At 39.4% G+C, this 102,288-nt stretch overlaps 1 protein-coding gene across 1 annotated transcript; it reads left to right on the top strand.

Moving 5' to 3' along the window:
• The first annotated feature begins 7,586 nt into the window (after nt 1-7,586).
• sntg2 (syntrophin, gamma 2) lies at nt 7,587-98,317 on the top strand. The gene is made up of 17 exons (XM_077539507.1): nt 7,587-7,994; nt 20,045-20,182; nt 20,298-20,354; nt 20,463-20,520; nt 22,148-22,191; nt 24,499-24,540; nt 26,590-26,677; nt 29,840-29,919; nt 63,328-63,452; nt 72,387-72,516; nt 82,358-82,396; nt 84,006-84,122; nt 87,759-87,830; nt 88,108-88,317; nt 94,651-94,743; nt 96,342-96,452; nt 96,591-98,317. Exons 1-17 carry the CDS (start codon nt 7,935-7,937, stop codon nt 96,738-96,740), a joined length of 1,614 nt encoding a protein of 537 aa, XP_077395633.1. The 5' UTR covers nt 7,587-7,934; the 3' UTR covers nt 96,741-98,317.
• The last annotated feature ends 3,971 nt before the right edge of the window (nt 98,318-102,288 follow it).

Here is a 102,288-nt window from a genome sequence, read left to right as displayed (position 1 = left end):
ATTGGGGCTTTATTTTATAATGGGGATTCTTCACCTTTTACTGATATTGTATATTTTGCAATGCAGATTGAGAGTGAAAAAAAAAATCAATGGGTGGAAACCATTCCGTCTACTGAGCTCGAAAATGGAAAATTAGTAAAGGTTGCACAACTTTTATAAGGTCTTGTAGCTTTTATCAATACAAATTGTTGACAATGACAAATGCAGTCTTGCGCGACTGCACACGCTGCATCGGTCCGCCTGTCACTCAACATGAAGGAACTTTTCTGGGCTCTTGTGAGGGTTAAGATCAAGGCCAGAACAATAAAATAAATGAGAAAAAACATAATTAAAACTACATTTATAAAATTAACTAATACTGTCAAATAATTTCTTTGTCCATTAAAGGCGATGTCAACCAAAAAATACAAATAAATAAAAAATGACAAAAAGTTGTATGCTCCCACACCACTCTAAATGTGGCATTCTGATTAATATAACATTTGTGGAATATGAATTAAGCAGCAAAGTCCACCTGATTGTATCCATCTCAGGGGGCGGCCATTTTGCCTCTTGCTGTCAACTGAAAATGACATCACAGTTACTGAGGTAACGACCAATCACGGCTCAGCTTAAGACAACAGGTGAGCCGTAATTAGCTCATTCTTAATTAGTATGATTAAGGATGCTTTCGATAATAATTTAGTCCAAAATATCTTTACAATAGCCTTTCTTATTTGACCATTTATGACTGAAACATCGTCTAATCAGTAGAGTAGCACCTTAGCTGTTCACAATGGATACTCCTGCAAGCTTGGCCAATAGTTTTCACACTGAATTTGGGTTGTAATATTTTATTTTATTTTTTTCCATTCACTCACGCAAGCACGCACACAAACGAGCGTGGTCTCCCAGGCGGGGAAGCGAACCCACGCCAACCGGCACCGAAGGCAAGTGACGGTTCCACTCCTCCGGAGCCCGCCCTCTGTCTGTGGTTGTGACGTCATGGACGTATGTGAAGATAGGTGTGTGCAGTTTCATTTTTCACCAACGGGTGGCAGTAGCGATTTGAAATGTAATTTTCTGCGTTCAGTAGCTTCATAAGGGACATATTATAGTTATACTGTTATGCACGTAATGTCACGTGAGGTACCAAATTAGGACCCAAACAAAGATCCATTATATGGACTCCTATCAATTTAATGCAACGCCGCTCTCTCCACACCACCGGAAATTACAATTACTTAATGAACCAGTCGCTGGGCACATAAAGACAAACAACCATGAGCCTGTACCGGCAGAAAATTTGCAGCAGCACAGAAGCTCCATCACGCAGGAAGGCCAGAGCTGGAAGCAAAACCTCCAAACTGAGGCAGACATGTTGACCAGGATAAATAAACAATTTTTGTGTGTGTTATCATCTCTCAAACGATCTGGTCGAATGTCTCTTGATGTTTCCACGGCCAAGCGGCACATTTGCATGCTTCGAGGAGCTGCTTTGAAGTGTGCAGTGGGATTTAGCAACAAAGTCACTTTCGCCATGTGAGCTCAGTGACATACTTTTGTAGCATTCACATCGAAAGAATTGCAATCTGCATTCTGATAGTTGAAAATGTCAAACTATTAGAAGCTGTAAGTATGATATTGTGCAGCTGTACAACACAGCACAGGCCAAAAGTCAGCATTATTATACTTGAAAGTCACTCACCAGTGACTTCCTATAAAGGTTTTATTGTGATTGAAAACTGCACTCAGTCTTGGTTTATCCATTTCACGTAACTTTAGCCATGCTTGGCATAGTTGTTGTTGTTGTTGTTTTTCCAGAATTCGATTAATTTGTGGCTGTGCTGTTTTATAATAACTGGGCTCGGAGTTAATTGGAAAAAAGATTAAGAGTAGCTGTCTGTAAGACTATTTGTTATAGAAGCTAATAACGTAATAGATTTGAGTTTGGATAGCTTAAATGTGAAAGTAAGAAAGTTGATCAAATTAGTGATGCACGTCCAGAAGGAATTTCTTTTTCTCCAAACAACAACCTGCAGTGGTTCCCTGATCAATTTTCAAAGAGAAGTGAAGTGTCTGCCAGGAAAATTATTTCCTTGAAAAATGTCTGCAAAGCCGCAAATCAAATGAGGCACCTGACGTGCATGAATAAACCTGGCAAGCCTCTTGTGCAAATTCTTGTATCCAAATGTAGAAATTGAGAAATCCAAATCATCTGCGACACCTTTCCAAAGTGAAATCAAAGGGCTATTGATTTGATTTGTACCTTTCAGTAATCAAGGCAGATCTGAGGGCTTTTCATATTATATCCTTTAGGCTGACCATTTCGGCCGCTTATATATATATATATATATATATATATGGATGTCAAGGTGACTTTTTTTAAACAGATGTGTGTGTTCCTTTTAAATATTGTGAACATGACGACGACGATATTGTAGCAGTTTTAATAATATCACGATATTGCCCTCATCATGACATCCCTAATCCTTACCAACTATTACATAGCCCTGAACATGAATTGTGCTTCATCAGCCAACCACGTTTGTACTGGATATAAAAATAATTCCTACACAGAAGTGAAAAGGAAATCATTACCTGTAATCCACTTCAAATCATGGAGGTGGAGTTCAGTTCGTCGGGTGGTTGTCTTTCACTTTGAAGGCTGCTAGTTAGCTCCCAATAAACTGACCAACTCTCTGATGTTATTGTTTCATGAGATGCAAGTACAAAAGCAAATGAGCGCGAGTTCATTTCTGGCTTCAGGACTAGATGAGGTTTCACTACGATTGCAAGAGGAACGCTCGCCTGTTTACGGAGCATTCCTTTTATACATACAAACGATAGTACGATGTTGTTCGATATCTAATCACAATTTTAAGCTATGAACAGTATTGTCCTCTTCTCTCCATCATCAGCCAATGTTTATGTCACCATAGGCAGTATTTAGCATTAACATCTTTCTCCCACTTGCCTGCATTCCTAAGTGTTTCTTCTTTAAAACTCATTCACTGCCTTTGACAAGTATACTTGTCAATTGTATTTTTTAGAGCGGTGCTAAATGGGGGCGAATCTGAGCATGCTCCACTGTAAATATCAAACTTGGAAACAACTTTACTGATGCCCAACCACCGGTAGATGACATCATTGCCCCATTTTATAGGAAATAAACACAGTTTCAGAGTCCATGGGAGAAATGGCTGTATTTTGGCAAACCTACATTTTTCTGCTGTCAATTATAAAAGAACGGGACGGGACAAAAAGTAGGGAGTCTATTCTGTTATTTGGTAGATTCGGTTTATATATAATTATTGAATGTAATATCACGTGAGTATTGGAAATGTAAAAATTTTCTATAATGACTGGCAGTGAATGAGTTAATGTCACTTTTGAAATTTATATTGTTCACTTCGTATAACCCTCAAGGGGAAATTGCACTTAGTGGTGGACACGACACAGAAAAGCAGATCACGCACATGTGGGGAGATGTCAACGTGAAGCATTTGAGCTAGCGGGCTGGGATGCTCAATGGCACCTCGACAATATCAGCAAGCAGACGAGCGTCTTTCCAACTATTTTCAGCAACACTTTTTTTGCTTTCATTTTTATGAGCTTAACTCAAAGAGCGAAGACGTTCTATATACACAAAAGGACAATTTCTCTCATTTATTGCATCCGCAAGCATAAAAATGCTGAAGTTGATCATTGTTGGTAGTTATCATAGCTACATAAAGCAAGCTATTCGAATTTTATCCAAATGATTTTTATGATATGCTTTGAGACAGATATTTTGGAACGTGACTAGAACTTGATAAAGAGAGTAACAAGACTACAAGAAAGTTAAAGCGCTTTAGAACTCTGAGGAATCTGACTGAGTTGATGTCTACTGGGCATTTCTGTCTGATGAGTTTCCAAAGTGTTGTGAGCACGCAGTTCCACTGAATTAGACTTTTCAGCAACATTCTCGATGCCCAAGCAATTTTTTGCAGTCCTACAAAGGTTTCCCAAGGGCCGTGGGTTTTCCCAAATAAGATCCTTTCTTTGTCCGGCCTATTTCTCCGATAACTGAACTCACTTGGAACAGCAATATAAGTTTGGAACCATCTTGTCAATCCTCATAAGCTCACGAGAAATGCGCTCGGCCTCATTCTAATTGAAGTGCTCTCTTCTCTCCTCACTGTTTACTCCTCTGAAGACAATCACGAGGATTAAGAGCTGGATCTTAATTGTTTTGAGTCGATACAATTTGGACAAAAGATTTGCTTGTTTTGTACTTTGTTCAATTCATCTCAAAGAGAAAAAGATTCCAGATTCCAGTGAGACGAAGAAATGAGGACCGCGGCAAGGTTTCCCTTTGGGAGGGCCACTGTAAGTTCCATCATTACTTCACTGGAATGCTTGTGGACAAAACACAACAGTCTGAAAAATATTATTGAAAGGCTCGACTGCAACTTGCAGATGATCATAGACTAGTGTTGTTCCGATACCGATACTGCATTAAAACAGCGGTATCGGTATCGGTGACTACTCACAAGTAACATGCCGATACCATTAATTCCAACACTAATATAGGATTTTGGATGCAGCATCTTGTGTCTTGCTGGTGCACGACATTCACTGGCATGTGACATGTTCACTCCATGCCGATCTAAGATATCCTATTGGCCCTTGAATGCTCTGAACCAATGGCAGGACAGCTTTTTCATGTTGAAGGAAAAAAACCTCAAGTATCGGTATGGTATCGGTATCGGTATCGGCCGATACTGCAAAGCTGGGTATTGGTATCGGGAGCCAAAAAACGGTATCGGAACAACACTATCATAGACCTTCAGTAAGAGTTTCACAGTTTATTGGCAACACAGGAAAACAAAAGGGAGTCGGACAGCATTACAGTTCTGCACATTAGGTTTGTAGGACAGAGACACTTTATGCTATTTTAACCACAATCTCACTTCTTCACAGTCTGATTGTATAAAGTGCAGGAAGAAACATACACTAAAATGTCAACAAACCCGCATATGATGAACAAATCAGTAAGTATGTGCTGATTCCTCTTATGGTTTACTCAAAATGAGCAGTGCAGCACACCACATATCTTCACCAACAATCATGAGACTGGAAAACAAAACTGTCAAACACTGACCTGCTAGGCTAGGCTAACTGTTAGCTTCACAGCAAACTTCATTCAAACTTAAACACTTAAAAATTTGAAAGTGTCTATATTGGTCCACACTAAATACTGTAAAACCACACTTTTGAAAAAGAACACATATAGGAGTTAAAATCAATTCTCAAAAACTGTAACCCTGGAATTTTAACAATATTTTTTTGCTGCGTTATCTGGTCACTTAACTCCTATGGCAACATCTTCTTGTCGTTTTTATAGTGGTAAAAGACTTACAAGACAAGACACTAGGAATGGGCGAGTACCGATACCAGCCTTTTTTGAGTACTCGTGACGCAGATGAGTACAAGCGCCCGATGGCAGAGGGGGAAGACGTTAAGTGAGTCCTCCTTGCCTGTAACTGGCGCTAGCTTGCAGCAGTTTTTCACCAAAACTTCACCGGTTTGGAAATACTTCAAAATTGTGAATCTTAAACTAAAAGAGCATTTTTGTGTTTTATTTTGAGCGTTAAGACTATTGAAGAGCGACTGTGCTGTTTTTTTTGTTTTGTTTTGTTTTTTTGTAAAAATTAAAGGAAATATATTTGTTTAAAGGCGCAGTCTGCCGGATTGACTCAGGAAAATGTACTTTTTAAATACAGGATGTACACACTTTAACTTTCTCTCAGTCTACACATCTGTGTTTATGTTAATCTTTGGTGGTGATTTTGTCCTAAACCAACCCCCCAACCAGCCTGTATTTTGCCATTTTGTGTTTGTTTTGTAAACAGCGTTTCTGTGGAAAGACAGTAACACCCCTCCAGCCAATCGCAGACGGGGGGTGGCGTGTCGCAAATGGAGCCGGGCGAACGTGTCAGCTGCGTGACGTCACTCCCGCAGCAATTTGAAAGAACACACTGATTTTTTTTCTTCACTCACTCATTCACACACGTAAGCTTCTGTGAGTGAGTGGATGAAAAAAAAAAATCCGTGCGTGCTTTCAAATTGCTGCGGGAGTGACGTCACGCAGCTGACACGTTCGCCCGGCCCCGTTTGCGACACGCCACCCCCCGCTCTGCGATTGGCTGGAGGGTTGTAAACACTGTCTTTCCACAGAAACGGCACGCTGTTTACAAAACAAACACAAAATGGCAAAATACAGGCTGGGGAGGTGGGGGTTTAGGACGAAATTACCACAAAAGATGAACAAAAACACAGATGTGTAGACTGAGAAAAAGTTAAATTGTGTACATCCTGTATTTAAAAAGTGCATTTTCCTGAGTCAATCCGGCAGACAGCCCTTTAAAAATATCTTTTAGTGATTTTTTTTTTATTTGTCAAAATGTACTACTGGTATCGGCAGTTGGTATCGGTATCGGTGAGTACTGAGGGTGTGAGTATCGGCATCGGTCTGAAAAAAAGTGGTATCGAACATCCCTACAAGACACAATCACAAACAGTTGCCCCACTGTTTTTTTGCATATTGTAATGTGTTTTTTCTTGTACTGTACGTGAAAGTGAAGTTGAGGTTCACCTGAATTGAATCAGATCAGATATTTAGCAGTGTAATTTCCTGTCAGAATATTTTAATTTCAAAGCTTTCCACCTCATGTCACAGTGTGCAGTAGCTTTTGATTATTGTAACCATCCCAGATGAATACAAAGCGCTCAGCCGGAACGTAAAAAAAAAACAAAAAAAACATCAGAAGCCTGTAATCATTTAAAGTGCCATCTCTCAGAGACTTGGAGTCAGAGTCTATTTATAACTTCTGTCACTCCTGCCAGGGAGGTTATTGGAAGCAGCATCAACTTGTGTACTGTACTGTAAACCTGTTGTAAATGATTCGTGATGCATTCTAACTGCAATATGTGTCCCTCAGACCAAATTTGAGGGTTGACTAGTGCAATATCAATTAAGACACAATGTAACAGAGCTGTTGTAAACAGGCTGTCGGTGAAGGCGCACACAGCGACAGACAAGAATATGTCAACAGAAACTGGTCACCAAATGACCACACGCTAATGAAACAATTGAGGTAGATCTGGATAAGACATGAGTGGATGGAGAGAAGTGATTGGTTGACACCTGTGGAGCAGGACTGATGAGAACAAGTGGTTGTAATGACAGATGAAATGACCAAATCATTTCTTGTCTGAACATTTCGTTCACCTCTTTTCCAGGCCCAAACTTAAGATGCTATTCATTCTTCAACCTTTCACTGTAAAGTGTAACAGTCTCAATGTGTGGTATGGGACTCCCAAGTGATACAGCTGAAAATAAATAAAAAAATTATTCAGTTGTTTTAAATTCAGTATTTTCTTTTATATATATATATATATATATATATATATATATATATATATATATGTGTGTTGATGACGGTAGAGTACTTGCAGGTGTTTTTTAAGTGGCACCACACTGTTAACTATTTGAGGAGAGTGTCTCAAATGTAGCTAATCGTTGAGAACATTACTCTTTGAATTTATGGGCAACAGTTAACTTTTGTTTGCAAATCACCTGAAAAAAAGGATACATTTGAAAGAGACGACAGCGTATTTGAAGAAACGTTCAGTAGGCTACGTCACGTGCGGTGTGAGTGAATGTGACGCAGCGTGCAGAGAAATCGAGTGCAAGGCAGACAACACCGGCAGGCAGTCGGCGCTGAATCTGACAACCAATTGTGTCTTCGGAGGAGCACGGTTGAAGTACGGATGTGATTTGTGCTTGGGACGATGTGGTTGAAAAGGACGCCGCTCAGCGGTCAGCGAAGCTGCCGGTCGGCGGCGGCTGCAGACGTGACTGAAGAAAGTCGGCTGAAGTGAGCAGGAGGAGCCGCTCTGCATGGGAAATGAACGTGCATCCCCCGCCGATCGAGCGACCCGCCAGCCTTTTGCTTCCCTGCACTTCGGTAAGTCAAGCTAACATTTTTTGTTTTGAAATGACATGTGTGAACTCAATTTTACCTTCCTCCCGAGACACATTGTCCCGGCGGTGGGGGATCAATTGCGGCTGTTATCAGACTGCATGTTATTATTTGAAATAAGACAAAACACATTTGGAAAACACAGTAAATTACTTAGTAGCCTACATTCGGTGGCTTTATACAAACTAAGTGTAGTGCTATTAGAACCTAATCTCAGTTTGGCAACAAATGAATTCAGAAATATTTCAAACTTAAAATGATGCCATTTCCACTTATGTCTGACCTGCAGGAATATTCCGAGCATGCAGACTCTCCCACGTTATGTTTTTTCATAGAGATTCTCATCTTTCAGATGTTCACATTTCTCTCATCTTTCTCTTCAAAAAGAGTTGTTTTCATGAAAAGCGGATATGTCCGCTTATAAGCCTCAGGTGAATAAAATATGCAGTTTAATTATGAGCTCTGAGCTCACTTATCAGACTTTCATTTCCCATAAACTGATGCAGCTGGGTATAGCCTGCCTATATTCTCTAACTTTCATTCCAGACGGTATTTATGGTCATTAAATTCACAAATGAAATGAAACATAGACTTACTTTTAGTCAGCCATCTGGCAAATGTAGATAGGGATTGACCGATTATCACCCGGTCCAATTATCAGTGCTGATATTTGGTATTTTGATGAATATTATAGCATATGTTTTTATTTATATATCCATCCATTTTCTTGACCGCTTATTCCTCACAAGGGTCGCGGGGGCTGCTGGCGCCTATCTCAGCTGGCTCTGGGCAGTAGGCGGGGGACACCCTGGACTGGTTGCCAGCCAATCGCAGGGCACACAGAGACGAACAACCATCCACACTCACACACACACATACCTAGGGACAATTCGGAGCGCCCAATTAACCTGCCATGCATGTCTTTGGAATGTGTGAGGAGACCGGAGTACCCGGAGAAGACCCACGCGGGCACGGGGAGAACATGCAAACTCCACCCAGGAAGGTCCGAGCCTGGACTCGAACCGGAGACCTCAGAACTGGGAAGCGGACGTGCTAACCACTCGACTACCGTGCTGCCCATACATACATACATACATACATACATACATACATACATACATACATACATACATACATACATACATATATACATATATACATATATACATACATATATACATTAGGGGTGGGAATCTCTGACATGAGGCCGATTCGATATGTATCTCGATACACAGGTTGCGATTCGATTGAAAAACGATTATCTTTCAGAACAGAACGGTTCGATACGGTTCGATTAAGTTTGGGAACGATACAATTTTCGATTCGATACGATTAATTTCAATATTCAAAACTTATAGTGACATTTGTTGTTTGTAAACATTAATCTTAAAACACCACAAATTTTTACAGTATCTACAAATGTGTTAAAAAAGAACAACAACAATGTCTTCTATATTTTTATATATTGAATCAATTATTTAAATGGACCGGAACAAAGGGCTGGGCGATATGACTGAAAAATGTTATCAGTTTAAATATTTATTAGTCGTTATTGACAGTTATAATTGTTTTTTGTTTTTTTGTTTTAAATTCAAAATCAGGATCAGGAAAACAAAAGGCTGATAATTCAATTTGAAATATAAATATTTAACCTTTAAAAAGACACCAACACAATTAAACAGAATATGTGCACATTGTGAAGTATTTCAGAAACATGAAATAAACCTACCGTCCAGCCAAAAGAAATATGCAGCCACCTTATGGAACAATAAATCTATCAAACACATTTTAACCACTTAATATATCCAAAAATATTTCCAAAAGTGCCCTAACCTTTTTATCAACAATTTTTGTTTTTAACAATTTTTGTTTTTCTTTGCCATCACATTCATTTTTGGTTAATGTATGACATCTTTTTTGTTTTTTTAATCTGAGACACGATGATGACCACGGAATCACCACTGTTTAAGTTTTGTTTTTTGGGCTGTCGTTCATTTTGAGTTTGATGACGTATTCACGGGCACGTCTCAGTTCTCCTTTCTGCTGCTCATGCTAGTTGTGTACATTGACAGGGAGCCACAAACTGAGAAATGAGATACTTGCAGTGTGCTTTTAGCTTCGCTGGTGTGTTGGCTGTGGGACATACCTGTGTCGTTTGAATCCATGCATTGGATCGTCACGGGAGTTATTCTTTTTGGCTCGCGCGCAGTACCAACGCCGGCCCGGGACATACAAGTGCACCGAGAGGACTCGATAGCCATGGGAAATACCGAGATGTACGGCACCGGCTTCTGCTAACTGTCTCCACTGTTGCATGTTGTCACTCGTTGTGCGCGCGCGCCGTGTCGCGAGCACGGCGTTGACGGTAGGCCCCCCCCCCCCCCCCCCCAAAAAAAAAGGTGCGTAACGTCTTTGCATTATGTTTACAACATCCGGGGAATGAAGCGTCTCTGAGCGCTACTTTGCTAACTCTCTGTAAACACGGAAGTAGCTTGAATAGTGACGCTACTGAAACGTAAACAAAACAAGTAGAGCACGGTGCAGAACTCTTGCTATTGTTATGAAAACCATAAAGCCTCACTCGCAACCGATTCACAGCAACGCGATATCCGGTCCACAGCTTTACAAGCAATGTATCTAAGGATTCCCGGCGGATTTTGTATCGGTTGACAAGTCTGCTACCGATACGGCCGTTTAGCTCCCCTTGACGACCGATGGTTCGGTCGAATCGGTTTTTTGTCCCACCCCTAATATACATACATATATACATACATATATACATACATACATACATATATACATACATACATACATATATACATATATACATACATACATACATATATACATACATACATACATATATACATACATACATACATATATACATACATACATACATACATACATACATACATACATACATACATACATACATACATACATACATACATACATATATACATACATACATACATACATATATACATACATACATACATACATACATACATACATACATATATATATATATATATATATATATATATATATATATATATACATACATACATACATATATATATATATATATATATATATATATATATATATATATATAATCTGTAGACCAATAAAGTGAATGCTTGCGTTTATTTGAACATGTGCAGACAATTTTTCACTGTCTGCCAACTTCTATTGAAACTTTTCTTAAACCTGGCAAAAATCCAAAATTCACTATCGATTCACAGGCATTCATTGTTCAGTGAGATACCATCTTCAGAGATCAAATAAAAAATGGTTTAACTTCAGGAAACTTTTCATGTATTTATTTAATAATGGCTTGGTCAGAACCATCAAAAAGCCCAAAATGGGTCACAATACTACCTATGGGGTACTAGGGTACTTTACTTATTTAGCCATTTTCAGCAATACAAGTTAATAATTTGCTAGAATGAATTGCATTACTTACTTAATTACTGTTCTTGTGCAATTAAAAACAAACAAACAAACAAACAAAATAAAATAAACACTTGACTGAAAATGGTATCCCAGGTGCTCAGAACCCAGGTAACAACCTGTTACGGCTAACCTGTTTCCTGGGTTTGGTCACGTGACGTTCGCAGACTGAGCCCTGAGAACACGTTTCAATTGACAGCAAGTGTTCTAAAGGACCAATAAATACTCAAAAAGAATCAGAATTTCCGCTCATATAATTCATGGTTCAGGTTTTTTACAGTTAAACTCATATCTTACTGAGCGGCAGGCTTCGTTCAATGTTGCAAAACACTCTCAAACCCTCTTTGTACTCTCAAACTGTTTTTCTTGTCACAGAGACTCTGAAGTATCCGGTTAAGGTGAAGCGCAATGATGATAAGATGTTCGGTAAGACTACCGAATTAAAAATTCTGAGCTCTTTCTAAAAAATAAAAAATAAAAAATAAAATAAAGAACTGCTCCACTGATGATGGGTCATCAGCCATCATCCACCTAGAAAGCAGGAAATCCAGGAAAATGTCTGACTACTCTTCCTAGATTTCCCCTTTCCCTTCAACTACATCATCCCACAGAATCTCATGCAACAGCTGAACATTCTGAGGAGTCCTTCATTGGAGGACTTGTGCTGGACTTCCTTCCCAACAGACCACGGACTATGAGGGTCCACAGCACTGTCTGAGCCCCCTCCTGTTCACGCTACTGACCTATGTCTGCTCTGTGAAGTTTGTGGAGGACACATGTGACCCATCGTAAACAACAATGAGTCAGAGTACAGAGAGGAAGTAGAAAAACTTGTGGACTGGTTCAAAAAACGGCAAACTTTGCATCAGTGTGAGGAATAACAAGGGGATGGTGGTGGATTTCTGGTTGGACAGACACCCCCTCGGGAGGAGAAGCAGTGGAAGTGGTCTTTATCTCCACCATTTACTTGCAACTGCAAACTCTCCTTTAATGCAATAAATTAAAGGGATTACGCCACTGTATTTTAAGCCCAGAAGTTAACTAGAGGCAAATAATGATTCAATCCTACCTTTGACACCATGGCGATGTAATTTTTTTAAATTAAATATGAGGTGTTTTGCTGGTTAGTTTTGTAACGGGAAGTAAAACGTCCGGTTCAGGAAAACCCCGCCTCTCCCCGTGTGATTACCGCGCCTCGAGCGAGCCAACTGCGGCCTGCTGTTGTAGCTCTGCGTTTGATGACTCCTCTGAGTATGCCGCGCAACTTGACGCAAAACAATTCTTCAATAAATATTTCAAACAAAACGGCTCCTTTCCGAGAGAAATCGTGGAGGAGGGAAGGAGAGAGAAGATGAGAGAGGAAAGGAGGAGGGAAAAAAACAATCCTGGGCTGGTTTCAAACCAATGACTTGCTGTATACAGAGCAAGCACACTAGCCAGTGGCCACTATACCATTCATTCAGTTAGGTTCAACACTGCAAATGTTGTACTTGTAGTATACACAAGTATCAGCCAAAACTTTTAAGACAGCCAATTGTCATTGCACTTTGGCATTGCAAATGAATACATTTAAATTCATTGGACAGAATGTTGACTGATATGATAAAGGCTACTTTTGTCACTATCCCATGGAGGTCTCAGAAAAAGTGGGCATGCATTTAGTCCGCAGAGGCGGTGCGGGGGTGGGTCCGGACTTTATGATGTCATAAATTGAGCACTCACTTGTTTTCTCAGGAGAGCAGAATAACCTAGAATTTCTCAGAGAGGGGCACTTCCTTTATGTTTTTGGTGAGAAATTAGCATTTTAACTTGGCTAAAAGCTCCAAAAAGTTGATTTGTCATGTTGCTGTCCCTTTAAAAAGAAACGTCTTTACGGTTGTCAATTATGCGTTTGTTTTCAAAGTAAAATTGGATGGAACCATTTTCAGGGTAAGCAATGTTGTAATAATGATAACCATGATAATTTTAGTCACAATTAATGGTGTTCACTTTTTCATCACCACCAACCAACTGGGCTGTTTCCAGAGTGAACAAGAGACCAAGGACACCCCAAACTCACATCATTCCAAATGGGATTAACTATGGACCAATGCAATACAATTATCAGGCGATCACACCCAGGCATATCCCTTTCAAAATAAATAACAAGTGACATGCATGTCATATAGAATTAGCAAACCCTGCGGTCACACGCCCGAGGTTGTCTTTTGGCAGTGACTGCAGGAGGATTATTATTATCTCAGTGGAGTGTGAACAGTATTGCTTTTGTAATTTGAACAAAAATAATCCTGGATATTTTCCTGGACCAATGTGAATAATTGGAAAGAATGCCAGATCACTTATCGCAGCTAAACTTAATAGTCAGAGCATAGGAAACAGAACATTAAGGTTCTTTCTAGCCTTGAAATATGTATTGAAATATTGAAACATGTTGCTGCTACCAGCAGTGACAGGCTCTCTTGTAAAAACAGTAATTTAATGACCTCAGTACAGGAATTACATGTACCTGAATCCTGCAAAGATGTGTACTATTCATGTGAAAAATGTCATTGTACATTGTACAATATGTCGACTTAATGCTGTCTTACTTTATTCATATCAAAATATAAACTATTGACACACGAACCTTGAGAAATGAAAACTGGTCCAAAATGAAGACTCTTATAATTAATCCCTTTAGGAAGATCAAAGATATATTCATAATCAGCTGACTGCAAAACCAGGGACTAATTAAAACCATATTTTGATGCTGTTTTAATTATTTAACTGTCAGGAGATTGTGTCATAAATCCGATTCAAGGTTCAGTGTCACTGTGTTCAGATTTTCTTGATATGTTTGCTTAGCAAATAAAGAAAATGGCTTCTCTGCATTATTAATACCCCTGGCGTTTCATTAGCTTTTTTATTTCGACCCAAGGCAGCAAATGTATGCATTTTAATGTCCCCTTCAGTTCCCATTAAGAGAGGGAGATAATGTTTTTTGTTTTTTTTTGCACCATGCCCTTTTTGTAGCTGATATTACCTGCCCAATCTATGTTTGTATTATTTTTTTTAAACTCTAGTATATTTATATCAATATATGTATATATCTGAGTGGATGTGATGTGTCAAAAACATTGTCATATGTCAATTGTCCTTAAAAAGAAAAGATGTTGGTTTGATATAATGGACATTATGTACATTTCTACAAGGATGAGTGCTGCTGGTGTCCTCTCAGTATATTGGAGCGCAACAAAGCAGGAGGAAAATATGGAGTCGTCTTCATAGCCTATAAAAATATGTTAGCGGCGAGGGAATTCATGAAAATGATTCATTTTGTAACAAGTTTTTTCAATTTGGTATGGCGTTTGTTAGGTATGGGCACAAGGTTTTCAAAATCACAGCGTACAAGTTGAGTTAGCCCCCTGGTGGCATACATGTACACATTTCAAAATGGCCGCCAATGAAGATTAGAACGTTGGCATATGTTGGCACCAGATCCTTGTGCAAAACCACTTTTTTTTTATAGCCTTTGGTGTGAGGAATCCATTTCTGAACCCATTTTTCAATTTAAAGGTCATTTTCAAGGCTATTTTCAATGTTACCATTTCTTAGAGCTGTGCATGAATGGGTGGCAATTTGGATATTCATTGACAAATTTCAAATGTGCAGACTCATTTCAGGTGGTGTGATGTCACCAGAACAGGTGTTTTGTTTGTACGGTAACTGTTTAGCGTGAATGCACCTTCTATTAGTTACAGATTTACCCTGTTTGAACGCTATTTGACACACATTAAAAGAAAATGTGTTTGGAGTCAATACACATGAAATCATACCTGATCTTCTGTTCTTTTGAAAATACTCCGGATCTTTTCATGGCACGCTGCAAATCTTCTCTGCTGATGTCACGAATAGCAAGCACAAATGCACCTGTTGAACCTGGGGCTTTCTTTTTTTCTTTTTTCTTTTTTCCCCAGTTGTTAGTTCAAACAACAAGTTGCAAAGCTACGCAAGACATTTTGAAATGCCAAGACCAATAAAACTTCAAAGTGGCTCTCCTCGTTCCTTTTAAAATGCTTGACATTGCGGATGCACAAATGGACTTGCTGGTTCCGAGAAATGAGATTGGTGCCGTGCATGCACAGGGCGTTTATACAGGTAAACGGCAACATCTCCACCTGCAGATAATGTAGCCGGCTGCACATTTGATGTGGGCAATTGGAGACCGCCTTGCACCTCCAATCATCCATCTATTGCTGCTTTTCCATTAGCCCCAAACAGCGCCACACCACTCTGCTTGGCCCGGCACCACACCACATGTCCTCTGTTGCTTTTACTTTACAAAAGGCGCCCAGCAAAAAGTGGAAGGTGTTGGGACGAGATCGAGTTTTTCATTATGCATTGACATTTGAAAGAGGTCAACCCAATTATTATTATTTTTTTGACAATCATATGCTCTATGTAAGGCGTTACAGTGGAAGAGTGGTTAGCCTGTCCGCCTCCCAGTACTGAGGGCTTGGGTTCAAGTCCAAGCTTCGGCCTTCTTGGGTGGAGTTTGCATGTTCTCCCCGTGACTGCATGGGTCTCCTCCCACATTCCAAATGGCAGGTTAATTGGGCGCTCCTAATTGTCCCTAGGTGTGCTTGTGCATGTGGATGGTTGTTCGTCTCTGTGTGCCCTGCGATTGGTTGGCAACCAGTTCATGGTGTACCCTGCCTACTGCCGGAAGCCAGCTGGGATAGGCTCCAGCACCCCCTGCGACTCTTGTGAGGAGCAAGCGGTTCAGAAAATGGATGGCTGTTTAGTAGGGCTGGGAATCTTTGACTGTCTCACGATTCGATTACAATTTTTGGGTCTACGATTCGATTCAGAATCGATTTTCGATTCTCGATTCAAATGATTTTTGATTCAAAATTGCTTTGTACAACTGGTAATTCTTCATTAAGAAGGATTTTTTTTCCTTTACAAACAGTGCATGCCACGGCAACAGCGTGTGACGAAATAAAAAGCTTTCAATAACTTTTCATCTTCAACATCTTAAGATGAATCACACCAAGTTTGAAGATGATTGGATGAACTCTGTAGGAGGAGTTCGTTAAAATAAGACCCCTATGAAATGGCCAAAAAAATGGCAACACGTTCCAAAGTAAATCAAAATGGTGGACTTTCTGTTAGGTGGAGCATATGGTTCAAAAAGAGTTTTTTTGTACCTTGAGGGCTGTTACATATGTCTTCAAATTTTAGTAACTCTAGGTAAAACGTACAACCGGGAATGCTTCATTAAGTAAGAATTTTGAAACACAAAATTTGATGCCCCACCTCTGGCGGACTTTCTGTTAGGTTTAGCATATGGCACCAACAGACTTTTTTTTGTAGGTCATAGCCTGTTACATATGTGTACCAATTTTCATAGCTCTAGATTAAACGTACAACCGGCAATGCTACGTTTAGGAAGAGTTTTGAAACTCTAAATTTGATGCCTCGCCCCCGTCATATAGTATGTCAAAAACTTTACATTTTTTTACCATGATGTTGTCCCAGGTGTTGAGATGGTACAGCCCAAGTTTGAAATCAATCGGGTTAATCATGTAGGAGAAGGGGGCATAAGTATGACCCCTGTAAATGTGCAAAAATGGGCTAAAATTTGACATTTTTGTGTTGTAAGTGCCTTTTTCCACAAAAACAGCATGTGGGCTACAACTGCCTTTTCCCCTTCTTCTTCATTTCTAATTTAAATAAAATCGATTTTGGGATATTAATATCGATTCGATTAATAAATGAGAATCTCGATTCTTTTATGAATTGATTTTTTGTCACACCCCGACTGTTTAGACTCGTGAGGTCAGATATAACATATTAATGTCAGGAAATGTTGAAGGTTGGCTTTAAGAATATGTTTTGATTGGTGATTACGTCTGGGATAGCGGTACACATCATATTTATTGTTGTAGTATTGCATTAGTTCTTGGTTGAATTATCTTCAAAATAGTCTTTGCCTTGAAAATTACCTTGAACCATAAATTTGAATTCAGAAATTATCCATGGCATGGAATTGTCCCCACCCAAATTTGTTCCTGACATCCATTTTTTGACGGTTTTCTTTTATATTGAGGGTAATTGAGCCTATCCCAGCACGTACGTTCTGCATTGATTACAAGTCAATTACAGTGCACAAGCTTTCACATTCATTCATTCATTCAATAAAATCTGTCAGAGAGTGGGAGATGCTAATGTTCACTTTTAACACTGCCACTGATCCAGAGACATTCATTTACTTCCCATTCCATTCATTATTACGCTTGTAATTTGCAGTTACGTTAAACTGCAAATCAGCCAAAGCATCATATTGCAAAGTGGCTGTGAATTTGTGTGATACACTTTTGCAACATCATTTGGACACCATCCCTGCGGTCGTATTGTGCATGTTAAACCTGCAGGTGAGTTCATTATGTGTTTGGCCTGATGGCAAGAAGAAATGATGATCGATGTGGACATCAGCTCTGTCAGTGTATGAGCTCGTTCTGTCTGCAGGCGATGCTTGTGTGTTTGTGTTTGTTTGACACTTGTGTAGCTTTTCAAGGTTATCAGTGCCTGGAAAGTTTTCTGTTGCCAGAGCCAATGTGAACTTAAAGGGCGAATGTTATGAAGGAAAGAGAGAGGCGCCTGGTTTCTTGATATAGGTAGAGAATATGCGCACTGTGTAAATGCATTTTATTTTTCGGATGATATTCTTGTCAATTCAATATGTACACAGATGCAGTATCTTAATCAATGTACAGCATTTGAGAGCTCAATTTTGACCAGCTAGCATGATGAATATGATGACAATGACAGTGACAGCAATCATGATGAAATGAAAATCCTTGATATTCAGACTTCTTTTCCCTACCCTACCAGGTTGAATAAGTGATTTTTTTTAATGGTAATATTTCTGGCACTTTAGATAGACTTAAGAGGCGCTTCATCCTCTCAACGAAGAGTCTTTTATGCCAATGTATGAAAACAATACCTGTACCTCTATACACCCACGGTTGTGACTCATGAGTTGAGTGTCCATTGACTGTATACATCTACAATTTTTTTTTTTTTTTTTTTTTTTTTTTTTACGTTTTGTAATTTTATTCTAGCAATACTTGCTACATTTCTCTCATGGGTAGCCGTAGTGGAGGGAAGCTTAAATTAATGCAGACAATTTTAGATTAGATGTGTGCTGAGAGGTGGGATCCCAAATGCAGACACAAATAAGATTTTAACTATTTATTGAGAAGCAGAACCTATGAGAGCTGTGCACAGTTGAGCAATAATCCGGCAATAATCCAGCAAACCACACACAATTCTCAGATTGCACCTACAGACAGTGGATCGTAAAGGACTAAAGAACACCATCACATATGTCCCCGACATCATAAAGGATTAAAGGTTGACATCACGAACGGCACGTTTTGAAAACAGACACTTGTTACATCAGTACCTAAACAGACGCATAACAGGCATATGAGCTGGTCATGAACTCTGGCGCATGCGGCCCAGGCCATGACAAGTTCACTGAATTTTCCAACTGCCCAACAACTGTCATTAAAGGTCTGTCTAAAAATAGCAGCTAATATGAACAAAGAAACTGCTGCATAAACAGTACAACCCTAAAATGCCAATTCTGACTTTAATGCACTCACCAAACTATCACACGAACTTCAAAATTGCCTGCAATTTGTCTTTGAAACAGGAATGAGATGGAGGTGGGGCATGAGCCAAAGAGGTGATCTGATGGGCCTCTTGATTGACAGCAGTAAAAGCCAATAGATTAGAAGTTAGAAAACGGGCATCGGTACAGACAGGACGCTTTGTGATCCATGGTTTCAGGCATTACGTCAGCAAAAATCTGATTTGGATTTCATTTTTTAGTAACCACTAGGGGAAATGCATCAGAGTAAAAGCATACATTTTACTTTGGTAATGCAGAGGAGTAAAAGTGAGAGAATATAGAAATGGCAATAACAAAGTTAAGTACAGATGTCTGCCTGTATGTGAAATAATTTCCTAAGGATTATCTAACAATCTGTCCAGGGTAACTCTAAAGAGGGTAGCCTACACTGTAAATTCAATTGATTGATTTGATAGTGTAAAAAAAAACAAAAAAAAACAAAAAAAACTTGAATGTTAAATTGAACACACTGAATAACTTCTAGAACATTTCTGATGTATGGGAAGTTGTTGGAGGTTAGCCAGACAAGAAAGATGAGAAATCACACATTTGCACATTGCCCATCATATGACTTTCATCACTAGACAAAGACAAGATGTACAGTTGAGACATTAAAATTTCAGGCCTGTATTTGTGGGAGGTATCAAATGGTGCACTCTTTTATATTCACTGATATATTTAGCTACTATTTGTGGTCTTGTGATCCAGAAGCAATGAGTGCTATCATTTATGCCGTCTATCGTGACTGACTTGTTCACGCGTTCATAATGTCAAGCAAACCAACTCACCCAAAGCTAGACATGCTAACCAATGACTACATTCGAAAAGAGGCTTACCCGTTCATTGTGCACTTAATTGCTCTACAAAATGTCAATGCACTTCTCATTTCCAACAGTTGAAATCCGGAATTGCTTTGCTCTACAATGAGGAGACCAACAATTCTTATGACGTCTGCCTGAAACTGACCAAAGAGGAATTAACCATACAGAAGCTGGATGTGGTTTGCACAAGAGGAAGCGAATCCCACGTAAATGTAAGTGCCCCTGCATGGGGGATGCAAATGTATTTTGATTCATGCTGCATAACTCCAGATCACTTGTCACATTCACACTATCGTTTTGCCAATAAGAAACTCACACTTTCTAAAGCACAGAACTGTAGTTCTCCGAAGACAAGAAACTGGCGGTCTGGGCTTGAGCATCAAAGTAAGCGCTTTGATTATAAAAACATTGAAGTCGAAATGAAAAGTGCTTTGTCTAGCAAAGGTGACTGTTTGAGGTCGACGATTTCATCTGTCTCTCTCCTGCTTTCAGGGTGGTGCCGAGAATAATGTGCCGGTGGTTATTTCCAAGATTTTTAAAGATCAAGTAGGTAAGAATGTAGTTTATCCCACTTGAAAGTGCTCAGCTCAAAGTCTTTGATCAAGGTGACAAGAACATTTTCACAACTTGAGAAAATATTATTGCATTTAGATGACCTTGCAAAAATAATTTATTTTCAAATATATTAAAAAGATAAGTGCAGTGTACATGATAATAAAACAAATATAAGCCTTTACAAATGTGTATGTACTATGTACACAAAATAGGTACATGTTTAGTGCATTTTAATGTTAATGTTTCTGAATAAACACTACTTAAAGAGGAAGTCAACCCAAAATATTTTTCTTGAAAAACAATGTTCTATGCAACCCCACTAGTCTTAAATACGGTATTCTGGTTTATATTGCGTGAGTGGAATATGAGTTATACAGCAAAATCCAGCAGTTTTTATCAATATCAGAAGGCGGCCATTTTGCCACTTGATATCAAGTGGAAATGACATCACAATTGCTCAAATCTCGGTAACAACCGATCACAGCTCAGCTTCACTAAACAGGTGAGCTGTGATTGGTCGTTGCCTGTGTTGTCATCTTCAGTCAACAGGAAGTGGCAAAATGGCCGCCCTCTGAGATTCACAACTTCATAACTCTTATTTCACAAATGTAATCAGAATGGCATGTTTAGATCACACATATTATTGTCATGAAATGTTTAAGGTTGACTTCCCCTTTAACTAATTTAACATCACTGCCATATACTGACTTTTGTATGTCTTTTACTTTTGCATACACATCCCCGATATGTCAGAGAAATACACATTATGTCCACAATCATTTGGATTTAAATAGCTTGTGCTTTTAGTATACATCACCCAAAATTATGACCATCAATAGATCATTTGAATTGTAGAAGATCTACAGCAAGTTCTTCAAACAAATTTACAATAACTGCATAAATTAGAATGTTATGTGATGTCTCTGGTAGATTGCCATTACAGTTTATACGCATGTTTGAAGGTGACGGTTATTATCCTGTGACAGATTAGTTCATTATTTTTTTTTCTATAAAAACTGTTGATTCTAAATAGCAACAAATCATCCATCCATTTTCTGAACTGCTTACTCCTCACAAGGGTCGTGAGGGGTGCTGGAGCCTATCCCAGCTGGCTTTGGGCAGTAGGCGGGGGACACCCTGGAATGGTTGCCAGCCAATCGCAAGGCACACAGAGACGAACACGCATCCGCACTCGCAAGCACACCTAGGGACAATTTGGAGCGCCCAATTAACCCGCCATGCATGTCTTTGGAATGTGGGAGGAGACCGGAGTACCCGGAGAAGACCCACAGCAGCAAATCAAAATTCAACCATTGTCCTGGAATCACATACTCGTGTTTGGTCTTAGATATTTTACCAAAATGTTCACAAATATCATTGCATTGTCAGTTTTACAAGTCATCGTGTAACAGAAGTTTCATTGTCACCCCGTGTCTCTTAAAAGTAATTCGTATTACTTTCAGATTTCATGCTTCATGTTCTTTTTCTAACCATTAAATCGACCCAAGATGAGCCAGGTGGAGACACTGATTGCTATTTCCACTACATTAGAGCACATGAAATGACTAATTAGTTTCTAATGTTTTCATTAACCTCTAATGCTTGTCTGTTGATGACCGCAGCCGATCAGACAGGAAAGCTGTTCGTTGGTGATGCTGTGTTGGAGGTGAGTACATCAGTGGGACTTCAGGGGTCACTATTAAGGGATTTACGTCCTATTCTATTCTCTCCTATTCCTTTTCTATTTTGTAGCGTGGCATTTCATTTTGCGACTGTATAAGATTACATTTTTACGGTTGACTCAATTGTGTTTACCAACTGTGCCTAAACAAAGTCCAAAGAATCAAGTTCTAACCAGTTCTAACTCAAATTCAACATTAGAGAATATAATACTCTAACATTCAATGTGAGGACACACAAGAGAAACTCAAGAAACCATCACCTGAACCGAGGGAGGGTGTGAATTTTATACAGAGGAAAAATGATAATTGAAAACACGTATGAAGCACATTCTTCAAAATAAGGCTGACTAACATAACGGCCAGGAGCTTAATTGTGACCCCAATACATACTCATGTACTCAAGACCACACCAACCGAGCCCAAGACATAGACAGAGACAAGACAAAGACTTTTGGAGGTCAACACCAAGTCAAGACCAAGACTGTATTATATCAATGAAAAATCACCCAAAAAATAAAAACTAAAGCCTTTGGGGGTTCGACTAATACCTGACGTGGTCATTGTTTTGTTTTGCTGTGTTTTGTTTTGACAATGCTACGCAAGCTACTTTGGCTGTAATATTGGCCACGATAGGCAATAGCTACATCCGTGCACTACACTGAGATTGTGAATGTTCGGAGAGGAAAAGTGCGCCCTGCTCTGATTAATTTCCAAATGCATCAGTGTGTTGTAGCAAGACCACTACTTGTGTTTTGTTTATAACTCGACTCAGTAGTAGTCAACACGCTAACCCACACAACTACCGTAATTTCCGGACTATAGAGCGCACCTGATTATAAGCCGCACGTGCCCACATTGAAACATGAGATATTTACAAAGAAAGATGATACCCAGAAAGAGTTTTCAAAGGTTTAATAATATACATTAGCTTTTCTTTCCAAACAGTGCCTGTGACGTGGCAGTAACACAGCAGCAATACAGTAGTAACTAACAGGGATGGTTAAAAATATACCGGTAAAAGTCACTGAGACTGAGAATTCTTGTATTTTCCATGATGAGGGTCTGTTCATGCTCATTTTATTAATGCACAAAGCGCAAAGCTACATTAAACTTGCGTCTTCCTTGACACATATATTCCACCTGTCTCAGACTTACCTTTTCTGCTCGAGTGCCCCTGGCGGCCGTTAGAAAAAACACATAAATTAGGATTGAGCGTGTGACAAAAGTCGCGGCTTATGGACCCCTTCATGGCCTACGTCACGATGACGTCACGGTGTTTACTGGAGGCAAAAACAACCGCTGGAGGCAACGAAGTGCAGCTAGAAGTAAACAACGCTGGTTGTCTGCTTATTCTATTCTATTTTTATCAGTTTACTCACATATGAACTCAAATGGCCGTTTTCCGCGTCCTTTCCGACGTGAATCTTCTGTGAAAATATGCTGACCGGTGTTAGAACCACACGCCACTGAGGGGTTTTTGCCTCCAGCTAAGCCCCGCCCTTTGAATTGCATCACATTGTTTACAAACTTTGAAGAGGTCTATAGTCCGGAAATTACGGTAGTTTACGTCAACATTAGCCAGCCAACAACCGCCACATTAAGAAAAGCCAGCCCAAGTGCCACTTAAACTTCAAACTTATGAAAAAAAAAAAAAAAAAAAAGTTGATAACTTACCTATGTTTACCTGTACTTTTACTTCTGCTTAGAGTATGAGGTCTTTTATACCTCTGATCAACATTAACATTCACTGCCTTTGACAAGTATACTTGTCAATTATATTTTTTTTTAAGTGGTGAATTTAAGTGGTGGAAAAGTGGTGAATCTGATTATGCTCCACTGTAAATGTCAAACTTGGAAACAACTTTACTGATGCCTAACCACCAGTCAATGACATCATTGCCCCATTTTATACGAAATAAACACAGTTTCAGAGTCCATGGGAGTAATGTCTGGTTTTTGTGTAACCTACATTTTTCTACTGTCGATTATAAAAGAATGGGATGAGGCAAAAAGTAGGGAGTCTATTCTGTCATTTGGTAGATTCGGTTTATATAAAATTATTGAACGTAATATCGTGTGGGTATTGAACATTTTGAAAATTTCTAAAATGGCTGGCAGTGAATGAGTTTTAACATTGAAGATCTTTCATGAATCGGTTATTATTGCTTACATCGTCACGTTATGTAAGACTGAAATGTCAAACTATTATTGTAATTAATTTGCGTACTAAGAAATAGGTCATTTCAATATCACTACTGAAATATCCTTCTACTTTCTTTTGGTTTCTTTAGGTCAATGGCATAAACGTGGAGCATTGTACTCATGAGCAAGTTGTGAGTATACTATAGATGTTTAATGGCCATTTAAAACTGTTGCACTGCTGTTTATCACAAGACTGTAGTGGCTATAAAACCTGAGGTGCATCTCAATAATCCAGGTTGTCGTTCTGGCCAGGATGTTTTTTCCTCATGCTGTGATTAATTGAAAGACTCCATAGATGTCGATTGGTTGCGACGAAGGTTCAGGGTGTGACGTTTTTGGAGGGATTTGCAAATGAAAAATACCTTCCCTCGCACAGCTGTCACGTGTTCCCCATACTCAAATCTACAGCTTCAAATACATAATGAAGAGGCAGTCTCTTTTTCGAGCAACATTCCTAATTTTTAATCACAGGTGATTGATTACTTGCTGGGCACTCACAGATGTTCAGGATTTAGAAACAGAAAGTTATACCGCACATAATTAGACATTCAGAGTTAAATTTAGTAACTTTGCAACCACTGGAGAGAAATATTCAAACCTTCACCTAGTTTTTTTTTTTTTTTTTTTAAAAGACCCAATCTCCATCATTTAATGCTGTCTGTCAGAAATATTGTGGTATTTGTGCATTGCAGGTAGATGAAAAAAAGGACAGACAAGGTTACAAGTGGTTTGTTGGTCATACACTGAATGTGTGCTTACAACATATCTCTGCCACAATATGGACAAAAACAGTGGCATGATGAGTTATGCTGTTGCAGGGCTCCAGATTATTTATTTATTTATTTATTTATTTATTCATTTATTTATTCATTCATATCACTCGGAGCACAATATCTCCTAGCTTGAAACGTTAGGGGTAGTGGAAGAAAATCTAGTAGCATAGAGTAAATTGACTTGCAATGTAAATACTCACATTACGGTCCATTCTCACTGTATTACTGGGAAATATTTACAGTACCTACAATACTTTCAATTCACATTTTATTGTGCACATTTTGATGCAACATAAACCCAAATGCAAAAGTTCATGTTTAGTGCAGCAGTGCAAGTATTATCAGCAAATTTCACACTGTTGATGTTTGTGGGTATGGACAAGAGAATTTGCAGTTGAACTGAATTTGTTCAGCTCTCACTCAGTGTAAATGTGAGAGTAAATGGTTATCTATATACAGTATGTTTTCTGCCAACCAATCCAGGATATGCCCCCTCTGGCACCCGAGGTTTATTGGGGAGAAAGGTTTTACGCAATGTCCGACATTGAAGCCTTTTTGTGTGGTGACCTGTCCAAAAGCGGTGTTGGTCCCATGTATTCATGATAAAATAAAAATGAACAAACTCAAAGTGTGTAAGGCGATACTACAAATAATTGACTGTACACTGAGTGTGTTTCACCTATTCTACTTATGCTGCTGGGGTGTGGGGAATTGAAGAATATAAAGTAATAGCGCTATTAAGTGCTTTCTAGGACTGGATGTACATACTACATAGATTTGCTCCGACCTTAGCGATTCAAGGATATATGGGCTGGGTTCTATCCAACGGAAATATGAAATGTTACGTTCATGGAATCTATTGCTTTGTAATGGCACAGGACAGAATTAATTGGAACGTATTTCAGTGGAACAAATTACATGACTGTCCTTGGTCAAAAAAAAAAAGAAAATGCAAAATATTTAAAGGAATAACCAGTGTTGTCATATTAATTCTGTTAAAAACAAGCTTCTCTTCTTTTAATTTGAAGAAACCTGGTTTCAAGGTATTGTGTTAAAACCCAAATTGAGAACATGTAGGAAAGGTTTACTCATGAATAATATGTCTGATCTCAACTCTCTCGAAATCAAAGATCCTTGGTTGCTCAGTTGAGGTCAGGTATATTCTCCCTTTAGTCATTGATTTATTAATATGCCTAAAGATAAGAGATTGTGTGAAATGTGTGGCTTGAATGTTGTGGAAAGGGAATTTCACTGCACATACATTATATTAATGCATGTGCATATTAAATCTATACAAGTTTGTATTGCTTTTATTGCACTGATTTTAAGTTGCTAATGCTCATTTTCTGCTGACCTTTGTGAATGTCTTCCTCCGTCTTTTTAATATTTCTCTGTCATTCCTGTCAGGTTCACATCTTGCGCACTGCCGGAGACGAAGTCGTCATCACTGTGCGATATCTGCGAGAAGTTCCATCCTTTCTTAAATTGCCTCTAGGTAAGAGCCCTGAATTGTAGATGTTTTTAAAGGTTACAATAACAAACAGTTTGGTTTGGAATCGTCTGAGGATTGAGGAGCAGTGCTTTCCTCTGAGACATTATATGGTTTTAGTTTATGTATTTTGTTTTGTTGACCATACGACTACGTCTACATCAATGTGAAAACCTGGTCCGAATGACATTTTAGTTTTTCAATTTCAGATGCCCAACTTGCTTAGGAGGTTTAATGTTAATGAATTGACAGACAACTGCCATAAAGCAATTGTGGACAGAAAAATCATCAGGAATCCTGACACATTCCCAAAGTGCTCACAAATTTGAGATTCAAACGTTGAATCCCTCATTCAATCATAGTTGAAATACTTTAGTTTGTCATTTTTAATACTGGGATATTTTTTTGTCTGTTCACAAGTAGCAACTGCCTTTCTGAACCACTTGTATCATCTTGTATTTGTACCACACTGATGAGGATGGAAAATATTCCAACTGTAAGAACAAAACTTGGTTTAGTCCTTCAACCAACTCAGTAAAAAGAATATAGAAACAGATGTATTCTTTGCGGTCAGTCAGGAGTGTGCAGAGGGCGGGGCCAACACGGTGGTGGCCCGAGGTAACCAGCTGCTTTGTCTTGTTTCCCAAAGCACGGGACATGGGGACGTTGGATTTCTTTTGTCCTTGTTTACTGTAGAACTCTGCCAAAATGTCTTGCTGTTGTCACACTGAAAACATTCCACTATTATCACTTGTCCTATTTAATGTGCTGTCTGTGCTACCTAAAATCAGTGCTTCTCAATTATTTTCTGTCATGCCCCCCCCCCCAGTTAAAAAAAAAAAAAAAAAAACACCCCTCCCGTGACTATAAATAGCATCATTTGTCTATAAAATGTCTATAAAACACTGTATCCGTATTAACATACAAGAGAATAAAAAAAGAAAGAAATATGGACCAACTTACAACAAAGAATAGCTTTATTAACTGTAACAAAAAAAATTTCAAGTGCATCTGAAATTAAAAAATAAAATGAAATCCTTAATTAAACTAGAAACATTTTTTGACTGACCATGTCAAACCATATGATACGTAAAAATTAAATGACATAAAATCAATAAATAATAATGCATTCAAACTGATCACCAACATTAACTCAGGAGCACAATATTAAAAAAAACTTTAACCTGCAAAACAAAAATATATAAAATAATTTGTGCTGATTTTTTTTTTTTGCTGTGTGCAAAGCGCGCATGCTCAGTGCAAAAAAAACAAAAAAAACCTACACCACCGAGCGAATGCTCCCTGCGCACACTCTGCCAATAATGAGAGCGCCACTGCCCCCTAATGTAGTGGAGGTGCAATTGTACTTTATTCTAGGACAGTAAAAAATATCAAAATGAAAAATAAAAAAAAAGCATGTTTCCCGAGATCAAACGCGCCCCCCTTGATGGAGCCTCGTGCCCCCCTATTTGAGAAGCACTGCCTTAAATTAAATGAACATGTTTCTGTTGGAATGGGCGGAGTGGTGCCATGTACAAGCTATACACAGTCTGCAGTTATGCTTTCGGAACAAGACTGTGAAATGGACACCTCGCTGCCATTTCTATTAACTGAGGTACACTCGTTCACTGCAAGATATTCCAAACAGAATGAAATGGAGAATAAACTGTCAGTGATGGATGAATGTCATCACTTTCACCTCGTTCCATCCATATACACCAGAGATGGCAGTTTATTTTAGCTGCCAATCACTCCCACTGGAGCGAGGTCATGTGGTGGTCCTTATTCTCCTCCGGTTTCCTTCTTTTGTCTTTGGTCCAATATTCTTTTCTTTAATGTCAAAACTTTTCATCAACTGAGTGACAATCCCGACTTCATCTGCCGTGCGCTGTCTGTGATGTTGTGTTTGTCATTGACATTCCAATGGAAATACTTTGGAAAAGTGTTGTTTACCTTCCCTGCACCCGTGACACGATAACCTGAATTTCTGGAGTTGTGAAATTTTGTCTTTTCATTTTTGGGGCCATCTCTCATTAGCGGGGGTGAGAGGGTGACAGACTTGACAGCCACCGCGTGGGTTGGGACTTCAGGTTGGCGTGGCCGCTTTATGCCTTCTTGTCACTTGTGAGTGCGCACATGTTTTTATTTTTTTGTCACAGAGAGAATAAGGAAGAGCCAACGTGAGGACAGAGGCTTCGTGCTGGTGTCACACATAAACCTATAGGAAATAATTCTGCTACTGCTGTCTGCTTCATAGTTGAAGTTTTCCCTTCCCTGTTACTTGCTTTGGTTTTAATGCAGGTTTTGATCAGAACACACGGATCACAACATATTATTCCAGGATAGACTGTAACATTTTGCTACTGGTCCATAAATCTCCGAATGGTTTAGGGTCTGAATATAATCAGGAAGGCTAATGGAATATTTCAACTCTCAAACGTAGCATTTAGCAGATGTGTATGATGTCATGCCTGCTGCAATGATGACGTCTCTGATCAACTGTGAAAAGGGACAGAATCTGTCCTCTTTCAACTCTAACTGCTACAAGCAGCAAAGCATATGTAGGAAGATTTATGACTGTATTGTTAATGTTTTATATTGTGTGTCTGTAAAGCACTTTGTGACGGCTACGTCTGTTTGAAAGCACTATATGAATCAATATGACTTGACAACATGACTCTGAGATCTGCAGACTGAAGTCAATTGGAGTGGAGCTTAGAGTTTAACGCAAACATGGCTTGCAAATGTCAAGGGCCCAGGCCACAGGTGGCGAGATCCGGTCCTCGAGGGCCGCAGGTTTTGGATATTTCCCTTCTCCAACACAGTGATTTTACCCAGTTTACCTAAAAGTCCACCCCTGGTGGCAAGCAAAAGACAAATGCAAAAGACAACTGGCTGTCTGATCGGCTAGCTGCTACTGAACGCCTGGTGGGGCATGAAACCGTGTCTATAAAACACAAGTGAATTCACAAAATGAACAGGGGCCTCGCACTTCTTGCATGTCGCATTCAGTGTGATAATCGCATACAATGGGAAAATCCGTGATGAATGGTCTGGCATTGAATTTGTGGCATAGTGACAAATGTTTACAAGTCCTTGTGATGGAATGAGATGACGTTCAACTGAACGTTCGAGGAACATTGTGATGAAGGTTTCTCCTCTTCACAGGTTCTCCTGGACCATCTGGTGATCACAGCGGTGAATCCTCCTCCCTCTTTGACTGCAGCTCACATTTAAATGGCGGCACAGTAAGACTTATATCCTATATGCAATATTTCTCATGTTCTATATTTCTAATATCCAAATATTTCCACACAAGTCATTCACAGTTACCAGACCTGCAGGTTAGCTGTTTATTATTGTAATACAGCACAATTGCACTCTTACAGTATGTAAGAGTGAAGATCTTTCACTGACAACAGAAACATCGTATACCACATAATGGCCACGTCAGTTAGATGATCTCAGCCGATAGTCCCTGAATGCTTTTCAGATTGAATTTACTTTCATGAAGAACCAAAATTCATTTTTCGTGCTTTGAGTGTGCGAAAGCAAACTGAGAAAGCGCCATATAAATCACACATTATTATTATTATTATTATTATTATTATTATTATTATTATTATTATTATTATTATTATTATTATTATTGTTATTGTTGTTGTTATTATTATTATTATTATTATTATTGTTATTATTATTATTATTATTATTAGGGATGGGCGAGTACCGATACCAGCCTTTTTTCAAGTACTCGAGTACTCGTGACGCAGACGAGTACAAGCGACCGATGGCAGAGGGGGAAGACGTTAAGTGAGTCCTCCTTGCCTATAACTGGCGCTAGCTTGCAGCAGTTTTTCACCAAAGCTTCACTGGTTTGGAAATACTTCAAAATTGTGACTCTTAAACTAAAAGAGCATTTTTGTGTTTTATTTTGAGCGTTAAGACTATTGAAGAGTGACTGTGCTGTTTTTTTGTTTTGTTTTTTGTCAAAATTAAATGAAATATATTTGTTTAAAAATATCGTTTAGTGATTTTTTTTTATTTGTAAAAATGTACTACTGGTATCGTATCGGTGAGTACTGAGGGTCCGAGTATCGGTATTGGTCTGAAAAAAAGTGGTATCGAACTAATTATTATTATTATTATTATTATTATTATTATTATTATTATTATTATTATCATTCATTTGAAGATGTCTACTTATTTGTTATGCGGGACGTGAGTGATTGAGGGATAACGAACCCAAATGCAGGAAAGTAAGGCAGTGAAACAGGAATCAAGTGCAATGCGTGGTACTTTAACAATACATAGGGAAAAAGATAAGCAGACAACCATGACTGGAATGAGCGTGACTTGACTGGACTTGCTGTTGCTTGGCTTGGCATGGCTGAGACGATGACAAGACGCACACCGACTGGACAAACACAACATACTAAATGCACTAACACTAATGAGAACACCTGGGGAAGGGAAGACGCACACAGGTGGATGTGGTTAGACATAACGAGACAAGGGAAGAAACCAGGGGCCCCATTTATAAAACTGTGCGTGAAAACCTGCGCAGAAATGTACGTACGAACGAAACTCAAAACGCACGTACGCAGAAAAAAATTGAGATTGATAAAACAATGCGTAAACACACATACGCATATCTGCACGCAAGTTCCCTTTATAAATGCCACACGATCCAAACCGGTATGCGCAGCAGATTCCACGCCGTTCCCTGCCCCAAGTCCGCCTATTTCACCCCATATTTGGCAATGGAAATCAACTAATCTGCGTATTAATAAGCAGCACGTGTTGGCAAACACCAAATCAGAACAATTTGGACGGCCAATGAAAGGCAAGAAAGAAGGCTAAATTCACCATGATATACCTAGAATTTTTGAGTGAACAGTACGTCCTATTTAAAAAAAAAAAATCAAAAACATTAAAACAAACAAAAAGAAAGATGTGCATTGAAACCCTCATTGAAGGGGTCGAGTCACGGAAGGGCAATAAAAGTAAGCAGGACAAGTTGTGGCGTAATGCCACCGCAGGGCGCACAGTAGCAGACTTTCATTTTTTAAGAAGGAAAAAGAATAAATAATAATAATAGTAGTAATAAAAAATAATCCATCCATTTTCTTAACCGCTTACACTTTTATTGTCTTTACTCATACTTATAAATTGTCTCAAGGCGACCTATTATTGTTGTTAATATTCCAAATGTGTTGTTTATGGATCTTCAATCAGAATCACGGCTGCGTGGATCGCATTGTGAATGTTTGACTGTCGCGCGCATTCTTTCTTGTACTTGCATGAGTGGCAAAACCTATACGCAGCAAAGATGCACCAAGACTGTATTTTTCTAGTTTTTTTTAAATTTTTTATTTATCCTTATTGTCTTGTGTCAATATAGCCTTTAATGGCAATTGCGCGGCGGGCGGGTGAAGTTACGATAGACGCATATTGTTGTGCAGCGCGATGATGTAATGCATGCAGTGTGTGTCCACATTAGTTGTCACTAATGTGATTTGTTGCATGAGGCTTTTTCAAGATAGGTGATCAATGGGAGAAGACAGCCGTTTAAGATCTTTATTTGCGTGCAACTTTCCGCCCCGCTGCGTGCTATGACGTAGGAGCAAGTCTGCAAAACATTATAATGTGACCCAACATCCATCATGCATGGCGTTTGAGGAATAGAAATGCTCCACAAAGCTGATTGTGTCGCTGTTTTTCCCATGTCTCCAGAATGTGCGGATTGCGTGCGGTAGGTCCAGACTTGACGTGGCGGTGCGTAAAGTTTCACGTTCAGTTTGTTTTCTATAAATACCACCTTTGGCGCAGAAATGTTCGTACGTAGAGTTTTGGCCTCATTTTGATCGTACGCAAGCTTTATAAATGAGGCCCCAGGAACGCATGACAAAAAACACCAACCACAGACAAAAATAACAAGAACACCCATAAAAAAACAAAAACCCAACCCGCGCAGACATGACATTATTTAATGTAAATGATGGTGTAACATGAGTACTTGTTTGCGTGTGGGTTTGTGTGGCTTTTCGAATCAATGTCCATCCATCCATTTTCTTGACCGCTTATTCCTCGCAAGGGTTGCGGGTGTGCTAGAGCCTATCTCATCTGGCTTTGGGCAGTAGGCGGGGGACACCCTGGACTGGTTGCCAGCCAATCGCAGGGCACACAGAGACGAACAACCATCCACACTCACAAGCACACCTAGGGACAATTCGGAGCGCTCAATTAACCTGCCATGCATGTTTTTGGAATGTGGGAGGAGACCGGAGTACCCGGAGAAGACCCACGCGGGGCACGGGGAGAACATGCAAACTCCACCCAGGACGGCCGGAGCCTGGACTCGAACCCGAGACCTCAGTACTCAGAGGCACACATGCTAACCACTCATTCACCGTGCCGCCTGAATCAATGTCATGTCATGTGTAAGGGAAATCGGTCCAATTAATTATTAAATCAACAATTGTTAATTATTAAATTAATAATCAATTGGCTCATTAATTGAAGGAGACTCAAACTTAATATTTAAATTAAGTTGAGCTTGCCTGCGGAGCACCACATCTCTTTTTGATAATTTTATCAGGATAACAGATGAGAACCTCGTTGAATCAGTCATTAAAATGAAGGTTGTGCCCTTACTACAATTTTGTGAGTTCTTTGTTCAGCTTAGAGGTCACTATAAATTGTTGAAACACACACACAGTAAACCAGGGGTTGAGTTTTGTGCACGTTTATTCTCTAACCTAGGTGGGATAATCTACTTAGAATTTAAAGAAGCAAAACTAACTACTATGATAGGAAATGAAACGAGGACTAAAATAATAAAAATAATCAAAGGAGAAGAAAAGAAGAAAAAGGAAGAAACGGTCTTAGCCAAGGTGATGGATTTCTTAAATCGAACCAACATGGGACCCACAATCAACCTAGTTTGCACCAATTTGTACTAGGGCGAAGGCCTGCAAAGTTGCACTTACAGAGGGGGCTGGTCTCAGAAGCAGGACCCTGGATGGAGACTCGCCAAGCCCGTTTGAAGAAGGGATGAAGAAGGTTCAGTTCAGGAGAGGGAGAGACAGGTCGTCCGGCTGGCCAACTGAGCGTCACGGAGTCAACCTGCTGGCTGGGAAGAGGCCCTCTTGATTGAGGCCTCGGTGCTTGGGAAAAGCACCATCCGTTGAGCCTTTGCAGGGACTAAAAGCAGCGTGTTTCGCTGCGCCTGTCGCTACACGCGATGGCTTCTGTGCGTTGCCGTGTGCTGGAGGTTAAGTTAGCTGGGCTAGCCCTTTGTCTGGCAGCCGCGCCGATGGAGACCAGGAAGGAGCCAAGGAGCAGTGAAAAAGCGGGAGCCAAAGAGCAGCGGAAGAGAGAGAGCAGCACGCAGGGAGCGTGCTTTTAAATTGGGAAGGCGGCGGCCTCCACACCAGGGGGGCCGGTTAAGACCACAGTGGAAAGTTACTGGGGGAGGTTTTTGGTTGACTAATCAGATTGAATCTGGATCCCATGTGTGTTAAGATTCTAAGGTCAGAATTCAACCAATGCAACACGTACAATTGAATACCTCAAATAAAATGTTACCTAGCTTACACTGTTAAAACGTGCATACACATGAAAGTTTAGTGGAGAATCTGCCACTGCAATGGAACATTTTCATGACATTTCATGGAGTCAACATTTCACAAATGGCAAACATAACATTTTATAATTCATTGTTCTGTTGCAAAATAAGAAAGTCAAGTTTCTAAGAAGGCTTTTACTGTCCTGATTTGTGTGTGTGTGCGTGTGCGCGTGTCAGTCAGAGCATGTGTGGCTGCTTGTGGGGGATGTTCTTGTGTCTTCCCACCCCCCACAGTGGCATGTTCAGGCCACAGGAGCTCAATTCCTTTGGAACTGAGGTTGCAAAAAGTTACAACCGGCCGATAATCGTTACAGATCCTCCCTTTGGCGATGGAAACGTTCTTCGACAGAACGTTTCGGTCGGCACTTCTAGACGTGGCATCGGCAGGTGGACGGGTGAAGCACAACAATGCAGTTACCAGAGTACAAAGTTGGTGCAAACCCACCCCTCCCCTCCCTTTGCTAAAGCTCGACTCGGCAGTTGGCTATGATGTTATCTTTCCCTCTAGGTCTACACTACGTGTCGTGTATAGAGTGGAAGGGGAAAGTAACAGACGCAACAGGAGAAGAACACGAGAGTGAAAAATAGAAGTCCAATAGTTGTCTAGAGGCCTGTGTAGGAATGTCATGTCAATGTGACTGAAAGGGGGCACTTTCGGTTCTTACTATGACTTTGGATCTTTCTAGGGCAAAAGAAAGCTGTATTAAGGGAGCATGCAGGCCGAGAAGACGTTCTCACAACTGAGCTGTTGATGTATCAAACAGATTAGTGCAGCATGTCAAGTCTCAGCGCGGTCACACCTTGCGTGTGAGCGTGCTCTGGTTGGGACACCGAGAAGAAACAAACTGTCTCGTGGTTAGTTTGGTTCAGCTTAGCGTGATGCTAGGCAGATCGAGGACTAGCGTAGTCCTTTTGGTTGTTTTGTCGGGAGACGGTAGATTGGTAATTTGTTTGCTACGCGTTGTTAGGCAAAAGGAATCTCGGTCGTGACTCGCGTGTTTCGCCATTTTCAAGTTAACGGTGTTTGGACTAACAGCGTTAACAGTTAAGGTTCTTATTTTAAATAAGAAGCTAATAAAAGCAGTAGCTAAAGGCACATTTCTTACCAATCACTTTAGTTGTTTGGGGAGTCTGCTAAAGTTCATTTGAGTCACTGTACACTTTCTAGGGTGTTTGTTTATGCACATGGTGTCATAAGTATGAGTGCAGGTGTGCGAATGGGTGAAGCACAAATTTAATTGGCTATTCAATGGCGATATGGCGGTTAGGTTTGGCCCTAGCCACTTTAAATATGTCGTGAGTGCATTCATACACAACAGCAGCAAAAATGTGTTAGCCATTAGGCGCCAGGGTGTCTGAAACCACTGTTTGGAAAGGGACCGTTTGGGTCCTGCATCAGTTGGAAAGGCAAATGCACCCATAGGTGCCTGACGGGTGGGAGCCAAAAGCTCCAAGTCATCTTGGATGAACCACAGGAAGAATCACAGGTGTATCTTGTACCTGCTGATGGTGGTCAACAAAGGTGGGCGAGGTTCGTCCCTCAATTGTAACCAAGGAAGTGAGGTCATGGAGGTTGGACCTGATTGGCTGGTCCAGTCCTGTTGTGATGACCTCCCTTTGACAGCTATGTGTCATGTCATGGGCGTATGATGTCATGACCCCCCCTTCGGCTACGTGGAGCCACGAACGGCAGAGATGTGCGGTCCACGGAGGAGCAAGAAGAAAGCCCATGACAGGAAGCAAAAGGTGACCCCCAAAAGCGAATGTCTTGGCATGAACAGGTGAGCCGTCGACAGGCGAACGAGGAAGGCACGCGGCGGCGGTGAGCCACACAATGAGCAAAAGCAAGAGAAGAACAATGGACTGCAAGTTCATTGAAATCAGATAAGTGTTGTTGAGCACAAAGGCTGACAACGTGTGGCCCAAAAGAAGTACTGCAGGCGCGAACGCGGGGGCAGTGAATGGCAGGGCAGTGGTGCGCACCATCTGTATTGCAAGGGTGGGCAGGGTGGGTAACAAATTGCTCAGAAATAGGCACAACGCGCCAAGCAGATTGCAAAGAACAACCACTGTGTTGTTTGGGTTGTTCGATGACAATTTCAAGTGCGATTTCAAGTTCAAAGTCCGCGGTGAAGCTGAATGGTTTGCTTCAAAAGTGAGGACAACGGCCTCAATTTGTGTCATGCGTAGCTCGGAGGTGCAATCCAAGTCGCATTCCGTAAGGTGGCAGAGTTGTACACCCTGAGTGGGATGTTCAACTTGGCCGAGGGGAGAGCTGGTGTTGGAAGGTGACCTCTTGAGGGCATCTCGGAGACAACAGGCATGGTCCCCCCTTGAGCTGGGTGAGAGTCCTGGTGTGAGTTTTGTACACTCAGAACAGGTTCACAAGAAGGCTCTGTTAGGCTTACCGCATAACAATTGGCAGTTTTGGTCAGCGGTGCTGCTGGCAGAGGCTGCCGCACCTGTGACCAGATTTTGCGTCGGTCGTAATCTATCAGGGGCTTGAAGCGGCCCAGCAGATCTTGACCAATGAGGAGCGGGACTGATTCCACAGCAGACACGTACACAGGGTGGACCAATTTGTGTGGTCCAATCGTCCAGTGTAACGTTGCCATGGAGTCCAGATGGGTGTTAGTCAGTGCAAACGCACCGATCTCCAATGAGCAGTGGTTGAGGCGGAGCATCCGGCCACTGTTCTTCAGCATGGCTTGAAGTTGGTTGAAGAGCGTGTTGGACATTACTGTAATGTCAGCGCCAGGATCAACCAAAGCGTCATAGTCTAATGTTTGTTCAAGTGTCGTCCTCAAATAGAACTTACGCGATGCACCTTTAATCTTGAGGTTACCTAAGAGCTGTTTGAATGGTTGATTCGACTCGGTAACAGGTGCACTGGCAGAAGGCAAAGAAGGTGCTGGATCCAGTTGGACTGAAAGAACGGTGTTGTCCGACACCTCTGGCTCATTGATGGCTGTCGGCTGACTGTCGTTGGACAATTTGCGCAGCCCATCAAGAACTTTTGTCCAGATGTTGCTGTCAATTGAGGAGTCACCTGACGTGGATGGGGGCTCCTGAGGACTATTTGTGCGGGGAGGTTTCTTTTTGCGAGGTTTTGTTTTCGCAAAGGGTTTCTCCCGTTCACAACCACGGCTGGAGCTATGACTCAACCGCGCAGGTGCACTGCGGCTGTACTGGTGCTTCTGATGAGAACCATTTTGAGGCCGTTGTGCAGGATTTGATGGGGAAGCGGCGATGTCATCGTCGCTTTGCTGTGATTCGGACTGTCGTTCGACTTCGTCTGAATCACCTGCAACATGGTAAACAGAGGATTCCACTGATTTAGCAGCGTTTTCGCGTAAAAACACAAAGGCCTTGGATGCAAGTTCACGTAGCTCTAGACTACTTAGCGTGCGAGGACAAGTTGTCACACCCAAGAGGCGGCTTGTGTTTGGGTGGAGGTTGTTCAAAAATAGTGTTTTGAATTCTACCTGTTCTTCCATGTTGGGTTCGTTACGATGCCCAAAGTATGCCTTGCGCAGGCGACTATAATACAGGCTGGGTGATTCCTTTCGGCCTTGTTTTACTGACCAGGCAGCAAGAAAGCTCATTGCTGATACTGGGCCATCAAATTCACGAGACAATGCGTGACACAGTGCTCGATAATCATTCAAGATGTGGATCGGCTGGCGGTCGATCCAATCACTTACTTCTCGAGTGGACGTCAATTTCATGAGGTAAATCTTGTCTTCCGTTGTTGCCTGTGGGAATCTCCTCAAATGAAAATCAAGGTCTTTGAGGTACACAGAAGTGTTATCAGAGCAATCTTGTTTTGGCTGAAATTTCTGAATGTGCTTGGCAATAGTGTCTAACTCTTTTGTAGACATGCCTGGTTGCGCCACATGATGAGGTGAAGAAGCATCTGCTTGTTGAGCAGGAGAAGGAAGGTTGGCAGCAACTGGAGACACACAAGAAGGCGTGGCGCCTAGCGGGGGTGCCGAAACAAGAAGTGTGCTTCTCGGTAGAAGCACAGAGACAGGTGGGCTTGCTCCTCTCAGTGACACTGCAGAGGGAGGGGGCCCCCGTGTGTGTTGAGCGGCAATTGGAGAAGTGCTTGCCATGGAGCGAGTGGGAACCGGAAGTGGCACAGGTGGCTGAGAAGCAGGTCCAAGATTTGCAGAGGAAGTCTGCTGCACATCAGACAACGTGGCAGCGTCTGAAAAAGGAACAGGTGCGTGCACCACAAGTGGATCAAAATGCAAAGGAGAATTCACCTGAGACAGGTCCTGAACGGGGACCTCCAAAGCAGTGGTTTGGGACGGTGTCAATGGACACCTGGTGTTACCTTGTGGGACTTGCTGCAATTTTGATTCAGCCTGGGATGACTCGTCATCCCGGCCAGTGTTGAAGGATGGATGCTGCAATCGCCGGAGTTTTTCTTCCATTGCCATCAACTGAGATTTCAAGCGAAACGTCTGCCTTTTTCCTTCAATGCGTTCATTTTTCAAAAGTCTAATCTTTTGAGTTAATTCCGCAATTTCATCATTCGCGAGAGCTAGCAAGTACTTATCAAATTCATGCTCAGTTTGGAGATCAATCCAATGGGCTTCAGTGGGCTGATTTGATAGTTCTACAATGCATTCTTTTAGCTCACGAATTTCAGATGTGGCATTATGCCAATTTTGTTCATGCGTGCGGGCAGTTTGTGTACTCACTTTGAGTTCCTGTGTCAATTTTGTAACTCGGTTTCCCAAGTCCACGCGGTCAGATTCATGCAACCATGCTTCCAACTCTGTTAGCGTGCTGCTAACTTGGGCGTGAATTTGCTGTTCTGCTGTCAGAACGCTTTTCACTTGTTCAAGCTCATGGTCACTCAATTTCCACCTAGCCACTAAATTCACCATTAGTCGGCTGAGGATTTGTGCCATATCTTCGTGGGTTAACGACCCTTGTTGAGCGTCGCAAACGAGTTGCGCAATGTTGGTGTCAAGAATCTCTGCGCTAGCGCTGGCTGTCGCGTCGGCATAGCCTGGAATGAGATTGTTAGTCACGGTCGCAAGGGCATTTTCCAAAGCATCCATTGTTAAAAGTAGCGTTATGATATCAAAGGTATGCGTAAGCTCACTTTACTCAATTTGGAAGGACTAATTGTTAGCCAATTAGACAATGCTGAAAATGCTTAAAGATTAGCTTTTTAGGCTCAATTAGTTGATTCAAAATGTTTTACCAAAATTATTAAGGCACAGATTAAAGGATGGTATCCAAATATGTTACCAATTATTTTAAATGGCAATGCATTAAATAATTGAGGACCCTCAACAAAGTATTGTGTTCAGCAATTTAGTCTGCTAAATTACTATTAACCACAGCATACATTTGAGGTTACAGGTTTTAGGAAACAAAAGTCTACTAAGGACAGTCACATTAAATTAAAATTACATTTAATTCAATAGAGGTTTCCAAAAGTGCCTAAAAATTGGGTAAACACTTTTACTACAACGAGAAAAGCTATACACTACTGGTTGAGTGTTGCTTTTAATTAAAACAAAATTAAGTACTTGAAAATGGTGGTTAATTATTTAAGCAAACTCTTTGGTAAGTCAATAATTAAAGTTGTCAAGCGTTTTAATTTTGTTAGCAAATGTTCCTCGACTGCGGTACCGTGAATAGCCACAGGAGGACGCCGTCGGCGTTTAAAACGCAACGAGGCTCCTGTGTGTAGTATAGAGTCGTACTTTTGTTCGATCAATAAAGTTTTATGACTTTACCGCATAGACAAAACAACTCCGTCGCTCGTAAGTGACACAGAATGTGTCTTAAAACGAGTGTTTAAATACCTTGCACAAGTTTTAAAATCGTAGCACTTGGCAAGCAAAGTTGTTAGCAAGACGCAGCTAACGTAAACTTTGTCAATGAATGGCACGTCACCGGAAGTTGCGCGTGCGTATGTCGCCAGCTGTCAATCTGTCAAACACGTTAAATTCACTCCTTACGGATAATCGCGCGTGTTGTTATGCGCGGCACTGACGCCGAATTATCAAGAAGACACTAATAATTATAATTTAAATAAATCAAGGAGCGGAAACCACGGAAACGTTTTAATTCCCATAGGTTTATATCGCGATGCTAGTATCCTCTAAGGACTCGCGTCGAGGGGAAAGGGAAAAACTACTACTTACTGTAAAACGGTGTTAATTCATTAAACACGACGGAATTAATGAAGATTAAAAAGTGCAAAACGTACAAAAATATTAACCCTAAACTCAGTGTTAACACTTGGTGAAACAGGAGTAGGAAAAATATTATAATGTAACGTTTAAGAGTGGCGAAGACACGTGATGTTAAATTGTCTTAAATCCAGTAAGAATCATAGATTAGGACGGTACAGTAGTAATTTAAATCCCTCGATTAGTTTCAAATCACGGTAACTTGATTATTTAAATTATAAAGTGCTTTGAATGCGATGTTGAAGAAGGCAGACAGTGGGCTCACGGGGGGAAAAGGGCTGTGATGTGTCCCTCTTCACACGTGCGTTGCTAGAAAGCAGGAGTCAACTATAGTAGCTGTAGTTTGGCAGCTGGCCGTGTAGCAATATGAGTATTAAGCAAACAGTACACTTTAGTGTTAATCAGATGGAAATCTAATTTCAACAATTTAAGCGAACTGTATAACTAGTTGTTCAGTGCTACAATTTGGCAGAGACTGGGCTCTCAGTGGGGGGTCACGTGGTGAGACGTGATCCTCTCTTGGAGGCCACAGCCAAATGAGGAGCGACTTGGAAGTCTGGCCGTTGGGCCCGCCCCTCAAATTAGTTTATTGGTCGACTGGTTTCAAGGGGTGGTTACCTGAATCCCAGTTAAGTTAAGGATACGCCTCCAAAGATGGCGGATCTTAACACGTGTGTTTTACACAAAAGGCTAGCAGTTTTAGCACCATGTGCCTTACGCTAACCAACAAAAGGGACTCAACTTAACACCTTGAGAAGTGTGCTGTGACTCAAATGGTGGTCTGAATGCAGAATTTCGTGCACTAGACTATTTCCTCAGCCTAAAGGCTTGTAACGTAATCAGGTAGCTAAGCTGATTGCGCCACGTGAGGTTTGGAATATATTTTTAACCCAATCAGAATTCGTGACGAGTTAAAAAAAACATTCCCAGGCCTAAAAGTTTTGCATGCAATAAAAAAAAAATGTGATCGTTACTCTTCCACTTTTGTGTGTGTAACATTCACATAGTCGACAAATTCATTCTCTTCTCAATAACTAGTCGTTAGACTGTTATTTAGTGCTTCAAATACACTGCTTTTATACAGCGGATTGGCTCTGGCATAAAGTTTTAGTTAGGTTGCTATGGAAACGAGTTGAAATTTTCCCAGAAGAACACGCTGCACTAAGCTGTTTTTGGATTGTTACATGTGTGTGTTTCACAAAATATGTAACATAAATTGGCCTCACACGGGGCACCATTATGTAAGGGAAATCGGTCCAATTAATTATTAAATCAACAATTGTTAATTATTAAATTAATAATCAATTGGCTCATTAATTGAAGGAGACTCAAACTTAATATTTAAATTAAGTTGAGCTTGCCTGCGGAGCACCACATCTCTTTTTGATAATTTTATCAGGATAACAGATGAGAACCTCGTTGAATCAGTCATTAAAATGAAGGTTGTGCCCTTACTACAATTTTGTGAGTTCTTTGTTCAGCTTAGAGGTCACTATAAATTGTTGAAACACACACACAGTAAACCAGGGGTTGAGTTTTGTGCACGTTTATTCTCTAACCTAGGTGGGATAATCTACTTAGAATTTAAAGAAGCAAAACTAACTACTATGATAGGAAATGAAACGAGGACTAAAATAATAAAAATAATCAAAGGAGAAGAAAAGAAGAAAAAGGAAGAAACGGTCTTAGCCAAGGTGATGGATTTCTTAAATCGAACCAACATGGGACCCACAATCAACCTAGTTTGCACCAATTTGTACTAGGGCGAAGGCCTGCAAAGTTGCACTTACAGAGGGGGCTGGTCTCAGAAGCAGGACCCTGGATGGAGACTCGCCAAGCCCGTTTGAAGAAGGGATGAAGAAGGTTCAGTTCAGGAGAGGGAGAGACAGGTCGTCCGGCTGGCCAACTGAGCGTCACGGAGTCAACCTGCTGGCTGGGAAGAGGCCCTCTTGATTGAGGCCTCGGTGCTTGGGAAAAGCACCATCCGTTGAGCCTTTGCAGGGACTAAAAGCAGCGTGTTTCGCTGCGCCTGTCGCTACACGCGATGGCTTCTGTGCGTTGCCGTGTGCTGGAGGTTAAGCTAGCTGGGCTAGCCCTTTGTCTGGCAGCCGCGCCGATGGAGACCAGGAAGGAGCCAAGGAGCAGCGAAAAAGCGGGAGCCAAAGAGCAGCGGAAGAGAGAGAGCAGCACGCAGGGAGCGTGCTTTTAAATTGGGAAGGCGGCGGCCTCCACACCAGGGGGGCCGGTTGAGACCACAGTGGAAAGTTACCAGCTGGGGGAGGTTTTTGGTTGACTAATCAGATTGAATCTGGATCCCATGTGTGTTAAGATTCTAAGGTCAGAATTCAACCAATGCAACACGTACAATTGAATACCTCAAATAAAATGTTACCTAGCTTACACTGTTAAAACGTGCATACACATGAAAGTTTAGTGGAGAATCTGCCACTGCAATGGAACATTTTCATGACATTTCATGGAGTCAACATTTCACAAATGGCAAACATAACATTTTATAATTCATTGTTCTGTTGCAAAATAAGAAAGTCAAGTTTCTAAGAAGGCTTTTACTGTCCTGATTTGTGTGTGTGTGCGTGTGCGCGTGTCAGTCAGAGCATGTGTGGCTGCTTGTGGGGGATGTTCTTGTGTCTTCCCACCCCCCACAGTGGCATGTTCAGGCCACAGGAGCTCAATTCCTTTGGAACTGAGGTTGCAAAAAGTTACAACCGGCCGATAATCGTTACAGATGTAATAAATATTCCTGTCTGTATCATAGGCAAAATAAAGTAGATGAGGACAAATTATGCTAATTGTGTTTTTTTTTTCTTTAAAGCCAATACATAGATAAAACCTCAGCCTCCAAATTACATATTAATATCATGATTAATATGAAAGCTGTTAAGACTGCAGTATCTCTTTGGCTTTCAGGCATTTCAATGCAATCATCAGTGGGAGATATGTATACTAATATTTATGCAAGGGCCTTTGTCAGTGTATTTGTAATCATTGTAGGACGTGTTTCATAGAGGAAGACTAAGAATAAAAGAGAAATCAGATCAATACCCATGCAAAAATATACTGTCAAAAAAACATGAACAAAGATAAATACAATTAATGAGTGGCTGAAAGTAAATTAAATATCTAAAAGTTCTATGATCATGTTCTGTTCGTCAAGGTCTCATCCAAGTTGAGTCGTGTGCCTTGTGTGTGCGTGTGTGTGAATGTGTGTGTGTCTTAACATTAAACTTGTTTCATTCTTTTTGTGCAAGAAAAATTGACCCATATCCTTCAAACCAATCCTTCAAAAAATATGTGCCATTAAGAGTTGTGGTTGGAATTAATCATTACAACATGACAAGCAATCGTTTGTAACAAGTAGGCCATCTTGTAACAGAAGTAGAATTCACAGCAACTCACCAGAAAACTAATGCAATGAAAAAAAAAACAGGTCACATGACACAGAAAACATTTTAAAGAGTGACAGTATCATCCTTTTTCTTTTCCTTGTCTTTTTATAGTCCTCACAAAACAAAGGTTTATCCATCCATCAAATTAACGATAAACATCAAGAGAATGAATAATTTATCTTTCTGTTGATCAAGAAGAAGTTGATTTGAGAAGGATTGATCGATTTGTGTCAGACTTGACTGTCAATATCTGAGCCTGCTTTCGAGTATTAATGACTCCACACAATCTTCACACTGGAATCTTTTTTTAATAATTTATATTCTACATACACATGCAGTTATATCTTTTCTGTACAAATATTTTGTACAAACACTAGTCACATCTAGTGCTGAATTTTGTGCCATTTTTTTTGTACAAATAATCCCAATCTTAGTTTCACATGGGACAAAAAAAGTTAAATGTTAGTTTTCACAAATGCACTTGTAATTTAGTGAACGTGACACTGAGTGAGTTTTATATAGCCATTAACAGAGGTAGATAAAATAGCCAAACATTGTACTCAAGTAAGAGTAGCGTTACTTCAAAATAATATTACTCAAGTAAGAGTAAAAAGTAGTCATTAAAAAAGAATCACTCAAGTACAAGTAAAAAAGTATTCACTGAAAAAAATATTCAAGTACTGAATAACTGCTTGAACATAAAGTCTGATTTAATTTTCAAAACAATGTCAAAAGACAGACAAGTATATACAATTATTTGCAAATTCTGGCATTTTCAAATCATAAAATAAAAAAAATAAAAAAACTCTGAGCTCTAACAAGCTGACACGTTAGCTCAAGCATGCACAATCCATTCACAAATTGTGACGTAACTCGCTCGGGGCGGCCTCCCAGTCTAACGAGCGAAAGCATCCAGACGTCATCTTTCAGTTGACTCTTCCGGATTCTCATCATGCCCGCCAGTCCTCAACCAGGGCCACATTTCCTGTATATGAGCAATGTCCACAGAAATGTTCCTGTAACAGTCAAGCGGAGCGCGTACCGAAGTGGCCCAACAACATTTACATATTTTGTGAGCCATGCTTTGTCTGGTCCTTCACCTACGACCTGTTTGCCACAACAGGTGACCCTGCCAAGGACATAAAGCCCCAGACAACATAGCTCCAAGGATCATTGGGACACACAAACTCCTCCACCATGATAAGTTGATGACTGATGGAGGAGCAAAAATATTTGTGGATCTCAAAAAGGTTTTTTTTTTGTGGATAATTTTGAGACAAATCTCCTATCTTAGCAGGTAAAGTGCTACTTTAGTTTCAAGTTCAACATCACTTCCGGTCAGTGTGGCTCAGTGGTAGAGTGGTTATCTTGCAACCCTGAGTGTGGGTTCAATCCCAGCCTTGTGCAACCATGTCAAAATATGTTTAAGCGAGATACTGAAACCCTGATGCTGCATCATTAGTAGGTGAGTGAGTTGTCAAAATGTAAAACCGAGATATAAGTGAAGTACCATTTATTGTTGTACACCTCAGTTATTTTTATTGTATTATCCATCCATCCATTTTCTTATTCCTCAAAAAAGGTCACGGGGGTGCTGGAGCCTATCCCAGCCGGCTTCGGGCAGTTGGCGGGTTACACCCTGAACCGGTTGCCAGCCTATTGCAGCTTATTGTATTATTTATTTATTTTCGCATATTTTGTAGTTCCCTGATGATTCTGTTGAGGTCTTTTAAATGCAGGGATGGCAGACAATGTGGTTGTTGTGTGATGAGCACTACTTGTACCCATTATGAGGGTGACTGACGTTTGGAGGTATTGTGGGATTTTATGGAAGTAGATAATCTTTAGCTTCTGGAATTATTCCCCGGTTTGATGTTCATGCATCACTCATTTGATCTCTTAGCTTGTATCTCATTAGGTAAAGTGCTGTTCGCCATTAAGTGTGCATGATTTGCATATAAATCTCACATATTTCTTGTTATCAAAGCCTTTTTGAATGTATTATGCATTGGAACTTTTGAAATGAGATAGATTCAAGCACTAGCGGCAATCTCACTTGTACTATCAGTCTTTTGGAAGCATTTGGTGTTTTGTGTCAACGTTTTTGGCTGATATCAATTCTAATAATAAGGTGTTTCCTTGAATTATCGACAATAACATATTTTGCGTCGGTTTTTTACTTCTGGGTAGGCCATAACAATTTTTTACAGGACAGTAATTTCCCCAAAACCAAAATCACAATTAAATGCTGATATTGTGATGATGTTAGAGCAAAAATAATTAAAAATACATTTTATGAGTAATTTTCTGGACCAATAAAACATTTTAGACAAAAGCAGCAAATATTAACTTGGTACATACAACCACATACTATCGGTATTGGCAGAATAAAATAAAATGTCTTTTATCTCCTTTAGAATGTCCTCATTCATCTGGTTATAGATTAAAGATGAAATAGCTGCAGTTAGTTTAAAAGTCAAAGAATAATCACAAGATGTATATTTACAGCAATACTGTATTAATATTATCATTAATATTGCTTGCAGTGTATTTTTTTAAATTAATTTAATTTCGTTAATTACATTGTATTTCTCAACGAGAAATATATGTTTTAGGGCTGTCAAAGTTAAAGCGTTAATAGATTAATTAATCACAGAAAAAAGTTAAATTAATCACATATTAACGCAGATTAATCGCACTATTTTTTTTGGACCGCACTTGAGCCTTGAACGTAACCGCGGATGAGAGAGAATATTACAAGGCCGCTTCTGTCAAAATTTGATGGATGACATTCTTAATTAGATTAGGGGGGTCATGTGTGGGTCATGACCCCTCCCTAATGAAGATTAATGACCCTTTAATGACTTCCAGATGTCATATAATGAAGATTAATGACCCTTAATGACTTCCAGATGTCATATAATGAGGGTTAATGACCTTTAATGACTTCCTGATGTCATTTAATGAGGGTTAATGACCCTTAATGACTTCCTGATGTCATTTAATGAAGATTAATGACCCCTAATGACTTCCTGATGTCATTTAATGAAGATGAATGACCCTTAATGACTTCCTGATGTCATTTAATGAAGATTAATGACCCTTTAATGACTTCCAGATGTCATATAATGAGGGTTAATGACCTTTAATGACTTCCAGATGTCATTTAATGAGGGGTAATGACCTTTAATGACTTCCGGATGTCGTTTAATGAGGATGAATGACCTTTAATGACTTCCGGATGTCGTATAATGAAGATGAATGACCTTTAATGACTTCCGGATGTCGTTTAATGAAGATGAATGACCTTTAATGACTTCCAGGTGTTATATAATGAAGATGAATGACCCTTAATGACTTCCTGATGTCATTTAATGAAGATTAATGACCCCTTAATGAAGATGGATGATGTGTAGGTGGTGTTCCTACCTGTTTTTGCAGATATCATGGCTGACCCGGGTTCAAATGCTAATTGTTTGGTTAACTTCCGGATCCGGTGCACGCCCCCTAGATTGAGTGAACAATGAATAATAATGAGATTGAATGACGTGATCGGAGGGAGTAGTTTAGTATGGGTAAAACCGCCGGGGGGAAAAGTACTAGCCATTTCTATTATGGTGAAGGGGGAAAAGTATGCGCAAACACGGCTCAAAGATTGTATTTTAGAGGTTGTAAAACAAGAAGTATAAGGTAAGGTTAAACTGTGATACGCTGGTTGGTATTATGAAATTAAAAAACATGAAGTTATACATTATATGTAAAAATGTTGTAAGAGTCGTTCGTGACTGCTGGGGTTGAATCTGAAAATAAACGGATAAAACTATATAATTTCCCCTTACTGATATAGTTACTATCTGACATTTTTGTTCAATATTTCTGTGAGTAGGGGGAAGCATATGCAGTCAAAGATTCATGGGGAGGTCAAATGTATGTCTGTGCTTGTGTGTGCGTACGCGCATGAATGGCTGCATGGGGGTCAAAGAAGTGTGAGGACAGACGGGCGGCTGAAGAAGTGTGAGGTTAGACGGTGGCTATAATGTTGTTAGTTTGAAAAGACAACGCTTCCTAAAATATATTACAAAAATATGCATCTACTTAGATCTGATTCTATTTATAATGATAATTTTATGTAGAAATTGGTGAAAAGCCATCATCAGCGATAGTCTCCTTACCCCTGCGAGGACAGGGGTTGCTGGTCATAAAATTAAATTAGGCTGAAGAAGAACGGATACGCAGCTAATTGCGAGGGGCCATTTTTGGTCTGAGAAAGGCGATTGTTCAATATTCCTGTGAGTAGGGGGAAGCTGAGGCAGTCAAAGATTCACGGGGAGGTCAAATGTATGTCTGAGGGGCCTGTGTATGCGTGTGTGCGTTTGCATGAGAGCTGAACAGTGTAAGATTAAACGGTAACTGTAATGTTGGTTTTCAAGAAGAGATTTCCAAAACTGCTTCTTTAAAAAAACATCTACACAGATATCCATTTATGATAGTTTTATGCAGCAACCGTTAGTTGAAACATCCTAGCTAACATTTTCTCAAGGATTTGAAAAGTGGTGACAAGTGAAAACTAATTAAGCTTACCTATAGGCGTAACGGTGTGTGGCTTTGAGTCCATCACATACATGCTCTGCATAGAGCATATATGCGTAGCAGCGAGGTATGCGTAGCAGAAAGGGGAGATGTCCCTACACTCGTGAGAATTTTCTGAGGCTTGTTGGAGACACTAGGACTCTGTCACAGTTTGAGTGTGTGTGTTTCAATGACCATAATTGTTGGGGGGCTGGTGGATATGAGCGAGGGGGTTGGTTAGACGTCTGCCAGCGTGCTCTCCTTGGGATATTTTCTCAAATACTAAAACCCAAATGCCAGTCCTCTGAACCGAATGACCAGTTGTCTAAACACATTGAATAAATGTAACCCCTCATTTTCCAATACCATGAAACCATTTTACATGAAGACACAATTCACAAATTGCTCTCATGCGATACAAAATGTTTACCACAAGTCAACAATATTTGAACACAACGGACTTAACTGGCGTTCACACAACAACTCAAAAATTGAATACACTTGTTGCTAATGATGTGACCACACCTATAACCATCTTATTACAGTCTTTCTCAATTGCTAATACACATTTCTTGAAACCTGTACCCATTTTCTCAAAACCTTAAACACAAACACAAAAATTCAAACAATTTTCACAAAAGCCGTGACTTTTCACTTCAAAACCTATTATCCGGTATTCAAATCCGAACAATATATTCAGATCATACACACAGTAAGTCAAAATATATTCACCATGAGAGCATTTGTTAGACACGACATAAAATAATCTAACACAGAGCATCCAGGGTAGGTAGTCAACAGAGGTTTATTTTACATACATCAATAAACATAGTTTTTGGCACTAGACAAATTACTAACCAAGTTAAAATTATGGTGAATTCAAATGAAATAGAAAGGGTGTATGAAAATAAATTCCTTGGAGTAGTTATTGATGATAAATTATGTTGGAAGCCACATGTAGAAAATGTTAAAAGGAAAATGTCAAAAATCATCGGGATACTCTATAAAACTAAGGATGTCCTGAACATGAACTCATTATATATATTATATAGTTCATTATTATTACCATATTTGACCTATTGTGTGGAAATCTGGGGGACTGCATATAAAACAAACACTAACTCTGTTTTCAATTTGCAAAAAAGAGCCATAAGGATTATTAATCGTTCAAAATATACAGAATCAACACATCCATTATTTATCAAATTAAATACAATGACATTTTATGACTTGGTTGAGTTTAAAATAGCACAAATAATGTACAAAGTATATAACAATCTACTCTGCTATATTACTCAGACATTGTTTGAAATTAGACACAGTCCTTATGATATAAGGGGTACAAGTGTGTACAAAAAACCCAAAACAAGAACAAATATTAAGCAAAGGTGTGTTTCTGTAAAAGGTGTTAATTTGTGGAATAATCTGGGAATTGACTTGAAAAGATGTGACTCACTTGTTGAGTTAAAAAAAAAACGTTTAAATGCAAAGTTAAAAAAAATTACTTTTGTCAAATAAGAGCATGAAAATTGTATATAATGAGTATGAGTATATGATTTATAAATGTATTATGGTATATGTTTAGGAATTTCATGTATATATGTTGCTGGATAATGCACGCATCATTTTATTTTTAAAAATATTAACCTAGTATTGTATCAATAATGAAATAAGTTTAAATGTATAATGTATGAGGGGTAGGACTAAATAAGTTAACTTCTTCCTACTCCCTTTTGAACATGTAAACTATGATGAGTTTGTTTTTTGTTTTTTCTTTTCTTCTTTTCTTTTTTAACTTTTGTTTCTCTGCTGTTTGTTTTTATGTTCAATAATTCAATCAAAAAACGTGATAGAGTCAAAATTGGTACTTTTAACAAAAAAAACATGCATTAGTCTTAGGGCAAAATAATTTAGGAATAGTGTGAAATGTGTTTAAGTTTTATCCAAAAAGAGTGGATGAGTTTTGAGAATTGGGTCTAAGCCTGAACCGTGTGTAAGGTTTGGTCAAAAAAGTGTTTCATTCCAGAAATTAGTCTCGGAAACTGAGAATTTGCTTCATCGAACGGGGTTTGGTGTTTTAGCAACTGATAAAAACTGTTAAGTTAAAAGCGGACATGACAATACAATAACCACACATAACAAAATCAGAACAACCCTATCTCAATTGTAAATAATACATTCAAATATTCACGCCAACTTCTAGGCCGTGGGGTGAACCCCCAAAAAGTGCCTAGAAAATGAGTTTCGCTCCACTGTCTGGGCACTACTTGTTCAATGCATTTTTTGATAGATAATACCCTTCTGAACTTTGGGTTAAATGTTCACCCAATGTTTTCCTGCCCCAATTTTGTTACAAGCCAGAAATGCATATATAGGTAAATAACAAAAAACGAAAATCTTGTGCTACAGTTTTTGGTTGTAAAACGTCTTACATTAAATTTGGCAACAGAAAATCATTCCCAGATGTTATAAATACATGTACCTAACATCAGAAACAAGTATTGGTGGTTTGGTGCAATCATGTGAATTTAGATAATTAAATATATTAAATTTGTGCCAAAAAAACAAAAAACGCTTCAACTAGAAGTGAAACCAGCACACAGATGTTACATTTAGCTATGTTTATGTTTCATATATGAAAACAATTCACAACCTATTACGTAATGAAAGGTACACAAGAAGCAGCATACATCGGCCAAAAATACTACCATGCACCACAAACCTGGAACAAGGCAAAATGGACTAGATGGAAATAGATGCATTCAGAGCCCAGATTATTATAACATATAGAATATTTATTAAAGTATCAGATTGTGTCATCACAGCATGTCATTTATACCCCCCGTCCCCTACCCAAAAAATATTAATAAAAAAAAAAAATAATAATAAAATAAAAATCAAATGTGCATTCACAATAAAACCTTTGGAACTTCATTGGAACAGCTCTCTTTTTTTGGCAGACCAATTTAACAAAGGTCTGTGTTGTGGAAAAATGGAATACAGACATTTTGATTTTTGCTTGAAAAGTGTTAAAATGGAGAGTTAACATCTTGATAATGAAACAAACAAAATGGCAGATTTTACATAGATTTTACAGCCCTGCACTGTAAAGTGTCCTCGTATGCCCTGTCATTTTCCAACCTGATGTTGTACCAGCCATGTGTTAGTGTCACTTTCTTGGCTTACATCAGTAGACTCAGTAGTTGATGTATCTGATGAGTGAGGTACCCTGTCTAAAAGTTTGTCAGTTGTTGATAATGTCTCTACAAAAACCATTTCAGAGTTGTTGCTGGAAAGGGGTGTGAAAAACCAGCTGGGGGAAATCACACCTCAATCTTCGTTTCAGTATTTGCTGCCTGAAATAGAAAATTGAAGGGAAAGATGAGCACAAGATACACATATTCACATCACATTAGGGCTGCTCTATTATGGAAAAAAATAATCATCACAATTATTTTGGTAATAATTGAAATCAAGATTATTCTAAACAATTATATTTTGTTCAAATCAAGAAAATATTTCAACATTTGAAAATAAGACAATCACAATCATATGAAACTATAATTATGTAAGTTGCTTTTGGATCCAACAAAATTTTTAATATATTATTATTATTATTATTATTATTATGACGTTAGCAAAAATTTGAAGTTGGGGTGCAGTGTGTGTGTGTGTGTGCAGTAAGCTAGTTTTGACATGGGTGTGTGGTAAAATAACTCGTGTGGGCGTGCCACAACTCAAAATTAGTATTATTAGTGCTGCAGCTATCGAATATTTTGGTATTTGGATATCCTACTGAAAATTCTAGTGAATAATCGTATATTTGGATAGAAATACAAATATACCTATAGGCCTATATACTTTCTTGGTCAAAGAACAATTATAAATACAGAAGACAAAAAAAAACACATTTGCATGTAATAATTAACAACCAACTGGTTTTCATTTTTAGAGAATCAATTGTATTTATTTATTTATTTTTAACTTAAATTGAGCTTGTCAGAAAACTATTTTTCTCTGAAACAGTGAGATTTTAGACAAATCTCTCCCCATAGATTTCATAAATGTGTTTCAATGTGAAGATTTATATGTTACCTGTAGTCTGAAGCATCAAGATCCCCGTGTTTATTAACACTGTTCACAAACCCCTTAGCTTGTCCATTCTCATCACATCTTTGTCAACTATAATCCTTTGACGGATTACTTGTTCACAAAAAGAATTTGTAGCTCTCAGCATTGGGTTGTCTAAAACACACACACACTCACTTAATATGTGCAGAGTCATGCTTTCTAATTAATGCTGTCTCGAAATGTAAACAGAATACAAGTGACATATTGCTGACCAATGCTTTACTTTTGAAATGTGTAATTTTAGCAAAGTGACAATGAAATAGTGCAATGTAACAACTCACATCTGTTCGTTCCTGGTTGCTGTTTCTGTTTCTGTTGACTTTAAGAACCTTGTGTAATCTCTGAAACAAAACTGCACCTCCATTGTGACACAGTCTTTTGTCTTGAATATGCAGAAGAATGGAACAGTCTTTCTTCATCTCAGCGGCCTGCAGCAACCAACCCGCTTTTAGACAAAAAAGAATTACATTATAAGTGTTATTGTCACATCACCTCTTTACAGTATATGCACATCACAGATTTAAGTAAAGTAAAGTGTTTGTTGAGGTTGATGAGAGAGAGTTTGGGGAAAAGGGAGTGTGTAGCTGTGACTCTATTATGACTCTGATGGGCACAGGTAACTCGAGTTTGGTAACAACTGTTGGATTCACTCGATAAATCATTCAGCAGCTCGCGTTTTTAATAAACTATAGCCTTAAAACTTAACATAGCAAAAAATTATTTTCAACCCTATACTAAATATCGGTCACATTAATAACAGAAATGGGCACGCGTGTGTGTAGCACATACCTGCTGACAATGTTTCTGCTTTGGCGAGATGATCCCTCTTCCGTGTGCCTTCCAATCACAGACGAGTCTACTTTGAAATTTATTTTTACAAATGATGCAGATGGCTGGAAGAACGGGGCCAGCCCAAACTCTCTCTCATCAACCTCAACAAACACTTTACTTTACTTAAATCTGTGATGTGCATATACTGTAAAGAGGTGATGTGACAATAACACTTATAATGTAATTCTTTTTTGTCTAAAAGCGGGTTGGTTGCTGCAGGCCGCTGAGATGAAGAAAGACTGTTCCATTCTTCTGCATATTCAAGACAAAAGACTGTGTCACAATGGAGGTGCAGTTTTGTTTCAGAGATTACACAAGGTTCTTAAAGTCAACAGAAACAGAAACAGCAACCAAGGACGAACAAATGTGAGTTGTTACATTGCACTATTTCATTGTCACTTTGCTAAAATTACACATTTCAAAAGTAAAGCATTGGTCAGCAATATGTCACTTGTATTCTGTTTACATTTCGAGACAGCATTAATTAGAAAGCATGACTCTGCACATATTAAGTGAGTGTGTGTGTGTTTTAGACAACCCAATGCTGAGAGCTACAAATTCTTTTTGTGAACAAGTAATCCGTCAAAGGATTATAGTTGACAAAGATGTGATGAGAATGGACAAGCTAAGGGGTTTGTGAACAGTGTTAATAAACACGGGGATCTTGATGCTTCAGACTACAGGTAACATATAAATCTTCACATTGAAACACATTTATGAAATCTATGGGGAGAGATTTGTCTAAAATCTCACTGTTTCAGAGAAAAATAGTTTTCTGACAAGCTCAATTTAAGTTAAAAATAAATAAATAAATACAATTGATTCTCTAAAAATGAAAACCAGTTGGTTGTTAATTATTACATGCAAATGTGTTTTTTTTTGTCTTCTGTATTTATAATTGTTCTTTGACCAAGAAAGTATATAGGCCTATAGGTATATTTGTATTTCTATCCAAATATACGATTATTCACTAGAATTTTCAGTAGGATATCCAAATACCAAAATATTCGATAGCTGCAGCACTAATAATACTAATTTTGAGTTGTGGCACGCCCACACGAGTTATTTTACCACACACCCATGTCAAAACTAGCTTACTGCACACACACACACACACTGCACCCCAACTTCAAATTTTTGCTAACGTCATAATAATAATAATAATAATAATAATATATTAAAAATTTTGTTGGATCCAAAAGCAACTTACATAATTATAGTTTCATATGATTGTGATTGTCTTATTTTCAAATGTTGAAATATTTTCTTGATTTGAACAAAATATAATTGTTTAGAATAATCTTGATTTCAATTATTACCAAAATAATTGTGATGATTATTTTTTTCCATAATAGAGCAGCCCTAATGTGATGTGAATATGTGTATCTTGTGCTCATCTTTCCCTTCAATTTTCTATTTCAGGCAGCAAATACTGAAACGAAGATTGAGGTGTGATTTCCCCCAGCTGGTTTTTCACACCCCTTTCCAGCAACAACTCTGAAATGGTTTTTGTAGAGACATTATCAACAACTGACAAACTTTTAGACAGGGTACCTCACTCATCAGATACATCAACTACTGAGTCTACTGATGTAAGCCAAGAAAGTGACACTAACACATGGCTGGTACAACATCAGGTTGGAAAATGACAGGGCATACGAGGACACTTTACAGTGCAGGGCTGTAAAATCTATGTAAAATCTGCCATTTTGTTTGTTTCATTATCAAGATGTTAACTCTCCATTTTAACACTTTTCAAGCAAAAATCAAAATGTCTGTATTCCATTTTTCCACAACACAGACCTTTGTTAAATTGGTCTGCCAAAAAAAGAGAGCTGTTCCAATGAAGTTCCAAAGGTTTTATTGTGAATGCACATTTGATTTTTATTTTATTATTATTTTTTTTTTTTATTAATATTTTTTGGGTAGGGGACGGGGGGTATAAATGACATGCTGTGATGACACAATCTGATACTTTAATAAATATTCTATATGTTATAATAATCTGGGCTCTGAATGCATCTATTTCCATCTAGTCCATTTTGCCTTGTTCCAGGTTTGTGGTGCATGGTAGTATTTTTGGCCGATGTATGCTGCTTCTTGTGTACCTTTCATTACGTAATAGGTTGTGAATTGTTTTCATATATGAAACATAAACATAGCTAAATGTAACATCTGTGTGCTGGTTTCACTTCTAGTTGAAGCGTTTTTTGTTTTTTTGGCACAAATTTAATATATTTAATTATCTAAATTCACATGATTGCACCAAACCACCAATACTTGTTTCTGATGTTAGGTACATGTATTTATAACATCTGGGAATGATTTTCTGTTGCCAAATTTAATGTAAGACGTTTTACAACCAAAAACTGTAGCACAAGATTTTCGTTTTTTGTTATTTACCTATATATGCATTTCTGGCTTGTAACAAAATTGGGGCAGGAAAACATTGGGTGAACATTTAACCCAAAGTTCAGAAGGGTATTATCTATCAAAAAATGCATTGAACAAGTAGTGCCCAGACAGTGGAGCGAAACTCATTTTCTAGGCACTTTTTGGGGGTTCACCCCACGGCCTAGAAGTTGGCGTGAATATTTGAATGTATTATTTACAATTGAGATAGGGTTGTTCTGATTTTGTTATGTGTGGTTATTGTATTGTCATGTCCGCTTTTAACTTAACAGTTTTTATCAGTTGCTAAAACACCAAACCCCGTTCGATGAAGCAAATTCTCAGTTTCCGAGACTAATTTCTGGAATGAAACACTTTTTTGACCAAACCTTACACACGGTTCAGGCTTAGACCCAATTCTCAAAACTCATCCACTCTTTTTGGATAAAACTTAAACACATTTCACACTATTCCTAAATTATTTTGCCCTAAGACTAATGCATGTTTTTTTTGTTAAAAGTACCCATTTTGACTCTATCACGTTTTTTGATTGAATTATTGAACATAAAAACAAACAGCAGAGAAACAAAAGTTAAAAAAGAAAAGAAGAAAAGAAAAAACAAAAAACAAACTCATCATAGTTTACATGTTCAAAAGGGAGTAGGAAGAAGTTAACTTATTTAGTCCTACCCCTCATACATTATACATTTAAACTTATTTCATTATTGATACAATACTAGGTTAATATTTTTAAAAATAAAATGATGCGTGCATTATCCAGCAACATATATACATGAAATTCCTAAACATATACCATAATACATTTATAAATCATATACTCATACTCATTATATACAATTTTCATGCTCTTATTTGACAAAAGTAATTTTTTTTAACTTTGCATTTAAACGTTTTTTTTTTAACTCAACAAGTGAGTCACATCTTTTCAAGTCAATTCCCAGATTATTCCACAAATTAACACCTTTTACAGAAACACACCTTTGCTTAATATTTGTTCTTGTTTTGGGTTTTTTGTACACACTTGTACCCCTTATATCATAAGGACTGTGTCTAATTTCAAACAATGTCTGAGTAATATAGCAGAGTAGATTGTTATATACTTTGTACATTATTTGTGCTATTTTAAACTCAACCAAGTCATAAAATGTCATTGTATTTAATTTGATAAATAATGGATGTGTTGATTCTGTATATTTTGAACGATTAATAATCCTTATGGCTCTTTTTTGCAAATTGAAAACAGAGTTAGTGTTTGTTTTATATGCAGTCCCCCAGATTTCCACACAATAGGTCAAATATGGTAATAATAATGAACTATATAATATATATAATGAGTTCATGTTCAGGACATCCTTAGTTTTATAGAGTATCCCGATGATTTTTGACATTTTCCTTTTAACATTTTCTACATGTGGCTTCCAACATAATTTATCATCAATAACTACTCCAAGGAATTTATTTTCATACACCCTTTCTATTTCATTTGAATTCACCATAATTTTAACTTGGTTAGTAATTTGTCTAGTGCCAAAAACTATGTTTATTGATGTATGTAAAATAAACCTCTGTTGACTACCTACCCTGGATGCTCTGTGTTAGATTATTTTATGTCGTGTCTAACAAATGCTCTCATGGTGAATATATTTTGACTTACTGTGTGTATGATCTGAATATATTGTTCGGATTTGAATACCGGATAATAGGTTTTGAAGTGAAAAGTCACGGCTTTTGTGAAAATTGTTTGAATTTTTGTGTTTGTGTTTAAGGTTTTGAGAAAATGGGTACAGGTTTCAAGAAATGTGTATTAGCAATTGAGAAAGACTGTAATAAGATGGTTATAGGTGTGGTCACATCATTAGCAAGTGTATTCAATTTTTGAGTTGTTGTGTGAACGCCAGTTAAGTCCGTTGTGTTCAAATATTGTTGACTTGTGGTAAACATTTTGTATCGCATGAGAGCAATTTGTGAATTGTGTCTTCATGTAAAATGGTTTCATGGTATTGGAAAATGAGGGGTTACATTTATTCAATGTGTTTAGACAACTGGTCATTCGGTTCAGAGGACTGGCATTTGGGTTTTAGTATTTGAGAAAATATCCCAAGGAGAGCACGCTGGCAGACGTCTAACCAACCCCCTCGCTCATATCCACCAGCCCCCCAACAATTATGGTCATTGAAACACACACACTCAAACTGTGACAGAGTCCTAGTGTCTCCAACAAGCCTCAGAAAATTCTCACGAGTGTAGGGACATCTCCCCTTTCTGCTGCGCATACCTCGCTGCTACGCATATATGCTCTATGCAGAGCATGTATGTGATGGACTCAAAGCCACACACCGTTACGCCTATAGGTAAGCTTAATTAGTTTTCACTTGTCACCACTTTTCAAATCCTTGAGAAAATGTTAGCTAGGATGTTTCAACTATCGGTTGCTGCATAAAACTATCATAAATGGATATCTGTGTAGATGTTTTTTTAAAGAAGCAGTTTTGGAAATGTCTTCTTGAAAACCAACATTACAGTTACCGTTTAATCTTACACTGTTCAGCTCTCATGCAAACGCACACACGCATACACAGGCCCCTCAGACATACATTTGACCTCCCCGTGAATCTTTGACTGCCTCAGCTTCCCCCTACTCACAGGAATATTGAACAATCGCCTTTCTCAGACCAAAAATGGCCCCTCGCAATTAGCTGCGTATCCGTTCTTCTTCAGCCTAATTTAATTTTATGACCAGCAACCCCTGTCCTCGCAGGGGTAAGGAGACTATCGCTGATGATGGCTTTTCACCAATTTCTACATAAAATTATCATTATAAATAGAATCAGATCTAAGTAGATGCATATTTTTGTAATATATTTTAGGAAGCGTTGTCTTTTCAAACTAACAACATTATAGCCACCGTCTAACCTCACACTTCTTCAGCCGCCCGTCTGTCCTCACACTTCTTTGACCCCCATGCAGCCATTCATGCGCGTACGCACACACAAGCACAGACATACATTTGACCTCCCCATGAATCTTTGACTGCATATGCTTCCCCCTACTCACAGAAATATTGAACAAAAATGTCAGATAGTAACTATATCAGTAAGGGGAAATTATATAGTTTTATCCGTTTATTTTCAGATTCAACCCCAGCAGTCACGAACGACTCTTACAACATTTTTACATATAATGTATAACTTCATGTTTTTTAATTTCATAATACCAACCAGCGTATCACAGTTTAACCTTACCTTATACTTCTTGTTTTACAACCTCTAAAGTACAATCTTTGAGCCGTGTTTGCGCATACTTTTCCCCCTTCACCATAATAGAAATGGCTAGTACTTTTCCCCCCGGCGGTTTTACCCATACTAAACTACTCCCTCCGATCACGTCATTCAATCTCATTATTATTCATTGTTCACTCAATCTAGGGGGCGTGCACCGGATCCGGAAGTTAACCAAACAATTAGCATTTGAACCCGGGTCAGCCATGATATCTGCAAAAACAGGTAGGAACACCACCTACACATCATCCATCTTCATTAAGGGGTCATTAATCTTCATTAAATGACATCAGGAAGTCATTAAGGGTCATTCATCTTCATTATATAACACCTGGAAGTCATTAAAGGTCATTCATCTTCATTAAACGACATCCGGAAGTCATTAAAGGTCATTCATCTTCATTATACGACATCCGGAAGTCATTAAAGGTCATTCATCCTCATTAAACGACATCCGGAAGTCATTAAAGGTCATTACCCCTCATTAAATGACATCTGGAAGTCATTAAAGGTCATTAACCCTCATTATATGACATCTGGAAGTCATTAAAGGGTCATTAATCTTCATTAAATGACATCAGGAAGTCATTAAGGGTCATTCATCTTCATTAAATGACATCAGGAAGTCATTAGGGGTCATTAATCTTCATTAAATGACATCAGGAAGTCATTAAGGGTCATTAACCCTCATTAAATGACATCAGGAAGTCATTAAAGGTCATTAACCCTCATTATATGACATCTGGAAGTCATTAAGGGTCATTAATCTTCATTATATGACATCTGGAAGTCATTAAAGGGTCATTAATCTTCATTAGGGAGGGGTCATGACCCACACATGACCCCCCTAATCTAATTAAGAATGTCATCCATCAAATTTTGACAGAAGCGGCCTTGTAATATTCTCTCTCGGATGGTTACATTGAAGGCTGCGCAGGTCAGTGATGAGGTCAATGCACGACATTCCCTATGCCTGTTGTTCCAAAATGAGCGGAGTAACTCCAGTTGGTGTGCTCGGTGGTAAATTTTGCTTTCAAAAAACACCCCGACGGGACTTTAGATAAAACAAAAGTAATTTGCGTTTAATTAATTGCTGAATTGCACCCAATTGATATGATGCCGTTACGTTTTGAGCAATACACGCATGCATGCAATTGCGTACATGCATTTAATCAATGTTTGCAAATGACATTCAGATAATAAAATGCGTTAATGTCAAAATATTACGGTATTTTGTATTTATTTTATATTACGCAAATACGCGAGTAATTTAGCTGATTAATCGTGATTAATCAAATTATAAAAGTGTGATTAATCAGATTAAAAATTGTAATCGTTTGACAGCACTAATATTTTTCTACGTATACTAGTGGTGTATAGCGACAGTTGCTCTAACTGTTGCCATTCATCCAACAGAATAAGTCAAATTGCTCCCTGTAAATATATCAGCTTTGTGTTCAGTTAAACAAACTCAGGTTTCACACTGAGTAAGAATATTTGTGACTAAAACTCATTTGCTCCCAATAACGTGTAAATACATTTTTTTTTATGTTTTAAGTGTCCCAAAGATGTATTCATACGTTTTTTTTTGTTTGTTTGTTTTTTTTTTTTTATGCTAGAGCATACAGAAGGCTTTGATGCAGCTTCTCAACTGCAAAGAACGGTTGCAGAAATGGTAGTTATTATGCAAACGGCCAGCAGGCGGCAGCAGAGCAAAGGAGATCAACCAGGGCCATGTAGAAAAAAAGCTAAATTACTTACAATTTGAAATAGATTTGTGAAAACTGATTAAATTTAGGTCTCTTCTAATGCTAATTGCTGCAAAACGGAAACAGATAGAAACATACTTTTTTTTCCTGATGAAAAAAGAGACTTCAACCTTTTCATGCTTTTATAGCAATTGAACACAATATTCTGTGGGCCTTGCAAAATCAGTCAAAATCCAGTAAAACAGCCGGGAGCGAATGGGATTGTTTCTGTGAAAATGGCTGGGAGCGAATGAGTTAAGACTAGATCATTATTTCCTCATTCATACTTTTCATTTTTATTTGTCGGTTACTCGTGAGATTTCTCCAATGTAAATTAGGTACCTTGGCGCTACAAAGGTTGTTTTCCAACTGATCTAATATTTACTGCTGTAAATAAAAGCTCAATGTATTAAATAATTCATATGATGTACAAACACTTTGGTGCCCTTATGAACGATTTCAAGCAAGCTGTAACCTCTCCATTGCAAGATTTCTGGTAGCACAAAAAGGGCACCGAATAGGACAACTGTTAGCCGATGCGCATGGTTGCTAATACGGGATCGAACCCACACCGTGACCACGTCTCCGGTTTGAGAACGTAGAGCGCGACCAGTGAATTAAAGTTCTGGGCTGCCAATACCGCACGGCACCTGATTTGAACTTCCATGGCGTCGGTGAAAGACAGATGAATGAACGAGATGTCATTGCGTAATTATTATATTGCATTCAATATTATATTCATTTTGCATCCAATTTCAGAAGCAAACCGTTTTCTACGGAACTAATGCATCAGGTGCCATAAAAAGATTAAAACTTGATAGTGACCGACATCGGGCAAGAACTAGAGGAAACGTCAGTTCTGCATTTGAGCAGGTGGGAAAGATATAAGCTCTAACTTGGGCTTGAAAAGCAATGCACAAATGTCTTTCTTTCCACTCCAAAAGTAAGAAGTGATGATATTGCCATTTAGAAATAAATAAAGCTGTTTTCAGATAGCAGTTACCTCAAGCGCCCACATTTTTCAGTCGTAACCAAGGGTTGAAGTGAAGTGGATGGCAACATTTAGCATTAAAGGAACGTCAAGAGTGGATGAAATTGAAGAGTATGATGTTATGAAGAAAAGACCTTTCCATTCCGTGGCGTTCCACTCAGGCGATTAAAAAGTTGCACATGCCTATGAACAAATGGGACACAAAGTGAAGTGAAACAGTCAGACTAAACCATTTAACCTCTGTGCACATGTATGTGTGTGATTTGTCCTGAAATATCTTACCTGATTTCATGTTTTGACTAAAAGTTGCCTCTTGAGATGGCAAGAAGTTGGCTACTGGTATTTTCTAAAGCAAGTATTTTTTTCCACACATAGAGACTCCCTATGCATGTTTAAAAAAAAAATAATAATTTTTTTAATAATATTTGTGGTCATTTAAAGGTCCTCAAACACACTTCAAATAACACAAACACGCTCAAAAATATTTAATATATTGAGAGATGACAACAAAAATATCAACTTTAGACAGTGTAATATGTAAAGATCCTTGCGTTTACAGTAAACAGTTTTTCCCCCTCAAACTCGCAAATTTAACTTACATCACAATAGACATCAATAATCATGCCCAAAGATGTACATTATAAAATACAGATCTGCTAACCAAATTCACTTTCATTTAATTATTCATTTATATTTATATGAATTTATTATAACATTCTCACCCAATTATTAGTACATTTACATTCATGGCTTTGACTGTGTACTAAACTCATTACAATCCAGGCATTGCAATTGCACAAATGCGTATTAGAATAAATTCATTGGTCTCAAGGCTATATAGCGGTTCTCATGGTCAGCTGCCTTTCCTTTAATCAAAGATTCCTACATTTCTGTGTGTACCTTAGAAAACATGCGTTGCTAAGTATTCAATCTTACCTTTTAAAAACAAACACTGATGATGACATCAGTTCTGCCTATTCGTGAAAGCCACATTGCCCATCTTTTTCTTTACAAATGTCCAGTGGTCTCGCCCTGATTAATGAGGCTTTGCCCCTCCCACCTGTATTGTTGCAACCAAACACCACACAGTAAGTCACCGTTTTGTGACGATGGCTATTAAATTGATGTATTCAAACACACAACCTTAACCCTAACCCACTCATATAAAACAGCATAATGGCTTCCAACATTTCGGCTGCGGGTGTGTCCAGAGGTGCTTGCTCACCAGAAAAAGATTTTTCTTTAGAAAAAATGCCATTATTATTCATTGAAGATCAGAACAAAAGATGTGCTGGTGTTGCGTATAAATTAACGATATACATTCACAATTTTTTAGACACAATTCATGGATTAAAAGCACACGGTTTATAAAATGCTGTTGCCATGCCGTATACGATTGAGGGCTTAAAGAACCTCATTGTTTATGTATTTCTTCCAGGCTTCATCACCTCCTTCACCTTCAGCTAATGAACCAAAGTATGAGAAGCGCTGGCTGGATGCCATTTCCCTGCCCCTGTTGATGGCCAGAGTCTCCAGATGCAAAACTGGCACGGAGAAATTAAGGTAAGGGTAATCCAGCGTGATATAATTCACCTTTGATGGGCATAGTTCAGCGAGTGCCGCTGTTGGCTTGGCAAGCACTTTTGTTAATGCCAATATCTATGCACAGACATAAACGGCTTAAAAGGTCACTACAGCTGACGCTCCGACTTAGAAAGTGTGACAGAGAACATGCATTTGACTTTAATGCTCTTCCCTCTATGTATATTGTTGTAACTTTATTTTAACTGCTCCAAGCATCTATCTTAAAATGTTTGGGAGTACAATCGCCAAGTCAGAAAGACACGCAAGAAGGATATTCAATTCACTAGATCATTGCTTCTCGAATAGTGGGGCGGCCAGGGGTGCGCGAGACTCGATCAAAAGAGGCGCGTTTTTTCTTCTTCTTTTTTTTACTGTCCTAGAATGGACATTGCACCTCCACTACATTAGGGGGCAGTGGTGCTCTCATTATTGGCAGAGTGTGTGCAGGGAGCATTAGCTCGGTGGTGTAGGGGTTTTGTTTGCACTGAGCATGCGCGCTTTGCACACAGAAAATAAAAAAAATAAAAAAATAAAATAAAAAATCTGCACAAATTATTTTATATATTTTTGTTTTGCAGGTTAAAGTTTTTTTTATATATATATTGTGCTCCTGAGTTAATGTTGGTGATCAGTTTGAATGCATTATTATTTATTGATTTTATGTGATTTTATTTTTCCGTATCATATGGTTTGACATGGTCAGTCAAAAAATGTTTATAGTTTAATAAAGGATTTTATTTTATTTTTGAATTTCAGATGCACTTTAAATCTTTTCTGTTACAGTTAATAAAGCTATTCAAAGTTGGTCCATATTTCTTTCTTTTTTAATTCTCTTGTACGTTAATACGTATACACTGTTGTGCAGAGGTGTGCTTATAATAATTTTATAAACAAATGAGGGAGGGGGGGTGAGACAGAAAATAATTTAGAAGCACTTGATGAACATGTACTATGCTTGTCATTTTATATTTTGGAATGTTCTTTTTTTTTTTTTTTGCTTTCTCTAAAATTATGAAATATCTCCAAATCAGTCTTATTCTACTCTTATTTGTATTTTATTATGTGTGATAACAAAAAAGGTTGTTGTGATCATTTCATACCATTTCACAATCTTGATATTGTTAGGACAAGGTACAACATTTAACTATAATCATCTGTGAAAGTCTACCCAAAAGATTTCTTGACAATATGTTCCATGCAGCACCACTAGTTTAACCAGGATATTCTGATTATTATTCTGTTTGTGGAATACGAGTTAAGCTGCAAAATCTACCCATTTTTATCCATCTCATTTTCGACTAATGCTACATTCACACAAAAGCGTGGGACGCGTTCTGGAACGCTTCCTTCGCTCGTGTTTCACCGCGTAGAATTTTTTGGAAATCATGCTGCTCATTCATGTAACTATTCGCACACAAGAAACAAAAAAAAAAAAAAAAACGTCGCTTGGTGAAAAACTACTGTAGAGCACTTTAGTGAGACAACAAAAAAGCACCGCCAATTACTTCTACTTCTTTCCCGGGACTATACAGCTGGGGCACTATTTTCTCCAGCAGCGCCTTCTTTTGAGGTACTTGTTTAGCACTTCCACTTTTTTAGTGGCCATCCGGAAGCCGGTGCTTGCACTAAACAGCTTTGGCTAATGCATTACTAAACTAAACATTACTATATTGCACTCCGGTGACAACAGACAGGACGCTGTGTGTGAAATTGCCCATACCTGAAGCCGATTGGTTACCGCGAGGCGAAACGCGAAAAAAATTCACATTTTGTCAAAATTGACGAAAAGGCAGAAGTACGGATTTTCGCCTTGCCACCCCCACTTTTGGTGTGAATGTAGAATAAAAATGACATCACGACTTCCGGTTTCGGAGATAGATGGAGTAGTTGTGCAGTGCGTGCTCTCCGGTTAATTTACCTTTTTTAACAACAACAAAGCCCTCGAATCCGTTCATTCGAACTTAAGTCACTCATTTATTTGCTTGACAACGCTCTAAACGGCCAAATCAACTTTTCTAATGGCTTCTAAAGGCAGTAAGTCGAGCAAGAAAGAAGAAGCTAGCCCTAGCTTAACACTGGATGCTATCACGACACTACTTGAGCGGCACCGCGAGGAGCTCGCGGCCGAGTTCAAAAGTTCTTTCAATCAACTGGACTCAAAGTTGGACACGCTGAGACAGACTGTGGACGACCACGACCAGCGTGTGTCCTCACTAGAACTCGCCGCGGACGACTTGAGCCAACGGGTTAGCGACCTGGAGAATACCTGTGCCGCGCTTGGCAGCGACAACGCCAAACTGAAAGCCAAAGTGACTGACTTGGAGGGACGAAGCCGCCGGCAGAACATCCGCATCTTGGGGCTCCCTGAGTCTGTCGAGAGCGGCCGACCCTCCGAGTTTTTCGCGGACCTGCTGCTGGAGGTTTTCGGCCCCGAGGTGCTGCCTTCCAAGCCGGACATCGACAGAGCCCACCGAACCCTGGCGGCCAAACCGGCTCCCGGGCAGCGACCGCGGCCGGTGATCGTCCGCCTCCACCGCTACCAGACCAAGGACCTGCTCATCAGGGAGTCGCGCCGGAGGGGGATGCTCGACTACCGCGGCCACAAGATCCGAGTGGTGGAGGATTACACTCCCGAGGTGGCCAGCCAGCGCGCAGAGTACCGAGATGTCATGGCGGAGCTGTACAAGCGGAGTCTGAAACCCGCGCTGCTGTACCCAGCCCGGCTGCGGCTCACGCTGGCCGGTGGAGCCAGGAAATGGATCGGCTCAGTCGAGGAGGCGCAGAAGTACATCGACGGCCTTCCCAAGTCATCCCATGCTTCATAGACACCTCCTATAACCTGACTGGATGAGAGGTAACTCTGCCGTGGTTCCGGACGGCCAAGGAGCACCGACACGCTGGTTTGTTTACATGTCGACCGTAATTACTTTATTACAACAACGCAGCCGAGCCATGCAGGACACGCTTGGAACGCGTTTATCGTAACTGTTTCAATATGAAAGAACTTAAATAATTTGCCCGTAGTTACAATTGTGTGTGCGTGCCATACATATTATATGTTTTGTTTTGTCTCTTTGTTTATATGTTCGCAATCTGATTGACTGCTGTAGTGGAGCCAGCACATTTATAACTTTAAGATTACAGTCATGTCAGTGTGCACTGTTTTACATTCAGTTGTTCCTTTTTTTTTTTTTTTGTACTAGGTCCGTATTTAATTTAATGTAATGTAATTCTGTTCAACTCTTTTTAATTTGATTTAATCTGAGTCTGGTAAATCTTTCAGGACTGTTTAATGTTCTAATATTGTTTATAGGGGTGTTTTATTTTTACTGTTCTAATGTTTGATACCGGAGGAGTAGTTTGAGTTGAAACAGGAAGATTTAGAGTTAGATGTTTGGGTTTGAGAGCTTGCTGCTTTTCTTTTTAGCAGCTTTCTTGGGAGGGGTGGGGGGTGGGGGGGTGTCACTGCCAACAGTTGGGGAATCAAATGTACATACATATATTTTTCTTTTGACCTGCCATTTATCTAATCTCACACTCTTTACTTTTTTCTATCGCACATGGATAGTTGTGTGAATTTTGTTAGTTGGAATGTTAGAGGCTTGAACCACCCAGTGAAGAGAAGGAAGATTTTTTCACACTTGAAACAGCTTAAAGCAGATATCGCTTTTCTGCAAGAAACCCACGTTCGCAGCTCAGACAGCAGCCGCCTGCTGATGGGTTGGGGGGGAGGAGCATTCCACTCCTCCTTTCAGGCTAAGGCCAGAGGAGTTTCAATCTTAATATCTCCAAATATTACCTTTGAGCCTCATAATGTGACCTCTGATAAGTTTGGCCGATATGTTATTGTGACTGGGAAATTATACAACACAATGGTGGTTCTTGTTAATGTTTATGCCCCCAACGTGGATGAACCAACTTTTTTTGAGCACCTATTTTCATTACTCCCAGACCTAAATACACATTCTTTCATCTTTGGAGGTGACCTGAACTGCTGGCTGGATCCGCTCTTAGACCGGTCTTCCACCAACCCTGGCACGCCTAGTAAATCAGCCGACCTTATTCAGGCCTTCCTCATGCAGTATGGTGTTTGTGATGTGTGGCGTTCTCTACATCCCCAGGAAAAGGAATACTCCTTTTTTTCACACGTTCATCACACATATTCACGCATAGACTATGTTTTCCTTGACCATGGTCTGCTCCCCCTTGTCCGATCCTGTGACTACCATAGTATTGTCATTTCGGACCACGCGCCCGTCTCCATGGCCATCTCCCTCCCAAATCTCCCCCGGAGGAGCAGACAGTGGCGTTTCAACTCCACTCTGCTGTCTGACGACAAATTTGTGGAGTTCATAGAAAACGAAATAACTTTTTTCTTGTCCACTAACATATCCCCTGAGGTCTCCAGTCTGGTTGTATGGGATGCCCTTAAGGCCTACCTCAGGGGACAAATCATATCTTACACAGCTCAAATGAAAAGTAGAGCTAACAAGGAGCGTTCAGATTTGGCTCATCAAATTGGGGAAATTGACAAACAATATGCGCTAACTGAAAATCAAAATCTTTATAAAAAACGATTAGCGCTCCAAACTAAGTTTGACCTACTCACTACCCATTCGGTTGAATATTTGCTCCTGAAAAACAAAGCCACATTTTATGCCCATGGAGACAAGGCCGACAAGCTGCTTGCAAACCAGTTGAAGGGCTTTTCTGCGAAGCAAAACATAACTAAAATCCATACATATAACGGTGAAATCACCATGGACCATACTCAAATTAATGATGCCTTCAAAGACTTTTATTCAAATCTCTATTCTTCGGAATCTCCCCCTGATCCTAATGCCATACACGATTTTCTAAACAGCCTTAATGTTCCCAAACTCCAACCAGACCAAGGTAAGAGACTGGATGAGCCCATAACACAGGCTGAAATAGTCTCAGCTATCACTTCAATGCAGTCAGGCAAGAGTCCAGGCCCCGACGGGTTCCCAGTTGAGTTTTTTAAGAGGTTCTCTTTGCTTTTGTCTCCACAACTTTGTTCTGTGCTTTGCGAATCGTTTAGGCAAGGCTCCCTTCCTAAATCATTTTCGGAAGCTTGCATCACCCTTATTGCCAAAACAGGCAAAGATCCCACATATTGCGCCTCCTATAGGCCCATTTCTCTTATTAACACGGATGCAAAAATCCTGGCCAAAGTTCTCGCTCACAGATTAGAAAACATCCTTCCGACCATCATATCTGAGGATCAAACTGGTTTTATAAAGGGTAGACACTCCTTCTTTAATATACGTAGATTATTAAATATTATCTATTCCACTCCTGATGATACCCCTGAGTGTATAGTCTCCATTGATGCTGAAAAGGCATTTGATCGCGTGGAGTGGGTCTACCTGTGGGCAGTGCTGGAGAAATTTGGTTTTGGGCCGAACTTCATTGCGTGGATTAAACTGTTGTATTCTCATCCTACGGCCTTGGTCCGAACCAACTCCCAGTTGTCTGATCCGTTTAGCCTGCATCGTGGAACCCGCCAGGGTTGTCCTCTCAGCCCCATGTTATTTGACCTGGTTATTGAACCTCTCGCCATCGCCATCCGTAGCCGAGATGACATCACGGGTGTATGGAGAGGCGGCATTGAACATAAGGCCTCGATTTATGCGGACGACCTTATGCTGCTTATTTCGAATCCGACCACCTCTCTCCATTCGGCTCTGTCACTACTCGATCACTTTAGTCAATTATCTGGGTATAAAATAAACTTTGAAAAAAGTGAACTGTTTCCAATTGGCAATATCGTATCTGCTTCAGACTTTAGTAATTTTCCATTTAAAATTGAAAATTACAAAATTTCCTATTTGGGCGTCACGATTACCCGAAAGCACAAAGACCTTTTTAAAGAGAACTTCTTGAATTTATCAGCTTATATCAAACAAATGCTCAAACAATGGTCACCACTCTCCATGTCCCTCGTTGGGCGAATAAATTCTATTAAAATGACCGTTTTACCGAAATTTTTGTACCTATTTCAGGCTCTACCAGTTTTCATTCCCAAAATTTTTTTTGATGATCTTGATTCAACAATCTCTTCTTATATTTGGAAGGGGAAAAGGGCCCGTCTTAACAGAGCCCATCTACAAAAGACGAAGGCCGCCGGTGGTCTGGCTTTGCCTAATCTCCGTTTTTATTATTGGGCTGCCAACATGCGGTGTCTCACATTCTGGTCTCACTTTCATAATCGTCCGGATCCTCCTGGCTGGGTGGCAATGGAGTTGAGATCAGAGGATGACGTATCCCTGGCTGCATTGATCGGCTCCTCTCTTCCACTCTCAACCAGATCTTTAAAAAATCCGGTGGTTAAACACTCAGTGAGGATCTGGTCTCAGTTCCGGAAGTTTTTCAAATTACACGACTTCTCACCATTTAGCCCAATATTATGTAATCATTTTTTCAAACCCTCACTCAATGACGCCGCCTTCAAAGAGTGGAGTCAGAGGGGAATAGCACGCTTCCAAGATTTGTTTATTGATAATAGTTTGGCATCATTCCAACAATTACGTAATAAATTTGCACTTTTAAATTCTAATTTCTTCCGTTATCTGCAAATTCGACATTTTATACTTTCTAAATTGCCCACCACACTAAGTTCCGACAGGAATATTGTTGACATTGTCCTCTCCTCAAATCCATACCAGAGGAGGCTTGTCTCTCTTTTTTACAGCATGCTGTTGGTTCTGAAGATGACGTCTATGGATAGGATCAGGGCGGCATGGGAAGAGGACCTAGGTGCCCCCTTTTCTGAGGAAACATGGTCATCCGTCTTAAAACAAGTCAATTCCTCATCTCTGTGTGCTCGTCATAATTTAATCCAATTCAAAGTGGTTCACAGAGTTCACATCTCCAAAACCAAACTGGCCAGCTTTTATCCTGACATCAGCCCACTCTGTACCAAGTGTAATATCTCAGACGGCTCACTCTTTCATATGTTTTGGACTTGTCCTAAACTTAGCAAATTCTGGACAGAGGTTTTTTATTCCCTCTCCCAGGTTTTGACAGTGAGGGTGGAGCCGAACCCCCTTGTTGGTTTATTCGGAGTCACAGGGGACGTTCGACTTTCTTCTGAACAGCGCCGCACCTTAGCGTTTGCCACCCTCCTGGCGCGGAGGTCTGTCCTCTTCAGGTGGAGGGATCCCTCTCCTCCCACGCACGCCGATTGGCTGGCAGCTTTAATGACATGCTTGAAAATTGAAAAGATCAGATACTCTCTCCATTATTCTAATGGGAGATTCCTGCGTGCCTGGGGACCTTTTTTTAAACATGTGTCAGTCCTCTCAGGCCCTTGACATTCCACAATTTGACTTCTTTTTTATGTTGTTTATTTTGTTGACATTGGTTATCCATAATCATTACTAAAGCTGAATATTTAATGGTCATGAATCTTATTGGCAGTGACGGGGTTTAATTTTATGGTTTATTTTATTTTTGTTTCTTTTTTTGTTTGTGTGTGTGTGCTGGATGTCAGTCCTGTGTTTCATTTCATTTTGTCTTTTTTGCACTGGAAATCTATGCACTATTATTGCAAAAAATAAATAAAGAGATTTTGATTTAAAAAAAAAAATGACATCACAGTTGGTTCAGGTAATGGCCAACCACGGCTGAGCTTCAGAAAATAGGTGAGCTGTGGTTGTTTGTGGTTGTGTTTAGTCCGCAGAGGCCGTGCGGGGGTGGGTCTGCACCTTATGATGTCAAAGAGTGCCAACAGGTTGCTCAGGTTGGGAGGGGTTGGTACTTGAAGAGCAGAATGACCTAGAATTTCTCATAGAGGTCTGAATGGAGGAAAACGCCACTTCCGTCATGTTTTCTGTGAGGAATTGCATTTTAACATGCCTAAAAGCTCCAAAAAGTTGATTTTTCACGTTAGTAGTGCAATGGAACATTATTCACGAGAAAAGTAGTATGGGCAATAGAATGTGTTGTACTTCAGCAATCAATTGTTTGATCCTGAATGTATTTGTTATGGCGGTTGAAGTGCTTGTTTCCATATACAGGTAGTCGACTTACGAACATTCGATACGAACAAGGGCTGACTGATGTCCATAAATATTATATTTCTCTCCCAAGTTAATATTTTTAAGTGTGCAGCACATCATATATTACAATACAGTACTGAACAAGAGTTCCCCTCTCTGTCACAACCCCGGCGAGCAGCGCCATTTGCACATTTCAACTACCTCTCTGTCCGGCGATGCCTGGCACAGCAGCCATGGCGCACGCTCTTCATGCACCCAATATTGGCACCACACTGTGAGTAAATTCAGAGGCTTTCCTGAAGGATATTCATGAGATTCTTGATCGGCGTAGTAGCAAAACATAATGTACACACAATATCCCTTCTGCTTCAAAATCACTTGAATCTGACTCAGTGGTCGCCATCTTGACTCATCATACACATTCATGTGCACTTGACGGAGAGTCGGAAAACATTTTCCTGAGAACGTTAGACCAAACATTGCCTTCCACTTGCCACATTGCTACTGGTAGTGTCGTGTTCACGTAGGATTGATTCCTACTCAATTTGCCCTGTCTAACTGGCAGCTGGTATAGTCTCCTCTACTTCCTATCAGTTGGGATATGTAGAGAAAATTGATTGATGTGTGTATCTAATTTGTGGGTGAGTGTCCAAGAACAAATACAAGGCAACATCTCATTGTGATTTTCCTGGCTGGGATCAATACATTCATCATATTCTATTTTTCTTATTGAGATGCAAATGATTGCTCAATATTATTTTCTAATGCGTCACTTTCCGTTTATCTTACATCTCATCTAAACATGTCAGAAGTAACAACCTGTCTTTGCATCACTGCTTTCAGTCTTCTCCAGCTCTCCTCTTTTGTTCTGATCGCTGTGTTTCTCCAGGTCGAACTGTTTTGAAGTCTCTGCCTTGAATGCAGGCAGGCCCAATATTCTTCAATTTTGCAGTGCAGCAGAAACCACAGACTGGCTCCAAGCAATATCGACAAAGATCAGTGACTTGACCCTGGAGAATGTAAGTATTTTTATACATTAAACACCCTTTTCTCTATTAAAGAAATGAAAGTGAACAGACAAACCAAGTTTTGAGAATTAGTACAAGAGGTGAGCTTCAGTAATACTGTATTTTTAAATTACTCTGTTGAGATCAAAATCATTTTTTTAAAGCTAATTTACAGTAACAACCTCCCCGGACAAAAAGTTGACAAAGCTGATTGTTTTATTTTTCATCACATATACCATATTGAGGCAGTGTGGTTCAGTGGTATGGTGGTTGTCTCCAGAGCTTGTGGGTTCGATCCCATGCCATTGTGACCACCTCGAAGTATCTTTGAGTAAGATACTGAGCCCCCAGTTGCTCCTGATGCTGCGTCATCAGTAGGTGAAGGGGTAATCAAATGTAAAGTGCTTTGAGGGCTTTGTAAGGTCCCTCTGTCTTTCTTCTACCAAGCAATAAACCTGTAAAAACTTGTCAACTGTTTTCCCTTTGTGATTTGGGGATTGGTTGCTGCACACCCTAGCACAGTAACAGTTTACCATATTTTGATTTGTCCAGCTAAATATGACAACTCAGGAACACCGTGGCAGAGCGCATCTTGAATTGTAGCCTTCAAAATGGCAGATTAAATCGATGACGGCGCCGATGGTCATGCGCATTAGACGTTCCCCATAGACTGATAACACTGTCCAGCGTAAGTTTCTCTGCATATTGTCTTAACCCTGAGTTGAGAGGTGGCCTCTTCCGTCTCTCGGCTCTTCCCGTCGTTGATGGATGCCCACCTTTCAGCAAGTGCCTCCGCATTTTCTTTATGACGCAAAGCTTACAATAAATACAGTATACGGACTGAGCGCCGACAGAAGCAGGTCAGTCTATCTGGGTCAGTACAGACATCCATTCTCAGTCCGTGCATTCTTTTGCGAGGCTTTACAGCATAAAGCACTCACAATAAGGTGGGCAGCTGTCAATGACGGCGAGACGGAAGTGCCCATCTTTGCTTCTGAGTTCATATTTTGATTAGCAGAAATGAGGTCAGCCATTAGCTCTTGATTGTCCAGCTGTGAGTAATAGCGTCTATGAATGGAGCTAACTACTAATAGGATATCAATGTCTAATCAGGACATGTCATCTAATAGCTGGAGAGCCATCATTTGAAAAAAATATGTCAGCAAAGGGGTTTTAAAAGATGTGTTTTACTACACTCTTACATCACCACTCTGATCACACTTACTGTACATGTGCCCGCCTTCCATTTTCACTGAATAACATTTTTACCTATTAGATGGAATCAACAGCAGCATACGTTCCGTTGTAACCACTGTTTAGAACTAGTGTTGTTCCAATACCGATACTGGTATCGGCAGAGGCCCCGATACTGCATTAAAACAGTGGTATCGCTATCGGTGAGTACTAACAGGTAACATGCCGATACCATTAATTCCAACACTAATATAGGACTTTGGATGCAGCATCTTGTCTTGCTCGTGCACGACATTCACTGATATGTGAAATGTTCACTGCATGCCGATCTAAGATATCCTATTGGCCCTTGAATGCTCTGAACCAATGGCAGTACAGCTTTTCGTGTTGAGGAAAAAAAAACCTTAGGTATCGGTATGGTATCGGCATCAGCCGATACTGCAAAGCTGGGTATCGGAATCGATATCAGAGGCCAAAAAATGGTATCAGAACAACACTATTTAGAACCCTTTCGGCAGTGGTTCTGCAGCGCCGATCATCGGGGGACTAGCGACTAGTGACGTCACCTGTCATCTGATTGGCCTACAGCAACACAGCAAGCAACGCCGTGGCACACGCCCATTTCCTTGTTTTACGCAAGAGAAGCAAAGGCGCCCGCCGGTCTTCGCCAAAGTCATAAAAATACAGTACAAACAATACATATAATAATGTCTTACAACTACGCTGAACTATATTTACAATTTAAAAGGTACTGGTGATTTGTAATGTTTGTGGTTTTAAAAAACATTACGAGTGCACAATGCTGGCTGGTGGTGTGTTCCTATTCACTTGAATGAGAGCTCCAGCGGCAGAGCTCTCCATTCACAAATAGCTTCGCGAGCTGGTCGTGAATCACAATATTTCATCCGTGGTGGTCCATATTAAATTGTAAATATGGTTCAGTGTTGGCGTGCCTTGTCACTCGTGAAATTTTATCTCAGATGCGCGCGCACTGCAGGAGTTCAAGCTTGGCTTGGACAGTTCAAATGTTCCTGCCCCCTTCCCGCCGTGCGCCAGTTGTAACAAAAAAGCGACGGGTGCGGTGTGGTGTGGTTGCATGAGGTGTGGGGACTAATGGAAAAGCAGCATTAGTGATGGATTTCCTCATCTGCGTGAGTGAATTAGTGAATTAAGTGTTCCCGGATTGCTCCGTTTTTACCGGTTAGCAGCGCGCAAAGGCTGTGCAAACCAGAAGCGTGGAGGAGCCATTTGGACTGTGTCTCACTACCACTATTTTACCATTTTAAAATGTGCAGAAGATTGCAAGTTACTTCATGTTTAAAATTTGAAAAGTACACATCAAAAGCTCTGAAAAGTACACATCAATCGTTTCTGGTTTGTATGCAGTAAATATACGTCATTTTACTCAACTCAACTTTATTTATAAAGCGCTTTAAGAACATTAAGAACAGGCATTGCTGTATACAAAGTGTTGTACATAAACATAAATATTGGTTTTGCAGTAAAGAATAAGGTAACAAAACAAGAACAAAGCGAACATTTTGAAGTGCGAATACAAGTTTTTTTTGTTTGTTTGTTTGTTTTTTACAAGTCAATACATTTCACATCAGTAAATAAATGCATAAATAAGTAGGCTAAACATTAAACTCATACACACCACAAAACACCAGGAACAAGTCTCATGGTGCGCCAAAAGCCAAAGAATACAGATGTGTTTTACAATGTTTTACATCCTATTGAACTTAACAAAATAAAAAAGCATTCAGCATTCTGCAAAGGGATACACTAACACAGTTTAGCAGTAATAAATTAAATAACAATGCATATATTTTTAGGGACTAGGTTATATTTTACAGTTTTAAAAATGTACATATTTTCACAAGTTACTTCATGTTAAAAATTAGTCAGCTCTTCATATGAAAAGAAAAATGCACTGAGCTGTTACCATTGTCTTACAAATGCAATTATGCCATGTTGCAGTGACAGAAAAATGAACAACACAAATCAGTCACACTTGTTTTGGGTTTTTTTTTAACAGTACACGACATATTTAAAATTTTATTTTTTATTCAATTACTATGAAATTAATGTATTAATGACTAAAAAAAATAAAACCATATTTTAATTAGGGAAAAATGTACATATTATTGAAAATTTTAATATAAAATGTGCGATTAATGTGTGATTAATCGTCAGTTAATTACTGAAGTCATGCGATTAGTTACGATTAAAAATTTTAATCGACTGACACCTCATATATATATATATATATATATATATATATATATATATATATATATATATATATATATATATATATATATATATATATAATATTACTGTGTTCTTTTTAACAAGCTAGAAACGTATAGCTATAATATATATAAACCATAGAGTTTAAAAGTAATATTTAAACAACAAAAATACAGTACACCCCCCTTTTGACTGAAAATAGTTTCATCCAACTCGTACCATCTCTGCAAGCGCAGACGAGCACAGCATGTTGTCCTCCGTCCATTCATGGGGTATGTATGTCTAGTTGAGTGAAATGAAGTGTTCCTTACTTACACCAGGATATGTGAAAAGTTGTTTACCTTCTACCACTCAACACCGACACATTATTTTCATTACTAGTCTGCTTTTTTGCTCCTCAATCATGTTGCTACTTCCTAATTTTGGAAACTTACTAACGTGTGCGCGTGCATGTATGGCTGCACAGAAAAAAGTAGCCTCATGGAGGAAGTCATGGACATAAGATTGTTTTTCAGCAAACAAAAGCTCCATTTTGAAGTATTTGTGTTGAAGACTAGATTTAAAGAGGCACAGACAAACTAGTGCTAAAGTAAATTTATTTTTGTTATGTTTTATATGATATATCTGGACTTCACCCATACACAGACTTGTAGAACATGCATTATTAATATTATTTTGTAGACTCAAGCGCATTTCTTTTTTTATGTGTGTTATTTTTTTAGACCAGTACAGACAAGCAATATATATAGTCAAGAAACAAACATTCTGTCTTAAGTTAATGTCTGTTAATATATTTTATATGTTGTGCATTTCATTGATTGACTCCATGAATTACTCCAGAAACGTGCATACTGTCAATGCGTATGTTGAGGAGATTTTGTATCGAAAAGAGTAGCCTTCCCAAGAAATTAGGGTTGGGATATATTTATATTTGAAGTCCTTTACTCCTTTGCATAACTTTAATTCGATTCGGTTTACTCACTGACTTCCCATTTTTGGAGTGGGTTGCACCCCCAAACCACGACCACCTACCTATCACAACCCCAAACTTCCCGTTCTTTGTACCAATCAAGCACCCCCAAACGTCTTTATAGCAACCCTAAACCACTGACACTAGAGCTGCACAACATATCGAAAAAATATCGATATCGCGATATCGGCCTGTTCAATATGCATATCGCGAAGACGTGCAATGAGTTTGACATGGAATTTTATGCTTTTATCTGAATTTGACCAGTCAGACTGTCAGGTTTACCTGTTTGACATTTATTAAACATGACAACAAAACTCAGTTCAAAGCTCACGAGGAGAGAGGAGAGGAACTGACTGATACAATTCACTACTGTACTCTCTGGAAAAAAAAAAATCCCCTCCTCAACCTCTCTTTTTATTTGGTTTCCACGCCCCTATAGTTACATGGGTGTTCCAACCCTAATAATGCAAAACATAGTTGGAACACAGTGTACTTAACGAAAGTGTGCACTGTCATCTAGGGCTGGGAATTTTTGACTGTCTCACGATTCGATTCGATTACGATTTTTGGGTCTACGATTCGATTCAGAATCGATTTTCGATTCTCAATTCGAACGATTTTCGATTCAAAATTATTTGATTGACAAATGATTTCTGCTTCAATTTACAGATATGCACAACATTGTCACGATCTACTCCAGTCTGCTTTACAAGACAAAATGACAAATAGAGACATTAAAGTGTCTTTTTTTTGTTTAAACATTTATTAATTTTGTATTGTAAGTGCCTTTTTCCACAAAAACAGCATGTGGGCCACAACTGCCTTTTTTCCCCTTCTTCTTCATTTCTAATTTAAATAAAATCGTTTTTTGGAACTCATTCACTGCCAGTCATTATAGAAAATTTTTACATTTCCAATACTCACGTGATATTACATTCAATAATTATATATAAACCGAATCTACCAAATAACAGAATAGACTCCCTACTTTTTGTCCCGTCCCGTTCTTTTATAATTGACAGCAGAAAAATGTAGGTTTGCCAAAATACAGCCATTTCTCCCATGGACTCTGAAACTGTGTTTATTTCCTATAAAATGGGGCTATGATGTCATCTACCGGTGGTTGGGCATCAGTAAAGTTGTTTCCAAGTTTGATATTTACAGTGGAGCATGCTCAGATTCGCCCCCATTTAGCACCGCTCTAAAAAATACAATTGACAAGTATACTTGTCAAAGGCAGTGAATGAGTTAATATCGATTCGATTCATAAATGAGAATCTCGATTCTTTTATGAATCGATTTTTTGGCACACCCCTACTGTCATCCAATAGTTGAACATTTTCGAGAGGTAATTACAATTTACTAAGAATACATTGAGTTTGATTATTTTGCCACATGAAAATTTTTTTAATTCTTTCATTACATAATAAAAATGTAATTTCTTTAGGCACATGTTAAATATGGCAATAATATCGATATCGCTGTATTCAGAAACTACATCACATATCACATGTTTTTCCAATATCGTGCAGCCCTAACTGAATACTATAATTGCCTCTGAACAGCAGTGTTGTATTTCACCATGATTAATGGCTCCAAAAACTCTCGTCATTTCTAAACCCCGAGCATGCATCTTAGCTATTGTTTGATAATGTTGTCATCAAGTGTGTGTGCGTGTTTTTTTTTTTTTGTCATTTAATTAATTAGCAGTAATCCTCCTTTGCTCTTCTATAAACACCCCCTCAGTTTATATAAAAATAAATAATGTTTTCCACACGATTGCGTTCTATAGGCTTCGGAAACCTGGTTGGAACAGTCCTCATTGATGACACTGATAAGCACTCAGTGAGTTACAATGGCAGCTCAGCCCCTGTGCTGACATAATGGAGACGCTCTTCTACCTAATTAATGGCTGCTAAGTAGTCATTCAACATGCACACTCCTAGTTGATTTCCTCTTATTTGACTTTGATTATCACACTGATGTGATGCATTGATGTAAGAATGCAGACATGCGTGGTCACATGCTGGTTGCGCAGCTGTCTTTTTTTTATTCAACATGCGATTAATTCACACCCGCGTCACCTAATTGTGACAGTGATTGCTAAACGGCCAATCAGGATATAATTGTGTGGAGGCTTTGGAGGAGCTGATCTTTTGTTAGAATGACCTTCTATCTGGAAAGATCCAGTAGTCTTCCCTCAGTCCGTCACGTGTTACTTGTGTGGATGACATCGGGCATGAAGGAAGGTGCCTGCTGTTGTTGTTCTCCAATGTTCTTTTGAAAAGGCTTAAGAGAAAGCAGTTGGGATGGCTGTGCGCGGTGCATAAAAAATTGCCTTTACATGTCTACACTCTTTGCTTATCAGGAATGCGCACAGACATTTGAGGGGCCGGGGCTCAACTGAGAAAAAGAGCATGTCTTGTAATTTACTCATAAATAAACAATAGGACCACTCTGACTTATTTATTTGAGTACCCTTAAAAACTCACTCAATTGTTGAATGTTCTACAGCTTTCTACAGCAGACATTTTTTCCTATAATATTCACTGGGTTTATCAAAAAAGAAAAAAGAAGCTGTGACACCGTGTGCCCTACTTTCATAGAGGGGCAGTCATGCTCAGGCTAAAAACTGCTCATCTTCATTTTCCTGCAGTGGAAGTCTGGTTTAGTGTGTTTGGAAATTTGGTAGACAGAGAGTGTTTTCTATCACGGCGCATTTGATCATTCAGTGACAGAAAGTAGACTAGAATTTAGTTGTGCCACAAGTTGGCGTAAAGCAATTTTGGTGGGATTGAGTGAAGCGCAGGCAGACAGATACTGTACTCCTCTAATGTGGTGGGTGTAATCACATTTCATTGATAAATATGAAAACAGTATGCATTGATCCAATAATATACATCTAACGGCATTCCCATGTAGTGTCCCAGCCTTAGCTAAATCAAACACATCCGGCTCATATATATACACGTTGGCAAGACAAGCTAACTTTGTTTGGCCTTGTTATTTGTGAACCGAAGAACTTTCTTCATCATCAGTAACCTCCAAGTGCAAAATCACCATAAACAAAAGCAGCTGCCTGTCTCTGCCTCTGTGCTCGCAGCCTTGCACGCTGTTGGAGAAGAGACAGGGCATGGATGGGGGAGTGAATTACAGAATGTCATCTCCCGACCAGCTATTTTCAGTTTTGGTTTTACAAATGTATATTTATTTGACAGGGAAGCTGTGCCAAAACAGAAATGTATATGTCTATAAGCGAGAAAAAAACATAACATATTTCTTGGTGGGGTTGAAACACCGTCTTCACCCTTCAACTCTCTTCCAATTTTAATGCACCTCACATCCAGGGGGACGAGTGAGTGGGGTGGGGAGCCATCAGTTGGGGCAGACTGCAGTGCCTAGCAGCGCCGTGGTCCCCCATCTGTGTCCCCGCCCCACCACTTTGTCCCTCTATTTTCTTTTTTAATGCACCACACACATACACATTCATTTTTTGGGATGCGGATGGATCGGAGTAGGGGAAATCTTTTCCCTCTGCTCCATCCCACCTGCTCCCAATTTTAATGTACCACACGCACACACTTGTATATACACTGGGTGGGGTCACATTCACGGTGTAAGGGTAGAGCTCGCCAGTCGGCGAGCTGGCGAACTCAGTAACAGGGTTACTGGGAACAATGGCGTGGCCATCGGGGGCCTCTTCCCACCGGGCTTGGTGTTCTGGTGTACCGCCCCTCCCCCGGTGCTTCCTCCTCTGGTTCCCTCCCCGCTGTTCCTCCTTTCCACGCGGCTTGAGGTGGGGTCGGCACGTCTTCCCACTCTGCACTGCTGCCCGGCCCCCTCGGCGCCGGTTCCCGGGGGCGGGGATGCGGGGGGGGTGGGGTATGTGGGTGGTGGTGTGGGTGGCTTGGTGGGGGGGGGTGATGGGGGTCGGGGGGTGTCTGGAGGGGTGGGGGCCTGGGGGCGGCGGATGGTGGGTGGGGCTGGATGGGGAGCGGGGGCTGGGGGATTGATATTTACTTGACAAAATCTAATAACGTTTTTTTTTTTTTTTTTTTTTTTTTTGCATCAGAAATTCTAGTTAAAGGAACAGTTCGGATTTTTTGACATGAATCTCTATTTCATCCTCACCTCCAGTGTGCGCGATCATCACTGACTTACCCCTGACAGCGTTCCGTGACACGAGTTCTGTTCGTCTGAAAAAAGTCAGACGCCATTACCGCCGGGCCCTATTTTTCTGTTCGTTCGTATCACTGTGCGTCGCCCTGTAGACGGCTGATCGACGCGCAGTAATCTACAAGTTGTTTGTCTTTTCGAAGGCGGAAGACGCGCGGATCAGCTGTCTGCAGCGCGTGATGCAAATGTATCACTCTTTTGAACACTAATTGTTTTTAGAAGATAAACGCTTTATTTCCATGACCCAAGTCAACTTGCTGGACTATTTTCCTCTCGACCAACACCGGACCAGAACTCGTGTCACAGAACGCTGTCAGGGGTAAGTCAGTGCTGATCGCACACACTGGAGGTGAGGATGAAATAGAGATTCATGTAAAAAAAGCCGAACTGTTCCTTTAAACTCCTTGTAAAACTTACTTTGAATATCTGTTTACTAATTTTTTTTTCAAGTAAATACCTGCGACCTGGATCATGCTTTTCTGTGAGGTAGAGTTGATTATCTCGGCAAAGGAGCAGTGCTCACTAGCACAGATTTAGACTGCCTGTGAACAATATTTGAGAGAAATGGTGATATTCTGTATGTGGAAGAAGTTTTAGATCTTTGAGTTCATTTCATAAAAAATGGGACCAAAAGCAAAAATGAAATATACTCACTGACCGAGAAACTACAGGCTTTGTTCTGTTAAAACAAACAAACAAACAAAAAAAAGAGAATAATAAAATAGAAAGACAACACTTGAGATTACTTGTGAATCATTACAATTCCTTAATTAGAAACAATTGGGATAAATTTGGCGGCATCTTCCATTTATTAAGACTAAAATGTAAGTGGCACCAACGTGGCAACTAGTGTCTGTTCTAAAGGAAAGAAAGAGAAATGGCAACAGGCAAAATATCTTTCAAATGTCATTTTTATAATACTGTATGCTGGAATCTTTGACATTTGTGAGTGATATTTCTTATAATCTTTGAGAGCCTATAATATGTGAATCAGTTATGATCCAAACATAAGCAGAAAGAACTGAAGAAGCGCCAAAAAGAGCACATTATAAATCATCAGCCCGCATAGACAGCCTCCATTATTGCTTTATTGCATGTTGCCCATCCTTTGTTTGATGAGAACTCCACATTAATAAAGAATATTTTGAAATATAGTTTAGTGTTGTTTTATGTGTTTGTAATGTTCATCAAAGCTTTATATAAGAATGTTAAATGTGCATTTCTTTCTCACAAATGAACATTCTCTTTTTGTCACAGATTAAGCTGGCTAAAAAATACAGCTCTTCAGATGATCAGGTATGCAACTGCTGGCCTACCACAAATGAACAGTGAATTTGTTTCTCGCGCATTGTTTGTTCTCAATAATGCTGTATAAAATAGCGTCCCAATTAGTCAACAACCAGTGAGAATATGAAATAAATACTGTGAGAAATTTAGTGTCACTATTGCGTGTGTGGGCAACTTATAATTTTAATATTTTAGTATTACCATTAGCAGCATATGTGCATGCAGATTAGAGTCCCAATTACTGTCCGGGGAAAAGCCCCTACGGACACCCACACACCCGGTAAATGTTTACCTTACACCATGCGTGTTCGTTTTTCTTCAAAGAAAGAAAGTCTCTCAATAAATCAAACAAAAGCAGAATATTTGGTTCATCCATTGTTAAAGCTCTGGAGTTCAGGAAAATACAGACAGTCGGATCCGGGCTGCTTTTCTTATCTCGCGATTGCTCGCACCCATAAACAGGTCGACAAGAAAAGGAGCGCGGTCTAAAATGCAGCCCTTAAATTTATAGTATTGACGACAAAGAGCACCAAGTTCGTGTGCTGGTAATCCAAAACAGTCCTTATCAAAAATATCTTAGCTTGATGGAAAACACGGCTGATACCTAAACTATGTGTCAAACCATGTGTATGGAGGTTACTGTGACCTTAGCTTGCTGAAGAACACGGCTGATACCTAAACTATGTGTTGGGCTATGCGTGTAGAGGCTAATGTGACCTTAGCTTGAAGGAAAACCCAACTGATAATATTCTCCTTGCCCAAAAACACCGGGTGCAGCCAGCCGTGTCAAATTAAAGTTAGTACTTATTCATCATAAAACTAGTAGCAATAACATGAATACATACAGACATAAATAGCATATATTTAAATTGACCATTCAATGTTTAACAAAGATGAAACTAATTATATATTCATACCAAGTAATTGACATACACACATGGCAATGTGAAACACAACTTCGAACCAAGATAGTTACCCTCTCAATACAATATCAACTTTTCAACCCCCACCCCCCCCCCCCCCCCCCCAAAAAAAAAATCTACACTTTTTTTTTTTTTAGGTAGCTATAATCATCTTTGCTATTTACATCAAGTGCTAATGTTTGGTAATTGGTACATCGTAACTTGGTTTGCGTTTGTGTATCGTTGCAATGCTCAAAACGTCACATTATAGCAAGATTGCATTTAACATAAACACAAATATATTGTATTATTAGCCTGTATATTTTAAAGCCTTTCTATTTAATTCTCATTCAAAAATGTCCCCAAGAAGCCCACAAAGAGGGAAATTATCCTGTTTAGACAAACCAAAACAAACAATTAACTTACCAATACATGAAACATGCAACAAACGAAACTGTGCAGCATTTGTAAAGTTTAAGTGATGTAGAATTTGTGCCACTTAGCACAGTTGCACTTTTGACAGGAACCAAGATAAATGAACACCCAAATAGAAAATGCTGAATCAGTTAAACGTTACGTCCTGTTTATAACATACTTTAAAAGTAACAATCAATAAATGTGTGTCCTGATTTGCAATATCATAAGCAATTGTGTAATAATTTTCTGATACTGAAAAGTTGAGTAAATAAGTGGCGTGTTCTCCTCTTCATCGACAGATTGTTCACATGGGCTGGGCTTGTGCAAAAACCCAGGGCCGGACTGCTTTTCCAAAAACATCTTTCAAGTTCCTGGCACTGAGAGGGCAATATTTTCATATCTTCAAAAGTCCACCGGTATTCAATATTGAATCATTTTTGCTTGTTTGATAAACACTTCATGTTCAGTTAATGGAACTGAAGTGCATGGTTGCATTTTTATACTACTTTTATCAGGTCTGAAATTTCCAACTAACAATAAGTAAGATATGCATGCATTTGTTTTACATTTCCATTTTCAAAACTTGAAAAGTGTAAAAAAAAACACACAAAAAAAACTCCAACCTGTGCCATCACACTTTTCATCACCTACTTGTTAGGGTAATAGTTACAATAGCCTTTGTATAGTGCGCTATTTGTTTGTGTGTGCTGAAACTACCCAGCATTGCACCATCTGCATTACAAAGGAAAACAAATATTACAGTGAACCGATGTGAACTGTTATCACCTAGTGGCTTTAAACACCAGTAAAATGTTTTGTACTGCTGCTAAATGATCTGGGATTGACTGCATCCTGACTGCACTGCTTGACTGCAGTACTATCAACCTAATTGTTCATGTATTTATTATTTGTTAAATTTAGGGATGCTTTTGTGGTAGTTGTTTAGAATTGAATATCCATTGCTCAGTTTTAGTCCTCTATGGAGCACTACTTACCAGTGACGTGCAGTGAGCTCTAGGCTTGGGTAGGCAGGCAGTCGTAAATTGAAACATACACACCAATTACAAATGTGTGTGTCGGCAGGTGAGTGTACAACATATCCTAGTGACCCTATTTTAATGCTGGACACTTAGGCCTAACTAATATACTTAAAAATGATACCGTTTCAAAAATGATTGTAACAGACACAATGTTTAAAACGCATTTTTTGCTCCCCAAACAAATTGAGATGAGCGAGGTTCGTGCCCTTCGCCTCCCATAAAGAAGCTCATCACTTCGCCACTCAGCTAAAACTCTGGGCCACCGTTGCAGCCGAGGACAATATTCGAACGCTAACTGATGTACGCAAATGTGGGTCTGCCCGTCGCGATAAACACGGTGCAGTGCACTCCGCCTCCCATTTGCCGCACAACGAAAACCGGACTGTTACATTAATAAACACCCCTCTCTGGACGCCCGGAAAGGATGTAATAAAGTGGACATCTCCCAGTAAAACAGTCTAATTCCTTGCAAAATCAAGCTAGCAATAGCAATGTCAATCATGTGAAATGAAACCATCCACAAAGCCAGTATTTCCTTTTGTAGCATTCTTTGTGAAAAGTACAAATAATTCTCGATCCCTGACTTTGCTGAAGATCCGGTAGCTAAGGCGTTGGTCTCCCATCCTTCAAAAGATGATGTTTTTCCTCGTGAAGGCGTGGAAATAGTTTTATATTTTCCAGAGTGGCGTCATCGTACCGGCGTACTGTGCACTAAGTCTGTTTGAATTCACGAATGCACTGTGCGAACGTACGTTCGCATAGGAATAATACAGCTACGTAAAAAAGCTACGTAGCAATCTGCTTATTTGCGTAAAGGACTTTTCTACTGGAAAACCGACTACGCATGCGCGAACACACATCGCTACTCAGAAAGGGCTGCTGGAGGCATCTGAGGCGTGTGCCTTCAGCAGGAGAATTTTGCAGCAGGCTAGAAGAAGTTGTGAGTCCTTTTTAATTGAGCTATGAAAATCGCCAGATGTTGTCACTTTCAAATCTAAATAGGTAGTGTAGGCTATGTGAAATGCAAAAATAATTTCAATCAATAGAAGAAGCCAATTCATTTTCGTTTCATTTCAACCTTGGTCAGGCAGTGCCTACCTTGCCTGCCCTGACCGCACGTCACTGCTACTTGCTTTGTAGTATATTGTCCAAGACTTTTTCGCAGTTAAGTTTATGGCTTACTTTGTGAGACTATCAAGTTTAACTTTGGTTTGTTGGTTTGTAGTAGGTTGGTGGCACTGTAACTTGTCAGTTGGCCAATGAGTTCCAACTACCGTATTTTCCACACTATAAGGCGCACCTAAAAGCCTTCAATTTTTTCAAAAGCTGACTATGCGCCTTATAATCCATCCATCCATCCATTTTCTTGACCGCTTATTCCTCACAAGGGTCGCGGGGGCTGCTGGCGCCTATCTCAGCTGGCTCTGGGCAGTAGGCGGGGGACACCCTGGACTGGTTGCCAGCCAATCGCAGGGCCCTTATAATCCAGTGCACCTTATATATGGATCAATATTGAGCCGCAACAGGTCTCGCTGCCAAGATGCTATCAGTGACCCTGCACAATCGGTGACAGCGCATGCACAGAAGATCCCGCCATCTTGGATCGCTAGCTAATACTAATACTTTACCTCAGAGAAAATAATAAAACAGCTGTTTATTCATTTTGGGAGTGAATGGGGTTGTCAGAAAGCTGGTTTGTAATCTATTAATAAAGTTTGACTAACCTATCTGACTGTTTTGTTGACATTCCCTTTAGCGCAGCACCATCTAATGGATGCATAACGTAACCCCAGCCTCTACTGTAGCGCCTTATATATGAAAAAAAGTTTTAAAATATGTCATTCATTGAAGGTGCGCTTTATAATGCGGTGCGCCTTATAGTGCGGTGCGCCTTATATAAGGAAAAGGTTAGACACTATGTCATACATTGACGGTGCGCCTTATAATGAGGGGCGCCTTATAGTGCGGAAAATACGGTACCTTTATTTCTCCAAATTTAAACTGGAGTTTAGTCTGTCACTTGTACGTAAAGACATTCAGATTAGCGGATAACATTTTGTCAATAATAAGAGCAGTACTTCATCCTTATTTTATCATTATTTATTTACATTTTGGAATAGAAATTATTAGTGTTGTAAATTGTGCCTACTCACTATTTTATAACATATACTACCCATAATATAATAATAATTGTCCATTACTCCGTACGCAAACAAATGTTTGGTATGATGGAATATATTAAAAAAAAAATATATATATATATATATATATATCCCAAAAAAAAAACATAAACAAGATAAGTAGTTACAGATAATGGATAAATAGATGAAATCATACCAGTAATTGTAAAGATAAAATGGAACCGCTTGCTTGCTTCAGTATTAATGGGCTACTGCTAGGATAAAAAAAAACAAATCAATGTCTATTAGTAGACATTTACCCGTGTGCAAATGCCAAAGAAAATGTAGCTGCTGATGGCACTAAAATTATTCCATTAAATTATGGGGGAGACATGGCTCATTGGTAGAGTGGTCATCTCACCACACTGAGGTTGTGGATTCGATCCCAGGCCATTGTGACCATCTCAAAGTATCCTTGAGCAAGATACTGAACCCCCAGTTGCTCCTGATGCTTAGTAGTAGTAGTCAAAAGGTATAAGCACTTTGAAGGCCTTGTAAGGTGGAAAAGTGCAATGTAAGTGAAGTGCCATTAAATAAATACTGTATACCATACAGTATCCAAAGCAAGGAAACACAACATATCTTGTTTTATAGAGTTTTATTTACTGTATGAATTTATAGTAATTGTAAATGTGAAATATTGTGTAATCATCCAAAGTGGTTTTGTTTTTGACTGGAAGTCATGTGACAATTACAATAGTTAAGTCACTACCAGCTCACTGCATAATTACTTTATTTAACAAAATAAAACCTGCTAAAAAAAAAAAAAAGTGCCAAATGTTTTTGTTGTTGCTCTTATGTTTGTATTTTCTCATACACATTTTTTTCTCAGCTCAGTGCTGCTGAATGGGGTCAAGCAGAAACGACATACAACCTCTATGAGGTGCTTTTCAAGGTTCACAAGGTATGCCTGGTTTCATTAAATAGGTTGTTTAATAGGTTTGGAGTCCAATAAACAAATAAAAATGTATCATTAAAATTAAAGAGTAACACAAAAAAAGCCAAAGAAATGCAAGAAATTTGTGGAATTAATCTTTTCGATGATCTATTTTCTCTCTCCTTTTGTATGACTTTAGGTAACATAGTCATTTTCTAAAAATGAAAAATGATGGTTCAACTTTAAAGCTTCCATTGTGTCCTCAGCAGTGGTTAAAATAGCATTTGAATTGTTGCGTTTCCAGCTGTGGATGACAGAAGACTGCTGGCTTCAGGCAAGACTTCACTTGGGTCTGGAGCCTTCACTTGAGCAGCAGGACAACGAGTCTCTGTGCTTCAGCATTCTCATCGGCCATGGACAGAGCCACACCTTCAGAATGGAGCTGGCCTCTGACCTGGCTGTCTGGGAGAAGTCCTTCCAAAGAGCTGTCTTCTTGGAAGTGCGGCGAATCCGAGTGAGTACCATATTTGAACTACTTCTGTCAATCAAGGGGGCCGTGATTGAATCAGCCTGTCACCACAACTGACATATGACACTGGTATATTTTCTCAGAAACTATTGTGATAGATGATGGTACTGTGATGTTTTTGTATGCCACTGACATAGAGCTTTATTCTGGAAGACTGGGGGCCGTGTGTTCAGTGTGAAAACAGGCGCAAAACCATTTTGGTGTTGGGGCAAATCTTGTTTGGCACATTTGTGAATTCGGTAGACGCGCCATGTCTCGCTGGGTGTTCCGGCGGATGTGGCTGTCACGCTCCCAGTGCATCTTTCAATTTAGTGACAAAAACTAAATTACAGTAGATTTTAGACTCGCAAAAACAAGGTCTGTGTAGTGGTGCAACGTGAGCTCGGTGGATTGAATTGAGGCGCAGGCAGACAGATTCGACACTCCGCAAACGTGTGGTTGATGTCATCTATTTAATTCATAAATACCACAATGTGGGATGATCCCTCTCAATCAGTGCAGAAATCAATTAATTGAGCTCACAAAAATGGATGGATGGATGGATGGATGGATGGATGGATGGATGGATGGATGATTGTTATCTTAATAGCACCGCCCTAACCACGTGGCACATCTGTTGCAGGGCTGGTGGGGGTGGGGGGGCTTCCACGTACTAATGCACGTTTGTGAGTGCAATTGACCTTACCATAAACCACGCCCGGATGACCTAGTAAACCAATCAAGACTCAAGACAGAACAAACTTTGCACACATGACCAGTTGAATGCCTCAAAAATGAACAGAAACCATTACGTCTGCGCTAAGGTAATGTTCTCCATTGATGTTTTTAGCTAAAGGCTAGCTAACGATAGCTCCGGGTAGCTAACTGTCCATACGTTCGTTGACTTACTATTTACGCTAAATGTCAACAAAACATTGAAACTATGAGCTCATATCAATTCATTCTTACCTTGCTTGACGGGAATAATGTCCAGAAAACCTCAGTTTTGCCGACAATAGGTCGCAGTGAGTGAGGAGAGTCGGACTTTTCCTTACAACTGCAGCAGCAGACAACGATGCGTATTTCCTTCTGTTTTTGGGCAAAATTGCATGGTGAAGGAGTGCAGATACCCTTCACTAAAAAAATTTCAAATCCCCCTTTGCTTGCTTCGAAGAGAAATATCGGCGTCCTGAAAATACCTGACCGCGAAATCACAAGGAAGATATGGAAACTTTTGCATTTAGAGCGCTGTTCAGTTTCACTAATCTTGCCTGAACAATGTTGGAGTTAGTTACTTGGTGCACGATATGGGCGGGGAGGGGCGTGCCACGGTAAGGTCAATTAAGGCGGTCTCCAATTGCCCACATCACATGTGCAGCTGACTTCATCATCCGTAAGGGAAGGTCTTGCGGTTTACCTGCTAATATCATGCATGGACCCCAACGACTCTATTTCGGTTTCTGCAACGTTAAGCTTGCGTGCGCTCCGACCGCCCGCATTTTATTGCAAAAGAGGGATGCTGCGACGGTTGGGTTGGAAAAGGTTCCATTTGGTGCTGTTATTATCGATTTTTTTTTTTTTTTTATTGATTAATGTATCAGGGCGGCACAGTGGTTGACTGGTTAGCACGTCGCCTCCCAGTTCTGAGGACTCCGGTTCGAGTCCAGGCTTCGGCCATTCCTGGGTGGAGTTTGCATGTTCTCCCCGTGCCTGCGTGGGTCTTTTCCGGGTACTCTGGTCTCCTCCCACATTCCAAAGACATGCATGGCAGGTTAATTGGGCGCTCCGAATTGTCCTTAGGTGTGCTTGTGAGTGTGGATGGTTGTTCGTCTCTGTGTGCCCTGCGATTGGCTGCCAACCAGTCCAGGGTGTCCCCCGCCTACTGCCCAGAGCCAGCTGAGATAGGCGCCAGCACCCCCCGCGACCCTTGTGAGGAATAAGCGGTCAAGAAAATGGATGGATGGATGGATGGATGGATGGATTAATGTATCAAGTAATCAATCGATTAATTGACTAATCTGATTCATTTTAATTTTTCATTAAAGTGTATTACAACAGCATTTTTCCCTGATTACTCTTGATTAATCAGTGATTGGTGTTTATTTCATAATTTGTATTTGTATCGTCATTAAAAAAAAAAAAAGGGGGGGGGGGATTGATGTTGTACGGTGTTGCTGGTTTGTTCACTGTTTTTCAAAGTAAAAACAAATGTTTGCAAATTTCTTATTTTGAGTAAACACAGAAGATAATCAGTCTTCGTTCATGACTACATAAACCAGTCAACAATTGCTGTTGATATGCTGAAATCAGAGGATTTGGACAATTAAAAAATAAAAATAAAAAAATGGCTCCAAACGGTGACTCCAACATTGTCAAATATTAATCGATTAACTTTGAGAGCTCTAGCCTCTGTTCTATCCCACAATAGCGCACAACGCCCCATTCTGCCCAAATCCACCTGTGCAAAGTCTACAAAAGCCCCAAAAGAAAACTCCGCCCATGCGTACAGTTAGATTGTGCTTTGTGCTTGACTTGCTGAGAATGAAAATAGGTCCCCTAATTATTTAGACAATAATGAGTACCACAAAAATCTGAATAAAAAGGCCAATTTGTTTCTTTATGGGGAAAACAGTGTTTAGAATATTGTCTCAAAATGAAAAAACAAACAAGTAAGTTCACGTCCAATTATCTGCTCTTGAATAATGTCCCTGCAGAACCATATTGTGCTTCATATTGCAGTCAGATGGTTGTGGGTTTGAATCCTGGCACAGACTTCTTTGTGAGGCCTCGCATGTTCTCCATTTTCATGATTTGTTCAGGTTTCCCCACAGTCCAGAAATATGCACATAAGGTCAGTTGAAGAATAATGGGAATATGTTTTATTCTGACAACAACTGAGTGCATACAGTTGAACCTCTCAAATCAATCACAATAGCATTTGTGAGGCTTGGGAAATTTAAAGTAAAAACTAAATTAAAATGCCAATTAGAATTTTCAATGCATGCACTCAATTCACTTTGCAGAGTAGATTATTTTTCTTTTGTTGCCGTTACTGTCGACTGTCATGTTCTGCCAAATAAACAAAGCGACTGCATGCCTCGATTTGCTACTTAATTGTGGGGCAGACTTTATTGTTTTGTATGATGGCTTTTCCCCTAATGTATGGATTATGAACTGTGATTGGCTGTGACCTGTCCATCGTGATCTCTGCCGCTTGCCTGGATAGGCCCCAGCTTACTCATGATCCCAATGAGGACAAGTATGAATGGATGGATTGTGGCATAACTACTAATTGGAATTTGGAGACCACTACATAACTATTATGTTGTCTTACGAAGAAAGAACTTCCCACCCCTAATTCTCGCTGCGGCTTTTGCTAAATGGCATGAGGTCAATGAGCACCAACTCAAGCCATTAAGCGTGTGAGGCTGATTTCAAACAGCTTAAATTGCTGTTGAGGCCTAACAATTTCGTCTGACAATCTGTCACAGTCATGGAATGGGAGCTCTCAGCCAGCAGAGGTCAGCGGAATGGTTCATTTCAGCCTAATAAGCTACTCTTAAAAGCCGAGAGCAGCAAGTATTTAGCAGCTTATAACCCGTCCCAAATTACTTGCAACAGACACACACACACGCACAAATGTTTTATAGCACGTCCCTCTCGTGCGTATACTTAGGTCAGACTCTGCTAAGGAGATTTTCAGTAAGAAATATTTCATGCTTGGTAATTCCCACTGAAGAATCCTTTCCAATTAGTGATGTGCTCATGCTTACCATGAGTCTAATTTGGGGTGACAGCACGAACCTGAGGACTGCCATGCCTTTCTTATCCCTTTCACAGCTGGAAGCGCTTTTTTAAGTGGGACCTGTGACATGTCCCACCCATGTCATATTCAGTGCACTCCAACACGCTCAAGAAATAACTAGGATATGTGACACACAAAAAAAAATCAATTTTCTGGGTATTCCAAATGAATGTGTGAAGAACAGTGGAATGAAGTCGTGACACACAAAAAAACATTGAACATAGGTACCTTAAAAAAGAATTTTATGGAAGGGGGTGGTTGTTTGTGTTAATGTGATGTGCAGAAAATTTCAATATTTAGACTGTCACCTGACATGTTCGGTTGGATGTTTGCCAACTCCAGTCCCCTAACGTAATATCAGCCCCATAATATAACGTAATATATTTTCCCTTTTTGAAAAAAATATAATTGGCCCATAATGTAATAACTGACCAAAAAAGTAATGCAATAGAAGTCCTGAACCTTTAACATTTCTTTATACATAGGAAGTTATATGCCATTATTAGCCATGATTCAAGGAGTTAGTTAAAAAAAAAAAAAAGATCTGTAAGTGTGAGTTACAGTACATACATGCCATGCATTTCATGCATGTTTCATACACGTTGCCATGTTTGTAAATGTGCTTCCACTACATTTTGCGAGCAGCAGAAAGGACTAGAGATCAGGCTAACCATCAAGGTAAACTGATACATCCTGTATATGGAGAGACAAACAATTCTACAATTATATCCAAAACAAGAAGTTAAATAAAGTGACATTACATTATGAGCTCATTACATTTGCAAAGATGTTTTTGTTTGCCAGGCCAAAAAAAAAATAATCAGCTAATAATGTCATAATTTTTTATATTACTGGCCAAAAGTTCTAATGTTATAGGTGCAGAACTTGTATTACATTATTGTTCAATTTGTACATTATGGGTCTATATTACATTTAAAAAGGGCAAATTTATTACGTTGTGGGCTGTTATTACGTTATCAGCTTCTACAGGGTCCCTATCCTGCATGTTTTAGATGACCCCTTCCTCCAACACACCTGATTTAAATGATTGGTTCATCAGCAAGCTCTGTAGAAGCCTCGTAACGATCCCTATCATTTTAACTCATTCACTCCCACCCAGACATTTTGACTGAAGCCAGTCCACTTTACTCGGGGCTGTTTTACTGGATTTTGTAAGGTACACAGAATATTCTGTTCTATTGCTATAAAAACATGGACCATACCAAAAGAAATATTTGAGTCTCTTCTCTCATCAGGAAAAATATATATTTATATGTTTCATTTTTGCAGCATTTAGCATTAGAATATAGCTAAGTTTCATCATTATTCACAAACCTGATGAAAACACTGGAAAAAAAAGAAAAGAAAAGCTTGGTTGCAACGTGGCCCGGGCTGATCTCTTATACTCTGCTGCCACCTCCTGGCCATTTGTAATAACTACCATTGCTTTAAGTGACCTCTTCATGTCAGAAAACATAAAGCCTTCTGTATGCTCTAGCATAAAAATCATTAAAAAATAAAAAATTATTCCCCCAACAGAGTCCCATTAGAAATTGTTTGTTTCGAGCATACTCGCAAATATGTTTGAACATACTCGTAAATATGTTCGAACATACTCACAAATATGTTCGAGCATACTCGCAAATATGTTTGAACGTACATGTAGGCCACATGCTGCAAAGTTAGCATACCTTCCCATTATGTATACTCAAAAACATACTCGCCAGCCAAAAATGTTTACTCCACAATGGCAGCTCTACGCTTCCGTACCTTACAAAGATACTTAAAACCTGCAGCATGGAAATAGTTAAATAGGATGTAAAAAAAAAAATTATTTGCACATCATACAATAATTTGATGGGTCATAGGTGTCTGGTGGCCACAAGGGGGCAGTATAATGCACACATTTTTTTTTTTTAATATAACTGTTATATAACTTCAGAATAAAGACATTTGCATAAATGGTACATCATTTATATAGTGCTTTCCTACCTTCCAAAGGCCCTCGGCACTTTACATTTTGACTACTCATTCACTTACTGATGACGCAGCATCAGGAACAGCTGAGGTTTCACTATCTTGCTCAAGGATGCTTCAACATGGTCACAATGGCCTGGGATCGAACCCACAACCTCTGGGTTGGGAGGCGACCACTATAGCACCGATCCACACCGCCCCCAATGCATGATTGTGCATATTTCTACTGCTAACTTGTCAGGTGTGGAAAAAATGAAAATTTTCATAAAGCGGTGGTGGTGGTGACTGGTTATCATGACTGCCTCACAGTTGAGAGGCCGTAGGTTCCTATACTGGCTCAGGCTTTCCTGTGTGATTTCTTCACGATCATGTCAATGATATATCAATTAGGAAACATAAATATCAATATGCAACACTTTATTGTAGCTCCATCATGGCCTATATTGAAAACCTGTGTCGTGTCACGCAAGACTGGCCCCGATTCATCACCTGTATTTCTTCTGTGTGATTTGTAAGTATCAGCATGTTAATCACTTTCTTTTCTTGTTTCCCACCAGACAAAAACCTACATGTGCAGCAACCATGGGAATACATTGTGCTTCACCATAGATTTTGATTCTGGCTTTACATGTATGGACGGATCCTCAAATGTAAGTTAGGACTGATTTGAAGTTATGCTGGTCCTCACAAGTAGTATATACATTGGAACCTTGAAAAGCCAACACAGTCCGCTCTGTGACATGATATGTTCAGATTCCAAAATGAAAATCCCCATTGGAAATCATGGAACTCGATTGTATATAAATAAAGTTGAGTTGAGTTGAGTATCTGTTTAAGAGACAAATTGTTGAAATTAAACATTAACTGTACGGACATGCAAAGATTTAACATCCTTGACAGTGATACATGTGCAAAACATAATTCCTAAATTAATCACAAAACAATAAAACATTTAAAAATAAAAAAGTGTATTAAGTAGGGATGTTCGATACCACTCTTTTTTTCAGACCGATACCGATACTCAGACCCTCAGTACTCACCGATACCGATACCAACTGCCGATACCAGTAGTACATTTTGACAAATAAAAAAAATCACTAAAATATATTTTTAAACAAATATATTTCCTTTAATTTTGACCAAAAAAACCAGCACAGTCACTCTTCAATAGTCTTAACGCTCAAAATAAAACACAAAAATGCTCTTTTAGTTTAAAGATTCACAATTTTGAAGTATTTCCAAACCGGTGAAGTTTTGGTGAAAAACTACTGCAAGCTAGCGCTAGTTACAGGCAAGGAGGACTCACTTAACGTCTTTCCCCTCTGCCATCGGTCGCTTGTACTCGTCTGCGTCACGAGTACTCGAGTACTTGAAAAAAGGCTACCAGGTCAATAACCCGATACCTGGTATCGGTACTTGCCCATCCCTAGTATTAAGGATACGGAATCACATCACATATATCATTATTAAACTGAACTAGTACTAGCTGCGAATGCTGATAGTTGATTTGATTGCCTGGACTTTCCCTCTCTTCACTCACTCTTTTTCGCCGCTCAACTCCTGGCCCAGTGTTGTATTTTATCCAACTGGTATGGCAATGAAATACTCCATCCATCCATCCATTTTCTTGACCGCTTATTCCTCACAAGGGTCGCGGTGGGTGCTGGCGCCTATCTCAGCTGGCTCTGGGCAGTAGGCGGGGGACACCCTGGACTGGTTGCCAACCAATCGCAGCAATGAAATACTCACTACAGTAATCCCATTGGGAAATCCTGGAGTGTTACAGCTTAGAATGCAAGTTTTCTTTTGTACATTCCTTGTTGAAGCTGCTTCTTTGGAGTATGTGCAGCAAAAACAACAACAAAGAAAAACCAAACGTGCTAGAGGGAGTTTATCCAATATCAATGCAAGCTAAACTTGACTCTAGTGAGTTCGCAAGTTTTGCTGACATTGGCTTGAGGTTACACATGATGATGATGATGATGATGATGATGATGATGATGATGATTCAACCTCATGGAGTTTTTGTGAGACTTTAGTGGTATACTGTGTGTCCCATATGACTGAATATTGAATGGTTAGTTTCCATTATCTAAAAAATGAGGTGTTCAAATTTGGCGGTTCCACTGTATCTATCATATTACAGTTTCACCGACAATTGTTTGTCCTTGATCAGCCAGTTCTCGCCATACAAAAGTTGCTCGTGCTCATTGTTGCAATTCATGTGCTGGGTTTTGTTCTCTTCTAGATGCTACTGTGGAGATATAAATTCTCTCAACTGAAAGGCTCCTCAGATGATGGAAAAAACAGGGTCAAACTTCTTTTCAAGAATGCTGAAAGCAAGCAAATAGACATGAAGGTATGAACATGGTTTGCATGCGAACAGGTGTACGCATGGAATGATAACATTTGGGCAGTAAAGTGTCGTAATATTGCAGCTCAACTTTGGATGTTATTTACAAAAGGATCCATATCTCTGTCCTTGACCTCTTTCTAGGAACTGGAGTTTGCTAATCTAACTGCCGTCCTGCACTGTATACACTCTTTTATTGCTGCCAAAGTGGCCTCCATGGACCCTCTCTTTACATGCAATCAGAGCTTGGCTGGAAATTATATGAATATATCAAAGGACATGCTTGAGTCATAGTAGTTTGTGCACAATGTAAGTACATGTCTCTTGTTATTGCTATTCTTCATCTGTACACCGGGAAATGAAAATGCAGTGTTCAAAACGTTTTCTTTTGTTAACAACTATGGGCCAAATCCACTAAGAATGCAGTACGTTCATAAATTGCTCTTCATTTGCATGCACAGTTTGTGCTATTTACCAAGGGTGTTGCTCGAATTATATACCGCCGCAAACACGCCCACAAAGTTTGACAGCTGAGTGCAGTTTGCACCTGATTTCCCACACATGGTAATGCTGGATTTGCACCAAGAATACCATGTTAATGGGCCATTAGCAAAAGCCCCGCCCCCCTCATTTGACACTTCTGGCGCCAACATCCTTCTGGATATTTACAATGGAAATGAATGTGCCAGAGCAATACAAGCGCAAAATCGTCCCAATTGAGACAAAAAGCTCTACAGTATGCAATGGAAGGATATATATACATACATAATATGAAAATATACAGACAAGTGGTCTTCACAAGTATCAGGGCAAAAGCATATAGATTTTAAGATACAGTAAGTATGAGGTAAACAACAACGGCAATCCCGCAAAATAATTCTGTCTGTAACAGGATGGTTGTTTACTCTCTGAGGTAGCACAAAACTGAACCGAGGAGGTGCAAATACGGCACTGTCAGAAAAAAAAAAAAGGGACATAAGCTCTGTTTTCCTCATTCAGTGCCATTAAGTAGTGAGCGGGGAGGAATACCTTATTCGTTCATTCAGTTAACGTCCATAAAATACAAATTATTTGTGCCATCATTGTTATATTTTCAGAGGTTGCTGTTGGCATATGTAGAAGTGCACGTGGGTTTTTAAATAGCTTAACGGTGTGTTAATTAATGCATCACGTGCAAATGATGATACCAAGGGTGACCAACGAACGAGGGGTTGGGGGGGTTACATAATGCTGCCATGGACAGACTTCCACTGATGACGCCAAGTTTACACCAGCTTCCAGTATCCATTTATTTGCATCACTCAAACGACGGATGGCAATTAGCACCGGTGTTAGTGAATTAGATGTGTTTATCAATGAGCCTCATTTGCATAGAGGTGGATATTTTATCTGCCAAATATATGCATATTACCTCATTCAAATACACCGGGGCGCAATCTGGTTGGCAGCACAGTTAGGAATGAATTTTCCCATCTACACGTACTTTTTAGGTAAGACAATCACGGATTGCTCCATTTATACCGATTAACGCCGCACAGAAGCCACGCAAACCTTGAGTGGATTCGGCCCTATGTCCTTCTGTCTATTTATTTATTTATTTATTTATTTTCTTATTTTCTTATTTATGATTATGCATACATATCTGACTGGAGCCACACCAATGATGCCGTTCATTCTACTGTATAATTGATGCAAAAAAAAAAAAAAAAAAAAGTTTATTTGGTAACAGATATGGCAAAAATTAAAATCACAAGTGAGAAAGTGTTCTGTTTGTTGTCGTCATCTACATTTATGTTTTAATGTTTGCTTCTTCTTTTTTGTATCAAACAAAGCCATTACAACACAAAGAAAACTGATCTGATTTGTGTCATGATTTTAAGGTTGAAAATGTTTATTTGTTGTATTTTCAATAACATATTTATAAAAAAAAAAAAAAGATGGACACCAGATATGTTGTTTCTTTTGAGATTCTCACTTTCAGATTGAAGTTTGGCTATTTGCAGTAGTTAATTATTCTCCAAAAAATCATTGTTGTCGCTTTATTTTTTATTTTTTGGATTTTTACGGGTTAGAAGCAAGAATTTGATATTAGTTGTTTAATTTATACAGCAAATGTCATGTTAAACTACAGTATAAGCCTCGAGGGCATATTTGCTGTACAGATGACATCAGAGCATGACTATGTTAGCTTTGGAGCAATATCCTCAATTTGTTTCATTGAAACCTATTTTACTTCTGCAAAATGTGGCTTGTTGACATCTTGCTGAAATAAGCAGAACACAAAACAGAAAAGGACGTTATAACTTGCATTTGTACATGTAGCGGTAAACTGTGTTAACTGACAATGGTTTTCTCATCAGTGTCAAGAATGACACTGATCGTTCGCATTGCACGCAAGCACTCAAATGCAAAACACATTTCGTTTAGCTTATCTCCCGAACGAAGTTAGCTCGAGGCTAACGCACAGTGGAATACGTCATCAATCGAGTAAGCCCTGGATACAGAGTGCAGTTCAATGCGTGCCGCCATGTGGGGTGGAGCTAAATGTTTGACTCCGCCCACAGGGATTTTCAACCTCGACGACGCACCTTCTTTCTTACTTTGTTGTTAAACTAAAAAAAAAAAAAACTTTACGTCCTGAGACGATGCATCATTAAATCTACAAATTTACTTCTAAAAAAATTGTTTAAACAATTTAGAAAAATCTGTGTGGACGGAGTCAATCGTTTAAGTCCTCCCAACGTGGAGGCATACCTCAAGCTGCACTCTACATCCTGGATACTAGCGTCAACCCGGTAACGCTAATTAGCACGCTATATGCTTTCATCACTCAAAGAACGGCAATTCCCACAAGCATACGGCAGGAATATACACAGACAAGCATCCCAACAATACTTACAAGCATATGCTACAAAAAAAAACAACAAAAAAAACACTCGCATCGACATAACCTGACACTCGCATGGACGAAACTTAATCATGAATTGCTTCTTCTACTACCCTTTTTAACCACCAGAGTGTATCTACAAGCGGAAACCCACACTGCCCCCCAGTGGTCAAAATGTGCGCAATATAAACAGTGCTTGAAACTAAGACGCGTGCGTGAGTAACAAACAAGGGCAATACAGCCTCACTGTTCCAATTCTTATGGAGTGGAGTGTGAATGCTACTCGGGTTTTACCTAAGGAAGAAAAAGTGAAGTAATTTAACCAAGCCACTGAGTAAACAGCTGGCTGCAGACTCAAGCGGCTTCATGAAGTTACATCAGCAGATTCAAGGGGGACTTTCAAGTACAATGCTCAACTTTCAGCAGGCCATGACGCTCACGCTTGACTCCACTGGAGCCTGAACGCAAACTGCAGTAATGGCGATAAGATGCATCCAGGGCCACTTCAAGGGCTCGTGTTACGCACACTGAAAGCAACACATCTCGTTGCAAGTTTTAAACCTCACTTTTAAATGTGCTCATGTCTGGGCATGGATGCCTGCAACTTCATGGTAGAGAGCTGATAATATTTTCATAAAGAAAGCACGTTCCGGTGTCTAATGGATAACAAGAATACAAACACGTGTTTTTGGTCAGATTTATCCCATAACTTCAGGAAATAGAACTCGTAAAATTGACAGGACAGAAGAGTCACTTTAGGGCTATCAAACATTTGACATTTTCAAAATTATTTATGTTTCTATAGTCCTGACAACAGCAAGGCAAAAAAAAAAAAAAAAATAGAAAGAAAGAAACAAAAAAAGGACCAAAATTCAAAATAAATTAATGACTACATAAATGACTAAAAGTGAAAATAAAAATGGATATAAAAACAATATAATTAGAAAAATATGTATATAAAAATAAATATAAATGGAAACAAAAAGAATATGTATAACATATATATATATATATATATATATATATATATATATATATATATATATATATATATATATATATGTATGTATGTATGTATATATATATATATATATATATATATATATATGTATGTATGTATATATATATATATATATATATATATATATATATATATATATATATATATATATATATATATATATATATATATATATATATATATATATATATATATATATATGTGTGTGTGTGTATATATGTATATGTATATGTATATTCATCAATCAGTAACATTCACGTGTTTTGTCTCTGTAGTTGTTGCAGACTTCCAGCAGCTGACAAAGCTGTAATTTTAGTGGGGTGGAGGAAACACGTTTTTGTTTTTTTTTTCTTTATAAATTGCATCCACCCCCCACCTCAACCACCTACAAAAGAAGACAAGAATCTTTGAGTCACTCTAGTCTAGTGTGGGATGGTTTATTTAAGCTTTGGCTCCGGATTCAGGCGCACGTATGGGGAGGTCATGAAGAGTACACACAAAATTTAAAGTAAAGCGGAACAGCAAAAGGGCAGCAAGTTTTACTGTTGACTTTAGCCCACACAGAATGGCTTGTTGCGTGAGGTTATATTTTGGCGTGGTCATCATTTTTTGCATTATTTCAACAATTATGTCAACGGATAAAGTCAACTTGCTCAACAGTAAGTCTTTTTTATTATTATTATTATTGTTTATTTATTAGAATGAATTGTTTCTTGTATTTATCTTTCAGAAATACACTGAACATAGCATGGCACCATTCTTTACTTGTGGTTTGTTTCCTGCATGGGTGTCCAAGCTTGGTCCTGGAGGGCCGGTGTCCTGCAAGTTGTGGATGTTTCCCTGCTCCAACGCACCTGTTCCAATCAACAGGATTGTTATCAGACTTATGCAGAGCTTGCTGATGAGCTTCAGCTGTGTTGGAGAAGAGAAACATCCAAAACATGCAGGACTCCAGCCCTCGAGGACCGAGTTTGGACACCACTGGTTTACTGCATTGAAATGTGACTCTATTGTGGTCGAAAATGGGCACAAGTTGATTAGAAAATATACACACCTGATAAATGCTCTGGGGCATATTCACTAAGAATGCGCTGCGTCTGGTAATAGCGCAAAATATTGCACCACAACTGCACCCGCAGTCCGCGCCCAGTTACCCACCTTTTCACTAAGGATATTGCTCTAATCATATACCGGCGCAAACACGCCCACAAAACTGACAGCTTGGAGCAAATTTGCACCTGATTTACCACACATGGCAATGGATTTGGATTTGGACATGCTTTCCAAAAACATAATTTGCGTCACGCAAACTCTGTGTGGCTATTTGTGCTGGCGGGAGTGAATTAGACGCTGCATATCAAAGAGTCTCATTTGCATTGGAGTGGGCATATTTTGCGTCAAATGTGTGCAAATGACCTAATTTACATACGCACAAATAACACCGGCGCACCGTAACGCAATCTGGTTGGCAAAGCACTTAGTGACGGATTTCCCCATCTGCGCGTATTTAGTGAATTAGGCGCTTCCAGATTGCTCCATTTTTGCCGGTTAGCGCGGTGCAAATGGCGACGCAAACCTTTAGTGAATAGGCCCCTCTGTGTTTTGTGAATTAGTTCCTGGAGGCTTTGCTTTATAACAATATGCCTTTTGGGGGGAAAGGGGGAGCTTGTAGGTGCATGTTTTAAATGATGCTTTATACATCGTGAGAGATACTTTTTAATTAAATAAATACTTTTACTTCCATTGCTTTTTCAGATAAATTCTACTTATGCAAATGTGAATACCTGTGGGGCAAGTCTGCTAGCTCCTCCATGGTAACAGGCAGTCCGGATAATTTTGACAGCTCACATGTTTCTTTGAAGATGTTATTTCAAATAAATTAATAAGTCCTCCAATGAATACAACACAAAACAGTCACCATCCATTCCACTTTT

The sequence above is a fragment of the Festucalex cinctus genome, chromosome 12 (assembly GCF_051991245.1).
Source record: "Festucalex cinctus isolate MCC-2025b chromosome 12, RoL_Fcin_1.0, whole genome shotgun sequence".
In the NCBI taxonomy this organism is placed as follows: Eukaryota; Metazoa; Chordata; class Actinopteri; order Syngnathiformes; family Syngnathidae; genus Festucalex; species Festucalex cinctus.
Note: the sequence above shows the minus strand (reverse complement) of the source record. Positions and strands in the feature narration are given on the sequence as shown.

Coding starts and splice junctions, on each gene's coding strand:
- sntg2 (XM_077539507.1), top strand. CDS start 7,935: ATGAACGTGCATCCCCCGCCGATCGAGCGACCCGCCAGCCTTTTGCTT. Junction 26,678..29,839: donor CTTTCTTAAATTGCCTCTAG/GTAAGAGCCCTG, acceptor TCCTCTTCACAG/GTTCTCCTGGACCATCTGGT. Junction 29,920..63,327: donor CACATTTAAATGGCGGCACA/GTAAGACTTATA, acceptor TATTTCTTCCAG/GCTTCATCACCTCCTTCACC.